General features: G+C 41.0%; 7 protein-coding genes and 1 long non-coding RNA gene across 17 annotated transcripts in view; 4 read left to right on the forward strand and 4 right to left on the reverse strand.

The window, feature by feature from the left end:
- The window catches only part of LOC129179631 (D-amino-acid oxidase-like), a 14,599-nt gene extending 11,897 nt beyond the window's left edge, over positions 1 to 2,702 (reverse strand). Inside the window, exon 1 of one of the 2 annotated variants that reach the window (XM_054773089.1) lies at positions 2,648 to 2,702. The gene's annotated coding sequence lies outside the window, so the exon portion shown is untranslated. Of the gene's footprint in view, positions 1 to 1,790; positions 1,853 to 2,647 lie in introns of those variants that run through there. The other variant, XM_054773088.1, reaches the window with a different exon arrangement.
- Positions 2,703 to 5,268: 2,566 nt separating this feature from the next.
- On the forward strand, positions 5,269 to 29,717 carry ssh1a (slingshot protein phosphatase 1a). Its single transcript, XM_054774323.1, has 15 exons — positions 5,269 to 5,416; positions 7,811 to 7,848; positions 18,071 to 18,171; positions 20,533 to 20,597; positions 21,005 to 21,126; positions 21,320 to 21,388; positions 21,514 to 21,579; positions 21,833 to 22,027; positions 24,082 to 24,175; positions 24,620 to 24,748; positions 24,830 to 24,876; positions 24,993 to 25,139; positions 25,905 to 26,105; positions 26,187 to 26,892; positions 26,971 to 29,717. The coding sequence occupies exons 1-15, from the start codon at positions 5,336 to 5,338 to the stop codon at positions 28,009 to 28,011; spliced, it is 3,102 nt and encodes a 1,033-aa protein (XP_054630298.1). The 5' UTR covers positions 5,269 to 5,335; the 3' UTR covers positions 28,012 to 29,717.
- Positions 29,718 to 34,050: 4,333 nt separating this feature from the next.
- Positions 34,051 to 75,597, forward strand: LOC129179674 (coronin-1C-A). 7 transcript variants are annotated; one of them, XM_054773191.1, is made up of 13 exons: positions 34,087 to 34,151; positions 34,352 to 34,476; positions 38,541 to 40,224; positions 50,443 to 50,639; positions 65,373 to 65,495; positions 68,997 to 69,126; positions 69,312 to 69,496; positions 69,586 to 69,705; positions 70,475 to 70,579; positions 70,647 to 70,792; positions 71,010 to 71,067; positions 71,170 to 71,400; positions 73,558 to 75,597. In XM_054773191.1, exons 2-13 carry the CDS (start codon positions 34,384 to 34,386, stop codon positions 73,675 to 73,677), a joined length of 3,192 nt encoding a protein of 1,063 aa, XP_054629166.1. In that variant the 5' UTR covers positions 34,087 to 34,151; positions 34,352 to 34,383; the 3' UTR covers positions 73,678 to 75,597. The 7 variants fall into 7 exon arrangements, with proteins under 7 accessions (XP_054629169.1, XP_054629170.1, XP_054629166.1 ...); XM_054773189.1 differs by lacking the exon at positions 34,087 to 34,151 and adding an exon at positions 34,616 to 34,846 and having other exon boundaries at positions 34,296 to 34,476; XM_054773190.1 differs by lacking the exon at positions 34,087 to 34,151 and adding an exon at positions 34,766 to 34,846.
- On the reverse strand, positions 37,809 to 40,032 carry LOC129179675 (uncharacterized). The gene is made up of 4 exons (XR_008570031.1): positions 39,848 to 40,032; positions 39,394 to 39,479; positions 38,179 to 38,240; positions 37,809 to 38,086 (listed from the first exon to the last, which is right to left on the reverse strand). It is a non-coding gene; the product is annotated as an uncharacterized LOC129179675 (long non-coding RNA).
- Positions 75,598 to 80,333: 4,736 nt separating the features above from the next.
- On the forward strand, positions 80,334 to 84,927 carry tmem119a (transmembrane protein 119a). The gene is made up of 2 exons (XM_054774111.1): positions 80,334 to 80,421; positions 83,146 to 84,927. The coding sequence occupies exon 2, from the start codon at positions 83,161 to 83,163 to the stop codon at positions 83,896 to 83,898; it is 738 nt and encodes a 245-aa protein (XP_054630086.1). The 5' UTR covers positions 80,334 to 80,421; positions 83,146 to 83,160; the 3' UTR covers positions 83,899 to 84,927.
- A 5,821-nt stretch (positions 84,928 to 90,748) lies between these two features.
- Positions 90,749 to 92,811, reverse strand: iscu (iron-sulfur cluster assembly enzyme). Its single transcript, XM_054773924.1, has 5 exons — positions 92,177 to 92,811; positions 91,885 to 91,998; positions 91,688 to 91,798; positions 91,525 to 91,603; positions 90,749 to 91,060 (listed from the first exon to the last, which is right to left on the reverse strand). The coding sequence occupies exons 1-5, from the start codon at positions 92,255 to 92,257 to the stop codon at positions 90,972 to 90,974; spliced, it is 474 nt and encodes a 157-aa protein (XP_054629899.1). The 5' UTR covers positions 92,258 to 92,811; the 3' UTR covers positions 90,749 to 90,971.
- Positions 92,403 to 109,239, forward strand: sart3 (spliceosome associated factor 3, U4/U6 recycling protein). Of its 2 annotated transcripts, XM_054773919.1 has the most exons (19): positions 92,403 to 92,619; positions 96,317 to 96,443; positions 96,525 to 96,629; positions 96,712 to 96,896; positions 97,110 to 97,215; positions 97,485 to 97,609; positions 97,710 to 97,865; positions 98,000 to 98,138; positions 98,211 to 98,318; positions 98,416 to 98,493; positions 101,318 to 101,376; positions 101,539 to 101,648; positions 101,726 to 101,838; positions 104,213 to 104,289; positions 104,373 to 104,538; positions 106,391 to 106,839; positions 106,912 to 107,064; positions 107,154 to 107,332; positions 107,409 to 109,230. In XM_054773919.1, exons 1-19 carry the CDS (start codon positions 92,434 to 92,436, stop codon positions 107,575 to 107,577), a joined length of 2,790 nt encoding a protein of 929 aa, XP_054629894.1. In that variant the 5' UTR covers positions 92,403 to 92,433; the 3' UTR covers positions 107,578 to 109,230. The 2 variants fall into 2 exon arrangements, with proteins under 2 accessions (XP_054629894.1, XP_054629895.1); XM_054773920.1 differs by lacking the exons at positions 101,318 to 101,376; positions 101,539 to 101,648; positions 101,726 to 101,838 and having other exon boundaries at positions 107,409 to 109,239.
- A 1,728-nt stretch (positions 109,240 to 110,967) lies between these two features.
- Positions 110,968 to 116,954, reverse strand: ficd (FIC domain protein adenylyltransferase). Of its 2 annotated transcripts, none has more exons than XM_054773922.1 (3): positions 116,858 to 116,954; positions 116,376 to 116,731; positions 110,968 to 113,909 (listed from the first exon to the last, which is right to left on the reverse strand). In XM_054773922.1, the coding sequence occupies exons 2-3, from the start codon at positions 116,650 to 116,652 to the stop codon at positions 112,831 to 112,833; spliced, it is 1,356 nt and encodes a 451-aa protein (XP_054629897.1). In that variant the 5' UTR covers positions 116,653 to 116,731; positions 116,858 to 116,954; the 3' UTR covers positions 110,968 to 112,830. The 2 variants fall into 2 exon arrangements, with proteins under 2 accessions (XP_054629897.1, XP_054629896.1); XM_054773921.1 differs by having other exon boundaries at positions 116,812 to 116,940.
- Positions 116,955 to 121,896: the final 4,942 nt, after the last annotated feature.

Raw genomic sequence — 121,896 nt, forward strand, 5'->3', positions numbered from 1 at the left:
GTAAAAATTGAGTAAAGACCTCAAACAATGCAGTAAAATGAGCCATTTTAAGAAACAGTACAAACAGTTGTTTACAAAATATAAAAAAGAAGAATCCTGAATCAGTGGGAAATACTTTGTAAGCTGAGCCATATGACAAGTGCACTTTATGCAATTTGCAGCAATTTGTCCATACAGATCTACAAACCTAAACTTCATTGTAATACATTGTTATATTTCTTTATCATTTTCGAGAGTTATTCAGAGCTGGCAAATGGAACATGTTGAATGAGAAATAAACAAATGTATTCGCAATTGATGTGAACTGTATTAACAATTGTGAAATTTATTAGCAATTGATGGGGGATTGAATAAGCCCTGCTTCTTCCTACTCCTTTTGAACATGTCGAATTATGAATTGTGATACAGTATGTGATGTGTACTGATATGAAATGAAATGTTCAACTTTTTAAATAAATTAAATCAAATCAAATCAGTTTTCCTTTAATTTCATCACACAGTGGTTACCAACTCTTTAATCTTGCATGACAGTTAGGAATGTTAAAATGCTATTTTAAATATAAAGGTCAAGTATAAAGGTTTTATGGTGGCAGCAGTTTGAGCCTGGAACAAATTAATTCATTTCCCTCTTTTTGTTTAAAAAACTGTTTGGCGATTGGGAAGTCGAGCAGTGACATGGAACAGACTGCATTCGTTTTTGGAGATTTCACTGTGTTTTAGTTTGATTTTACAGTGCTTAGCTTCTCTTTACACTTGTATGACAGTTTAATGTTAATGTTAAAATGCTACTTAAAACTATGTCTCAACAATTAATAGAGGTGTTATGATGGCATGGTTATGAACAGCATTGTTATAGCTTATTTCATCTCTAATTGATCACAGTGGGGAAATTAGGGTTGAAATTAAAGCAACACGGAAAGTTGACGAGCTTCTTTGAAGGTTTCATTGCATTACAAGTGGGCGATATTACTTACTTACTTATTTGGACATTTTTCAAAACCTTGAATGATTTTGTGATTTTTTTTACTTTAATTTGTTGATGATAATGATAATTAGAGTTAAACACAGGACACATATTTTAGGGAAAAAAATACAATAAGATAATGTAAGAAATCAGCAAAATAATCAAATGTATCATTTATTCGCGTTTATTACATTCAATCACAAAATAAACAACTGCAGAAAAGCAAAAAATACTCATTAAAATCTTCCTGTGTCTAAGGACTTATTCCCTGACTTTGTAAACAATATAACAATATATACAAAATATACTGTATGTGAACAACACAACACGAAACACAGATACAGTTTTTGTGAAAATAATCAGAAGAGAACTGAAAAATATGTCTATCGATCGATGCGCCAAACTCTACTACTGTACTCTGTACGTACTATATATAAGTACGGCAGCATAACAAGTGAATTAGAATACTGTACGGTGCAATGCTTGTGACACTACAATAGTTAAGGTAACTACTGTATTTACACATGCAGCGAACCTAATTGTGGTACACGGATTCGAACACAACATCTTTGCTCGACGACAACGACTGTACTACTGACCACTGTAGGTTTTGCAAACGACACTATAAACTATGTTAAAAGTATGTTTGGTTTGTTTGGAGCTCTGCACTCTTCAAGAGAGTTGCAGCAGCGTTACATTAGACCACTAAACTTCCGACAACTTCTGCCAGTGTCACTCTTGAAGTATAAGCAAACTGTATGCAGACGCGATAATAACTACACAAAATCACTCACACAATGATAGCGTAAAAGTTTTGGTACTGTACCGTCAGAGTGGTAGTCGATCAACTGTGAGCAAAGCCAAGAGCTAACAACAACAGTCCGACTGTCACATGCAAGGGGCGGAGTCTGTCTCGCTATCTATGAATCTACGGGACAACAATTTTGATTGGCACCTACTCAATCGAATGAGGTCTTCATTCAGCAGCGTTGAACATTTTGTCTGTTCGTTGTCTTTAATGCATCCAAATACGTCTCGAAAGTTTGAACAATTTAATGTACCAGGAAGAATGATACACAGCTGCGGGGAGTCGTCTTGTAGTCGGGTGCAGGAAGAAGTCCGAGGCACTTCTGGTCAGGTTTTTACCTAGCTTAGCCCCATAGAAATACAGTATATACTGTACGTTTCTGTCTGTGGCTTAGCCCCCTCACGCGTAGAGGGATGCTTTGCTGTTGTACGTGTCACGCTCGGCTGTGACATGTCAGCTTTCTTCTCGCCTGACCTGTTGAACTTTGTTATGGGCTCGTTACTGCTCAAGTTTTGCTCTGTCTTCCAGGGGCTGGTATTCCTGAGGTGGGCGGAGCCACTGGAGGAGCACAGCTGCTTTCCATCAGCACGTGCATTTATTCGCCGCAGCTGCTGCAGGAAGGCGTAGGAGTATTCCGCTGTTTTGGACGCTACTCTGCACGACGCCTGTTTGCTGACTCCCAAGTCATTCGCATTTATCTCCTTCCTATGTGGTACTAGCCTTCCTACTTGCTTGCCCAGTGGTCCGCCTGTCTCTCAGGTAGCTAGTTCCTCTTCTGTACTAGCCAACGTTTGTCGCGGTGCTTTGGACATTCATTCAGCGCCGTTGTTTTTTGTTGCTGTATCAAAGTGTCAAGTAAAAGCTTTACTTCTTACCTGGACGTGTCTTGCATCTGCATACTGGGATCCACACCTGCACATCCACGCACCAGTCGTGACAGTACGTCTCATGTGTGACCCAGTGGTCTTAGCTGTTTAAAGCAGCCAACTCCTCAGTACGAAAAGTAGCTTTTTTTTTTTTTTAAGTAGCTATTATCTGACCTAGAAGTCGCTAGATGGCGTCACAGGCTAATTTGCATATTATTTGCATATGCCGTTGTGACGGATTCTATAGGAAAAAGCATAACCTCGTAGGAGAGAAGTGAGCTCTCTAAAAACCATCATGTTTCCAAACTCATCCTGCGACACGCGAAATGCAACTTTCGTCTTTCTAAAATGGCCGCTACTGAAGGGGTTGTCTTTTGAAAAATGGCTGGGATTGAATGAGTTAATAGGCCAAAATCAACCACGAAACAGCGTGACTGATTAATTTATATATTACGGACAAACGGTGACAGAGCGGAGTCGTGCAAAGTGAGTGTATCACCTTCAGTTGCGTTTAGAACTAAAAATAAACTAGAGTCTTGGTTTGATCATTTAAAATTGGCCGTCACTTCATCAAAATAAAATAATTTAAATTTTATCTCGGCCAGCGCCCACCTGTCAACAGCTGGACATCATAATAATTACATCTGCGTCTCCAGCCTCCACCTTTTATCTTGCAGTTAGGACTACTTGTTTAATTTAGCACACAACTTTCTCGCATCACTTCTGACACACTTATAGGTATGTGTCCAAGTCCAAATGAGGCTTGAGTGTAATGAGTAGTAATTTAATGAGGATTAAATCCTGGCCATCCTGGCAGCATCGCACCTCGCGCATGTGTGATTCATGGATGCATAAAGCTCCACTATGCTCCACTATGAGCCGCGGAAGCTGACAGTGCACTGACAGCTTGTGACTGCTTTGGGGCGGGGTGGACCGTTCAGCAGATCTGTGAGTTCTGTGAAAAACTGCAGGGCAATACGTTCTTTCACTTTTAAGTCCCCAAATACCAGAAAACTCTTCAACAACGGCAGAAAAAGTCACTAGATTTGTCACTTGTCGCTTTTGAGAAAATATGTCAACAAGAGGGTTTGGTATCTTGCCAGATTTCGCGACAAACTCGCCAAGTTGGCAACACTCAGGAACATAATGTAATTCCACTTTGCACAATGCAACACGCATGAAAATGAGTTGGAACAAGCTAGCTTATTTTGCCTAAACAATTGCCGATAATCAGTTTACCTCCTGAATAGACTTCCTGTACATGTTCAATGTTTACAATTGTTTATTTTAGAAAAGAAAAGGAAAGAGAAACAAAACCAGCATATACAGTAGATCCACAAACAGGGGTTCATAGGGGTTACTTTCCGGGACCTCAAACGAATAGCGAAAAACGGAGAGTGATTGATACATGCGTAAACATGTCTGTGTTTGACACACAACTCCACATTTGCAATAAAAGTGACAGTTGTAATTATTAGATTAGACTAGATTCAGCTCCAAAACCCGCCAGTTTTCTCTTCAATTGCCATTGTTCACTTGCAACACAATCCCTGTTTAAACCCTAAATATGTCTCACACATTTATTAAATGCAGTTGAAGTATAAAATGTATAGGCAGCTACTCACTACTAATGAAATAAGATGACCAATGAACAGATGGAATCTGAGTCAATCTGGTCGTCAGGCTGGCGCTAGCTAGTGCTTCTGTAGCCAAACAAACCTCTGTGCTCAGCACACAACTATGGTGCGCTCAAGGGACGCCGAACAAAGTGTGACATCTCAATGCTTGATGAAAAAAACATTATCAGTGAAGCATAACAACATAAGCATGTAAAAATTGTGGGCTTTCTAACAGTGGTTCGTGGACAGTATTCTGTACATTTTACCAGTATTATAACATATTTATAAATTGTGAACGTTATGGTAAATGAGATATTATTTCTGTGGAAAAAAAAACGGGAAAAAAATTAATATATTAATTTGTTGACAGTGAATGTGTGGGGATCTACTGTACCCAGATAAATAGCGTTAGACTGATTTGTAATTAACACTAATAATCATTTAGCTTTTTAAATATTTGCATAAGGCATGCTGTACGTTGACAGTATGGTCTCATGTTTACTTCAGGAGTTTGAAGCGTGTGTATATTTTGAGGACCATCTCAGGCAATGTACCCAGATTTCCTTATATATAACATGCAATGATCATTTAATAAATACATTGTTGTGATTTAATTTTTGGGCATCCCCTCCTTTATGTCTTCCCAATGGTGGAACTGTTACACCATTCAAACATCTGTCCAAACATTTGAGACAATGTTTATATTTTAACAAAAGAACATACAATAAAGGCAAACATAACATATTTTCAGCAAGCAAATATTTGGATGACAAGAGATCGCTCTGGATTTGTGAATATGAAAGTTGCCTAATAAAGACAAAAGTTCGACAGTAAAATCTAATTATTTCACTGCCGTCATACTTGTGGTTTGGCACTAACATTTGTCATGAGACAAATCTCAATATTTTCCAATCAATGCAAAATGAAGTAGTCCATGACGGCACCACTTCCTGCACAGCCAGCCCTGTGTGGCGTCCCACCCCTCCCTCCTCCCATCCATCCATCAGTGAATTGTTAGCTTGGCAGCTAGCAGCTCACCAGGCCACAGGGGCCGCCGGTGAATCCGCATCTTTCAGCCATGGCGTTGGTTACCCTGCAGCGGTCCCCGACCCCCAGCGCCGCGTCCACCGCCAGCACAGCGACGACGACAGCGGGCGAGGTTAGTTCATTCCTGGGTGGACAAATAAATAGGAATGCTCCGGTGTGTCAATGTGTTTTGTGGAGGAGAGTTGCTGGAGATTGAAGGCCGCTGTGCTCGAAGCTAACACCAGCTACCGTTAGATTCCCGTTAGCCAAGAGTGGCGAGCACCCGCTCAACCCAACACTGCTAACCATAATATAGGCTAGCAGAACCGCGGGTGAATGCCTTTTTAAAAAGACATAAGTAAAGGTTCTTTATAAATTGACTTATGTGGTTGGGGTTGAGTTAAATAGTTTATTTTGTAGCGGACCTTAGAGCGATGTAGCCAACGTTTGCTATTTAGTGACTGGACTGGTTAGCAGTGAACATGACGCTTTAATTTAATTTAAATCAATATAGATGGCAATAATGCTGCATTGCTCCCCATTTAATCTGCTATTCATCCACCGTTTCACATTTGGTGTTAGAACTAGTTGTGGTTTTACTCCATTGATTGCTAATTTTCCTATGTGAATATTAGACAGTTGGCCCAGTGGGGAAGTAATAGACCCTTCCCTACGGAAGTATTCCCAAAATGTCCCATTATGGCTTTATTGTGTCATTTATAGGATCGTGTGGTGAACTTGACGTTTATGTTAACCTCAGAATGACAGCAACTTCCCTTTTTGTATTTAGAAATACAGTTGATGCCCTCGTCTTCACTACCGGATGGGGGCGCTAATTACTAAATTTAGCAAACAGCTGACTAACGTGTACTGTAGTTTAAAACTGTACTGCATCATACAAAGGTGTTTCTTATATTTTCTTATTAAGCTGCATGAGAAGCGTAATTTTAGTATCAGCTCTCGGTATGATGCAGTGCTGATGCAAACAACCACCACAATTGTTGATACCTTTCTGTCAGACTTTTTTTTTACACTGCTTTTGTATTGGATCTTATTAGATTGTGAAGGTGATAGTGAGTGTATACTCAATCAACTCAACATGACAACATAATATTATTTCAATGTTCTTAAAACCACACAAAATGACGTGGCCTGAATCTTACATTCCTGATATTAAACATTCAGGTTACTGCTCTTATGCAGTCGTAGTTTGCATTTTAGAAAGCAGTCGCTGCTTTTATATGACCTAGTTTTATTATTTGACAAGGTGCTGGAGTGGTTGGCGCAGGCCACAGATGGTGAGTGACATGGAATAGTTAAAGCTGCTGCAGCTATGATGTCATCTACTCAAGAGGGGTGGGTGCAGTGGTGGAGTACTACTGCAGGAAAAGAGAGCGTAAACAGAAATGTAATCAATGCCAATGTTTAGTAGTCCACATTTACGTCTGTCTCACCCTAATCGAGAGTTCGATAGCATAGGATGACAAAGGTAATATGCTATACTTGAAGAATAACGATTATAAATAAACATGCCCTAAGCATTTGCATATACTGTACTATACACTCCTGATCAAAATCTTAAGACCAGTTGAAAAATTGCTAGAATTTGTATTTTGCACATTTTGATCTTAATGAGGTTTTAAGTAGAGCTACAATATGCAAAAGCAAGAAGGGGGAGTGAGACAAAAAACATTTGGAACTTGTAATTTAAACAAAATTAAGTAATTAAAGGAAAAAAATGAAATAGGTTGTTTATCACCTGATCAAAAGTTTCAGACCACAGGCTATAAAAGCCTAAATCCGCTCAAAATTGTCATTTTCTGTCAGGCATTCACACTGTCATGCCCTCCTGATGGCTAAAGCAAAGAAGTTTTCTCTATTTGAACGTGGTCGGATTGTCAAGCTGCATAAGCAAGGCCTCTCGCAGCGTGCCATTGCTGCTGAGGTTAGGCGCAGTAAGACAGTCATTAAAAAAAATTTTAAAGATCCTGAGCATTATGAAACAAAAAAGTCAAGTGGTAGACCCATTAGTTATTTTCAATAAATTACTTTTTCAAAGTGCTTTTTGTCTCACTCCCCCTTCTTGCTTTTGCATATTGTAGCTGTACTTAAAACCTCATTAAGATCCAAATGTGCAAAATGCAAATTCTAGCAATTTTTCAACTGGTCTTAAGATTTTAATCAGGTCTGTATACACACCAACCACTCCATTAGGTACACCTGCACACGCTATTTTGAGGTCAATAAAAACTGAGTTAATATCTTAGCAAAATAATCATTGATGCAGTCCACGTGTTGCATCAACACAGACTGACAGATGTACCTAATGAAATGTCCAGTGAGTGAATTTTGTTACAGTTGTACTTCTGTATCACACCATAAATATCTGTGGTGTTTGTAGTCCTGTTTAATAATTAACATGTATTGTTTTGTGTAGTTCCTGGTCAATCAGTTCTTAATGACTACATCTCATCATGAGAACTACTGTATCACAGATGAGTTTGAAATAGAATATATTGTATTGCAGGATTTTGGGAGTGAAGATGACCGGCGGATGAATCAAAGGTAAGATTCGTTTAAAATAAGTAGGGCTGTTTTCTTTAGTCAATTAATCAGAAACTTGTGTTTATTAATTGAGTAATCAGTTAGGGCCTAGACGGACCAAGTTATTATGAACCAAACACACAGGTAGTGGTTTGGCCTGCAACTAGGGCTGGGCGATATTGACCAAAACTCATATCCTGATATATATTTAGGTTAAATATCGATATACCACATATATTCCAATGTATTTTTTTAAGCAAAGTGAGTTTAGACAAACTCAAAGCCAAATATGAGTGTCACGTTGTTTTATTAAAATAAATACTACTTACTATAAATACTTTAAATGATACATTTAAAAAAAATTTAACGCCTCATGCAAGATGCACATAAAAAAACCTTATCTAAAAATAGCCTCTAAAACAAAGCAGGCCGTTCTCTTTTTTGAAGTAAATATAGAAAAAGTCAACTATCTTTTATTTATAACCTTTAGCTATGCTTAAATCCCCTGCTAGTAACAAAAGCACAAAAGAACAAAATATGAAGGAGTGCCTGGATGAAGAGGAAATTTTGAAATGTCAGCTACTCAAAATTGAACAGTAGTATTTTTTTAGGTAAACATTTTTGCACACATTTTGTGCCTGGAACACCAACCTGTCGACTGCATCAGGCTTAGCAACTGTCTGTCTTCCTTTACATTTGTGGTAGAGCTTGTCATGCTAAGTAATTGTGACCGGAAAGCTCGCTGGTCATTGTGAGTCCATAGTTTTCAGCAGGTTTTTAAAGCCTTTTTTGTTGCAACGGGGAACATATAATTAGCAATGTGATAGGACGCCTCTTTATAATAGCACACCACTTTGCTTTTCCTTTCATGAGGAACGCGGCAGACAGTGCACAGCTTCACACATTCCTCATATTGGAGTTTGTGCCAAGTTTTGGATAATCGATGAATCATCGATTAATTCTTGCAGCTGTAAAGATAAGTTTACTGTTGCACTTCTGTCGCCTGATGCATGATGGCAATGTTGATCTGTCTTTGAGCAATTTGGTGTGAATTTGGTAATGACAGCACAAGAGTTGGCATCACAAAAGAAGAAAGTTAATGAAACATCCGAATGTCTTAGCCATTTCCAATAAACTAATTAGATTTTGTGCAACAAGTATTAAGCAGTAATAGCTTGAAAATTGTTAAGGGCGTTTGCCTTTTTACTACTAAAATCTAAACATGTCATAACCATAAACCCTTTGGTAAAATTATGGTAAAATATTGTATGGAACTTGTGAGAAATGATAGTGTTCATGTTTTCAGTGCAGAATGTCCTGCCTGTTTCTGGAGTGTGGAGGACTTTTGTATGTACATATTGCAGCATTCTCTCAGTTATACTTTGACAAGTGTGTCTATATTTTCATGATGTCAATAAGCGTTTTTTCTCATTGAATAAAATACAACAGAGTATTGACTTGTTCATCTTCTTAAGTTGAGTCAGGATGCATTATAGTCAGTTTACATCTGTACTGACCGGGGATTTATTTTAAAACACATTTGGTGTCTCAGTCTAATGACGCAAGACCAAGGCGAAGTCACTTATTTAAAGAACACATAAGTCCATTATTTAAAGAGTATTCCATTGTCTACTGCTCTGTCTGGCTTCTTCTTATTTCAAGACTAAATACTGTATAAATAGTTGTCATGATAATATGAGCAGGACGTAATGCATTCTTATATTTACTACTATTTCGACAAGAGATTAGTTCTTCTTGATAAAGTGACTCTGTGGGTTCAAAAAGCAAAATGAAATCCTAATCCCAGGGCAGTTTAGGGAGTTTAGTGTTGCACAAAGGCACAGAGGTTGTGTATTGAAGGGATTTGTGCTCCATGATGATTTGCAATTTATTAATGTCGTACTCTGAAATTGTTGCCATTGTTCTGAAAATGTTTTTCAGAACTCATACTCGTGATTAGGGCTGCAACGATTATTTTTTTGTCATTTAATCGGAAGCTTGTTGTTTCGATTAATTGAGTAATCAGTTAGACCAGGGGTCGGCAACCCACAGCTTTGCAGCCGCAGTACCCTTCTTTTTGTGGCTCCCTTTGCAGAGGTGAAATATTTTTTTAACACCTGAGTAGGGAAAATGCACATTTTTGACAATAGTTAAAATATGACTATTTGTAAGTCTATAAATACATCCTAGCTGAGTTCTGACTGGTGATTGGATGTGCAAGGGAATGGGAGGTGAAGCCGGGGTGTGTCTGCCTGCGTGTGATGGGCTACTAGCGAACCGTCTGTTTTCCCCCCTCGGTAAGATAATTATAAATGCCAAAATTTAAGCATTTCAGAAGAAAATAGAGAGTTTAATTCTGCGTGGGCAGATTGTTGTCTTTGCAAACAACGCTGGCTTACTTGTATACTTGATGTGGTGAAAATTTTGCAAACAGAAAATGTTAAGATATTTTCAAAACAAGCACGCCGCATATTCTGAAAAGTAGTAATCTACATTTACATTTTTTACAATTTCCAAGTAGAACTACAGTATACATGTGTAACAGTGGTCATCCCCGCAGTCCAGCCCTGCACACGCTGGGCTCGAACCGGCGACCACTTATGTTCACTCATCGATTGTTAAGTCGAGCAGTGTTAGCCAGCGAGCCAAAAGGAACAGGCTGTCACTTCACTGTGCTACACAGTTCTTAAGGTATCAGCTAGTGAGGTTTAACCAACGTACTATCACATCCCTATTAGTTGGCATTTGAGATACATGCACACTGCACTTCTGTTTGTTGCATTCTGTTGTTGTAACAGGTAAAAGGAAAAAAACATTAAAACTATAGAACCTTTATAAACTGTGTTTTGCGGGCTCCAGACTATTTTTCTTTTGTGGTGGAGAGGGCAAAATGGCTCTTTGGCAGTCAAGGTTGCCAACCCCTTCCCAAGATGGACCAAATTAATATGAACCAAACACAGTTTGTGGTTTGGCCCACAACGTCTTTTAAGAAAAGAGGCAAAGCTGATGTGTGTGAATATCCTGTTTTGCCTAAAATACAAAGATAATAGGTAGACCTGTCAACAATTTTTTCTGGACAGAATTGTCCTACAAATGATTGTCGATAATCAATATTATTGTCAAAATCTATCCGTTATATGGCATAATAGAAAGATACTTTATTAATCTCCAAGAGAAATACAAGTACATTGTATCAAAGGCAATAAACTTAATTTCTCAAGTGTATGTAACATTGTAATTGGAATGTCAAGAGCTTTAAAAAAATAAATCAATTTAACAACATAATAAAATATTATAAAAGACAAATAAAATGGACTTTTAGCAAAAATGGCACTTAAATAAAAATCATAACCAAAAATAAAAAATAGACCCTGTCTCTATTAGGTAAAAAAAAAAACACTCCCAATAAAAAACAGACACAATAATAAAAACAATAAATAAAATAAACTATCAAGTCTCAGTAAAGAAAATTGCACTTGAATAAATAATGAACATTCGGTATTACGGTATTCCTTAACAGGAAAGCTTAACATGTAGCGAATGTGAGTGTGCACCATTTTGTGCTGTTTTGTTTATATTTACTTTGCCCACCAAACGCCTAGTAAGGGTTGACTGTCCGGATGAAGGCTCTGCTGCACCTCCAGCGGTAGCCCCCCCAGTTGGGATAACTGGACAGGATGGTTGTGTTTGAGGTGCGCATACAAGTTGGTCGTATTCCCCTTCTTCCTCGTCACGACTTTTGAACAAATGCAACATATCGGTTTGCCGGTGTTCATGCGCTCACCTTGTTCATTCTGTTTAAAACCAAAATATTGCCACACTGGAGCTGTGGCATTCGCCTTAGAAACCATCGCTTTTGTGCTTTCAGTCATGTTAGCGTATGCTTGCTCATGAGGCTAACTTGCTTCTAGCACTCTGTGTATCCACTCACTAGCAACCCCACATCCACGTACTGGGACAAAGAGGCTGAATGGCTGACAGGAGGATTCACTCTCTCCGTTCATTCCACTGTAGCACCAACAGGCACAGACAGATGCAGAGTAAACCCTCTTGTCATCCAGCCTGTGTGGTAAAGAGAGACGAGGAAAACAAACAAGCATGCATGCACGATTATCGTGACTGGCCTAGTAATAGGTCTGCGTTCATTTCGTTTATCGCAGGGGATAGGTTCCCAAAATGGCCCACAATAAGTAGAGTCCGTGAAGTAGCCAACTTTATTTTTTTACAATTATTATATATGTTTTAAGGCTGTAAAACCCCTCACCATACACTTTATATGCTTGTCTCAGATAGGCATCAACATTTTCTTACATTTCTCTCTTGTTTAAACACTCTGTATTTAATGGTGCCCGACAGCCGCAACGTCTGCCTTCCTCCTTAGTTTAGATTAATTGGATAATAATTAATTGGACAATCAATTAACCGATTTATGATTTAATTGTTGCAGCTCTACTCCTGATAGTATTCATCTGTATGGTAGTTTCTTGATCTTTGTATGGTCTATAAAATGTCTTAAATAGTGGGACATAGCTTAGGCATGATGTCAAGTTGGGAGAATGTGTCATGTACGTTTTGCAACAGTTTCTGCAATGACCCAAAGCAGCACATACAGTGATCTATGCATGATTCAAGTCCTGTCTTGCCTCAAGATTGCACCCATTGCTTAGATACTGTTGTGCTAAGTCATGCAGTTAGTAAGTAGCACATTTCATGTTTTGTAGGGTGATGGCATATTAAGGATGACTTGTATTTGACAGTATTTCTTTTTAGGAGCAGACTGTTCTGATCTTGGACACTGCATTGTTAGCAGTTTGTTGATGGACAGGTACTGTACATCACTGCCAAGTAGGAGTATTTGTTAGCTTGCTATTTGGGCCTGACCTTGACAATGATTACGAGCCCAAGGGAATGTTGGGAGGCCAACATAAACATGATGCAGGTGCCAGTGGCACTTGGCCATCTTGCTACCCTTAAGTTGTACTTACTAGGGATAAGCCGGATACTCGTTGTAGTCAAGTATCCATTACTGATTTTTGCCGAATACGAGCATGAAACGAGTACAGCTCGTCATTATCCATAATCGTGATGACAGAAAATCTTCATTATGTATTCACACTTCACGCTCTGTGATTGGCCAGTCACACACAGCAACCGACCCTGCCTAAACATATCCACAAATGCACATCAACATAACTTCTCAGCTATCAGCAGTGCACTAAACACATTGAAATAGCATACTAACAATATCATAAATTGGTGGCAATGCTAACAAGGCTAACTTAGCTCAGCAGTTAGTGACCAGCTCGGCGACTGGTTGCTTAAGGCACAGAACACATACATTTACATTTGTTTAAAGTGTTTTTTAAGATATTGTCCTTTCCAGTTTACATGTAAGTGTGATTTAAACAAGAATAGCAACAAAAAAAAATTAGATGCAGCTCGCAGGTAAGTGGTACTATTTGAGCTATCTTTAGAACTCATTTGGTCCTTTGGGGCCACCTGGTACCCGCAGGCACCGTGCTGGTGACCCGACTTAGACCACACATACATGCATAATAAAAGCGTGTTAGTGATGTTCGGAGTGTTCGTGAGTATGGTCTGTCTAGTGACAATGAGGAAGTGTCGTTGCAATGACGGATGGACTCTACATTTATTTAGTTTAGAGTTGGAAATACATATATGGTGTTTGAGTTGCACTGCTGTTGATGTGTTCAGGTCAGAATAAAGTTATAAAGGAGCGACAGACTCTGTGGGGAGCTATACTGTGCTGCTCTCTGTTGTCATAACAGAGAGCAGTGGCTTGCCATGATGCGTATGCGTTAAATACGCTAAAAAATGTAATGTAATTAATGAAATAAATTTAATGTTAACGCACTATTTTTGACAGCCCTACTAAAAACTAAGTCTTACAGATCACTTATACATATACACAGTACACATATAAATGAATAATAAACAATAGATATAGCAACTTCTGATCAATCCGTGTCGATTTCAGACTTAAAATAATGTATTGAGTTAAGCCCCGCCTGTTTCCGGTTAAACCATGCTCACTTACGGTTTATGCACCGCCCATTCCGAGTGCAGATACGAATACAGATCATTTAGATGGGTGAACAGATACAGATAGTGGTGTACTCGCTCATCCCTAGTACTTACCATCATGCATATGGATGACAATGTGTGCATGTAGTTACTGTGGTCAGAATAAGGGAAATGTTTCAGTCTTGGTGGCGCTCCTTTTCTGAAATGTAATTGATTTTATTCTCTGTGCTTATGAACAACTATAGTTCTTAATTACCTTTGAGTTAGTGGTGCCCAATAGTAAACAGTTGAAGGGAGTCACAAGTAGATCCCTCCTTTATAAGCCCACGTATAATGAGATTTGAGAGTTTTGGGTGATTGCCAGTTCTCACCACGTTTGCCATCCACACTCGGCCCAACCCTTAAGATCTGAGGAAACACTACCTTGGGTTTTGTCCATTTATAAGATGGTGTTCTTGTTTTTGTGTTTTCAAAATAAACTAAAGAAAATAAACAACTGGTCAAACATGGACATCATACAGAGAAACTCTCCATGAGTGTTTCCTGCCATCTGCAGGCTTGTCGATAGAAAGAAGTTTTTGATTGGCTGTGAAAGTGCACATTTGGTCATTTTGAATGAAAAGTCCATATTTATTAGCTTTCCCTTTTTGTCACGCAGTAGACAGGTTAGACAAGCACTGTAGTGTTAGCTTCAGGTAGAGGGTGGAAACTGCAGCATAGTCATCCGGCTGGAGACGCATACACACGCACGCTCAGAGGAGGGAGGGAGCACCAGAGGGGGTGGAATCTTTGGCTGCAGCTGTGAGCAGCACGGATGAGCCTAGACTGTCTGTCAGTCTGTCACTCAATAGTTCTTCCTATGGACATTTTTCTGAAGGCTGACAAAGAGGAAGTGGCTTGTGGATTCAACAGGATGCATCTGGTAGTCGAACCCATTCAGGAGGCCGTGATGAAGATGCTACCTTATTTTGTGAAGAATGGTGTTTTGACCCAGAGTGAGATACAGCGTATGTGAGTGAAGTTAATGATCTTTAACTGCCAACTCATTTGTCACACCAGCAAATATACAAGAAAGGCTCAGTCATAAGATCTTTTGAGTTTTAAATGATTATTTCTGTCTGTGCTTCGTTTCAATTCAATAGTTATGACTGTAACATTTGTACGTGCTCTCTAGGCCCAAAACAGACAAATTCATTATTAAATTAACTTGACACCTCTGTTACTGTCTAACAGAGCATAACTACATGAAGTTGTAATAAGGTATTTTTTTCAGCTTTTTGTGGGCCGATTAGAAGTTGTAATACGGTATTTCTTTTCAGCTTTTTGTGGGCTGGTTAGTATGTAAAAACAAAGATTTTTAAAACCACAAGCAGCGCTTGATAGGTACAAACAAGATCATAAATGGACTAGGTGGTCATCTGATACTTGAGAGAGAATTATACAGTTTTTAAGAATAAGATGGGAAGGAAAAATACTGTTTTTGGCAAACCAGCATCCTGTATGAGCAAGTAGGTCAGATTGCAGGAAATGGAACAGTCAAGAAAACATACATTGTTCGGAAGGATGATTTTAGAGTTAATGTTGCCGTGGATGTTTTGTTTTGTTTGTCCTCTTTTATACCTGAAGTACAATAATTTCTGTGTCTTTGTGAATGAGACGATAGGAGGAGCATGCTTGTGTAATGAAGTTGGGCCTGTAGTATGAAGACAATATATGAGAATACCTTTTTTCTTTCCGGTCTCCTATGGCCTTTGTGTTGACATAGGAAGAATGAGCAGAAGGAATTTACTCACCATACAGAGCATCAAGCATCTGTTTGGCCCACTTTCTGCCCTGGCTATTGCTGCTTTAGCCTCATATTTATCCGTTATTGCGCGACAGCCTTCCTGACACTTGTAAATCTAACACATCAAGTAAAACTAAATCCACCACAATGGGACAAAAGCTCTCATTTGAAAAGTGTCCACCCACTTGCATTGTTTCTGTGGGGTTTTTTTTTCCTATGGTGTCGAGGACAGAGGGAATTTATTGTGATTTCTGTGAATGAATGAATCTATGGTGGTGGTCAGAGAGGCAATAGGGCAGCCATGTTTCCATCAGTTAGGCCTTTCTTCTTGTTTCCATCAGTCTGTGACTGAGGAGTGAATGAATAATGGGTTCACTATAGGAAGCACTTTGGGTACCTTGTAAAAAGGCGCTATATACTGTAAATCTAATCCATTATTATTTTTAGGGTGGGAGGAACGAGGAGCACAGCTAAACCTCACAACCCTGTCCCGGCACTTCGCTTACACACAGGTGTTGTCCCGTCACTCTTTCGGCTCTGATACTTCCTCCAAAGGCCGAAAATTGCCAGGTCGACTTCGTCCCCCCCATTCTGTGTTGATGCAATTGATATGGAACAGTTACACACAAAAATGACTTTTACATGCAGTGTGAAAGAGGATAATGAGGCCATCAGTTGTTAAACAAGGCATCGATATTTTCTTTTTCCATTTTTGTAATAGGGAGTCTCCATACATATAGCATATATTTGTCTTTTAATTGTGAGTGTCTGATAAGACTTAATGCTAAATTGCCATTACTGGAGAAAAGTTAATTGCATAATTTTTCTTAGTTTTCTGAATTATGAGAGTCTGTGACTTTGCAGGGCATAGTTTCTCATAGAGAAACAGGACGAGGCCTGTTTCTTTCGAGCTGTTAAGTTTGAATATTAACAGCTCTGAGTTGAATGACGGTACCTTTTCAACTGTGTTTTATGCATCAGTCTTTCATAATTCCTGCTTTACAGCGTGTACCTGCCGTTCAGCAGTTCTGAACTTTCCTAATGATGTCATTGTTTGCGTGCACAGTGGGTGGATACCATATTTCTTCCAGGTTCACCGATGAATGTGCTTGCATTTATTTTCAAAGAAGTGGAATGACTTAAGTCAGCCTGGAGGAAATGTTTCTCTACTTTTTTTTATTGCAGTTTCTATAACTTGTCATCTTGTTGACAACTCCTAAGCCAAACTTGAAAATACCATGATTTATACTGGCAGGTGTGAACAGTTAATTGCCCTTGTTGTGATGCCAACTCGTTGTGATGTCACTCGCGGCTGTGCTCGGAGGACAAATAACCGGAACCAAAAACTGTAGTAGTCTTCAGGCGTCTTCACTCCACTGGTGTGTTACCTGAGCAGCAGCAGAGAACTGTGATTTATGCTCAAAACATTTTCTGTTATCAGCCTATCTGAAACCCTCCTTTTCAACATGGAATTCTTCAGGTGACTCATGCTCTACTTGTCAATCTCACTTGCCGACTTCTTCAAAGGGCTTTAATTTTATTGTTGCGCTTATCAGCACAAAAATGAGCGTAATTTTCCAATTAGTTACTAGTTGTTTAAAATGCTAGAAAATTGCCGACACACCTAGACAAGAAAGATCTACATAAACACACCTTTATTTAAACAGGCATATTTTTTTAATATAAAAATGTATAAATGGAACATAATTAGTGTGGTTTATAACTGGATTTCTCAGCATTTTCAGCTAAAGATTTATACTTCTGATTCCTTTATGGCAGTGTTTCCCACCCTTTGTTGAGCCAAGGCACATACAGGTGGTTCTCCGTTTACAACGTTACGTATTACAACATTTCGTGGTTACAAATGTGCTCTCATAATATTCATTTTTGTCTGTAAACACAGGACTTTCTCAAGAACTAGTTACAGTGCGGTGAAATAATACAGTATGCCTGTGCAGCTACACTGAGGAAGGATTAAATTGCATATTGGTTAACTTCTTGCACTTCATTATGTTTCCCAAACAGCAGTGCGCCAAACAAAACCAAACCAAACCAACCCAAACAAAAATGTATGCATGGCAATATATGGGTGCATAATACATTATCTGTGTGAAATTGAATGAGGTCCCGCAGCACACTAATGTGCCACAGCACAGTGGTTGGGAATCACTTCTCTACGGGGCCCAAACTTACAAAAATCTATCATGTGTTCCTCTTAGATTGGTATATTCTTTAAAAAAAAAATAAAAATAAAATAGCTTACGGCGCTGTACAGCATACTCTTGACAATAGGCAAGCCAAAGCCTAAGTTTGGGAAAGACTGGTATGTAGCATTATATCTCAAAAGTCATGTAAGTTTTTTGATCTGTAACATTTAATAATCATAATTGAGGTCTCTTTTCTATTTTACAGCCTGAGTGAGAGCTTCTTCATGGTGAAGGGGGCTGCACTCTTCCTACAGCAAGGGAGCTCTCAGCAGGGCCAAAAAGTGCATCCTCACCACAAACATGCAGGTCAGAACCACAAGACCACAATAAGTCAGGCCCGTGTCCCATTTGTTTCCCTAAACAGTGGTTCTGATCTCAGCTATCTGTTTGTCAGACTGATCATGCTGTTCAGCTCGGGCAGATTAGTCCCTCCATCCTGTGCACGGTAGCACAGAAGGGAGAAATTGTGTTGAAATTAATAGGGTTTATTGTTCATTTGTCCTATGAATTGACTGTGTTTATAGTATGTTAGATGTAATCATTTGCTCCTTTTCCCCTAAGCATTTTTTGGGGTGGCTGGTCTATTCTTTCATTTGCAAACAACAGCCAACTACTAGCTTGACAGCACTATGCAAACGGACAAAGTGTGATCATACAGAACAACAGTCTTACTCATGGTGCGAAACAAAAAATAAACATCACAACACGTAAGAAGTAAGTTAAAACACAAAAGACCATTCTATGTGGTAACAACGCACGCACGCACGCCAGCCAGTCTTCTTATGGAGACTGCTTTCAGTGTCAAAGTGTAGGAAAAAAACCTTAAATATTTCCAACATTCGAGCACACGTCTGACACAGGAAATCCATCCATCCATTTTCTATGCCGCTTCTCCTCAATAGGGTCGCGTTGGTATGCTGGAGCCTATCCCAGCTGACTTTGGGCGAAAGGCGGGGTACACCCTGGACTGGTCGCCAGCCAAACGCAGGGCACATATAGACAAACAAGCATTCACACTCACATTCATACCTATGGACAATTTAGAGTCGCAAATTAACCTAACATGCATGTTTTTGGAATGTGGGAGGAAACCGGAGTACCCGGAGAAAACCCACGCACACACAGGGAGAACACACAGAAATGCCCAACGGTGATTCGAACCCAGGTTTTCCTGATCTCCTGACAGTGACTGTGTGGCCAACATGCTAACCACTAGACCACCATGCGGCCCAACAATTTTATTCAATTTTATTTTTCTTGCTTTAAAGTTACATGTTTGTTGGTGCTTAGTCATTGTTACCACATAGAATGGTCGTTTGTGTTGTGTTAACTTACTTCTTACTTGTTGTGCTGTTTATTTTTTGTTTCGCACCATGAGTAAGACTGTTGTTCTGTATGATCACACTTTGACCGTTTGCACAGTGCTGTCAAGCTAGTAGTTGGCTGTTGTTTGCAAATGAAAGAATGTCCTAATCAAGCTGAAGTGCCACTGCATCATGCCAACTACTGGCTGGTTGAAACAACAATCTATTCCGTTCCATATTATTGTGTGAATGCGGGCAGATGGTGCCAAATCTAGAAAAAAGAATGGGCTAAATCTTTTTGTGAAATTTATGTCAAAATTTTATTGTGGAGGGCCGCCACTGCCATAGGTGACAGGTTTGTCCATCGTGTCTGTCACCTTGCCAGATATCACACTAAAATGTTTGGCTGTGGAAACAGATTTGAGACTTGGCAGTAACTGTGGCCTGCTGGGAAAGACAGACTATGAATGCTGCAAATGTTTGCAAAAGTATAAAGGTCGTTCACCTTGAAGGGAATTGGAAAATTCCTTCTAATTGATACTTATCAAACTACTTACTTTTGGAGTTGGTTTTGTTGCATGGAAGTCCAAATTCTCAGTCAAAGTGCTCATTCAGCTTGTCTGAACCTTTCACATAAACAACAGACACATGATACATAGTTCTTTTGATTTTTCTGCTTATGTGTTGGACTGTGACTGGTCAAAGCTGTTATTGTACAGGCCCCATGCCAACTTGGCTGCCTTCAAGCCATGTGAACTAAGGTCATGAATTCTCTTTCACGCATAACTGTCTAATCCACTTGAATTCATACAAAACATACTTCAAAAGTCTACACCAGATCACATTAATCAGAAACATATTGTCTGTGTAGTTGCATTTGTCATATTTCGTGAATGTTGGCACAGAGCTTGGAAAGAATTTCCTTTTCATTATAGTATGTACCCACAGCATCTTTAACATGGTACAAGATTGATGCATTGTAATGATGCTGCTTGACATCTTAACACATTGATACAACATATTTTTAACAGTATGTCTTGTTTTTCATGAATCTGTTGGGACCTGATGCTGGAAGTGACGAGTTGCATTGCACGTGATCAAACAGTTGTGGACTTTCTGTTTCATGCCAAAGGCTGTAATTAAACCTGTCTTGGCTGTCATGGTTTGGTCATTGGTTGTGACATATAACGCTAGTTTACCATCAACACCTGCCTCTCATTGCCGTTAGTCCTGTACACCCTGTTTTACATTCCAGTTGCCACTGACATGGAAGGATGAAACAAATTGTTTGTTCATTGTGGTTATTGCAGCCCATGTTACTATGTTCCTGTTAAGAGATGTTATTTCTGATCTTTCTTAACAGGGGACTTACCTCAACACCTGCAGGTGATGATTAACATTCTTCGTTCAGAGGACCGGATCAAACTGGTGAGGAACATGAGTGTATCAACACACATAAAAACAAAACACACACACATGCCAGTGACTAATCTGCCAGGCTAGTCTTTAGAATGCTATTTATTGTGTGCTAAATACACTCTACCTGTTCACTGTAATTATTAGTTGTGAGAGCAAGTTTGAACACATTTAGGAGAACATGACCACATGTTTTCCGCCGTGTGTGTCAGGAAGTTCATTCATTCTATCATTCATGCTGTCATTTGACCAACTTTACTCATTGAACTATGACAAATAACTGGCAATTTTATTTACTGATATTGCATGCAATTCGGTGTGTCGCTCTAAAAATAAAGGGGTGTGCTTTCACCACCCCGGCATGAATTTTAACTATAACATCACTTTGAAATGAATGCACATTGTGTGTCCCTGAGTAGGCGGTGCGGCTGGAGAGTGCGTGGTTAGATCGTGTGCGATACATGGTAGTTTTGTACACCAGTGGACGGCAGGACACAGAGGAGAACATCCTACTGGGAATCGACTTTACTAACAAAGACTGGTGAGATGACCACTGTGGGATGTGCCACACTGAATAACACCCATTTTGTGTGTGTGTGTGTGGGATTTTTACTTTTAGCTTGTTTCCAATAGCTATTCTGTCATTTTTATCCTCAGTCATCTTTTTCTTTTGTATTGATCTATTTTGCTGATGTAGCAAAAATAAAATAATGTCATTCTCTTTCTTCTGCCAGCAAAAGTTGTTCAATTGGCATGGTGCTGCCTCTGTGGAGTGACACTAAAATACATCTGGATGGAGATGGGTAAGTTTGACTCCAATTGTGAGCCTAGAGTCCACAGATTATATATTTGTCCATGTGCCAGTAATGGTTCCCTATACTGAATGACACTCCAGCTTGAGTGACCATCTGTTTTGTTTGTACTTCAGGGGCTTTACTGTGAACACGGCAGGGCGGACTCATGTCTTCAAACCTGTATCAGTGCAGGCTATGTGGTGAGGAATCTCTGGTGCCATGGTGGCAGTCTTCAGCAGTATACTTTCATGAAACAGCACAACAAATCTGATTTGCATATGACAACACTCTGCAGCTGATGAGGCTGCTTGAGACTGGGGCTAATGCAGTCTGCCCCCTGCTGGCTCCGAGATGTGCATGTAGTTTTGTGCACATAACATATTTGTCTGAGTTTAACTGGTATGGATGAGAACTGTCCGTGACCTTTTCAATTTTTTAACCACCGCAAACTAGGTCCGCTCTCCAAGTGCTGCACAAGGCATGCGAGGTGTCCCGCAGATACAACTACTTCCCTGGGGGTATGGCTCTCACTTGGATGGGATACTATGAAAGCTGCATCGCTTCAGAGCAGAGCTGCATCAATGAATGGAACACCATGAAGGACTTGGAGTCCACACGTCCAGACTCTCCTACCATGTTTGTTGACAAGTGAGTCATCATAAAATTAGATGATGATAGTGTGTAAAGGCTATTCTGTAGGGCTGCAACAATATAAGTATCCGTATCAAACTGTTCAATACAGTGATCTTGAATTGATACCACTAGGAATTGCAAGATACTGTAAAGCAAGTCACAAATGTCACATGTCAGTCAGCTGACGTCAGAGCCCCCTGTGAAATCCCCGCAGGCGAAGCAATCAGTGGCTTCTATTGTGGCTGGCTGCAGACGCCATGTCAAGTGGCACGCAAAACTGCATTTTGCATCTTTATCATGCAAATTCCCGATAATGTTGCTATTATTTTATGATGAACTGAAAAATGTTTGTATGACTTAAGTCATTTTGAATTGATTTTATGGATTTAATCATTGTTATGTTTAATAGCATACTGGATGTTTACATTAACTGTGGAAATAATGAACGCTACATAGTTTGACACATCATTGAAAATATGAACAGATCTATTGATGAATTCCATCCAGCCGTCCATTGTCTTTCGCTTATCCGGGTCACGGGGACAGCAGTCTCAGTAGGGAAGTCCAGACTTCCCGGCACCCGGCCACCTCTTCCAGTTCCACTGTGAGACATAACCCCTCCAGTGTGTCCTAGGTCTGCCCCGGGGCCTTCTCACAGCTGGGCACGCCCGGAACACCTCACCAGGGAGGCGTTGGGAAGGCATCCGGACTAGATGCCCGAACCGCCTCAACTGGCTCCTTTCGATGTGAAGGAGCAGCGGCTCTGCTCTGAGCCCCTCCCGGATGACAGAGCTCCTCACCCTATCTCTTAATAGTGAGTCCCTCCACCCCCATGGAGGAAACTCATTTCAGCCGCTTGTATCCGCAATCTCGTTCTTTCGGTCACGACCCAAAGCTCATGACCATAGGTGAGGGTGGGAACATAGATCGACCGATAAATCAGTTCTCTTTTCACCACGATGGTCTGGCACAAGAGCATTACTGCAGAGGCTGCACCGATCCGCCTGTCGACCTCACGTTCCAACCTTCCCTCACTCGTGAACAAGACCCCGAGATACTTGAACTCCTCCACCTGGGGCAAGACCTCATTCCCAACCGAGAGGGTGCATCCACCCTTTTCCGACTGATAACCATGGCCTTGGATTTGGAGGTGCTGAGTCTCATCCCAGAAGCTTCACACTCTGAAAACCGCCCCAGTAAACGCTGAAGGTCACAGCCCGATGAGGCCATCAGGACCACATCGTCAGGAAATAGTACAGATGAGATCCTAATGCCCCGAACTGGACTCCCTCGATGCCTTGGCTGCGCCTAGAAATTCTGTCCGTGAAAATTATTAACAGAATTGTGAAAAAGGGCAGCCTTGGTGGAGGCCAACGTTTACCAGAAACAGGCTCGACTTACTGCTAGCAATGCGAACCAGGCTCCTCTCCGGTTGTACTGTACAAGGACAGAATGGCATGTAGTAGTGCCCAACCAACTGTCCGCGTTCGTGTTCTCAGACTCTGCTTCCTCTTGGAAAATATGTCAGTGGGATTGAGAAGAGCCTCAAAGTATTCCTTCCAGTGTTCGACTATATCCTCAGTCGAGGTCAGCAGACTCCCATCCCCACTGTAAACAGTGTGGACCCGGCACTGCTTCCCCTTTCTGAGGTGTCGGACGGTTTGACAGAACCTCGTCGAGGTTGATCGAAAGTTGTGCTCCATGGCCTCACAAAACTCCTCCCACACCCGAGTTTTTGACAAAGCTGCATGCTGCTTGGCCTGCCGATACTTATCAGCTGCTTCATGAATTTTGTGTAATGAAAAAAAATCTTTAGTGCCATATTGAGTTGAAACTTTCCAATTCCAATACCACACCAAATACAAGTTCAACAAGGCATGAAAATTATTTTTTTGTATCAAAAAGATGTCGAATTGTGACACAAAAGTATTGAATTTAACCAAACCGTGAATGGTCTGTCTTGTTGCACCTCTACTATACTAATCACTTTTAAACAAATAGAGAATGTTAGTCATGTTATTTTATTATCTCCTGCTTGTCAAAACTAAATGAAAACTAATCTCTGACAGGCCTTCAGAAAGGGAAAGGACAGAGTGCCTTATTAAAGCCAAACTCCGAAGCATCATGACGTGCCAGGATCTTGAGAATGTCACATGCAAACAGGTAACTGACTTACACAGGATTACAACCTGTTTTCATTTCTTTTCTTTTTTTTTTAAATTTCTTTCTACATGTTTCCCCCCCTTGTTTAGGACTACACTACTGGATATTTTTTAATTGTATTATTTTGACAAAGATTATGTGCACATTTTACTGTTGGCTGTATAGTACTTTTCCTCTCGCAAGTATTATCATATCTTAAGTTTGGTCAAGAATTACAGAATGTACTGCAGACTATACACCTTCTTAGGCAATTAAACTTTATCATACACTTTTTGATTTGACCACAGAGTACCACATTGCTTGTTCCTAGAGCAGCTATAAACGAATTTATGCAAACATTTGTGTATTTCATGTAAAAATAAAAAGTCAAGCTGTGATAAAAACTCACCTGGGGACTCGACAAGATGAACACTGTGTTGTTCATGATAATATATTTTTTCCCAGATTCGCACTGAATTGGAGCAGCACATGAACTGCAACCTGAAGGAGTTCAAAGAGTTCATCGACAACGAGATGTTATTGATTTTGGGCCAGATGGACAAAGCAACACTCATCTTTGACCACGTCTACCTGGTAGGACAGCTGATGCTGAATCGCCAAATGGTCTCAAGAGCATAATATGCATAGTCTCTTCTGTTACTTCTTACTTTGTAGGGCTCTGAATGGAATGCCTCCAATTTGGAAGAGCTGCAAGACACAGGGTGATTTATTTGATGTTGTAGAGGGCCTGTGATAGTCCACACATGCAAAACATATTCACATTGTGATCTGAGCAAGAAAGAATGTTGGGGAATTACCTTTATCTCTCTTCCCGCAGGGTGGGCTATATCCTCAATGTTACCAGGGAGATAGACAACTTCTTTCCAGGCACATTCAGTTATCACAACATACGTGTGTATGATGAAGAGGCCACTGACCTGCTGGCTCATTGGAACGATACGTACAACTTCATTGTTAAAGCAAAGTGAGTCCCGGTGGAACAGAAAACATCTTGCCCATCTATAATATACTATAATCAGTTCATTCTGACATGTTGTTTTCACAAGAGAGATGGTCATTGTGAGCAATGTAGAAAAACTTGCTCTTCACATTTGTCTAAGAACACAAATATCCGATATTTCCAACAGCTCCATGTTCATTGGGTTGGTCAGTCTGATTATTTATTGTACAGGGTATCTGCGGGGTCTTTAAAAGTTTAAGATCCAATAGCTTGAATTTATCTAAAATCTTGTAAAATGTCTTAAATATCATTTTGAAAGGTCTTTTTAAATGCATTAACATGACTTTTTTTAATTTAAAACATGCAGAAACTTCAGTCTCAGGAAAACTGCACTTTTTTGGGAATTTTGCCCATCATCCACAATCCTCATGTGAGACTTGAACACACGTCTTTTTCTTTTTTATGTGTTCCAAAGATATAAAAACAGATAAAAAAAAAAGACAGCTATAAAGCTTTCTGAAAAAAACGTCCTCCATTTGACCTATATATTAACAATGTTACAGCGACATTGTTATTATTATTGTTATTGACATTGTTACGCCGAAGACCTATGTTAGTGGCGTAGTGACACCTCGCCACACCAAACCGGCTAGCCACTAGCTGTCTAGCCACTCGCCGGCTAGCAAGTAGCTTCAAGGTGGCAGTACCTCTGGAGGTGAATGTATGCAATACATCAATGGCACTGTGGATAACGTTTACTGATGGCATCTTTAACCTTTTCCCCCACAGAAAGAACCACTCCAAGTGTCTAGTGCACTGTAAGATGGGTGTCAGCCGCTCTGCTTCCACAGTCATTGCTTATGCTATGAAAGAATACAGCTGGTCACTCGAGAAGGCATACAACTTCGTCAAGGAAAAGAGGAGCATCACACGGCCTAACCCAAGTTTCATGCGACAGCTGGCAGAGTACGAAGGAATCCTTGATGCAAGGTACAGTGCATTTCTTGACATGTGCCTGTAGTTTTGAGCTTATTTGTCAGATTTGAACTTTTATTTTATCTATACATTCAGCAAACAGCGGCATAACAAGTTGTGGCATCCGGACGCAGACTGTGAGATGGCAGAAGGCCAGCAGGGCTTGGCCCAGTGCTGTGGTGAGGAAGAGGCAGACCACCTCACCCCAGAGCCAGGGATGTCTCCCTGTTGTGAAGATGCGATGCCTGATAAAGGTGCAATGTGCCCTTCCCCCTGCCGAAAAGTGGCACTGGAGATCGACCCGGCCTACAACAATTATTATTTCCGCCGGCTCTCTGACTCTGCCCTAGACAGTGAGCCCTCAACGCCTGTGCGTGGGCCCCCTCTCCTGGGTATGGAGAAGGTCTATATTGAAATCGAGGATGTTGAGCGAGATGCTCTGCTGGACGATGAAGCATTTGATGGGCGTGAAGGTCTGGGGCTTCTCTCTTTTGGGTCTACAACAGAGGGCACTGCAGCCCAGACATGCAATCGTGGCCCAGAGCCCCTGGAGGAGCTGCGATTGCGCTTGGAGTTTAGCACTGTTGAGGAAGAAGATGAGGAAGATGTGCAAAAGGAGGAGGCAGAAATGGAGGTACTAATGCAGCCAGATGATGGAGGGGGTGGGGACGGAGGTGGAGTAGCAGATGAAAGCCAAGATGTGGAGGTAGAAGGGGATGCGGAGGTTAACAGCATGGACCTGGCGACCCTGAATGAGAATTCCAACAATAACAACTGTTTGAGCTCACAAGAGGACTTCAATGTAAGTTTGTATTTACTGGAATTTAGGCATTGTATTGTCATATGTCCTACTGACATTCCAAACTTTTTTTTTTTTTAGGGAAAAGCCACCCCTCTTGAAGCTGATGTGTCTTTATTAAAGGATGTTTCTCCAACTTCCCTTTCAAATCCTTGCCTTAAGCCCAGTCCTCCTCATCTCCCAAGTGCTCCATTTCTGCTATCACAGACCTCTTCTGAAGACCTTCAGTGTTCACTTGGACTTCTGTCTCTATCTGATGGTGCCAACTTTGCTTCCCTTTGTTCTACAGTTGTCCCACAGCAGCCAGCAGACTCTCTTCATGTTGGAGGGGTCAATGACTGCGGTGATATGTTGCGTGTAAGCATAGAGACCGAGAGAAGGAACTCTGCAGGCTCTTCAGAGGCTCTCCCTGAGCTGATGACAATGGAGTTAGACAAAGATACACCTGCTATGGCTTGCTACCAGCAAAAGGAGACCCTAATGGAGCTGCGGAGGTCAGGGGTAGTGCGCCGCCACACAGAGAGACTGGAGAGACTTTCGGGTTTGACTCAGGAGAGCCTGCACTCCCTGAAGCCTTTGCACGATTGCCAAATGCAGAAGAAGTTTAACACAGAGGAGGAAGAAGACGTTGGCTTTACTATGGATTTTATGAAATCGTCTATGCCGTGCCAAGTACGGTTGGAGCCCCTGGTGGTTCCACTCACAAATGAAGCCTTGTTTGGTGTGGTGGGGTCGGGGGTTCTCACCCCTGCCTCCTCACCTCACGGCTCCACGCTTACGCGCAGCTCCAGCAGTGACAGTCTGCGAAGCGTAAGAGGAAAGCCCGGCCTCGTGCGTCAGAGAGCGCAGGAGATCGAGACACGGATGCGTCTGGCGGGCCTTACCGTGCCGTCTAGACTCAAACGGTCCAACTCACTTGCTAAGTTGGGCAACCTCAATCTATCTTCTGACGACCTGTGCTCCGCCTGCTCTTCAGATGCAGGAACATTACTGCTCCTATCACTGTCCCCAGAGCCAGACCAAGGCCAGGAATGGGAGCTCCCCACCACCCCTGCTCAAACCCGGCCCTGTAAGGACCTGCACACTCCAGAGAGAGCTCTAACGGGGGAGCACAAAAGCTGACACACCCAGTGGATCTTGGTGGTACTCCAGCTCACCCTCATCTCTCACCCTGCAGAGCTGTAGAGTGGTACAGATAAAGGAAAGAAAAAAGAAGTTGAGTTTAAGACAGAAAAAAATCGGTAACTATCATATGAAGCGTTCACTTATTTGCCACATTGTTTAATCTGCTTTTGACACTGAAAGTCATATTGCTGTGTCTGACAAGTAAAGCCATCAGTGGTTTGGAAAACAAGTGCCTTATGTTTGAGACCAGAGGCACAAAGTTTTGGGCAGAATGACAAGAGGATAAGAGAAGAGCCTTTAATTCACAGACCTAAGTACCTTGTATGTACTGAAATATGGTATGGTATCCATCAGCACTTATTTTTTTACCAGTCTGGTACAAAGTAGTATTGTGCATCGATAAACCTGATCTTTTCCTGTCAGAGAGCGTAGTTGTGAAATTGTTCATAATTGTAGTTGTTTACTATACTTGATTTTGTTTTAGATGCCATAGGCCTTCATGTTGAATTCATGGAGAGCTAATTCTCAGATGAGCATCAGGCTCGCCGAAGTTGAGATAAGATTCTGAAATTGATGTGTGACTAAATTTGAGCTTGAGTGTGTGAATGGAATGGAAAGTGGAGAGTGGCTTTTCACTGTTTTCAACAAATATCAGAATAATTTCTGATTATTTTGTTCCTTTGCACTGCTTTTTTATTGTGTATAATGATACACAACAAGCTATCTTCCAAAATAACAATGTTATCAACCTCATTCCCTCAGTGATCTTGGGAGAGCAGTCATGCTGTGTGGCTTGAAATCATAACACAACTGTAATGTAACATCCAGGATTTTGCATCATTTCATATATCATTTTTTTCTGTTTTCTGAATAGTTTGACAACTCAATAAGTCATCCATGAGGATTGCCAACATTGAAGTCATCATATTTAAATGTGATAAACCAAAGCTATGGCTGTCTCATCAAACAAACTGTACAGTGTAATCCTCATGTCAATCATGTATGTATTTAAATGCTGTCACATTGTTTTGCACATTTGGGAGAGATGGAAAATACTCCAGGGAGTTGTTGGGCTTATAGCTGGTAGGCTTTTATGCTCATATCCAGTTTTTAAACCACCATCACAATAGGTTACATACTATTTTTTGGTAAAAAGGTTCTTTTTATATACTTACATATGCAGTAATTTTTGTACTGTACATTGCTGTAGTTTGAATGCATATTGCACTTTTTATGTTAAATATTGTACTGTGTGTGTTAATTATGGAAATAAACATGTCTTTTTCATGATGTACTGTGGATTGTGGAACTGTGAGAATTGTAATTGCTAGCAGAAATGAATATGTACTGCAGCCTTCAGGAAAGTAAGTAAGGAACAGCCATGGAAGGAGGATTACTTTACACACCCGAACACCCGAACGCCACAGCTGTTGGCTTTAGGATCTTTCTAAATGGGAAAAGTGCCATGCATAAACCTTATTAAATGTTTGGCCGGTGCACTGACTTTGATGGTGTACGCGTGTGTTTTGTACATCATTACATCATCTTGTTGTCATCTGTGTGCTTTGGCAGGAGAGCTTTATTCCAAATAGCCAGGTTATATAACATTTAGCCTCCCCTCCCTGTTTGCATGACATCAATGAATGACTTAAGTTACACGCTCTTGTTGCTCCTGCACCGTATGACCGTGCGTGTCTTTCTAGTGAATAATAGGCCTGTGTACTATAAAGCATGTGATGTGGTGCGGAAGTAGCAAAGATGTTATTTGGTCCTATGTGTGTGACTGAATAAAATGTCTCCACATTGTTTCAAGAAAACAAGCTTTTTAAGGAAATACTTTTCAAAACATACTTAATGTATGGTATTAAAATTTCAAAGTACTGTATGTTAAAAAAAAAAAACAGGTGACCAGAATTAACAATAAAAGAGGCACAATTTCAAGAAATGTGAACATAACCAAATGTCAAGGCCACTCTTCAACACACACACACACACACTCTGCAATCATGGAAAGATGTAATTATTTTGAGCATATGGCTCTTGAACCACCAAAAACAAAATGCCTATTCTTCAAAATGTAAAAGGTGTGCCACCGAAGATAAATTGGACCACTTCTAATACCGCTTCTGCTCATTAGGGTCGCAAGGGCATGCTGGATCCTATCCCAGCTGACTTCAGGCGACAGGCGGGGTACACCCTGGACTGGTCGTAGCATGGCAATCATTTGATAATTAGCCAGCAAATCTCCTCCAGAAGACATCTCAAGCTTGGCAATTGTATATGTTTTCAAGGCACTAAAGAAATACATATTCGGATTAAGAGTAGTCAGTGTACAGCTTGAATAGCAGTATAGATTTACTATCCACTGAAAATATGGCAAGGCAAGTTTTTTTTTTATAGAGCACAATTCATATACAAGGTAATTCAAAGTGCTTTACAGACTCTTCCAGATTTTGGCAGCATAAAACTGAAACACAGCTTCACTGTGTTAAGTCCTGACTCTGGGCACCCGCAGGAGACCACTCCCTGAGCTTCTCTGATGGTTTATGTGGCTCTAACATGTCAGAGATGTGCTTTGGCGCAAGACCATGAAAAGACTTTTACACAGGCAGAGCTGTTTTTAAAGTCTATTCTCTGAGCGACAGGAAGCCAGTGCCGAGACCTGAGTACTGGACCAATATGGTCATATTTCCTGGTTCTAGTCAGGACTCGGGTTTTAGATGATGTTGCAATCATTAGACCATTTATTGGATAATCTCCACATATTGTATATAAAATACACATCTACAAGATAAAAGAATTACACTGATGGAGTTACATTTACACAATTTCACTTGCAATTTAAACGGATTCATAATGCGACTACGTTTTCGGAGATGTTAATTGTGTTGTTCATGTGGATGTGTACTACTGTACATCTGTAACCCGCACTGCCCACACTGGGGCTCCAACATAGGACCTTCGTAATGGGAGACGAGAGCGCTGACCACACAGCCAAAAGCCTGTACTGTTGACCGCGTGTTCAGCGCAGCTCTTAAGGCAGAGGGAGTGAGGTTTACCAACGTATACTTGCACAGCCTCACTGGCTGGCATCCGTTACACTCACTCTCTCAAACCTCACTCCCATCCGGGTCACGGCACCAATGTAACCCACCCTGTTTCACACCGCCCGCACCGGGGTTCGAAATGAGGACCTTCGTAATGGGCCAAAAGCCCGGACTGTCCCCCGTTTAGTTGTGGGGTCCTTGGGTCCTTGGGTGGCGAGGCAGGAGTTCTTCTCTCACTCTTCTTCTCATCTCTCGGTGGCAACACAGGATCTGGTCCAGGCCCACAGTGATGCCTCAAAGCGTGGAGGTTCTATCTCAGTCATCTCACTCCACCTCTGTTCAAGTGTGGGCCTTTTCCTTTAAACAGATCCTCTCTTTGCCAGAAGAGATCGAAATTCTCAATGAAGTGCAGTCCTCTGCATTTACATACTATGGACTGCCATGTGTTCAACTGAAGCAGCCAGGTGAATTTGTTTATCTTCCTGTGGATGTTTGGGAGAGGTCCACCGATGAACGTTGGTATTGCCATAGTTCATTAAAGTCATTCTTTACGGTTTCAGACAGGTGCTTTCTGACATCCACTGCACCCACATGAACAATCAGATGTTTCACCACTTGGTGTTTTGCCAGTTCCTCGGGTATCGGATTTGTGATGTCAGAGACAGTGGCACTTGGATCGCTGGAAGTAGCTATTCTGCTTATGTTTATGTTAGATATGGCTCTGTCTCCAAGCACCAGAGTATGTTTGACCATGACACCTGGCACCGTTTTTCCGACTTCATAGTGACTGTTCACAGTGATTTTATAGTTTTCTCTCAAGACAGTCACATTTGGCTCTGACAGTGGTGAAAATCTGTTTATTAGCTTTATTTTGGGTGATGTTAACTCTTCATAGATGTCAACATTTTGACTTGGATTCGGCTTAGCACCAAGTCTATTACAAGTGTCTTTTTCAGAGTCTTGGAAAAGACGGTTGCTCGTATCAGTTTTTTCACCCTTTCCTTTGAGGAAAATATGGACATCTTACCACTGGATTCCATTGGGAGCATTTCATGAATCCTTGCTTGTAGAGCACAAATTTCTTGATGATATATCCGACAGCTTTTACACGGAGACTTTGTTTGGATTACTTCTTGCGGCATGTTTTGAAAGTTGTATTCACTGGCTCGTCAGATACAGTATGTTGAAAAAAATGAAAAAAATGATTTAAAAGTCTTGGTAAAAGACAAATTAAATAACCTCCAAGACCTGGGGACAAAGTAGAATAATTTCAAAGTGAAGAAAGCAGTAAGCAGCAGAGGCAAGCAGGAGCAAGAAGAGACACGTCTGCACTCGACCGAAGCAGGTAGCTCGCTTCCACACACACAGCCGTTATTGTCTTATTAGCTGGCAACAACAAGTGAAAACACGTCACACTGAACATGTCCAAAATGTCAATACTGAGTGTGAGCACCATTGTTAGCTACCACTGCCTTAAAGGGATAGTTCGGATTTTTTGACATGAAGTTGTATGACATCCCCATCAGGAGGCCCGTGAGTCCAGTTCTGGTCGGATTTCCGTGAACGTAGTTCCGCTTAGTTGCTGGGACCACTTAAGTAAAGAGTTTGGCTTCTCAAAACAATAAGCGTTCAAATAGTAATACATTTGCATCACAAAAATGCCTCCTCCTTTAATTCTCTTGGGCATGGAATTCAGCAGATCTGCACAGATTGTGACTGGAATCCTTTTCCAATTCTACATTATGACATCACAAAGCTGGTGGATGTTAGGCACACCTTGCGCTCCTTTATTTTCCTTCCACTTGAAAATAGGAGCTGGTGCTCATTTGGGTTCAGGTTTGGAGATATACTTGGCCACTCCATCACCTTCAGCTTGCTCAGCAGTGCATTGGTCATCTTAGACGTGTGTTTGACTTTGACAGTGTGTCAAGTGTACAAGTTTCACCTCCTTGCATTATCCAAATGAGTTGTGACATCACATGGATTTGACTCATGTTGGAAAACTGCCATGTCATCAAGTTTTTCAAGGGAGAGAATCAATGTCACAGTACATGTTCGAATTTATGTTTCCCTTAACGAACAGCTACTCCCCGGTGCTGGCATCACTCATTTAGCTTCACACCATAATGCTACCACGCCATGCTTGACTGCAGGCAAGACACAATTATTTTGCTACTGGATGTGGGTCCCCCCATCGTCCTCTTAATTCCTGGCTTCCAAAGTACTGCTTTTGTTTTTATTATCTCTTATTATCCAAGTATGTGTCCTGTTTAGGAAGTTACTACAGATATGGAATGAAACAAATGAAGGGGGTTAATGCTAATTTTCAGATGACTTCCCATGCACTCCTGGAACAACTAGGGTGACTAGAATCAGCGATTCCAGACACAAACCTCTTTCTAAACTCTCGGTGAGGCAGAATGATGCACGGTACAATGACTCTGGTATGCAAACACAGTAGAATAAAGAGAACAGAACAAACTCAGGCATACCTCATATTCACGTATTTTCTGGGCTTATTGATGCTCTTATGCACTGTCTATTAGGTACATCATCTACCAGTGACATTTGTTTGGTCACACTTTAATCATATTTACAGCTTTCGGCCCACACTGTCATCACAGTATAACACCGTTATGTGTTTTTGACTTTGACTGTTATTGACTTTGCATAATGGAATTTTCTCATAAAAAGTGGATGAAAGCCAAAAAACTTAAAAGGTGCACAAAGCTAAAGATCATTACCCAATATGATGACACTTGATACGGCTTAAATGAATGCACTTATGGTCATCATTAAAAAAAAAAACAGGAATAGGTAAGTCCAGTCATTGACCGTGACCCACATTGCCACAGACAAACACTTGGAGTGTGACTTTTCCGTGGTTTGTCAACATAGCAAAAACAAGTGTACAAGTTTCACCTCCTTGCATTATCCAAATGAGTTGTGACATCACATGGATGTAATATAAGGCTCCCATTGCTTGTGACTTTCAGGGAGGACAGACCATCTCTAAACAAGCAACAAAGCGCTCACTGTCAGTTCTGAGACAGGAAGAGGCACACGGATTCATTCTGCTACATCTAACTGGTAAGTGTCAGCCTCAACCGACCTGTACATGCTCGGACAGTCATATTAGATAGATCCTTTGCATTGTACTGCCTAGTAACATGACTAGGGTCATGGCAGAGTGACCAGTATGTTGATGTATAGACAAGAAATAGGTAGCTTTCCAACTGCTGTAAAGTTTATTGGTTTGAATTACTGTACGAGTGAGTATGCTGATGCAGAGCACATGGTGATCAAGTGAGCAGCCTCAGGCATGAACGAAGGATCAGACAGCATAACTGACCGCTTGTTGAGCGGCGATGAGCGCCTCAAGGGAAGGAAGGGGTTTAACGTCGTTGATGGATGGGTGAGTTTTACCTGATGAGGCCACATGATGTGAAGAATGAGAAAATTAATGTATTTTTAGGAGGGGGGTGTGCTTTACGTCTTCACACTTTGAATGAAGTGTTGCTTCTGCTTATCTCATTTGTTTGGTCAACGTGCAGACTTGTCAGATGATAAGGCAGCAGCAGTCATATGTTGTCACACCAAGGAAAGGAGATGATGGGCACAGGAAACAAAACTTATGTCAGATTCTTTTGTTTTGTCTGTGCTTTTTCCATCCATTTTCTATTCCGCTTCTTGTCCTCATTCAGGTCACAGATGAGCTGGAGCCTATCCCAGCTGACTTTGGGGGAGAGATATACCCTGGACTGGTCATTCACAGGCCATATATGGTATAGACCAGTGGTTCCCAAACTTTTTACAGTTGTGTACCCATTCAGACATTTGACCTGAAGCCATGTACCTCCTACTCCTGCACACTTAAAAAACATCAACATTTTTATCCTAATTACCTTGAAATAATAGAGCATAATTAACTGGTTTGTTCATTTTATAGTAATTCCAGGTCAAAAATGGGTGTTTTGCATGGCTTTGATAAAGTTTCACATGAGCACTGATAGATAAGTAATGATCCTACATATCTTTTATTCCAGTCTCATGTTGGCATCCTTCTGTTTGAATGGCTTGAATTTGAGCTTCACATTTTTTCTCCACTCACAATGACTATTGTTGAAGTCTGCATATTCATTTAATACCAAATTAAGGGGAAAGTTTCAATACAATCACGATAAAGCAGTATCCCAAGTCCAACAATACATACAACCAACAATTTTCGGGGGAATCCTCACTCACAGTGACAGGTTTTCATTGCTGCGCCATGTGGGGATTATAACACCGCCGTCAGGACATTTCCACAGTAACTCTGCTCCAAAAGAACATTCTTTGTCTTGAATGATTGACACATTTTATTGTCCACTTCACAAAATAATCATCAAACTTATTTGTTCATATAATGCACACAGAGCAATGAACACCTTCGTGCTCTGTCACCTTTCTGCTCCGTTCTCCTTGCGCCATGAGGCGTTCAGGCGCACTTTTAACTGTGAGTGTTAGGCACTAATTGTTTTTCATTTTTATTGACATACCCCCTATTACAATGGGAAACTAGGGTATAGAGCAGGGGTCACCAACATTTTTCCTTGTGAGAGCTACTTTTCCAAAATGAAAATGGCCAAGAGCTACTCATTTTTGTAACATTTATTTTCAGAGCTTATTTTAAACCCAAACAAAGCGAATATGCTTGTTTTACCAGAACATGAACAAAATTCTGGTGTCCACAACCCACATTTTGTATTTCAGAATGCATTTCTTTCTACTGTTCTTTCATTATTAACTGAAAACCTGAATGAAAAGCAGGCTTGCGGGCACCTCATGTGGTCGTGGGGGGCTACCTGGTGCCCGCGGGCACCACGTTGGTGACCCCTGGTTTAAACAACCATTCACACTCCCAACACGGGAAGAACATGCAAGTTCCACACAACTCCTGACTGTGAGGCAGACATGTTAACCACTACTCTCCTGCTCTGCCTCTTCATTATGTATTACATAAACAAAACCACAAAAAACAATCCCAAGAGGTTTTCCAATTTGAATTGAAAGTCATGTCTATCCGAAGTATGGGCTGCAAGTTAAATCATGTTCAAATTAAAAAGTAATTAGTAATAGCTAGCCCCAAATCTGGCAATATACTGTACAATACGTAGTTCTGGAGCGGTATTTGAATACATGTCTTATGGCCTGCACTGATACTGAGCATTCGTGCTACAGCTCATTTGCGTGTCTTGTCATGTCTAAACTGCTGTCTTACTGCAATTTCCCTGACTTGGTGGATTATTTTGCGTCTTTTTGATTTTTTTTTTTTGTGCAAGGTGGAGGTTGCCATTAATTACTTGAGAGAACAGCTAAAGTGAAAATATTTAAATGACAGTTTTGTTGTGCACACAAATGTGGTAGCGGGCGAGTGAGCCTGCTGTGGGTTGGACTTTTAGATTATTTGGAGTCTTTGTATTTTTATTTCTACTAGGTATGTCTTAGAATAGTCGACTATTCGATTCAGAGGAGTCTTGATTCTACTATCAATGCCGCAATGGAATCATGTTAAAATGTCATGTGATCAAGATTGTACCAGTCTGACTACGAGGGTGGCTCTGCTGAGCATACATTTTACACAGTAAAAATAGCCTATTTTCATACAAATTTAGCCTCATTTGTGTTAATAAAGAACTGAAAAACAGAAGATGTATACTTACTCAAGATGGCGGCGCGTACACACGGTGAAGGCTAGCGTCTCTTCCAGATTTGCGGTTATTATTTTGCTCATATCAGGTCAGGTTTCTCGACAAGAGCTTTTAGATATTGGCTTTCGCATCACCAACATTTTTACCACCGATCTTCGACTTGTCCCTGAGCTCTCCAGAGTACCGAAGTCTACACACACCACCCAGCCGAGCGGAAGTGCTCGCAAACGCCATCGAGAACGTAAACAAAGGCGAGAAAAGTGCAGAGGAATACAAGTTAAGCTTAAGCTGACACCGTACTGACTCCCCTTACCTAGTATCCCTTACATTTCCTCACTAATGTGCGGTCTGTCGTGAATAAAATGGACGGGTTACAATTCCACATCACCCACAGAAAGAGGCTTTTGGATTGCAAAGTCATGATTTTCACTAAGCCATGACTAAACAGCGGCGTACCAGACAATGCTATTGAGCTAGCCAACTGCCACACCACACGCTTTCTGTGTCACTAAATAAATAAATGTACTGTTGTTGCAAACCTACCATGTTTATTTGTTTATCTGAGTGTTTTAGCCTTTTTCTTTAAGGTGGAAATAGTTGCAAATGAGATCTGTTTATTTATGAGCATCGTCATCAGCGGTGCTCTTACCAGAAAAACAAACAATATTCGACTATGAAAATCTTTAGTCAAAGACGACCTGAATTTTGACTATGAAATGTGTCTGTTACGTGGTTTTATTGCCAAGGGGTCCCAATGATTTTATCCATATAGCCTATGTGCAAATGCTGTACTATTTATGGTAAGCTCTTTTCACAAACCCAAGACAAATTGTGACCCGTACACAACCTAGACATCTCTTGTTTGACACTGGTAGTAAACTAAGCTGAATGTGCTCAGACCTGACTGCACTGCATATCTTGTGACTGTAATTTGTCTTAAAAATGTGCACAAGTGTTGACACTGCAAGTGCATGAATACCCAACAGAAGCAATACAAAAGCATTTATTGTAATAAGATGCTCTGATTCACAGCTTCCACAAAAATGACTCCTGTGTGACTATGAATTGCTGGCTGCGTGATTCCACGCTTAAACCGTTTAAAACTGTGCAGACCGTGATGGCGAGTCCAGGATTATTTTCACTGCAGTTTAATTGTCTCGGTGTTCTGTGTATTTTTTTTCTCTGGTAAGGTTTATTTGCCATTTAAGTTTGTTGTGGCAACACAGTGGAAGTTTGGTTAGCATGTCCGCCTCACAGCCAGGGAGGTCTGGGTTTGAATCTCGACTTTGATGTCTTGTGGAGTTGGCATGTTCTCCCTGTGCTAGCATGGATTTCCTGCCAAAACATGCATGTTAGGTTAATTGGAGACTCTACATTGTCCATAGGTGTGAATGTGAGTGTGAACGGTTTATCTGCCTGTGACTGACTGGTGAGCAGTTCAGGGTGTACCCAGCCGTAAACTGGGATAGGCTCCAGCTCACCCGTGAACCTGAACAGGATAAGACGGAGAAAATTAATGAATAAACTTGTTAGTGACCAGGATTACTTGGCATTTTTCAACATTATTTGTCATTTATCAGGGAATAAAGCATACAAAATTCAGTCATGTGCAAGAAGTGTTTATACAATGTTTGACATAGTTCGGCTTTTTTTAAATGGCATTCTCATTGAAACATAGCACTATTATAGATCATAAGACAAAGACGATAAAAACTTTATTCATTGGAGTGGAATTATTTGGGGTTTGATGTCTTTTTTTGTGAAGATAACACCATGTCTTTCTCTACAGACCAGTATGGGCCAGAACCTGGATAAATTAGAAGGTGGAGAACAGATTGTTGTTGACGGATCGGAGGATGCAAACAGCCATGCAGATGATGTCATAGAGGCTGAAAGCGCATGTAAAGAAGAAGCTGAGAACAAAGGGGGAAATTGTCCAGATTTGAAAGAAAGCCACAATGAGGAGCCAACAACATCATCTCTTAAGAAGCACACAAATTTGAGGGCGAGACAGTTCGCTGCAAGCGATCTGGAAGAAGGAAGGGTGCCAGGAAATCCGATAGGATGTAATGAAGGAGGCCGAACCGTTCTATTGGATTTACCAGGCAAATACCAAACAGGTAGTGTAATGAACGAGCAAAAAGCCTGGACATACCAGCAGAAGAGGACAGAGGAGGAGCTTGAAGCATCCTCGAAGATCAAGATGGAGAACCAGGCGGAGGAGAACCAAAACAAACGTGAACGGTACGGCCACATTGCCAAACCCGAGGATGCAAACACTTTTGACAACAAGGGCGAAGATTCTACGAGTGCGATCAGAAGCTCTGGCGCTCGACTGGCAACCCGTGATGACCTCCAGAAAGCAGGAAGTGAGTTTTTACATCAACCACATCAAAATAAGACCATGATGGCTGAGAGTGGAGGTATTATGCTCTGTGTAGGAACGGTGAACCACTTGAGTGAGTGGAAAGATCCAATCAATGCTCAATCCCAACACACCCTGCAGAAGGAGCCTTTGATGAGCATGCGTGATGCTACACAATGGAGAGAAGACAAAACTTTGAATGACATTTCCTCAGCAAAACAAAAGGTGGCTGACGCTGATAGAGCTCTTCTACAGTTAGAAGAAAATCACGGCACACCTCTATCAAATCCAGATGCATCCGCGGAGGCCAGTTCTATTTTGGAGAAGCTCTTGAGGAAAAACCAAAAGGAGGCGTGTCCAGCTCTAGAAAGGATAGAAGAGGTGGAAGTAGATCAATCTGACAAAAAGAAAAAAGCAATCACCACTGATGAAATAGATACACAAGAATGTGGCACCAACCGATTTCTATCTTCTTCAATCAAAACAACAAAGGCTGACTTTGATGTGGAACAACCTGCTGACGGTGGGACCAAAAGACAACAAGGCAACAAAGAAATAGAGATACACATAGGTGTCTCTAAAAATCTTCCCGCTAACAAGTTACAAACCACTGTTTCACATGAGAGAGAGTCATGTGACGTGAGTGGTGTGGTTGTGAAGGAAGCTGCACCATCCTTTGAGTATCCACACATAAAAAATGGACAGTTTGCAGAATCTAGCAATGTTCTCACCAGAACAAATGTGGATTCCAGTTCAAAGACAGAAGAAAGCCACCACAACACATCCGGTATAAGGCAGGAGCCTCTCATGACAGCCGACGACGAGACAACGGAGCAACCTGATAAAAAAGCTGTCAGCGAAAGAAGGGATGATAATGTTTTAATGAGAGAAAAGTCCCCCAACACTGTCAGGGCGAGGCCTGTTTCTGATCTGATCAAGGAAAACATACAACTGCATGAGAAGCTTCAACATCAGGATTGGTCTAAGCCCACTGAGGTCAAAGATGAGCACAGCCAATCTATAAAGGTAGCACAGATGAAGGCAGCGTTTGACTCGCCTCAGAAATCCCCTGACAAAGCTCTTGAGAGGAAGCCGTCTGTGAGAAAAGGTAAGAGCTTCACATTGTTAGTATTTTACATAAGTGGACGGTAATATCAAATAAGAGGGAAACGAGTGGAACATAATAGGAAAACAGGTAAATGAATCAGTGAGTCACTAAACATCTGCTTTTCTGGTCTGTAAGCATTAACAGTTTTAGCAGCCATTGTTACTACAATCACTAAAGTACGTGACTGAAGTCAAGTGAGAAAAATCGATTAAATGATAGGTTACAGCTGTTGTTCTGCATGACTATACAACAACGCCATCCTGTGTTTGTAATAAAACACTAGTGGTACATTGTGTTCATTAGAATGAAACATTTCCTATGTCATAAATTAGACATATCAGTTATCACGTACCTAAACCATTAATAATTTAATATAAGTTCAGCAATATATTATCGGTATGATTAGAATAACTATCGCGTCAAAAATGTATACAAATCATTTAATTGCACACTGTCCGAATAATGTGTAATGTTTGTATTGTAATCTTTGTATGACAATTTATTTGTGATAAAAAAATATATATTTATATAAGACTGAGCGATAGTGAAATAAAGTAAATAATACCGTAAGGGAAAAACAAGGAAGGAATGAAAGTGTTCGTAGCTAAAAGAAAAAAAAAATCGCCTTATCTCAGTACTGACGTGGATTGGGTTTTTGGGATGTCAATCAACTTTGCTGCTCCAAACAGCGACCGCCAAGCCAAGCCCGGAGGAGGGTGTAGCTGGTGATGAGGGAAAGCGCACAGGAGTAACTTGTATGAGCAAAGCAGCGGCTTCGGAACAGGGTGGAATCATTTGGGATACGCTGTTTTACATTACTCATTTTGAGGATATTGTTCTTTACCTCTCAGAAGGTAGGTTACGTGTTTGTGTTAAAGGCTATTGGGTCCGTTCGTCGTTTGTTTTGATGTGTTGTTCGTTTCGGTGTCCTGACATAAAAGTGCAGGCGCTAGCTAAAATGACTTGGGCTAATATGTGCTAACATTAGCCGGCGATTGCAATGAAGATAACTGTCACTGAGAGGGAAATAGTTGTCAAAATGTTAGAAAGGGGCCATTTCCGTGTCGAGGTTGTAGTTCGACGTCAAATGCTGGTGTAGGTTATTTAGCGGGGTGGGGTAGCAGTCCTTCGTGCGGCAATAAAACTTATCTTCCTTGGATCCACACAGGCAGGAGGTGCAAAGCAGACCAGCCGCGCCCTGGCCCCTGGCACCCTCTACCGCGTTTAACACGCCACCTTAGATTTATTTTATTTTGTGTGTAACCAAAACGTATTACTAGCAACTGACGTCATTTGCACGCATTGGTTTGGTGAGTTACGTCTCTGGACTGCCTTTTTTTAAATTTAAATCAACGCGACCTCCATGAGCTCCTATTTTAACAACACGTGGACATGGTTTGGTCAGAAATCACGTATATGCCAAGCTTCACTCGATAACAGAGCCATCTTGCAACATTTCCTGCCGTAAACATGGAGACCAAGACCAAGATGTTTGGTCTTTGAGTTAATGGAATTGGTGATGAGTGAGTTCCAGTTGCTTTCGTCTTGCAGGATGAAATTGTCAACTCAGTTGATATTGCTTGCACTTAATTGGACGTCAAGCCTCTCTTGTAAATGAAGAATACCCTCTAGCGAATAACCAAAATAGTTCACTATGTGTCAAGAGGGCAGCATGATTTGCAATAAATAGACTCGCTATTAAACGTGTTACTGTCGCTAACATGCTTGTCTTGTTACAGTAGTTTCCCTTTAGCAGGCCTATTGTGAGATGAAGGCTCACTCGCTGTCCTAAAGGTTGACAGTTTTCAGCTGTGTTTAGGTTTGTGAATCTTTCCAGACACACCAACTTTTCGTGGTTGTGCTGCAGCACAAGGTCTTTTAGAAGTGCGAAGCTTGCATTCCCATGGCTTGTCTGAGAAAGGAAGTGGGTCAGGAAGAGGGGAACTAAGCATGAGATGCCAGGGACTGCAAGGGGATCTAACAAGCAAGGCATACAGGGAGGGTCTGTGGTTAACTCCGCTATGCAATTTTACTATATAGATGAAAATCAGTATCAAAATATTTCATTTCCTCCTTGATTTCAATTGACAAATGGGATTTGTAAAGTTGCTTTATAGTGGGCATTTGCTGAGCTTGTGTTTTCAGAGTGAAGAATGTCATTGTGCAAATTTAAATATTAGTCAATGACAACACAACTGAACACAAAATGCAGTTTTTCAATGAAACCTTTTGTTATTAAGGGAGAAAAAAATCAAAACCGACATGGCCCTGTGTGGAAAAAGTGATTGCCTCCTAAACCTAATAACTGGTTAGGCCACCCTTAGCAGCAACATCTGCAATCAAGCGTTTGTGATAATGTGCAATCACAGCGCCTTGGAGGAATTTTGGCCCACTCATCATAGGTGAACTGCTGTAATTCAGCCACATTGGAGGGTTTTCCAGCATGTAGTGCCTTTTTACGGTCTCAATCGGATTCAGGTCAGGGCTTTGACTAGGCCACTCCATAGTCTTCATTTTGTTTTTCTTCGGTTGTCCTGCTGCAGAACCCAAGTTGGTTTCAGCTTGAGGTCACAAACAAATAGTCGGACATTCTCATTCAGGACTTTTTGGTAGACATCAGAGTTCATGGTTTCATTTATCACAGCAAGTCTTCCAGGTCCTGAAGGAGCAAAACAGCCCCAGACCATCACACCACCACCACTAGCACTGTTCTTTTTCTGAAATGCGACGTTATGTTTACGGCAGATGTAACTTTTGTCCCTTAAGACCACAGAGTATATTCCCAAAGGTCTTGGGACCATCAAGATGTTTTCTGGCAAAATTGAGACAAGCCTTAATGTTCTGTTTGTTTTAGCAGTGTTTTTTGTCTTGGAAAAAAATCAGCAAGGGGGCAAACACTTTTTCACACCACTGTATATTGAGTGGCCTGTTGGATTAATCTGCATGTGAAAAAGCCAGTTCACCATTGTAAACTTTATCTATATCCACAATCACATTCTTTTAACATGTCTAACATATCTTACACTAACTGCAATTGGTGTTACGTTTTGAAGTCTGGTTATCTTTGAACATATGATACAAAAATAATTATTTCAACCATTTAGTTTTTTTTGTTGCTATTTCAGTGTTTCCCACAGGACTGGATATCTGTGGCGGTGGGTGACAGGGGGCGGGGCTAGATGACAGTATCATGTCATTTCCATAACTGGTCATGGAAGCTGTGGGAATACCTGTCAACATTTGCATTTGAATATAAGGGATGTTTCCCGGAAAATAAGGGAAATGTGTTTATAAGCGAGGGTGAACAGGTAGTGTTGGGTATTAAATTCTGAAACTGGTGGATGGAATTAGTGACCACTCTGTTAAACAATGGCAGCAAATACACTTCCTTCTACTGTAGTCTTAAATCAGCATGTGCAGGTTAGCCATAACAGCTAATTTGTTCAGCAGTCAGATGCTATTTGCCAAACAAACACAGCTTACATTCTGACAATATCAGAAGATCAATAAAACATCACACACACTTAAGAGAAGCCATTGATGCTTCAAATATATATCGTAACACGTTAGAAAATTCACATTTCAGTGACTTCTGTACTGATAGAAAGCGGCAGAAAGAATGGCATTACAGATCGTAACATAACCAGAAGCGGGCTGCCACAAATAAATGAATATTTGGGAAACGCTGTATTTTCTGGTAAAGCGGATCATGTGCCCCAAGGAAATTTTTAACCATAGTACAGAGTGTGATTGCATAATTTGACTCGTTATTGAGAACACTGTCATATGGTACATGCTTTTGTGTTTACTTAGACTTGCCTTTGTTAATATACTATTCATGCCTACAAATGGATTACATTACACAATTGTGCAATAAACTTCTTCCACTGCCTTTCCACGACAGATCACATTTGTTATAATGAAGATGGCCCTTTGGGCAATGGAGTTGCTGATCATATGATACGATTTGCGACACACGGCTCACGGTAACAATACATTTCTCGATACGGTATTTCTTCATAGGGTGAAACAAAATCAAAAACATATTTAATATTCATGAGGCAAGATTATTCCATTTATATATTTGCAGCCTTCAGCTGGGATAGGCTCCAGCTTACCCGTGACTCCAATGAGAACAAGTGGTATAGAAAATGGGTGGATATTTTACGGCATATTTTAACCAGAATACAGCTACAAAAGGTGCAAAAACAAAGACCGTTTTAGTGCAACATAACTGTAAAACAGGATTTTATTTTAGGTGTCTTGACAAACAGTGACACTATTTTAAACTCATTCAGAAAACCATGTCTCTCAAGTAGATCAAATCTATTATAAAGTGGAAGTCTAACAAAAATAGTGTAGTATAGTAGTAGTGATGTAATCACTGGAAAGAGAAAACGCCAATGATTTCAACAATGCTGGCGCATCTTTCTGTTTAACTTGACCCCTTGAGTCCGCCATTGGGTGGCTTATTGATAATCCATTGTAGGGTTGGTAAACTATCGGAATTGTTAGATATTCTGTCACACCCCTAATAGTTGGCTGTCTTTAATGACTTTACTTTTTTTCTATGGTGTGTTTATATACTGTGGCACTTGAAATTGTCCAACCTCTATTGTAAATTACATATATTTGCAAAATGTACAAGCTTTCAGTAGATGAGCACTTTTTTTTTTTAACTAATGAGTGTTTAAATGAGTTTGTTCTAATAATGTGTTGGGCTACTTTTGAATTGGTTTTGTTTTGATGGTTTACTGCAAACTAACTGCAAGTTTATGTACTCTGAATGGAATTTACTGGGAGTGTCACGAGACACTCAGTTCATGAGACGATACAAAAGATTAGGTCGACGGTAAGCCTGGATAACAAATTTTGCTGGACAATAATTATTGCAGATAAACAATATTATTGTCAACGTTATTTTGAGACCCTTTTTTCATTAATTTAATGAAAATATATGGCATAATGTGACTACACTGTATCCAAAGCAATATACTTTTAATTTCCCAAGAGTATTTAACCTTGTAATTGGAATGTCAAAAGCTTTTAAATAAAATAACAAACAAAAAAAGACCCCAAAAAACTCCAATGAAAATAAAATTGACTGCCTCTTTTAGCAAAAATTGCACTTAAATAAAAACCACATTCATAACAAAAAACATAAAAAAATATGAGCTTATCTCTGTTAAAAAAAAAAACACTCAAATACCACACACAACAATAAATAAAGTGGAGTATCAAGTCTCTGTAAGCAAAATTACACTTTAGTAAATAATGAACATTAACAGGAACGCTTAACATGTAGCGAACAACACTGAGCACGCACCATTTTGTTTATTATTTTGCCGACGAAATGCCTCAGTAAATGTTGACGTATGCTCTGCTGCAACCTGAGCAGCAGTTTTTTTTTTTCCAAATTGTGAAGGTGTTGATAGATGCACAGAGTAACCTCTTAAGGTCATCCAGCCTGTTTGGTAGAGTGAGAGAACGCATGCATGCACATGTCAATATATCGAGACCGGCAAAATTATCAAGTTCGTTTTTATTGATTTGATTGTCATGGCAGGCCTAGTATAAGAGAACGAGACAAGATTTTAACTTTCGGAAAAATACTATGAAAAAAATATGACTATGTTGCAATCTAATATTTAACTACGTTACCATCGGCCCTGCCTCCACACACCGACTGTATGACTGACAAAAGGTGTCACTCCGTTCATGCGGTTGTTCTATGAAACAACGTGCCAAAGTACTGAAACCAATGCACAAAGTGAACTCTCTTACTGCTTGTTTGGAGGCTTCAGATGAGGAAAACAGACAGGCATGGCAATGTCTTGAGGCCGGCTAAATAATCGTATTATTTTCTTTTATTGTGTGATTGATTGATTAATTATTGTCGCATGCCTAGTGCTTGAATTTTTTTTCTGAATGAGAAATCTTGTCACATTTTAATCTCATGCGATCTTGTGACACACCTAGAGTTTACAATAAGAGTTAAATAATTTTCAGTGCAACTGTATTACTTCCTTTGTCTTGAGAATGATTCTGTCATTCATGCTTTTACATTTTAGTAAGTGTTCAGGTGCTTGTCCAATCAAAAGCAGGTATATGCTTGATTGGTTTGTCTTCCTACATTGCATGCAATCCTCCCAAGTCTTGATTTTCCTGGTGTGAGTATTTGGTTAGGATTTATATTTAAAGTGGTTTTTCCTAAACCTTAACCTTTAAGTCGGATAAGAAGTTTTAGGCATTAGTGCTAAGGCGCCTATGATGAGAAAGTGATGAAGTGTTTGTGGCCTGTCGTGGGCTTGTTTTATTTGAAACACATTTTTTATTTCCGTTAATCTAATCATTTAGTCTTTTTTAGTCTGGGTTAAATTTTTTTGTGGTCATGTGTACATGACCTTTCTACCTCCTATAAAAGTTCATTTACATTCAACACTTGTTTTGTCGTGTTATTGAGGACAGAGTTGAACGTTGAGCCACTTCGGTCTTGTGTCTGCAAATGTCATTTCCTCTCCAAAGTATAAAAGTATACAATAGCATTCCTAGAAACACTGATGTGTGATGCATTGTGTTCCACTTCTACTTGATGAGAGCAGCATGCAGAGTTGACCACATGTTCACTATAGGGTTGCCAAGGAGTGGTCAAAAGGCCCCCCCCAATCTCATTGTTGCAAAAAGGCATTGGAATGTAGCGGGAATCTGATCACAATGGTAGTCTGTGGCCTTGAATACAGGAAGGGGATTTAGGTGGCCTTCTGTGCAGTCTTGGGGACAAAAGACAGCCAGTGTATGGAGAGCAATGAGGTGACCGTGTGTGCATGCATGTAAGAGTGATAACATGGGCAAGTAGTCTTATTATGATACTGTAGATGTAATGTCTCAAGTTAAAATGTCAAACATTGTGTTTTAAAATAGTGTGTATCTCTATCTCCATCCATTTTGTTTTGGCCAACAATTAAGTGGTTCAGTACAATGTTTTGTTGAATTGAAATCTCTGAAAACAGCTATTTTTTTAACTGGATAATAGGCTGGAGTAATAATATTTTGAATAAGTGCTAATATCTGCTGACATAATGGGGTAGCCTTTGTTTTAATTGGAGTGTGTGAACATAACTGAACATGGCAGGGATGGGCAACATTAGCAGTCTCTTGATATAAAAGGTTGTGCCATTTGTGGCTATGCCTGTGCTCTAATATACAGATACACTGCTTTTAGAGATTCTTCTTTTGGTTTTGTGTTTCTTCATCACCTCCTGCTGTGATAGGAGGAAAATTGATGAGGCTCCTTTGCCCTTCTTGTTACTGCAATGACAGGAGACATGCTGGTACAGTACATATTAGCATTAACCCTTGTGAAGCTTTGTCTTGACTTTCTGTAGACCAGTGCTTCTGAAATAGTGGGGTGGGCCCCCCTGGGGAGCGCTGTGAACTGTCAAGGGGACGTCTGAGGCAGGGAGAACTTTCAATGTTAGTGCAGACCTGCCAATGTACAAATTTATTGTACTCAGCATGCAATTTGACTCTTAAACGCTTGTATGCTTCACAGCTCTCCATTTTGTTGCATTTTGCTGGTTTCACTTTCAAGGTTAGTCTGTACAGTACAGATAAATATTAATATCAGTTTCTCAATAGTATCTCAAATTGGGGGGGCGGGGGCTGAACCCTGCCTGTCGCCCGAAGTCAGCTGGGGTAGGCTCCAGCATGCCCCCGCGACCCTCATGAGGATGAAGCGGTGTAGAAAATGGATGGAATGGATTGATGGATGGGGCTGAAAACATTTGTCACTTGGGGGGGAGAAATACATTTCCCATTTCTTCGTATTACTCTAAAATGGGTATCAAATTAAATTTATTTAGGTTGTACTTTTGTACTAGTCACAGTACAATTGGACTAATAAATAGGTCAGGTAACAGAAGGAGGCTAGACATTTTAGACTTTCACTTCTAAGTGCTCACAGCAAATTTGCCATTAAATTAATAGTTTTGCAATGTTCTTGGTTCATGTCCTGCTGGTTGTTGAAAAATGTTAAATAAATAAGTTAATAAATAAATAAGTCATCAAAAATTATATTTGTCATTTAAAAAAAATGCAGACATGGCGGCAAGCCAGAGTGGCGGCAGTCTGCCCTCCCATGCAGTTCACCACCACAGCTTGACAATGAAAATAAAATGTACTCTGTCTATATTAGCATAAATTTTGCAATCACAACCAAAAACAAGACAAAAAATATACCTGTGAAGGAAAAATGCTCCAATAAAAAACACACACACAATTAAAAACAAATAAAATGGAGTATCAAGTCTCTGTAAATAAAATTGCACTTGAATAAATAATGAACATTAACGACAACGCAAATTAATGAAGCTAGAAGGGTGATGCCAGCTGTCGTGCGGCATCACGCGGGACACAGTGGGACACAGCAGGACCATATAATGCCAGGACTGTTTCACGGATGCGGGAAGTGGTGGCAACAATGCATACCCAATGCGGGAAAAATGTGCGTCGTGTACACTGTTGTCATGTACTAGATGTAAACATTGCTTGACAAGGTGTAAACGAGTCGTGTGGGAGCGTGTTCAGTTCATGTCAAAGTGCACTATTTTCGGTCTCGAATTGCGGGCCGAGTGCGTAAATATGCGTAAACAGAAAGCAAAGTGCACAAAAGTGCACAAACGAGTCTTCATGCTTTTCAGACGTGCCATAAATACATAAACAAATGACACGCATTGTCACGGCAAATTGCGGGACAATGTGGAGGAAAAATGCGTGGAACTCAAAGCCTTTTTACTCCTCACTTGTACCACTCTTGGGTGTACTTTCCATCGGCCCCGCCTCCACCCACTGGGACAAAGAGACTGAATGACTGACAGGAGGTTTCACTCACTCCATTCTACAATAGAACCAACGCGTCCAAGTTTGAGACAATGCCCAGTGTAAACCCTCTTGTCATCCAGGCTGTTTGGTAGAGAGAGAAGAGGAAACCAAACATGTATGCACATGTAAACTTATCGAGGCCAGCAAAATGTAGTTAGTTTTTATTTATCGTGTGGTTAATTGATTTGTTTATCGTGACAGGCCTACAGACAATTATCCTTGTTTAATGAAACTCTGGACTGATTTATTTAGTAATAGGTAAGAGGACGTTATGTCAAGTATCCTATATCACTTATTTTTTTCTCATGCCATCATCATCTCTCCCAATATTGCCTTGGCCAGAATTTTGTTGTATAAATATAGCACAGGAAAACTATAATATTTTAGAGTTGAAGCAACATCAATGCTTAAAGGAATGCACAGAAGCCTGCTAAAATGGTGTCATGGTGCTTTACTTTGTGGTCATTTCCTCAGGCTCTGGGGTCCTGCTGTCTTTGCCTATCAGGGTCAAGGAGGCAATAACGTACATCATCTGATTTGATCAAAAGATACTTGAGATCTCCTTATGTGACTAATTCGTTCCATTAATCAATTTTATTAATTATCGGGACAGGCCTAGACATACCCAATATTCTCATTGCTGTACACCTTGTGCTTTAGGCATATTGCCACAGATTCCTTGAATAAGTCGTAAAATATTTTCTACCCCATGCAGTGTTGTAGGGTTTTACATGCAGGGTACAATCGCCTATTAACATTTAATGTAAGCCAAACTGTACAATGTGGTATGCTAGGACACTCCCATATCCATTCAGGAAGAACTTCCTGCTTGTGTTGTGACCATACGTTGATTTTCCCCACCCCCATTACCTCTATCTCTCCCTCACATGACTCAGTTTGACAAAGTGTGGAAAACCAAGATCCTATTCTTTGGTAATGCAGGAAATTCAGGCTCACTAGCTGTTAAAATTTGCTGTGACAAAAAAATCAATCAAGATGTAATGCTAGCCAAATACAAGACCACAGGTTAGACCAAAATTGGTCATTAGAGAGCTTTACTTTATTGGAAATGGCCTGTTTAGTAGTCAAGATTTGTAGCTTTTACATTGCTTCATCATGACAAGCAGGTTTAAATGTGCTGGTAGCACATTTAAATTAACCTATGACATTTGGTTTGTGACTTACCATTTTGCGCTGGATATGCTTCTTTGTAACTAGGTTTGGTCATTTGTTATCTAAAGGCACAACATATTTTAGTTTTTCGTGTGTGCATTTGAAATGTAAACCTATTCAAACACATGCCTGTTTTACAAACTAACAGTGTCTTCTCCCTCACAGATATGAAGCGAGTTGTACGGCAGAGCAAATTCCGTCATGTCTTTGGCCAGGCGGCGAAAAATGATCAGTGCTATGATGATATCCGGGTGTCAAGAGTCACATGGGATAGCGGCTTCTGTGCCGTTAACCCCAAGTTTGTTGCCATAATTATTGAAGCCAGTGGTGGTGGAGCTTTCCTTGTTCTTCCTCTTCACAAGGTAAGAATTATTATTATTGGTAATGAATGCACTATTTTCAATTGTATTTTAAATTTGCTTAAAAAAAGCAAATGTTTGTGGTACAGTTTGGTGAATGTTCTTATTTTACAATCCATCCATCCATATTCTATGCCGCTCATCCTCACTAGAGTCGCGGAGGTATGCTAGAGCCTATCCCAGCTGTCTTTGGGTGAGAGGCAAGGTACAATCGCAAGGCACATATAGACAATCAGTCACACTCCTATTCATACCTGTGGCCATCAGCAGTCTAACGCATCAACAGTACCCCCGCACTTGGTCCCGTGAGCCCAGTTACGGTCAGATTTCCGTCAAAAGGAATGTATTTCTGGTTAGTTGCTGGGGCCACTTAAGAGTTTGGCTTCTCAAAACAATATGCATTCAAAAGAGTAATACAGGTGCATGACAAAAATGTCTCCTTGAAAAAATGAGACCTCACTAATTGCTCAGCGTTAGTTTTCTCTGTCGTATTAGTGCGCACTGTCGCCTGTCCATTGTTGTGTATGTGATGAAGATGGCTGCGATGCTCGCATCTTCATCCGTTGCGCAAGTGTCGCAGCTATCTTGTTTACGTATGTGTTCCACAGCAGATCAAGGTGCGAGCGTCACAGCCATCTAAATCACATACACAACAATGGACAGGCTATGTGGTTGCTCAGTCGAGCATGTCGTGTGCGAGCATGTCGTGTGCAGGGCTGGATTGCAGGAATGACCACAGTTACATATGTAGAGATCTAATTTGAAATCTATTTTGTTGCATCCTTGTGTTGAAAATGTCTTTCAGCATTTTTGGGTTGTTTCTCGCCACATATTCTGCATAAATGTAAGCCAGCATCGTTAGCAGAGAAGACAAAGGCATCTATCCGTGCATAAATAAAAAGTCTATTTTTTCTGAGCTGTTATATTTTAGGGGGTTTTTGATGGTTAGTTTGCCGCGTTGGGGAAGAAGATGTGTCTGTCACGTCTCAACCAAACCAGACAGCCAAACACAGGCTTCCCCTCCTTCCTCCTCGTGCTCATCCATTCACCAGTCAGAACTCAGCCAGGATGCATTCACAGTCTCACAGAATATCGTATTTTGAAGACTCATTACAAATATGCGCATTTTCCCAACTCCGGTGTTAAAAAACGAAGGGAGGAATGAGCCACACGTTGGATTTTACTATGCTGGCGCATCTTTTCATTTTAACTTTGCTGCTCGCATCCTCCGTATCGCCATTGTGTGAGTTTTCTTCTGTGACTTCTGCGGCAGGACTTCCGCCCAACTTCCTGCCACTCTTATGAGGAGCACCTCCTGGATGGCATGTAAAATGGTGACTCAACTCACTGAGGAGGAACAGTGAAAGACATTTATTGTGACTCTATTTTAATAACAAAAAAATAGATTCACATTGATGATCCTCGTAAGGTCAAACATCGCCATAGTTCGATATATCTATTTTGTCACACACCTACAAGACAGCATTTGGAAACTAATTTGGTTAGTGCAATCCCAAATAGCTGGGCTACTTGAATGATGTTACTTTCCAACTTTGATTCCATCAGATGTCACATCCTGAGACAGTGACATGAAAACTGTAATACTGACATATATAAGCTGTTCCCTATAATTAGTGTACGTGAGTATGCTGCTATGTCATCTGAGGTGCAGTCCACCCAAAAATAAAAACATTTTTACCATTTTGGAAAAGTTACCGGTCTACATGGGATTGTGTCGGGGAAATATTCCTGTCCACATGGAAACGCTAAAAAGATTCAAAACGAGGTAGTACATATACCAGTCACGAAAGAGAACTGGAGAAAACACTTGTTTATGCATTAAGGCGCAAGGTATATGGCAATAGCTTTGCATGTCTGTTTTGCTATGGAGACTGCCTGACAGTGTTAAAACAGCAGATTTCTGCAGAAGTCTCAATAAAATAATTTACATTGCATCAATGTAGTGTTGATGACTCTCGAGTGGAGAGAGATGGGGATTGTGATGTCGTTGTTTCTCCAAAATAATGTATTTGCTGGCCACATGATGATGCCTTGAAGCCGTTTCAAGATTTATCCACTCTGGGAAGCGTTGTGAAAAAATGCCAGATTGGTACCTCCAAAACACCAGCACCGAGTGGACAATAAAACAACGTGATAAATGTTCCGTGTGGGGCTGAGAGTGCTCTGGCATTGGAGCTGGACTAGTCAGGCCTGTCAACACAGAATTTACACCTTTCAATGCCTTATTCAACGTGGATTTGGTACTGAAAGTTTGCTCAACCGGTTTCACACTCATCCTGCTCTCTGTGATCAGCTGACCTCAACATGCCTTGTCCCGGTAGTACAGTTAACTGCACTTTCATATTAAATTTCAAGTTTGTGAGAAATGTACACACTTCTGTTTGCATAACTATGAACAGTTTCCTCAAGTTAAGAAAAAGGTGCCATTGATTTTCGCTCCACCCTTCCAACATATACAAGCTGGGAAATAGTGAACAGATCAATCATGTGTTTTCTTCTTTGCAGTTGCTGCATTGAGAGGTTGAACCTGAATGGTAGTACCACTTACAGATGGTTGTATGCTCATTATGACAGCATGGACCCCGCCAGACCCGTTTTACTGGTTTGCATTCAGCTGTTCAGACGGACACAATAGCAGTTTGAATTGACCACCTTAAGTGTGTATTTTGCATTTAAATGTGTATTTTTTTTGCCATGAGTCAACTTGACAAACTCCCATGTTGTTTTTCCCAGGAGACTGGGACATTTGAGTGTAGCCTCAGCTTGCAAAGAAGTTCTGAAAAGTGGGGCATGTCTGGTCTTTGCATACAGTAAAGGACTCGCTGCATTATTGCAGTATTTGACTTCCTCCCTATATATGTTTTGTAGTGAGGGGGAGCTACCGCTGTGGCTACGGAGCAGAATATCCAACATCCAACTGAAACTAACTTCACCACAGTACACCGCGGACATGTCTTCATGGTGGTGTTGCGTTTTCTTTTTGCGTATGGTGGAGTCGAGTGGCAACCAGCTTTGAGGCACATTACTGCACCTATCATGTTGGAGTGTGGCCCAGAGTTACGAACGCTGTACGGCAACCGGATCGGCTCGATCTCGTGGCGGAAGCCTATATTCGGATTAGTAGCCGATCCTGATCCAGAAGATCGGATTGAGACATACCTAAATCCCAAACTATTCCCGTCCTTAATGTGAGGGTACATCTGTATGGCTAACCCAATCTGCCTGAGGGGACAGCTGCTCAAAGCCTTTTGTTTTCTGCTTTCTGAGAGCACGACCCTTTGTCACGACTGCAATTCAGCACTGGGGGAGTGATGTGATGATGCTGTTTCCCCGTAAAAGTAAAGCCACATAAAACTGTGCGCAACCTGCTGTAAGGATTGTAATAGTGCAATGAATAACGCTAATGTTCAATGTGTTATGAAACTTCACTAAATTAATTTTTCATAATGGAACATCTTCCAGTATACCAATATTTACTGTCAGCATTTTCTTTGTGTGATGAGTGAGGTGGCTACAGGAGGGGCCTCTGTGACTCAGCGTAGCCACGCATATTGTTGTTTCCTCTTGTCAGACAGAATACAGGGGTGTATGCAGAGGACATCAGATGGCCAGCTGAACACATGTCATTCCCATCCCTCATGCCTTCAATCTCACCCTTTGTCTCACTTAGCAGGATGCCTGGTAATTTATTCCCTGATTTCCATATGAAGGAAGTTTAAGTGAATGCAGCTAAGCAAGTGAAATGTTCCTGATGATTCTGCTCACATTCTCAGTCTAAAGAATGGAATGCAATACTATATCATTGCATTTCTATTAGATTTTAAACCTTAATCCTTGCCAGGCATGGATTACTGCCCTGTTTTGTGTAAGCCACCTGCATCTTTAGTTCCATGCAAGCCTTCTGTCAATCCAGTGCTGATCAGGATCTGATTTTTACTAATTCTAAAATTAGGTTCCTTTTTTAAATGCTGAGTCTGTACCTGACAGATCAACAATCATATTTGAATTGTGTTCTCAGTGTACAATACCTTGAGTGCTTGTCCAATTCCTGGATGTGTGTACAGACAAAATTTTTTTCTACTTATTGAGGACAGTTGTACAAAAGTGTGTTTACATTTACATTTTGCGATCTTAAGGAGGTTCTAAATAGAGCTTTAAAATGCAAAAAGAATAAATTTGAGTGAAACAAATGTTTTGAGTAAGCTAGTTGTTGCAAACCACCATTAAAGGGGACCTATTATGCTTTTCCTGTTTTTTGACCTATAAATGTTGTTACAATGTTGTATTCTCGTGTTAAACGATGCCAGCGCTTCAGATAATGAGGTTTGCGCATTTGGAAGTGAGCCCTGAAAGCAGTTTTGGACGGCACTGCACGCTGTGTTTTACAGGTTGTTTTTTTTTTTTAAACATTGAGTTCCACTGACGTCAAAACAACCCGGATTTCTTTATATGGGCATGCACAGACACATGCTGTAGGCCTACCTCCCCCCGCTCTGCTTCGTGCTGTTCATCGTGTTAGCAATAGCTCCTAGGAAATGTTTACCTAAAGAGGCACGCATCATGCAGAAGTGGTTGGAGTGGCATTGAAGGAGACGAGGCCTTTGAAGATGTTTTTTGTTCTACAAACCCTTCTCTCGCAGGTTTTGTCTGATGCTTGGCACCAGTAACAACCTTCATTTGGGCTGAGGATCATCCCATGTCTTAACAGACAGCCAATGGGATCCTCCGGCTCAGGGCCGGTGACATTTTTTTGGTCTACCACTTGACTTTTTTGTTCCATAAACCTCAGGATCTTTGAAAGAAGTTAAAAATGTCGTACTGCATCCAACCTTAGCATCAATGGTGCGCTGCGAGAGGCCTTGCTTATGCAGCTCAACGGTCCGACCGTGTTGAAAGAGAGAGCTTTTTTTGCCTTTGCTGTCAAAGACACCACGACACTGTGAATACCGGACAGAAAATTACATTGAATCCACATTTTTACCAATATTTTTGCTTTTAATAGCTGTGGGTTTAACTTTTGATCAGCTGATGAACAGCCTTTTTTTTTTTATTTGTCTTACTGACATTTCTCTTTTTCTTTTTTTTTTTTTTTTTTTTTTTGCATTTTGAAGCTCTACTTAGAACCAAGATCCAACAGTGCAAAATGTAAATTATTTCAATTTTTAAACTGGTCTTAAAAGAGGGGGGGCATGACGCACAGACTACAGTGATTTGAAGCTGCAGACACATTGACCAAACGGGGGAAACGGTCAAATACTTGTCTCTCTTGTGTATAATAAATCTGATGTCAATTTCAGCCCGTTTGCGCATCGCCATTTCGTGACCTGCAAACGTATATCGCAAAGACGATGAAAACAGTAATCCAAAATGGTGGAACTTATACTTCGGAAATCACCGCGGCTGAAACATGTCACCTCATTGTGCACCAAACATATTTTGCCGAATTTGCTTTTTTGTTAATTCAGACAATAACGAAAGTAACACTGCTTAAAATCTGGAGTATTGCGTAATGTTCATGAATATGCGTTACGATTCAGTTTTCTACTGATCTATTTTTTCTAGTCAATACACTTTGGGGAACTATTTACTATTTTATTTAACTATTTACATCATGTTTCTGTGGAAGGTGAACGGTGTTACTCTTGTCCTAACAATGCTTTGTAGACCACAGTGTTGCATTTCACGCAGTTTGACGCATGGTCCATTCACTAGCTCAGTGTTGCGTGTCAGCATACATCACGGTCAGCCCAACAATAAATATGGTAAGCTGTGGGGGAAGGGGAGGAATTGCAGAAAAAGTCTCTCTATCCGTTAATGTTTGTGGATGCACTTGGTAATTACACCGAAGCACATGTTTAAAAAAATAATAATAATTCAAAACCCTTTGACTTGAATTTAATTACTCATACAAAGTGCAAATCAAGCATTTATCAAAAAAAGTAAATTGGAACATTTTTTTTTGTTCAGTTGAGGTTTCAGTTAAAAAAAACTGTGCCCTACTGTCATAAAATAAAATAATTTTTTTCTTTCAAGTTCATAAACTGAAACAGAACAAGCAATACTTTATTTTAAAAGAAACATTTGTTAGAAAATAACTGACATTTTTACTTGCTATGTCACACTTTTGGTACCCCTTTCAGGAGAATGAAAGTTAAAAAGTGCGTGCGTCTGTCTGTCTCAAGGGTAAGGTCTCTCCCCATGCATGAATCAGCTGATGAAGATAAATTTGGTGCTCATTTGCTTCGGCCTTTGCTGCTTCTGCCACTCAGTCCTGCTGACTGCAGATTTTACCATATATGGACAAATGTGCTCCCTGTCTACAGCCTTCATGGACCATTTCCTCTCTGCCTCCTATTGGCTGCTCCATGCAGTGTCAGTCCATATGTGAATTCTGGGATAGGCCAGAATATGTAGAGCGGCTGAGATGAGTGAATTGGGTTGAAGTCGGTCAGCTTTAGCAGTCATTGACATCACCACTAAAATTTTGTCTGATACTATTGCTAGATTCTTTGATAATATTTGTTAATATTGGTTCCGGCTCAGTAAAATCATCTGAAAACTGTAGTTCGAATTGTGACAACTGGGCAGACAGTCACATATGTTTTCATTGGACTTGTCCTGTTCCACTTGTCATGCAAGCTTGTTTTTAGTTAACTGCTCCACTCTTAAATTTGTATTTGTTAGTGGGTGGTGCTCTGTTTGCTGTATTTTCCTTTCCCATCATTACAAGGGTTGTAACGTTCTTTTAAAGAGTATGATGTGACTGCTGCTCCAATCTCAGCTGTTTGTGTCCAATACAGACTTTTAAAAGTGGAATTTTCCATTTCACCAAACTGGACAGCGTCAATTGAAGAGCCATGTGTGAATCATACGTTGAGCTGCAAGGGGAGGAAGTGTGGAGGCTTTTTGTGTCAGTGAAAAGAATGTCCTGTCCTTCCTTGAGGGAATGCTGTTCCTTCATTTTTTTCCACTTTTTTTGTACAATACAACTGGTTGCTGTGCAACTAGTTGTTTTCAAAGTGATGGACATTCCCCGTAGAGGTTATGAATGCCTGTAGCATGGGTTGGGATATATTTTATTTTCATGTGTATTTACAACATTTGCTTGTCTTTTGTTTTTGTATGCCAGCATTTGGATGTTTTGTTATTGATTTAGCTTTTCAACTACTAATAACCTATCAAAGAGTAGGGCTTTGCAAATCTTACAAACTAACTTTGTCAGGATAGCCTGAATTCATTTTGCCTACTTCCTGTGTGTGTGTGCGTGCGTGCGTGCGTGCGTGTGTTTGTGTGTGTGTAATTTTTAAGGCCTTGTTCTTTTGGTGTTTTGGGAGGGCCAATTTTCCTCATCAGTTTTGTTTTACACAACAAAGCTCCCATCAACAAAGAATGCTCCAAACATGTCTCAGCCGAAGTAGTGACGAGTTTATCATCTTACCTCTTCAAACTCATCATTAAGAAATAACTAATTATAGATCTTCCTCTCACCTGACACATCCACAGCGGGTCTAGAACACTGAACCTTTAAATCCAAGATAAAGTTTTTACGGATCAAGTAAGTAGCTGCCATCGCAGAAGGCCAAAGGCTTTTAGTATGTTTACATGTACACATTAGCTGGATTCCTGCTATGGCTAATTTTGTTTTTCCACGCTTGTCTAAATTGATCAATGGCCACATGCTGTGTGCCTCCGAAATGCTAGGGGGCGATTTTGAGCATTTAAACTCATTTATCTATAAGTACTTGTCGCAACATTTATTTAGAGTAACGAGATCGAGAATAATTTTTGTTATCTACCACTGTTGTCTGCTCATTACTGACTAACAAAATACAGACATATTTTTGGTATACAGTAGAACCTTGGTTAGCATCATTAATTAGTTCCAGAAGGGCTGAATCTAACTGAAACGGATGCTAACCGAATCCACTTTTTCCATAAGAAATAACATAAATCCAATGAATCTGTTCTGCAAAGCCAAAAATGTAAACAACAGTTTTACAAATGAATTTTACAACTACAGTTTTACATGCAGAAAACAATTCAAAATGCATATTAATACATAGAAATGATGAATGAGAGGGATAAATTAATATTTAACGGTACTTGTATCTTCATAGAAGACGTGACTGTTGCCAAAAACAGTCTTCCTTTTTTGCCTTGAGTTATTTTTTGAATTTAATAGTGTTTCTTGCCTCCACAACCCAAGTGCCAGCATTTTGATAACAAAACAGGAAAATTGTATCCATGTTTTATGTTGTTGCCACATCTTGTCTTTGGGAACAGTAGTCTTCAATGAGGGTAAAAGTAACTTAAATTTAGCCCCTAATTTATATGCATTTAGAATTGTTTTATACATGTCCATCCATTTTCTATGCCGCTTGAAAAATGCCTCATTAGGGTCACAGGGGTATGCTGGAGCCTATCACGGCTGACTTTGGGTGAGAGGCAGGGTACGCCCTGGACTGGTCACCGGCCAGACAATCGCAGGGCACATATAGACAAACAATCATTCATACCTATGGACAATTTAGAGTCGCAAATTAACCTAACATGCATGTTTTTGGAATGTGGGAGGAAACCAGAGTATAGACAATCATTCACTCTCAAATTCATACCTAGAAACTAACTTCCTAACTTCTATACCTACAAACTAACTTCGTTTGGGATTTACAGTGTCCAGTTAACCTAACATGCATGTTTTTGGAATGAGGGATGATTTGTATTTGACACTCTTGCTTGCCCCTCTGCTCTCATTAGTCATGCTGATATCATGAGCATACCTGGGGGCAAAGTGTGGAATTTGGAAAAACGCAACCTGCGGTTCTTCAGCCTCTTTGTTGTGGCTCTCTTCACAATACCTGAATAGTTTAACACCTGAGTCGGGAAAATGCGGATTTTTGAAAAGAGTTAAATATCTGACTCTCTGTAAGACCATGAATGTATCCTGGCTGAGTTCTGACTGGTGATTGAATGAGCGCAAGGAAGGGAGGGGAGCCAGTGTTTGCTTGCCTGCGTTCGTTGGGATGTGACAGAGATGTTTTTGGGGGTTTTTTCTACCCACGGTAAGCTAACCATTAATATTTCCACCCACCCCCCAAAAAAGGCGTATCTCAGAAGAAAATAAAGGTTTTAATTCTGCACAGACAGTATGGGTTTAACGATTACTTTTAATCACGATTCGATTTGTCACAATTCAAGGACGATATTGGTTCATTTAGAACGATACAACGATTCAGTAACTTTAAATCGATTCAGTGACTTTTTAGCCAAAAATTCAACCTGTGTGACTGGATACTGGACAGTGCAGCAAGTTTCCTAGATTCCTGTTTTTTGTAAGGGAATCTGGCATGAATGATTAATAACGCTGACATAGTTAAGAATAAATTATCAATGAGTACAAAAAATGTGTTTAAAACTAGAAACTTTCTCACCTGTAGGGGCCAATTGCAGCAGGGGCTGTTATTGTGCTGACATAATGCTCCTGATCAATTTGATCCCATTTGAAAGCTGTGCAGCGCACATATGTGCTTATATGTGATGGCGTCACTGCTGCTGGACCGTAAACTACCATCTAGAGGTGTACAAAACGTCTTTACTTTGCATATTGTCTCCATAAATGTCACCTAAAAGGAGTTACAAATAAGGACAGTTGATGTTAAATATGAATACTGAATGAAGTGAATCAACTGACCAAAAGAAGAAGCAGCGAATCAACTGTATTTCACAGGTCCACTACAACTCCCATGACAACCACATACCCGGAGGATGATGACGTCACAGACAGGCAGACTGAATCAAGTTAACGTTTAACGTATTTATTATTAAAAGTGCTAAAACAAAACACGTGCTTAAATCCAATGCTTTATTTCCTAGTTTCGATTCAATCAATTGATTACCTTTTTTAAACGATACGATGTTAGATGGATATGTGTTCCAAAATGGAAAATTGTTGAACACAGATCGATGCAGTTGAATATAGGAATATAAATCGATGTAGTGGATGAATCGTTAGACCCTTATGGACAGATTCTTTCAGTCTTCTCTGCCATCTATGCTGGATTACCTATATGCGTGATATGTGGCTCAGTCTGTTAGCGACAGTGAAGGGACCTTCTCAACTCTCACTGCACACTTCAGGCCTATATTCTGTTTACTTGTGTTAACAAAATAATAGCTTTCACTAACATTGATGCAGCAAACCAATTACACTATTTTTCAGCAGTATATATCTTTTGTGAAAATGTACTCCTGTAAAAAGAAACATCATAGGAATAAAATGAGAAATCTAAATCATTCAAACGATGCCAAACCCTACACATAGTGACACCCTGATGCTCTTTTAAATCACCTGTTTTCAGCACTTTTCCCCTTATCTACTACTCACGCTCGGATCAGGGTGCATTCACAACAAATACAACCAGACCGTTACAGTATCCTTAAATTACTTACGTTGTGATGTGAAATTTTAAATAAAATTAACTTGGCCTTCTTGGTGGGGCGGGGCGCCGCCCTAATATAATGGTAAGAGGAAAAACTTAACGTGCGTTACCACCACAAGACACGCACAATAAGACGTCAAGGCTTTGTTGTGCTATGGCGTAGTCACTATGTCTCCCCTCTTGTTGCCATCTTCATCCTGTTATGCTCTTCAGAGTGGGGTGAGCGTGTGACTTGCAGTTTTTGGCCAAAACGCAAGAGGCAGTGTTTTCCTGAACATAAAGAAACAAGTCTTGTTGATTAGCTGTTCAGCTTCCTGTGTAGTATTGGCAACTTTTAAAGCAGATCCTTTTGGAGCTGCAACTATTGTTTTTGAAACACCTTTATTGTGCATCTTGACAGAAGACGTATGCAAAGGTGGGCTGTGTTAAAGGGATAGTTTGGATTTTTTTTACATGCAGTTGTATGACATCCCCATCTGCAGTGTACTGCATCAACAGTGGCTTTCACCCCCACTTCGTCCCGTGAGACAAGTTCTGGTTGGATTTCGGTGACGAGAAACGTAGCGCCGCTTAGTTGGTCGGGCCATTTAAGTAAAGAACTTGGGTCCTCGAAACAATATGCGTTCAAAAGAGTAATACATTTGCATCACAAAAATGCCTCCTTGAAAAAATAGACCTCATTTGCTCAGCGCCATTTTCTCTCCGTTGGTATCACTGCACATTACATCGCCCGCTTCAGTGTTTACTGCAGAGATAGTGAAAGTAAACATGTCTGACTACGAAACAAATGATGGTGACGTTACTTTTAGCACAAAGCCAAAGGGATACCTATATGAACAGGAATATACAGATGCCGAACTTGGTCCGATGGAGTTGTAACGGGCAGAGAGAGCGAGAGGAGGGACAGCTATAGATGTGAGTAGACTATACTGATACTATACAGTCACTTTTTTCCATTTTATTATCACATTAACAACCAGGTTTATTTAATTATGTTCACACCATAATAAAATAAAACTTCACATGCATAAAGAAATAATTTTCCAGTGCTGTATAGCTCCAGGAAATTGGCCAGTGAGATGTGGTATGTGTGTAAAGTGACAAGCAGGTTAATGTGTACACAACTTTGATAGTCTTGCCAGAAATAAAGTGTGTGGTGACCTAAATGAAAAGACGATCTGCATCATTCTCAACCAATGGTACTGTAATGTCATATAGGTATAGGGCACGTATAACAGGTAAACGTTTTGATTCCATGGTGAGGTTTAAACGAGATCTTGTGGTTTTCCGACTACACACAAGCCTCAGTCTTGCATACTGTGGACTTTGATCACAGCAGTTGGAGTTGGAATATGTGTCACAGTCCAACTGTGTCAGGTCAGGTGATGTATGGTTAGAGTTAAGAGTTAAATCATACAGGCTGTCCCGATCTGATCTTCAGGATCTGGATCGGCTGCCAATCCTTTTTGTTAAGATCAGACAATATCGGCTTCCGCCACGAGATCTGGCCGATCCGGTTGCCGTATCACGTTCATAATTCTGAGCCACACTCCAACATGGTAGATGCAGTAATGCGCCTCAAAGCTGGTTGCCACTCCACTCCTGCCTCCCGCAAGAAGAATAAAACTCAGCACCACCACATGCAGACATGTCCGCGGTATACCGTGGTGAAGTTAGTTTGATGTTGGATATTCGGCTCCATAGCTACAGCGGTAGTTCCCTCTCATTGTGCCTGGACTGCTGTGTCATGGTGTAGGGAACTCGCGCGGGAAGTGCCGCTCTGCTGCTGGTTGCTTATAACGGAGAGCGCACAAACACTACTAGACATGTCCAAACGGCGGCGAAAAACCTTGGAAACTCTTGTTATGGAGCGTGAAGGGAAGCAAGCGGGGTTTGCTTTGTTTACCTAGTGTAGCTGTGTGTGCGCGCGACTTCACCGTGTTGAGTTTTACTGCTTTAATGTAAGGACCATTTTACAATACCCACTGATGACATGCAGGTTCTGAGTGAAAAAAGATGAGGCACGTTTATTATTGCACCCAGCGCAACCGTCATTTGCCATTCTCAACGCACACAACACATTCCGGCCTTCAAAATAAGAGCACTCTTTGTCACATTTGTCTAATTGTGTTAAAAAAAAGGGGGGTGTCATTAAAATATCTTACATTAATGACATGATTGGAATGACATCTGTGACTACACTTTCCTTAATCACAAGCATGGTCATTACAGTTTGTAGCAATGTGCTGAGGCTGACATCCCATTAGAAAAGTTAGCTAAGCTACATCCATTTCTCAATTACTGGACAAAATGGGCCAATGATGTATTGCATCAATAGATGTAAGGATTTTTGCATTTTATTCACTAACCCAAACAGCACACACACTATGCTGGTGAAATAATTGGAAAAGGTAAACTGAATTAAAAAAACCTAAAATATATTCTCAATCACACCACAAATTGATATATAACCATGTCAAATGATTAATCCTACTCTAAAAGTATTTTGCAGGCCCATTTTTTTTTCAATTTTATCTTTTTATTGGATGGACTTTTATTGGATTAGGGACCTGACTCACAGAGGTTTGTTACAAAAGCCAAACAATATTGTTGGTTATGCTGTGTAATAAAGTAAATTCAGCAACACTTTAGTTGCAGTAGTTTTAATGCTTTGAAGAGCTATTTTCATAACCATAATGAATCCCACAATTTCATGTTTGTAACAAAACCTTATTATTATTGAAAAATCAAACAAAAAAAACGAATGGGATTGGATCAGATCGGCAGGACTATAACAAAAACTTAATCAATCACAATGCCAATCACACTTCTGTGAAATCAAACTGTCTACTTAGGAACCAACACAGCTTGACTATCAATTTCACATGCTGTTGTGCAAATGGAATAGCCAACAGGTGGACAGCAAGACACCCCCGATGATGATGATGAAAAAACATTTGATTTCCATTCATAATTCTTGTGTGATTTTTGTTGTCAGCACATTCAACTATGTAAAGAGCAAAGTATTTGAATAGAATATTTCATTCATTCCGATCTAGGATGTTATTTTAGTGTTTATTTTTTTAGCTGTGCGTGTGTATATATGTGTATATGTATACTGTATATACACATGTATGTGTGTATATGTGTAACCTAATAACTGGTTGGGCCACCCTTAGTAGCAGCAAATGCAGTCAAGCGTTTGCAATTACTTGCAATGAGTGTCTTACAGCTTTTGTTGAGGAATTTTGGCCCACTCATCTTCGCAGAATTGTTGTAATTCACATTGTCGGGTTTTTGAGCATGAACGCCTTTTTAAGGTCATGCCACAGCATCTCATTAGGATTCAGGTCAGGACTTTTGACTAGGCCACTCCAAAGTCACAGCTTTAGACATGTACGATTGGTCATGCTGTACATGACCAATTGTGGTGATATGGTGATATGTTGGCCTCAATTCACTTTTGATTTATTTTCCTCACGCCACCAAATTAATTGCCAGGAGCATTTTGAGTAGGGTTGTGCATAGTTAGAATTTGAACGGTTCTGATTCCTCGTTTTGATGGCTGGCTCCTAACGATTCCTGATACGGATGCTTTTGAAATGTCTGAACTTAATGATGAGATTCACTTTTTTTTTTTTTTTTTTGGATCAACTCTACTATCACTTTCTCACACGACTCAGACCAGACCCGTAACCAGGGGGGGTTCGGGGGTTTGAACGAACCACCCCGCGGGCCACAAAGGTCCACTTGGTTAAAAAAAAAAAAAAAAAGCGGGCACATTCACGTCTCAGGCACATTCAAACTCGCAAGCTTGATGTTGTCATTTTGATGATGTCGAAAAATATGCATCAGAAAATATGCACCAGCACCCCCCATCCGGGGGTGTTTAATCATGTTGACCCTTCTTTGCGTGATATTGTGTTGCACTGAGCCGACCTCTTTTTTTTATGATGGTAAGCCAAACTTTTCAACCGCTTTGTCTTTGTTGGTGCCTCTTCTGTGTTGTTCACGAAGAACAAAGAAAAACGTTTGCGGCTATTTGAAGTGAGCATCAAATAGGAATCGAAATTTCAAAAATGTGAACAATCCCGGGAGGATCGTGACGTTAGTCCCAGTTCCTATCTAGATTCGATGTTCAACCCTAATTTTCAGCACCCTATCTGAATTCACATAGATATTTGTCATTCTGCTGTTTTTCAAAACATCCTCTCATCTACCTTGGGCAAACCAGAAGACGACTGACTATATCACTCTTTTTTGTTTGTCTTTTCAGACAGGACGTATCGACAAAGCCTACCCCACGGTGTGCGGCCATACTGGCCCAGTGTTAGACATTGATTGGTGCCCCCACAATGATCACGTCATCGCCAGCGGCTCTGAGGACTGCACAGTGATGGTAAGGCTTGCATCACCTTTACATTTTAAAGCTGTCAAAACATTAATTGTGCATACACTGACGTTTTGTGATTTCTTGTACAGTATACCGTGGCGTGAAAGTGTTTGCCCCCTTCCCTTTTTTGCATGTTTGTCACACTTAAATGTTTCAGATCATCACACCAATGTAATTATTAGTCAATGACAACACAACTGAACACAAAATGCAGTTTTTAAATTAAAATTCAATCCAAATCCAAACCTACATGGCCCTGTGTGGAAAAAGTGATTGCCCCTAAACCTAATAACTGGATGGGCTACCCTTAGCTGCAAAAACTGCAATCAAGCATTTGCGAGAACTTGTAGTGAGTCTCGTACTGCACTGTGGAGGAATTTTTGCCCACTCATCTTAACAGAATTGTTTTAATTCAGCCACATTGGAGGGTTTTTGAGCATGAACCACATCTCGATAGGATTCAGGTCAGGACATTGACAAGGCCACTCCAAATTCTTCATTTTGTTTTTCAGCCATTCAGAGGTGGGCTTGCTGCCGTTTTTTGGATCATTGTCCTGCTGCAGAACCCAAGTTCGTTTCAGCTTAGGTCACAAACAGATGGCCGGACATTCTCCTTCAGGATTTTTGGGTAGACAGCAGAATTCATGGTTCCATTTGTCACAACAATTTTTCCAGGTCCTGAAGCCGCAAAACAGCAGCAAACCATCATACTCTGACCACCAGTTTTTACTGTTGGTATGATGTTCTTTTTCTGAAATGTGGCATTACTTTTACGCCAGATGTCTACTTTTACGCCAAATGTAATGGGACACACAATGAGAGTTGTAATGGGAGTATTTTCCCAAAGGTCTTGGGGATCAACAAGGTGTTTTCTAGCAGAATCGAGGCGAACTTTAATGTTTTTTTTGTTCAGCAGTGGCTTTTGTCCTGGAACTCTGCCATGCAGGCAGTTTTTGCCCAGTGTCTTTCTTATGGTGGAGTCATGAACACTGGCTTTATGAGGCAAGTGAGGCCTGCAGTTCTTTGGATGTTGTTGTGGGGTCTTTTGTGACCTCTTGGATGAGTCATCGCTGCGGTCTTGGGGTCATTTTGGTTGGACAGCCACTCCTGGGAAGGTTCACCACTGTTCCATGTTTTCGACATTTGTGGATAATGGCTCACTATGGTTCGCTGGAGTCCCAAAACTTTAGAAATTGCTTTATAAACTTTTCCAGACTTATAGATCTCAGTTACTTTCTTTGTCATTTGTTTTCTCAATTTCGTAAGATCTCGGCATTATGTCTAGCTTTTAAGGGTCCTCTGGTCTACTTGACTTTGTCAGGCAGGTCCTATTTAAGTGATTTATTGATTGGGAAGAGGTGTGGCAGGAATCAGGCCTGGGTGTGGCTAGAGAAATTCAACACAGGTGTGATAACCCAGTTATGTTTTAACAGGGGCAATCACATTTTCACACAGGGCCATGTAGGTTTGGATTTTTTTCTCTCCCTGAAGTTAAAAACTGCATTTTGTGTTCACATGTGTTGTCATTGACTATTTCAATTTGTTTGATCTGAATGATTTAGCTGTGGCATGCAACATGCAACATGCAAAAAAAGAACTCAGGAAGGGTAGACTTTTATTATACTTTTTATTATAACATAAATTAAAACTGATGTGAGAATAGGATTTAAATAGTTACAACTTTCTGAAACTAAAATAATTAAAAACAAAAGTACTATTTATGCTGTTTTTTTTTCTTTTTTCTTACTATGAATTTACAAATCACATATGTACAATGTCATAACTGCCAAAAGTATGTCTCCAGGTCACAAACATTTGTCAGTTTCCAGGCTTAGAGGCTGATAAATTAACAAGAGACAACACCAACAAAGAACAAAATTAAAACAGTTTAGATTTAACATACTGATTGTAATACGCTACTCGCAACAATAATAAACAGTATAGTGTTGATGTTGATGTTGAACAGCAGGCTAAGCTCTCTGCTGAAATACATAGCAGGTCATTTAGACTTTGAAGAAAAAAGCAACTTGCAGAGGGAGCGGGAATCAAACAGACACCACCACTACTGTGGGGACAGCTAGTGAGAAATGACTAAGTTTGTTTTAATGGCAAGATATCCATCCTGAAATATCAATGCTATCCAGACTGTTCACATAACAGCTGCTGTTTTTGGTAGCATTATGTACATTATTCAAGTCCTCCTGAATGCTGTGGTTTTCTTTTGACATGTTTATGAATATTGCTGCCGTTCCCCCCTAATTTCTCTCATGGTAAAAATTGTATCTTTTCTAACCAGTAAAAATGTTGCTTCTATTGTACATCCTAGAATCAATCACACAGAGTACATCAAACTGTAGACCTCCCTGTCTGAGCAATACAGCCACTGTAGATGTCATGTTTTTTGCTGCAGAAAACAATGGTTGCTTTACACAGTTGGTTCATGTTTGTGAAGCAGACAGCAGGGAAAGTGCTTCAAATGTTCTCGATAGGTTAAGGATAAAGGCTTATGAAGATTTGAAAATAATTAGTGGGCAGTGTGTGTACCTGTATTAGTTTTTGTTCATGGAACCATTGTAATGTAGTTATTTCACTACAATATTTGTTCCAACACTGTAGGTGAAGTGCCTCAGCACACCATTAAGTTAATGCATGGGCATTGTGTAGAATCTTACATCCATTTATGCACAACTTTTTGAAAAGCCAGTGTATCTTACAAGAAACAGCAACACACATTCTTTTACCAACAAATGACAAACGCCATGCTTTTATTGCGAAACACGGGCCTGTTGTAACTCATGGATGGGTGTGGACCTCACCCTCTGGATTAGATTAGACTCAAATATGTGTTATAGAAATAAGGGGGGGGGTTCATCTGCAGTCACCAGCTTTTTTAGGACTGTAGTTATTTTCTCCATATGTCCTTATTTGGCCCGACGAAGCTAGGTCTAGTGTACAACATGTTTAAAATACTATATCTCACGAGCTATGCCTTACCTGGTGGGGTGAATTTCGGGTTGACAGGAAGGCACATTGGTTCCCTGTAATTAGTTTTAATTGGCTATTACCCAGTTTCACCATTGTTTCTAAGAGTATAAGGTAGACGGTATAATTGGGGGAGTGAGTTGTTCTCCAATTCTTCAATTGAAAGAACTGTCAGTGAGTGCACATAAGTCATCGTAAGACACCCAATAAACCACTACATGCATTGAAGGATCCACTGCAGATACAATCCATTCCATTATGTATAACAGGTCATATTTTCTTGAGGTTGAGTGCAAATACTTCTACAATGGTTCTACCATTGCTTTCGTAGCCAGATCCCATTGTGTTCTTCGTTGCTGCAGCCTCCCTCGTGCTGTTTTTGTAATCATTTTATCAACATTCTTTATACAAATAGTGCCACTAGTAACCATTAAATATTTGAGGTTTTATCACATATATATACTACTCAGTATCAGGTTTGCTCTGCTCTGGTTCCTCTGTCTGAGGTTTTCTCAATCTTTACAGGTGTGGCAGATTCCTGAAAATGGTCTTGTCACTCCCATGTCTGAGCCTGCTGTGGTACTGGAAGGACACTCCAAGCGAGTTGGCATAATCACGTGGCACCCTACAGCACGCAACGTTCTTCTCAGTGCAGGTGAGAATTTGTCTTCTTTCCATCTTTCTACAAATCAAGCATACTAGATTAATATCACTGGACTTTTATTTGAATGATATGTATAGGCCTTGCAAAATTTATCCCAGAGTGAAATTCACTCGAGTGAAAGAAAAATAAGACTGTTTGCTACATTTTTGCTCAATTGCACGTGTTCCTGTTGTTAGGTTGTGACAACGTGATCATGATCTGGAACGTGGGCACAGGCCAGGCCATGATCACCCTGGAAGACAACATGCATCCTGATGTTATTTACAATGTTTGCTGGAACCGCAATGGAAGCCTCATCTGCACTTCCTGCAAGGACAAGTCTGTCCGTGTTATTGACCCACGCACGGAGACTATTGTTGCTGTAAGGAAAAAGGACGGCTGAAAATGTCTGTTTATAAAAGTAGATGGGGAAAAAAGTAGTTGGAAATAGCATATCAACTATTCTTACAGGAGAAGGAAAAGGCACACGATGGTGCTCGTCCCATGAGGGCCATCTTCCTTGCTGATGGGAAAGTGCTCACCACTGGTTTCAGTCGTATGAGTGAGAGACAGCTCGCTCTGTGGGACACGGTATGGTATGATGCACGATGTACACTGTAGCCTTTGCTCACTGTATTACAGTTGTTAACTGACACCATGGTGTACAATATGTACACCTGTATAATCAAGAAGGAAACAAGTCAGTCCAAGGTCTTTAGAAAAAAGACCTTTGAGTTACATGATCAGGGAACAATTACTGTATTGACTTGAATACAAGACAGTCCCTAATTTTCAAGGTGAAATAACTGGCCAACTTTCAAGCCTGTACTCACTTGTGGCATAAAGTAAGGACATGATAGGGCAGCTTTTGTGAAACTGATTAATTACATTTTGAAGCAATTGAGTGCACTACTTGGCTGCAACCTGTAGATGAGCTGTTGGTTCCATCTGGAGCTACATTCACATAGCCCTCCTGGCACAACTCCTCCACGCAGTAATTTTATTTTCAGTATAACGCGGACATTGGAATGGAATTATCTATGTTCGCTGGAAAAGAAAAGAAAAATATGAGAAAATACATTTGTTAAATAAAAAACATTTAATTGATCAAGGACATGTTGTTAAATGCCCCCTTTGCGTAGACAACGCCACTGCTGACATGTTAGTATTAAAATTGAGCATTACTATTGTATCTACCAAATTGCAGGTAAGTTTGTTTGACATCAGGGATATTCATTTAACACTTTCTCCACAAACTAGTCAGTAATTTCAGTCAAATCTTAGTTTACTACAATCAACATTCATGCATTCTGTTACGCGTCTAACCTACAGAACCTATAATGCATCTTTCTGTTTTCAGAAAAACATGGAAGAGCCTATAGCTGTCAATGAGCTGGACACAAGCAATGGAGTGCTCTTGCCCTTCTATGACCCAGACACCAGTGTTGTTTACCTTTGTGGAAAGGTATGATCTGAACACTCAGCAGGCTTTCAGACCAAAACCAGTCATCTCTTGTTTATTTTTTTGACAGGGTGACTGCAGCATCCGCTACTTTGAAATCACGGACGAGGCTCCGTATATTCACTTCCTCAACACCTTTGTCACCAAGGAGTCTCAGAGGGGCATGGGCAGCATGCCAAAGAGGGGCCTTGATGTCAACAAGTGTGAAATAGCAAGGTAAGGTTTTTTTTGTTCTTTTTGACACGATCGTGTCTTCAGAGTTAAATTTTTAAGTCCTTTTTTGCATACTCAACTCATACACGGTGTAATTACTAGCTTTACCACTAGGAGGCGCAACCTGGTCAGTGAACTGTTGGAACAGCTGCTAACTGTCCATGCCTCTTTATCTAGTTCACTGAACTCTGGGTAATAGTTTTTACTTTGTCATTACCAGGTACTATAAACTGCTCGAAAGGAAGTGTGAGCCTATTGTCATGACCGTACCAAGAAAGGTAGTCTTCATTGTTACCGGACACTTAATCCTCTTATCACTGTGACATGTTAAGTTGCTTGTGCTCGTTAACACACAGACTGTGCTCTTTTTTTCCCCCCAGTCTGACCTGTTTCAAGATGACTTGTACCCTGATACAGCCGGGCCCGACCCAGCCCTGGAGGCTGAGGAGTGGTTTGAGGGCAAGAATGGAGACCCTATCAAAATCTCCCTCAAAAACGGCTACGTTCCACTCAAGAACCGGGAGTTCAAAGTCGTCAAAAAGAATATTTTGGACGCCAAGGTGACCAAGAACACAGAGAATTCAAGCCCAGCTTCCACAAATCCATCGATTGTGAGTATTATTGCATTTCATTATGCTGTGCACAAGACATTAACCTTTTGAAGAGATATTAAATTTAGAAGAGTGGCAAAGTGGTTCGTACTGCTGCCTTACACCAGGAAGGTTTTCGTTCTCACTATTTGTCTGCCTTGTGATTGGTAATGGATGAAGGTTGTATAACGTTGAATGGTATAAATGTATATTGAAGTTAAGTCCTTAATTACGTGCTGGGATTCTTCACTCAAATGTCTGAGTAGAATTTGTTTTTGTTTGGTTTTTTTGCCCTATCAAATCATCAAAGACTGGAGTTCATACTAGTAATAAGCTTTTTCACCTATATCACAAAGCTGAGATGCAGTTTTTTCTTGAAATGTACAGACTTTGGAGTGGCCTCGTCAAAGTCCTGACCTGAATTCTATTGAGATGTTGGATTTTTTTTCTCCCTTAATAAGTTTCATTTAAAAACTGCATTTTGTGTTCAGTTGTATTGTCATTTAAAGATCTAAGTGTGCCAAACATGCAAAAAAATAGAAACTCGGAAGGCGGTTTCACACCACTGTGTATATAACATCATAGCATATGTACAGTCATGGAAAAAATTACTAGACCACCCTTGTTTCTTTGGTTTCTTTCATTTTAACGCCTGGTACAACTAAAGGTACATTTGTTTGGACAAATATAATGACGACAAAATTAGCTCCTAAGAATTACATTTTTGGCAGTACCTGTACAATGCCATACTATTGATGTAAGAAGTGATTTTGGTTGTCATCATGAAAGCCACGGAAATGGCTAGATATCAGTTACATTAAATTCTATTTTTGTTGTCACCATTATATTCGTCCAAGCAAATGTACAGTGCCTTTTAGTTGTCCGAGGCATTAAAATGAACAACAAACTGAAGAAAGAAGTAGGAGTGTCACAATACAGTCTACTTACAAGACGAGATGATATTGGGTCCACGAGAACGACATATTTTAACATTACTTTTACGAAAACCACAATGACAAAATATAGGACCGGAAAAACAAGCCTTTTTTATTTAACTGTGTCAAGGTACATTTTGAATTCTTTTTTATAACTTTACATGCATCACCTAAGCATGATGCTTTTAAGTGTTGAACGTTTTACAAATGAAAACAAAAAGTAAAAATGATAAAAGTTAAAATGTTTGCAATTGTAGCTGCTACTACTAATCATTTATGTTGATGTGCAGTTAGATTGTCGATTGCAGTAGATTAGTTTTATGTTTGCGCTAAAATAATTAGTCCCTATGATGCCGAAACAGGAAGTAGTGAAATAGAAGCTACTATTACATGTTTTTATAAAAGGCTTATGTAGTTGTGTTTTAATCCCACAAATCTTTAAGTAACTTTAATCAAATGTAGAATTACTACAGCTTCTGCTTGGACATTACCACGGCGGCAACTGTTCAACTGATGGAATATACAGCCACACGTCACAAGTGAGTGATGATGGGAACACCGAGATAGGTAGGATTGCAAGGTTTATAGTGTATGTAAAGCACTTAATGTGCGCTTCCAATCCTGCCTCGCACCTTGCGACATATTACTTTTTATTATCATTCACAAAAGGTATGCCAGAGTTCAGTCTGACTGGCTTCTGGCTGCTGTGTTCTCCAGTAACAGCTTTTATCTAAACAAGAAATATTGTCATTTGATCTCGTGCCACCCTTAGAAACAATGGCGGTCTAATGACTGCGAGTGTGAATGGTTGTCTATATGTGCCCTGCGATTGGCTGGCGACCAGTCCAGGGTGTACCCCGCCTGTCGCCCGAAGTCAGCTGGGATAGGCTCGAGCATGCTCCCGCGACCCTAATGAGGACAAGTGGTATAGAAAATGGATGGATAGATGGATGAACATGTGTTTACAAAATATCAGTCACCCTTGCATCCTTTCATTTTTCAGTATGTGGCCCTCGTGGAAAAAGTTTGGACACCCCTGATCTATTGGCTTGATAAATGTTTCCTTGAATTTTATTTGTTTTTTACATGAAGAAATTTCCAATGCAAATGATCTATCCACCATCCTCACTTGGGTTTATAGTGATTGGTAGTGAGCTAGCTACAAACATACATGTTCATGTTATCTTTCTTAATAATGTTATTGTGTGATGACCCCAACAGTTGCCTCCTGTTGTTCTTGCAGAAATCTGAAGCCAAGCTGGAAGAGATATTGAAAGAAATGAAATCCCTCAAGGACCTGATCAGCAGTCAGGAGAAGCGACTGGTCAAAATTGAAGAGCAAATGTCCAAAATTGCCATTTAGGGACTCTTTGCCCGACTAGCTACAATTCACTACGTTCTATTGGCTCGGAGTAAAGCGGGACCAGTCAATGCCTATCTCAATGACAGTGTTTCGTCTAAGGCCTGCCTAGCAACGATCCCTATCAACATTCCAGATTAATGTTTCCTAGCTAGCCCCAAACACTCTGCATAACACAGTTGGAATAAGAAGGGTGTGCAAACTTTAGCAGAAAATGTTCTTCCTATTTCCCTTTTATTCCATGGCCGTTTTTATTTTGTTGACTTGTATAAAATGTCTGTCTAGTGTTTTTTTAGGGGATGGGGGCCGAGGCCAACAAATTCCAATATGAGCATTCCCAATGTATTTTTTTTTTATTATAATGTCAGCTTGGCATACTCTAATATTGAAATGTGGCCATCCAAACTGGACTCTTCTCCTCATCCTCGCTCAAAAGATGACTCTATCTTCCTGTTTGAGGCTGCACAAATCAACATTGACGACATCTGTTATTTTCCCCCCTTTTGCTGTCATTCTTACTCCCTCATGCCATGTGCACGTCCATTCCTTTACTTTGCAGTGTGTGCTTGGTGAGGAAATGAAAGTAAGTTGATGGTTTTCATTGTGATGTACTTATGTGCGGGCCACAGAAAGAACCAACTTAATGGATCTCTCAAATCAGTCCAAATGTTCACTCACAGGTTCTAGTCAGAATCCACACAACTGTAGTCAGGCATAATGGGGTTATTGTTGCCTTTTAAAGACTATTTTCAACAATCTGATTTGTTTTCAAGACAATCAGGGCATGACAGAAACCCATTTGATGATCAACCACTCGAGATATATCTTAAAAAAACAAGATTATGTGACTTACGTGCCTCATCTTTTTGGCCTTTTTGGTGTCTTGTCACTGTGGACATTCCATTCCGTCTTTGCTTCGTGGGGGTGGGTTATTTGAATATTTTGTCTTTTCTTTCACTGTTCATTTTAGCCGATTTCTTGTTCCAGCTGTGCTTATGTCCCTCTTCGCACTTCCACCTCTGGCTTTTCCCCCTAAAATGCCCATTCGGGACAATTAATTGACACACAGGAACCATATCATTTTCTCATGTGAGCTTTTTAAAGCCAAATATCTTTATTTTCCATCTGCTTCCCAGTGGGAAGCCGAGACGGGTAAAAATTTTGTGTTATTTGCCTTTGTTTTTTACCACTGTAAAGCCCTGAAAGTGCCATAGGCGTGATAAAGCAAGTGTTTGTAGAGGACTGATGTGTGTGCATGTGTAGTTCACATAGTAAATGGAAGATTTGAAACCACTTATGGGAGCAAAAACGTGCAAGGTCATCAGACTTGGTTTTTCAAATATGTCTGCTGGATGACATGCAAAAGCTACATCCCATAACAATCAGCAGTAACAGGATTGCTGTTTTCATGCCATCTCTAATGGTGGTGATGTCAAACCAAGAATACTGATGAATATGAATATGATGGCGCACTGACAGAACACCTCTGTAGGGTCCTGTTTGCACTGTAAACACCCGAGCAAAATTTTGAAAAGTAGTGACTAGCAATCCAAAGGGACATTGTAGGTTGGAAAGATAGATGTTAGTAATTAAGGACTAGAAAATGAGTGGAAGCTAAGCTGTGTACATAACATTACCATGTTCTGTCTTTTCCTTTTATTTTCTTTGTGGCTGTGCCGAAGAGGGTGTTGTAAAGGGGGTGGGTTTTAAATGTTTCCCTTTGTCCATGTTCCCTGCATCTCGCCATATTGCAACAGCAGGAGTTTCTGTTATACTGGAGGGTGTATATGAAAATCAAAGCAAATCAAGCAAAAACAAACCGGGTTGAAGCCTGGTGTTGCGGTGTGCTCAACATTTTTTGTTCATTATTCTTGCTTCAAGTATCAAACATTGATTACAAAAATAAAGACTTTTTAAAATGGACTTCTATTAAATGATTCATTTGATTTCAAGCAGGGGTTTTCAAAGTGGCAAAATGAGCTTGCCATCACAGAATGCTGTATAATGCAGTTATAGCCTCCCCTACTGGCCAAAAACTGACCAGAGCCGACAGTACTTGGTGGCATTTTCTGATCAACTCACAGGTCTACTCACACCAAAATAAATTCATTTTTTTTACCTAGGTGAAGTTATCTTTAGCAGATTTGAATTTGAAAAGGATGTTTTTTAACTTTTGTCAGGAAATCTCTTGGTGCTTCTCCAGGTTAGCCCGCCTCACAGAAGGAATTTATTGCCGGTAATTATAGTACTTTTAGGAAACAAGAAAAAACACTAAACTATAACAGCAAGAGGGGAAAGAAGTTGTTGCACTACAGTTGCAGTTATAAACCACACCAACTCGTGGCCTGTGGACATTGTCATCCTCCTCCCGATCTCCAGCCACCTCTTCCAGTTCCACCGGGAGGACACCATGGCGTTCCAAGTTGACCTGTGAGACATAATCCCTCCAGCGTGTCCTCGGTCTGCCACAGGGCCTTCTCCCGGCCAGGCGTGCCCGGAAAACCTCACCAGGGAGGCATCCAGACTAGATGCCCGAGCCACCTCAACTGGCTCCTCTTGATGTGAAGGAGAAGCGGTTCTACTCTGAGCCCCTCCCTGATGACTGAGCTGCTCACCCTAGCAGGGTGAGTCCCGCCACACTACGAAGGAAACTCATTTCAGCCGCTTGTATCCGCAATCTCGTTCTTTCGGTCACGACCCAAAGCTCATGACCACAGGTGAGGGTGGGAACATAGGTCGACCACCGAGAGCTTTGCTTTCCGGCGCAGCCACCACGATGGTCCGGTACAGCAACTGCATGACTGCAGACGTTGCACCGTTCCGCCTGTCGACCTCACGGTCCAACCGTCACTCACTCGGGAACAAGACCAAGAGATTCTTGAACGCCAACTGGGGCAAGACCGTACTCCCAACGGTGCAATCCACCCTTTACTGCCTCACAGAAGGATTTGGAGGTGCTCATCCAATCTCATTTCGAAAGCTTCACACTCAGCTGCGAACCGCCCCAGTAAACGCTGGACGTCACAGCCCGATGAGGCCATCAGGACCACATCGTCTGCGAATAGCATAGACGAGATCCTAAGGTCCCCAAACTGGACTCCCTTGACGCCTTGGCTGCACCTAGAAATGCTGTCCATGAAACTTATGAACAGAATCTGTGACAATGGGCAGCCTTGGCGGAGGCCAATGTTCACCAGAAACAGGCTGCAAGCACTCACACTATGTGTGGCTTTTATTTATTTCTTTATATGTATTTATTTAATTTATTACTCCTTTCCGGTCGGTGGGGACAGCCCAGTGCCCATCTGCCCTTGTGGGGTGTGGTCTCTCGCCTGTCTCGGGGGTTGGCTGTCCCCCAGCCTGCCGGCGCCCTGTTTCTGGTTGGGGTTGCCTCTCCCCTTCCTGGTCTTAACTGGCTCTTGGGGAGACTGTCTTGGTGCTGCCATTTTACGTGGGTCCGGTGGCTCTCTGGTGCTGGAGGCTCTGCCTGGCTCTGTGGAGCGGGGCTGGCTGGGTGGTAGGAGGCAGGCCCTCTCCTTTCATACATTCTCAGTGACAATTACATGTTCACACATACGCGCACATTTATGCACGTATATATACATGGATATGTACAGAGATACCTGTACACGCATACATATACACTCACCGATAACACACCACATAACTCACTGATTTATCCATGGTGTTATGTCATTGGTTTTATGACATTGATGGTAATGTTGGTAAGATTATAGGTATTACAATTGTGTGCATTACAGTTATTGTCGTTCTGTTCACTATTATGGTTAATATTTTTATTACTACTATAAGTATGACTGTTTCAATTCAGTATTATGATTGTGGCTGCTGATATAAGTTTGTCATCTCCATTATGGTCTTGATGACTGTCATAGACATTTGCCGATGCAGTCCTGTTTGTTTCAGTTGTTTTGTTATTGTCATTGCAATTGCTGTTGTTCTTGTCTCTCTCTCTGTATTGTCCCCCTCTTGTCCCCGCACTCCCCCCTCTGTTTTCTGTTCTCTTCTTTTCTATCCCCTCTTGCTCCGGTCTGGCCTCTCCAAATTTGCATAACAACAAACATCAAGTAAAGTCAAATCAAATCTACACAACAGTGGAAGAGTATCTTAAACTTTTCCCTGGCAGAGCAAATCTGTTTAGCATGTAAGGGCATTTACTGTAGATCAACAATACTTTCTGCCCTAATGGATGGACAGGACCAAAAAAATTGAGTACTATCATTTTGTTATTGTTTTTTTCAAACTTTTTTTGGTGCATTAATACTTCTAAGTTGTAAATATAGTTCAGTGTTTCTGATAATGTTTAGGCCAGCAGAGATGGACTTGCTGGCCCTGACTGCACACCACTGCCAAGAGGTATGCTGAAGGATGAGTGCATTTTTGGTGAATTTTGGCAATTTGTTGGGAGACTGTTAATACTAGTGAGGAGATTTAGAATTAGACTGACATTAATAGTTATGAGCATGTGTGAGTGACACGAGAATTGCAAAACAAATATGGCCTTTCGAGTGAATGGGGGGGGAAATCAATGTGCTACTGCAGACCAAGCTGTCAAATATAATCACCCAGCAAAATTATGTTGGGTGACAATGACTAGGGGTGTCACGAGACACTCAGTTCATGAGACAAGGCGACACACGTGATTGGGTCTACAAGAATGAGACGACACAAGATTTTAACATGACTTTTCCGCGTAAGTTCAAAAGTACAATGAAAGAATATTAAAAATATGCGAAAATACATTACATTGCATTACTAATTTAATTTCTACTACGTTACAGTCTTCTGCACTCTGTGTGTATGCTTGCAGCTCCGCCTCCACCCACTGAGACAAAAACTGTATGACTGACAACAGGTCTCACTCTGTTCATGAATTACGTTGTTCTATGGAACAAATACACCAACATGCTGAAACCAATGCACAGAATGACTCCTCTTCCTGCTTGTTTGGAGGCGGGAGAAGAAGAAAACAGACATGCATGCACATGGCAATATATTGAGGCCGGCAAAAATATCAAGTTCATTTTCATTTATTGTGTGGTTAATTAATTCATTATAACCCCAGGCCTAGTGCCCATGAGACATTTTTTTTTTTAGAACAAGAAATTTAGTTTTAATCTCGCAAGATCTTGTGACACAAGACACAGTAACAATGACATGAATTCTACAAAAAAATAAAACCAAAAAAGCCTTCAAGGTCTTTAGTTATGCCATTGTTTGGGTCAGGCTTTTTTCCTCCCTCATAAATTCAGTGTCATTCAAAGCAATTAAGTTTAATCTGCCCCTGTTATTGGAACCTCAATGTTTTGTTGAAAACCTTTAGTGGTACTTTATATTCTACAGCAGTGGTCCCCAACCTTTTTTGACCCACAGACTGGGGTGGGTTCGGACATTATAGCGATCTAATTTATCTTATTTATTATGTATTGTGTACAACCAAGACATGAATAACATCAAATTAAAAGCACAAAATGAATGCCGACCCCCCATCCACCAGTTCAAGTTCCAGCCAAGCTTTTCCAGAGAGATTTTTACGTCGCTGTTTGACGTGTGTAGTAAAAAGGCAGTGTGCTAGCATGAATTAACTTGAGACAAATGTGCACATTAGCACTCAATAAGTCATCAAAACTTACCTTTATGCATTCCCACATAGTATCAGTATCTGTGACCAAATATAAGGTGAAAGAAAAATGGTAAAAATACAGTAGTAGTCTATCTGTGCGGCATGAGAGAAAGTTAGCACACGCATAATGGACATGCGTCAAGTGAGACGGATGTAACAGAGAGAATCCAGCCACTTTTCAAAATAAAACATTAAAAAAAATGAAATAATGGAAATTATTTTTTCTTTCTGTGGCCCGGGGGTTGGGGACCACTACTCTACAGTACTGTTCAGTGTTCTAGACACCGTGGTGGTATATGACCATGCGTTTGTAGTTTTATCTTTGACTATGTTCATGTTCTGACAGTATTTTACGCACGTTTCAACGTGGCCAGCAAAAGTCCAAATTGTGGTTGATGAGTTGTGCTTATAATTGCCACCTTATTTTGCTCATAAACATATGGTGTAATTAAGTAAGAAATGGATTTTGGTAGAAGTCGTTTTAAATAGATGCTTTGGATTTAGTACAGTTTAAACTCTACACGTGTTTTAGAAGGAGAGGCTTTTTTCTCCCTGTACTGGTCTTGTATGTGCTGCTGAGACAGGCTGTAATCAAGGGCATGTAATTAGAGAGGCACAGAAGAGTTGAGACTCGCCCCGCCATGGACCGAAATACCCCGAAACATGGGCCTGATCTACCAAATGCAACGTAGTCACTGTGAGTTGAAGCATTCGTCAGCTCATCTTTTAGCTACTTTTTATTTGTCCATGTAAAGCAGTCAGCACACATAATGTTTAATTCCACTTTAGCCCAAACTTTCTACTGTATTTGAGGTTGGTGTTGTCCAGAAAACGTTTTGTTTCATCCTTTCCCCCCTCATAATCTGAAAAAAGTACAAAGTAAGAAGTCTCAAACATGTCATGAAGCCGAGAAGAGAAAGAGGGAGGAGAAGTTGAAACACAGAGGGATGGACATCACTTAGCTGGGAGCAGTTTAAAAAAACCCTTCAGTATAACAGGGACCGGAATGCTCGGAAACGCTCCTCCTCTCTTCTAGTCGCCTTTTTTCCCTCTCTGTCCCCGACTCCCTGTGGTCCTGCTCGCAAGATAAACCAGCATCATTTGTAAGTATCCACAAACGACACTTTTATCAGCATGGAATGGATGCATAGCTTCAGATGTGTTTTGTTTAACAGCATAACCTTAGCATGTGACCGTACTTGAATTATCTATGATCAATACTACATATATTATCTATTTTTACTACCAGGTAAGTGCAGGCATTCACAGTACTTTACAAGGACACACATTACTACGTATATCTTTATCTTATTTATTTACACATATTTTATACAAGATTTTAAAGATAGGTTGTAGTTGTAAAACATGATCAACTTTTCTCTCTTTTTTCTGTTTATTTTTTTCTATCGATCTAAACTCCTGTTTGAAGCAACTTTTGTGCATTACTGGGCTGTTATGTGTATACTATTTGTACAGAATGATCCCCAAAATGGGGCCCGGACGGTGGCCTATTGGTTAGCATGCCGGCCACGCAGTCAGGAGCTCGGGAAGATCTGGGTTCGAATCTCCGTTTGGCCATCTTTGTATGTTCTTTGTATGTGCATGTGTGGGTTTTCTTCCTCCCACATTCCAAAAACATGCATGTTAGGCTAATTGAAGACTCTCAATTTCCCATAGGTATGAATGTGAGTGTGAATGGCTGGCAACCAGTCCAAAAGTCAGCTGGGATAGGCTCCAGCACACCCCCGCGACCCTAGTGAGGACAAGCGGCATAGAAATGGATTATGGACGGACACCTAAAATGACTTAATGCCCATTGGATACCCAAATATTTCAGAAGATCCACTCAGAGGCAGTGTGCACCCACCGGCAAAATACATAATGTAATTAAGGCTGTAATTATGGGGATTGAAGAGGCAGTCCTATAGCTGAACACCCAATCCGACCATCTGGTGGAGTGTGTCCGTGTGACCACACAGAGAGGCCCATATGCACTTTACTTTGTCAATAAAAGGAGCCTTTACTTTAGCCCAAAATCTTCATACTGTATCATTACCTTTTAAAGTCTTGAGTGAAATACTCACTTATTTTTATGCATTTTCTTTGCTGAACTCCAAGATGAAGTTTTAAAAAAAACCATCTACTTAGCTACTATTATTTTGCTGGGAGGTTGTGTTAGTAAGGCAACATATTTCTGTGTGTGCACCACCCCACAGCAGCTGGTGCCCAGTTTAAATATAGAGGCCATGGCCACCGATGTCCCACGCCTCTGTGCACAATCTGGACTAGAACTTCCTGCTGGCTTTGGTGTGGTGGATGGGTGGCTTCTCCCTGCTCTACAAATTATAAGGCCTGCAGCACCAAACTGACTGTCTCCACCCCAAATAAGTAATGGCTCTGCTGCCTTGCTAAAATAGATGCTGCCTTGCTAAATTGCTGTTGTAAGATGGGAAATGAAAAAAAAAAAAAAACCTGACTCAAGATGGACACTTGAAGTTATGTCTAGTTTTTAGGTTCTAGACCCACCAAGATGTCAAAAAATATGTTTGAGGTGAGACGTGATGTTTTGAAATACAATATGGTCCCATGTGAATGCAGGTTCACTCCTGACCTTGGAAGCAGGGCAAGGACACGCTGGCAGCTTGTTGATGCTTGGTGCTGGCAGGACGTACCGTTACAACGTTCATCATTGCTTGCTGATATTTTAACATTTCAGTCTGTAAGCAGTGAAGCTGTGTGTGAATGCCTAAAGACCACAGCTTTATTAATCCGCCAAATAGAAGACAAACTGCTGAGTTCTTTAACCGAAACACACCTTTTCCACTCTAAACAAGTTCAATCCTAGGAGACCTCTCACCCTTTTGACAACCTCTCCTTTTTAACCGCCACTGACTGACAAGACAAAAAACATTTCAACATTTTTTTTTCTGGCTGGCGAACACGCTGCCTTTCATCAATTCCTCCCTGGATCAACGCCGCCAGGATTTTGCAATTTTGCTCACTCATTAAATTTTTCTTTCTTCATCAGTGAGGCTCAAGAAAAGAAAAAGCACAAAAAGTCAATGGTTCATGCGTTCTGAAATTCCATGTGAGTTTTTGGCTGAGGGACTTGCTGAGGCACAAACGTTTTTGTAACTGTGGGGTAATAACATCTGGTGAAATTCTACGTTCCAGTTTTGTAGGGTGTATTGAACTGGACGGGTGTGAGAAATTTCAAGTAATGCCATTCAGATTCAACGCCAACGCCGCCCTCACAATGAGTTTCCTCTACCGGAAGCTGCCTGGGCGAAGAGCCACCGCGTTCTTCTCTCGCGACTACACGGCATGGCTGTCATGTCTAAACTAAAAGCTAAAAAGAGCTGTGGTGGTGTTGTGTCCGCAGATTGTTCCGGATCATTACATCACCTCCCAGCCACAAAAGAAATTAGTGCAAAGTGATTCATTTTATTTACGAATGTTAGCAGTTCCTGTTGGGGCTCCAGACCGTAGAGAAGCTCCGTCTGCTGCTCCAAGGCTGAAGTCTGTAACGTCTTGACTTCAGAGCTTACCCACTTCTTGCCCTCCGGTGCAAAAATGAGACTCGGGCTGTAATTTTCCTGGGGAACCTGCTACCTGGAGCGGGTGGAATGAGCTCATTTGCCTTAGACCAGATAGCCCCTCCTAAACCGGCAGATCTGAACAGGGCTGTTTAAAGGGGGTTTGGTGTGATTCTTGATCCTTTGGCCACATCATGCCACAGTCTTGTTAATAAGACACCTTGTATGTCTCCTTTCAGGGGTAAAGGTGCGGCTTTTTAATCTTTGTGCATTGTTTTGATGATGTTGCAGGGTTTTGCCGTAAAGATGACATCCCGCTTGGTTGTGCATATGACCTGTGTGACCCTGCTGTCACTGTGGTGTAATGTGGCTCAGTCCACTCCAATGTTCTACAACATGTCCATGGATGGTAGCGGTGATGACGGACTGGAGCTCCTGTTCCCAAAGTCCTTCTCCACCCGTGCTCCTGTTGAAGTCAGCGCCGCAACTGAGGCGCCCTCCCTCACCAACACCATCACCACCACCATGATCCGCCTGAAGGACTTCGTTCTGAGCAAAGTGGTGGACTTCCTGCAGGAGAATCTCCTCATCATCATTGTTGTGACCTCTCTTCTCATCGTATTGGTTTTTATCATCTGCTGTGCCTCTGCCATGAGTCAGAAGCGCAAGCTGGAGGCCTACAAGCCCGCCTCTCATCCTCCTCGGAAACATGCAGCTGATAAAAGCGGTGGACATAAGAGTTTGAACGATTCCCAGGAGAGGCCGTACGCCGTGGACCATGTCAAGAGGGTCCAGATACAAAGCAGGGCATCGCCAAAGAACCTGCGCACTCCTTCCAAGGCTCTGGTGGGAGAGCAGGGAAGAGAGGTCAGGTCATCACCCCGCCAGGAGGTGAGGAAGGTCAGGGAGGTTGAGGAGGTGGAGAAGGTGGAGAAACGGAGAGAGGAGCCCAAACACAAAGAGCAGATGAGGTACAGGGAGGAGGTGCAGCACACCTCCAGTCAGCCTGTGTGCACCTGCCATCTGAAGAAAGCCCACCACTAGACCGTGGTCACACCTACGCTTGCATTCAAACATGTCAAACAGGAATCGGACTAGTTTGTTGCTCCATCGTGCATTGATTGAATACACTAACAAGACAGCTACATTGAATAATGCCTCTCCAAAGATGACAATGCTCAGTTTTCGTTTATTATTGAGGCTGTGGGCATCCAACTGAGAGGTGTGTCTTATGCCTGTCCTGATCTCTTCTCAAAATGGAACTTTTATCATAATACGAAATACAGTAATCAATACATCTTTGCAAAGGCTGTATTGGAGCGCATTGGGTTAGGTGCCGGTGTACCTAATATTGCGGCTGGTGCATACATGCAGTGAAAAAAAAAAAAGTTATTAAATAAAATTTTAAAAAGCAGTTTTGTTGAAAAACAACTGTCCTCATGCGAAACAAAGTTTTATTTACAACCCAGTGTCATTCTGGAGTAAAAGGGTGGAAAAATAATGAATATATACGCTGTGTATACATTTTATCGATACACTTTGGGGACCAAACTGGTCAATATGAAATATTTATCTAATATAAATCCCAGCATAATGTTTAAATGTAAAAACATGCCTGCCAAGACAGAGGAATCCCCTCATAATGTCCTGCTGTATATGACATCCAATCTGAAGACATAAGACACTTTTGACACCTTAGAGTGAATTATTTGGTGCTACAAGTTGCATCTTTTTTTGCATCTTTTACTTTCTTGACTGACACTTTCATACTGTTTTTAATATATATTTATGTTATCTTTTTTTTAATGTCTTGCATTTATCTTCTCTCCACAAACATGATTTTTAAGTTACCAAATATGAAACAAAAATGGAATACATTTTGAGTGGGTAGTATACCGTATGTTCTATGCTATTAAATTAAAAACCTTATTCTCAGTAATGGGAAATACAGTCATGTGTATTTTTAGCATATTGTTTTTGTATTAGCCTCCTCATGTCTACAATAAATGATGTGTGATAAATTGTTATCAAAGCTCCTTTGCATATTGGCAAAGTCAAAGGTTTAACTTTAGTAGTGCTTATATATTTGTCAATGTACAGGATTTGTGGATGATGTCTGATTTAATACAACTCGAAGTAACTAACTGTGAAAAGTTCAGTTTTAATAGAATTTTAACAGATTGCCCTCATTTCGAGCTGTATGCTTTCTTATGGCTTTCTTCTTTGCTTCTCTCCTGTATAATAAAACTGAGGATTATGGTGTTTCGGTTGCTTTTTTTAAAACCTGAAGACCACAAAATCACACGCTCACTCACCGGACGTTTCAATATAGGTACACATGCACCGTCTAATGAGAAAAGAGCTGCAAAAATCTTACCTTTACAGAGGCCCAGTTTTCTGTTAACATTATGTTTATTGTTGTGCTTGCGGTTTGCAGCGGTGTATGACTGCAATACATCATACTGAGCAATACATTGTGCACCTGGTGTACCTAATGGTGTGGGATGTAATGGTGCTCTCTAGTTTGCTATGTGAAACCTGAAATGATGGGCCTTGGGCAGGCCGCTAGGACCATGGCACCAAAACACACCAGGACCAGGAGGAGGTGACAAAAGGCCTCTTTGTCATTCACTGGCTGCTGTACAAAATGGTTGAAATATTTAACAGCCAGATACATAAGAGCACGGTGGATGGATGGATACATAAGAGGGACTCATTTGGATTTAAATCTGTGGAACGCTGATTTGTTCCAACAACTGATTTATTACAAATAATAGGATGACTTATGCAGTCGAAGTGTTACATTATTCATCTAATTATATGTTAGGTTTGACCTTGACATTGTTTTTCCTTACAGACATCTAATGAAATCCAAAAAGACAGGACCTGTATTAAATAAATCTGCCTTTAAAATATGAATGCATATGAATTAGAAGCAAAAACATTCAAAAAGTGCAAATACAGCTTGTCCTCATTGGGGTCACGGGTGAGCTGGAGCCTATCCCAGCTGACTTTGGGCGAGAGGTCCTGGACAGGTCACCAAGCCAATCACAGGACACATATAGACAAATAATAGGGGTGTCACAAGCTCTCTCGAGATTAAAAGTGACAAGATTTCTCGTGCAGACAAAATACGGTCTCGTGTGTACTGGGCCTGGGACGATAATAAATTCAATAATTCATCACACAATAAATGAAAATGAACTGGATGATTTTCCCGGCCTCAGTATATTGCCATGTGCACGCATGTCTGTATTCCTCCTCTCTCGCCTCCAAACAGGCAGGAAGAGAGTTCACTCTGTGCATTGCTTTCAGTACCTTGGTGCGTTTGTTCCATAGAACAACGGCATGCATGGAGTGAGCCCTTTTGTCAGTCATGCAGTCTCTTTGTCTCGGTGGGTGGAGGCGGGGCTGCTAGCATACACACAGTGCAGAAGAGTGTAGCCTCGTGAGGGATAAGCAGTGCAAGGCAATGTAGTACAAATTAAAATAGTAGATTGCAATATACTGTCATATATTTTAATATATCTTGTCATGATACTTTTCTTAAAAATAATGTTAAAATCTCATCTCGTGGACCCAATATCACGTATGGTCTCGTCTTGTGAGCTGAGTGTCTCGTGACACAACAAATAACCGTTCACACTCACACCGATGGACAATTAGAGTCTCCGATGAGCCTAACATGCATGTTATCTTTGGAAAGGCAAATGTTTACTGGCTCACAGTGGACCCATTGGTGCAGCTTGTACTGTATTTGTAATTGTTGGAATAAAATGTCACAGATCAAATATCAAAGATGATGAGGGGGGAAAAAAAGCAGGAAGAAGCATCTGAAAGGTGAGTCCTCTTCTTTTGTCGATGCAATGCTAAATAATTCGAGAAATGGCTGCCCCTTTACTTTCACCGTCCACGCCAGATGGTAGGAGGTCAACCAGCTACACTCGTAGAAGTCTCTTAAATATGGAGGTGTTTCTGTTGTTTGGAATTTTTCCCCCAAAATGTGTGCTTGGAAGACTCCCCGTATGTATTCTGATGCCTTCCTTGACCACGAAGAAAAACAAAAGAACCTCTCAAAGGATTTGAGAACCAAGAATAGGTAATACAGCACCTCAAGAAGTCTGTTAAACTTTGATGAGCATCTGCCTGGAATCCTCAACAAAAGGAAGAGAGGATCTTTGAGGGAAACCATGAGGACAAGCCTGCTGATCTCCACTGGGGAGGGCAGGAGACTAGAAGATTGGTAAGTGCATAGTTATGAGCGATATTTCTTATTTTGTTGGCTTTGCCTGAATCTGCTGTTTCCAACTTGATGTTCCTTGTAGTGAATCGTGATGTTGTGCCAAAGTGGCGTCCTTCTGGTCGTTTGCATCTGTCCACTAGCCTCAATTGCTATGTCGCAGTGTCCTGCCGGCTGCTGTTGTCTTCAACCAGGCCTTTTAGTCTTGTGTGAGTCATTGGGCCTCAAGACTCTTCCCCGCTCAGTCCCTCACAGCACCGCCATCCTGTCTGTGTCGAAAAACCAACTCTGCAACGTGGACCACCAGTTCGGTCCCTTCACCAGCCTGCAGGAGCTCAGCCTCAGTCACAACCTGCTGTCCCGCTTCCCCAGAGGTCTCCCTCCCATTCTGGAAGCCCTGTTCCTGCAAGAGAACCGCATCACATACATCACCTCAGGTGCCCTGAGGAAACTGCAAAACCTGACTCGACTGGATTTGAAGGACAACCACATCCGTAACATCCAGCCAGGAGCGCTTCAAGACCTTGAGAAGTTGCAGGTCCTCATACTGAAGGGAAACAAGCTAACTAGTGTTCCTCCTAATCTCCCCCCTTCTTTGACCCACTTAGATCTCTCTGCTAATTGCATCTCAGCCCTGGACCCTTCCCCCTTGTCCCCCTTGGTCAACCTGCAGGTGCTGAAGATCAGCAGCAACTTCTTGCATTCTATCCCAGACAGATTCTTTGACAAGCTGGCACATCTCCAATCACTGGACCTCACCAACAACCTGTGGGTGTGTGAAAGTGACGTTTTGTATCTTTTCCGCTGGATGTTAAGCGGCAGGCTGAAGAGGACCAGCACAGACTTGGTGTGCACCCAGCCAGTCCACCTTGTTCACCGTCTGCTTCTCAACCTCTCCATCACAGCAATCAGCAAAACACTTCAGCAGAAAACCCTCAACAGTGAACACCTTCCTGAAGCTCAAAACACTTTTGAAACAGTTACCACGACTCAGGTCTTAGATGAACACTACTATTTGAACACTTTAACTTTTGAGGAATGTGTGTCCTTGAATGGAACCCAAAGTGGGACTGTGTCCTATTTAAAGACAACTCAAAGCCCTTACTCTCAGATGAATACAACCCACCCTGCAGGGACACGACCTTTGTCTTCCACAAACTCCTCCAACCCACATTCTTGGACACAGCACAACTCAGTGGCCACCTGGCTGTTGGCTTTCTTGTGTGTATTGTCATTGCTCCTCATACTGCTGGTGTTTATGGTGCTGAAAAAGATGCTTCACCGCCAGCAGAGGGTGGCACCACCAGGCAGTGGATGACATCACAACACCTACAGTATATATGAAGCTCAATAAATTTGAATAGCTTGGAAAATGTGTTTCAGTAGTTTAGATTATTATAGGTTAGCCCACAGCTAATAAAACCTCCAATTTCAATATCTCATAACTTGTGAATAATGTAAAAAAGTTCAATGTTGCAAACGACGTGTCAGTAAAGTAACCGCAAAGGCTCGCTGTGCCAACAAATTAAAAAAACAGCAAAATGGAGACGTCGTCATCATGATCTGGGGTGCTTTTTCTTTCAATGGAACAATGGAGCTTCAGGTTTCGCAGGGGCGTCAAACGGCAGCAGCTGGCAATGTGGAGATGTTGCAGGGTGCGTCCCTATCGTCTATGTGGTAATGACTGGGTTTTTCAACAGGACAGCGCTGCAGTTCACAGTGCCCGCTGACAAAGGGCTTCTTCCAATGGAATAACTTTTTTGGACCATCCTGCGTGTTCCCCAGATCTAAATCTAAATGAGAACATTTGGGGATGGATGGCAAGGGAAGTTTATAAAAATGGCCATCACTTCCAGACAGTTGATGCCCTCCGTGAAACCATCTTCACCATCTGGAGCAACATTCTCACTGCTTCCTGGAAACACTGGCATCAAGCATGCCCAAACCAATTTTTGAGGTGATTAACAAGAATGGTACAGCTACTCATCACTGAGTCTTCTTTTGAACATTTTATTTCTATTTTAGGAGGGTTTTTTTTTTTAGCTTTGGTCTTAAACTTTTGGTCAGCTGATGAACAACTATTTCAGTTTAATGGTTGTTTGCAATTAGTTGCTTACACAACATTTTTTTTGTCTCATCCGTCTAAGCTACGCGCCTCCGCAATTGCGCACTGCTCCACAGGCTTCTCAGCGCACAGCAAATCTATGCAGTCCACAAAATAAAATCCAACATGAACTGAAAATAAATTAAAGACATAAAACTGTATTCTGTACCATTTTGCAGTGCAACTCCGTGAGTAACAACATATATACTGCAGCATAATGACGAACACTGTCCAGCCAATAAGATCGTATTTGCACTTGTTTACTTACGAAACCAATCAGTTCATTAACAGCGTGACACAGAAAAGTGCATGCCGATGTTGTAATGGTGCGGCGGAGTTAAGGAAGCTAAATGCTGTCTGCTAACCCGTGTTATGGCGAAAGGAACGAGAAGTGCCACATCCACACACCGAGCCAAAGCGGTTCTTTGAAGGTGGACTGGAAGAGGTGAATCTGGGTGAGATTTTGTTCTTTTTCGAATGAGGAAGGACTGCCCTGGAAAAACATGCTGCAAAGCTAAAGTAGCAAGTGTGAACTGAATGACGTGTGGTTTACCCATGCATGTAGTAATAGCGTGCTTTTATTTTGATGGTCGGATTTACAGAATACAGGAAGTTTTACGCCGAGTTCGCCCGAGGGTTGCCGAAGGGACCGGAAAATTGTTGTTTTTTTGGTTGACATTATATTTAGACAAAAGTAAATCTACTTAGAACCTCAAGATCTAACTGTGCAAAACGTAAATTCTTGCAATTGCTAAATTGTTCTTAAAATTTTGATCAGGAGTGTATAATCATGCTTAAAATCTTTGTATTCATGAAAGGTTTATACACTGTAGATCAGGGGTCACCAACGTTTTTTCTTGCGAGAGCTACTTTTAGAAAATGAAAATGGCCAAGAGCTACTCATTTTTGTAGAAATGATTTCCATACCTTATTTCAACCCAAACAGATCAAATATGCTCGTTTTACCAAAACATTCACAAAATGCTGGTATCCACAACTCACATTTTATGTTGCAGAATACTTTTCTTTCTAGTGTTGTCACATTGTTAACTGAAAACCTGAATGAAAAGCAGGCTTGCGGGTACCTCATGTGGTCGTGGGGGGCTACCTGTTGCCCGCGGGCACCACGTTGGTGACCCCTGCTGTAGATGTTCAATGTCTGAAACAGGTACATTTTTGTCTTTTGGTCTGTCTGGAACATGTTTGTACTACACTGTTTACATATATGTACTAGTATATATTCCATTTTGTAACCTTATCTTCAGTTGTTCTTCCAGCCAAATAAACACCTTGATACCAAAATGAATATTGGCATAAGACTAATTTCTCAAAGGTGCCTGTGATTGACTGGTGACAAGTCGACGGCGAACGCCTACATTTCCATTCACCTGTGACCCTGAACAGGGTAGGCAGTGGTAGAAAACACATCTGGGTGGTAAAACTACAAGGAACACAGAATTGTGAAAATATTCAGCATTTACTTCGTTGCAAAATGTGCATCATTCATTCACATTCTCCATTATCTGATTACAAAAAACGACCAGTGGACAAACAGTATTTGTATAGTTTATTCATTCATTTGCTGGGAATAGTATGGGAATGATGCTAGCATCACAAATAGTTTTTTTCTTCCATTACAATTGCCAAAAAAGAAAAAATTAAATTGTCAGATTATTTCAGCAGAATGATTCTCGATCTTCCTGTACAGTCCTGGGACTCCTGACACATCCCTGAGGTACCTCCGGCCTATTATGGATGGTTAATAGTGACAAATTAACTGCTGACTTTGGCATTCTTCTCCTCCTTGTCTTGTTTTATTTTGTAGTCTGACAGGGCTGCTTTGATGGCGTCTTCTGCCAGCACTGAAACATGACGACAGATGATGTGTAAATTTAAAACACTTATCGCCACATTGGCTTGCCCAAAGAAGGCTATTAAGTTGAAGAAATGACATTGATAACAACCATGAAAAAAAAAATCAAAGAACCAACATGATACTTGGGCTACGTTTCAATTTGCGCACTTCCATCAGTACACTTCAATATGTATACTATGTACACTGCATACATATGACAAATGATGCAATATTTATCAGCTTCCTCTCTTCTTTTTAATTGTGAATTGCAACCACTCGAGTTAGTCCCTCTTCTTCCGCTAGTTAGCCAACGTTACGCTACACACTCACGATTTGGGGCGTGTTGAGTGCAAAATCTATCAATCTTTAATTGTAATTGCTCTAATACTGTTGGAAGACACTTATGGAGTGAAAATGCTCAGTGTAAGTATGGAAGTGCTTGAACTGAAACAGCCTGGACATCTTCCTTACTGGAACAATGAAGTTTGACAGGGGGAAGTGAGAGTTCTTTGGCAATGTCTGTGTTCTTGATCCTCAAAGCTTCATCAATCTGCAAGAAAAAAAAGACCAGAGTAACATCAACAAAATGTAAACGGAGCAAAAACATTCCCTGTTTGATTCCTTTTAGACTCACCGACTTCCCCTTCACCCACTCCGTTGCTAAAGAGCTGGAAGCGATGGCTGATCCGCAGCCAAATGTCTTGAATTTGGCGTCCACAATCTTACCGTTCTCATCCACCTCAATCTGAAAATAAACGACAGAATAGAGGACATAATCTGCTAAATAAGCAACAAATTGATTAGTAAAAGGTTATTTTTTTCTTAACTTACCTGAAGTTTCATAACGTCACCACAGGCTGGCGCACCGACCAATCCAGTTCCCACATTTTTAGCATTTTTATCTAACGAGCCCACATTTCTTGGGTTTTCGTAGTGGTCCACAACCTCCGCAAACAGATAAAAACACGACGTTAACGTTTCTTTAGCTATCTATGTTTGAAGAACATGCTTACTAAACCAACAGCACGCAAACAGTGCACACGCAGACATTAGCAGACAACTCAACACATGCTACTGCTGCGTTACCCCAATTAGCAAACATGTCGCAGGATCATTTCGTTACCTTTTTGTGATACGAACAAAGAGTAGTCGGTAACAATCTTCTGTTAAACAACAACGACGACTTTCGTAAAGCCACCGCCATCTTCAGAAACCGAAAATAGGCGGAAATGCCCGAATGAATATGACTCCAGTCGGTTTGTTGACAAACACGGAGGTCAGGAGCAAGGATTGGGAGCGCCCACTAGCGGCCAATCTTTGGTATCACAGTGTTGGATCAGGGTTGTTTAGGGTTGTTACCAGGCAGACAGCCTTTCCAACATGGCAGCGTCAAGCAACGCAGAGCATACGCACTTGCAAGACATGGACGAGGACGATGCGGGGATAGAGGAGCGAGAAATGGACTCGGAGAGCGACGACGAAGAAGGCATGGGAGTGGAAAATTCAGACGACACGTCAGAAGACGAGAAGGAAAATGAAGCCGAAATACAACGGCTTGAAGAGCAGGTAATTCTTAATCACTCGGAGTCAACTAACATTAGCCGAGAAGCTAACAAAAATCAATGGGTGCTAAACACTCACTGACAAAAACACAGCAGATTTACGAATTGGAACTACAATGCTAACGCATCTAACATAAGTTAATAGCGATGAATTGTTGGTTGAAGTTAGCTAAATTAGTTAAATCTGCAAAGTTGTCGTGACGTGATGCTAACGAATAGTGACGGGGAACGTGGGTGTGCTTTGTTGGTACTGTGTGACGTCAAAGCTACTACAAGAAAGGGAATTTGAAAGCTAAGTAAAAGAGTACCATTCCCTTCTATCATCAAATGCCTAAATTTTACTGAATGCACACAACAATTGCGCATATTAATAATTTTACTGTCACGCATGCACTCACATTTTACGCACGCATAAACTTTTAGTACAATTCCAATTTAGCATGTACTAGACCAGGGGTTTTCAAATGTGTGAGCCAGGCTTCATGGGTAGTGCAGCAGCTTGAGAAAATAAAAACACATTTTTCAAACCTGCTAAACTACCTTCATTGATCTGAAAGTCTGGTGAGCAGAAATGTCTGTAAAATAGGGCCCAGAAAATAAATATTTTGAGGAAAAGGGGAGTGCCACACTTTGAAAACTCCTGTACTCATGCACTACTCATGCACTACTCACAACAAGTTACAGATAGTTGCCTTTGTTGTGACATTTCATGATAAAATGTAAAATGCATTAGAACTTGGGGTGCTCCGATCAGGGTTTTATGCTGCCAATTACGATACCCATAAGTGAGATCGGCCGATACCGATCATATGGATTAACTCAGGGCTCCAGACTAACTTTTTTACCAGGAGCACAGTGGCCCCTAACTTAAAAGTTTTTGGACCACAAACAGAAAATGTAGGGGCGCACACCTAAATCATTTTTAAATACTTAAACAATAAATGGTAACTGTCTTCTCTAAACACCCTATTTCTCTCTCTAGATTCTGGAAGGCCTCTTTGGTGGCATTAATTACATTATAACTCCAGTATTGCCCTCTTGTCACACACAATCCAATCACAGTGACCATTAACCCCCCTGCTCTCAAACACATCGGACGGCCTTCTTCTTTGGTGTTTGTCGCTTTTCTTCAGCGGTAAAGCGGCAAAAAATAATATTAAATAATAATCAAATATAATCAGCAAATTAACTGGTATGGTTGCCAACTTTCGTAAAAACAAAGAAGAGACACATTGTTGGCAGGGTCAACCAACCTGGCTGTTTATTTTTAAAATTTTGCACTATTTGACACAAACCTGAATTTAATTTGATACCTGCTTTTAGAGCAATACAAATTAGGGCTGTCTCGACCCACATTTTTTGGCATCCGTTCCAATTTGTTTTTTTAATATACTGTATATATATATATATATTATAGTCATGCCGATCCGATTCGGTATTTTTTTTTAGTTATAATGTTACAAACATGAATTTGTGGAGTTGACTATGGTTATGAAAATAGCTCTTCAAAGCATTAAAAATATTGCGACCTAAGTATTCCTGAATTTACTTTTTTTAATTACACAGCATGACCAACATCATTGTTTGGCTTTTCTTCAACAAACTGTAAGAATGCCTGTGCTTGTGATTAAGGAAGATGTAGTCACAGATGTAATTCCAATCGCGTTCTTAATGTAAGATATTTTTGCACACTTAGACAAATGTGACAAAGAGTGCTCTTATTTTGAGGCGTGGAAATATGTTGTGTGTGTTGCGAATGCCAATTGGCGTTGATACGAGCTGCGTGCAAGAATAAACGTGCCTCTCGTCTTTTTTTCCACTCAGAACCTGCACGTCGTCAGTGGGCATTGTAAAATGGTCCTTACATTAGAGAGGTCAAACACAACACGGTGAAAATGTACTCATATACTCAGCCTGAGTCTCACACACACACACACACACACACACACACACACACACAGCTGCACTGCTAAACTAAGCTAACCCCGGTAGCTTGCATTCACGCTCTGCAACAGAGGAGCTACGGAGCCGTCAAAAGTGAAACTACGGTAACTTCATCACGGTACACCGCAGACATGTCTGCACTGTGGTGCTGCGTTTTCTTCTTCTTGCGGGTGATGGGAGTTGAGTGGCAACCAGCATTGAGACGTATTACTGCACCTACCTTGTTGGAGTGTGGCTTAGAGTTACCAACGTTATGCGGCAACCGCATCGGCCCGATTTTGTGGCGGAAGCAGATATTATCCAATCTTCAAAATACAGCGGATCGGCAGCCGATACCGATCCTGAAGATCGGATCGGGACGTCCCTAATACAAGTCCATGTATTTTCTATGCCGCTTATCCTCATTAGGGTCGCGGGGGTATGCTGGAGCCTATCCCGGCTGACTTCGGGTGAGAGGTGGGGTACACTCTGGACTGTTTGCCAGCCAATCGCAGGGTACATATACAAGTACGTGGGAAATTAATTGTACCAGGCAGCGGGGCTCCAAGTGTGAGAGCGGTCGGTGGAGCCTGGTGTCTTCCACCGCTGAGAAAGGCTGGCCATCTTATCTGATGAATTCAGTAATTTTTCTGGTTATTTGTGACTGTCATGCACATACAGGCGAGTGGTACCCAGCATTTTGGCTGCACTGCCGTTTAACTGATGCTGCACCGTGAGCCTCGAAAACCTACCATACTCCGTCAAGTGTTTGTTCTTCCAATGTCGTATTAAAGTAGAGCCATTTAATGTGCTTCCCCTGCAGGATATTTTTTTGTGGTATGGGTTGCAGGATGCAAACTTTACATCACTCTCACCAACGGCATTTAAGTAATGGGCTTTTGTGATCAGCACTTGTCGATCACATACTTTTCTACAGAAATCGTCCGTTACTGATCGGTAGCCAATCAGTCGGCACATCCCCTAATTATAACCTTTACAACTTAATTTGACCTTCTCTCAACTTTTGAAGGCGCATGTTCAACTGTTTCCGTACTTTTTGCACTGCTTGCTGTTCTCTTACAAGGAGATGAACAGCAAAATTCACAACAGGTTTGTGATCCATGAATCAACCAATACATTTCTTGGTTGAATTAGAATTGGTATTTAAACAGTCTTCTTCAACATGCTGTACACAGTTTGACATCATGAAACCATGACCTAACAACTGGTTAACATTACCTCACCCCAAAAAAAACAACAAAAAAAAACATTACCTCACCATTGCAAGGCTGCTAACAGGATGCTATCAGAGGGAAGTGGCCACTGAGCTGAGAGTGTCATTAGCAGGTTGCACAGAGATAAAAAGACTTGTTTGATTCATGGATTATACTCCTGTGGTGAAGTTTGCCGTTTAGGTTCTTGGTCAAGAATACCAAGTGTTGCAAAACGTACTGAAACATTGAACAGTTGGACATGTGCATTCCAAGTTTAGAGAAGTTCACAAATTGAGGTCATCTGTAGAGTTTATAATGCATTTTGGGTTCACCCTGAAATTTCCCCTACAAGGCGAATATCTATAACTTTTTCTGAATAGTGTACGTCTCTAAATACAGTTTTTTGATTTCTGAAAAGACATTAAAGAAAGATGAACCGGAATGCAAATGTCTCACTAAACTATATGAATATCAAACTTCCCTCAGCATTAGGTTTTCGGTCAAAAAACACTGTAGTGCGTTTAATTGTAATTGTATTGTTGATTACTCTTTTTTTTTTTCTAGCTATCAATCAATGCCTTTGACTACAACTGCCATGTAGATCTCATCAAACTACTGAAGCAGGAGGGAGAGCTTGTTCGTCTGCGGAAGGCCAGGCAGAAGATGAGCGAGCTTTTTCCTCTCACAGAAGGTGTGTGTATATCCACTGCAGGCCTGGATTCACAAAAATAAATTGATCACGGCACCTGAACTCTTCTGTTGAATCCCACAGAGATCTGGCTAGATTGGCTGAAAGATGAGATTCGCCTGAATGAAGAAGAACCAAACCGAGAGAAAGTTAATGAACTTTTTGAGAGGGCTGTAAAAGACTACATCTGTGAGTGTGTCGTGGCAAACCCGTTATTTGACATCTGGCTATGATGCAGTCCTAACATTCAGTGTCTTGTTTTTACACTCAGGCCCAGATATCTGGCTTGAATATGCCCAGTATTCTATTGGCGGTATGGGATCACCAGGTGGCATTGAAAGAGTGAGATCCATCTTTGAGAGAGCAATCACGGCCGTTGGGCTTCACATGACCAAGGGGCAGACGGTGTGGGAGGCATACAGAGAGTTTGAGAATGCTATTCTGGCCACAGTACAGGTCTGTGTTGTCTTCATTGGACACCATTTTAACAGCTGCGCCCATTCCCCCAAATGATATTCATATTTACTTCATTTACATCATATAGTAGCCACTTATGCTGTTTGAGTTGCCAGCGACACTCCTCTTTCTAGATGTGTTTGGGTTAGCACTTACTCCACTCACTTTCATTTGGATGACTTTGTTTCATCTTCCTATTGTCTTTCCTTTCAGCCTGCTCCTGGCAGGATTCCCAACCATGACGAGCAAGAGCTGCTGAACAAGCAGCTTCAGCGCATCCATACACTGTTCCGACGCCAGCTGGCCATCCCTTTAATGGGTAAGGATACCCTCCTTTCGCTCCAGATGGGTTGGTGTACAGTGAGCTGCATTTTGGTTTGTGTGGTCTGCAACTGCTGGTCCAGCCTGAAAAAATAAGAAATGTTTTTGTTTGTCACACATATTGTCTTGATGAGATTTTAAATCAATAATCGAAGCTTTTTGAAAGTCTATAACAGTGACCTAATTTAACATATCTCTATTTTATCATTTTGATAATATAAATGTGTGATATATGTGCCATTATATTAATAATGGTCTTCTTTCTAGACATGGAAGCAACATATGCAGAGTACGAGGACTGGTCTGACCATGGGCCACCTGAGATAGTCTTGAACCAATACAAAAAGGCTTTGCAGCAGAAGGAGAAGTGCAAGCCCTTTGAAGAGTCATTGGTAAGCAACCTCCTATGAGAATTCAAACTTGATTGACTGACACAACCTGTTGGATCATTTGAATGCTGTCCTTAGCATTTATACCGTTGTCTTGTGGCAGCTGGTGGCAGAGACACCTAAACTGGCCGAGTATCAGACCTACATTGACTTTGAAATGAAGGCGGGTGACCCAGCACGGATTCAGATAACCTTTGAGCGAGCTCTGGCAGAGAACTGCCTGGTACCAGACATGTGGACAAAATTCACCACATATCTTGTAAGTATTGGCCAGGCTTGAAAATGAAACCCTGTGATTCATTTGGCTATGACTCATCAGAAAAAACACTCAGTCAAATGTTTGTTTTACTGCCTCTGAAAAGACATGCACATATTTTTCTTTGGCCTCTCCAGGACCGTCAGCTGAAAATCAAAGACTTGGTTCTGTCCACTCATGATCGTGCTGTCAGAAACTGCCCATGGACCATGGGTTTGTGGAAGAGCTACCTGTTAGCTGTAGAAAGGCACGGGGGCACCCATCAAACTGTCACAGGTAAAACTCTTTGACCAATTTCAGCTCATTTTACCAGTCTGAAGTTACTGAATGAGACCCTCTTTCCCACAGATGTGTTTGAAAAGGCGCTGAATGCAGGTTTCATTCAAGCTAAGGATTATGTGGAGATCTGGCAGGCTTACCTCGAATACCTGAGGAGACGTGTGGATTTCAGCCAAGGTGAGGGCAGCACCAGATGAAGCCAGTATTTGTCTTGTGTTTGGAAACCTTTGAATTCAGCCATTGTTCCTCTGCTAATGGATGCTCGATGTCACAGAGTCAAGTAAAGAGTTGGAGGAGCTACGAGGAGCCTTTACTCGCTGTCTGGACTACATAAAACAAGATGTTGAAGAAAGTAGGTGGAATCTCATTTACAATGTTGTAGGGTTGTCATGAGAGCTTGTGAGATTAAAATGTGACGAGATTTCTTTCGTCACGAGATTTCTGTCTCGCAAGAACGGGGCAGCCATAAGCCAATCAGACTGAACTATGGTATCGCTACTATGAGTGATAATATACTAATATGGAAGTGGCAGTGTGCGAGACATTATTGGAACCACAGATTAAGTGCTTTACGCACCTAGCATTCCAACCTACGTCGGTGTTTCCAGCGTCAGCGAGTGATGTGCGGCTGTTTTTTCCACCGGAATTGCTGCCACCGCCTTAATGTTCAAGCAGAAGCTGTAGTAATTCTACATTTCATCAAAGTTACTTAAGATTTGTAAGATCAAAACGCATCGATGTTCGGACTGCACCTTTAATCACAAAGCGATTCTATTTACACTCATTACATTTGGCTGAGCGCCAACGTCATAACACACCTCATATGTAGAAGAGATCCGTGTTGATAATTTAGTGCCATGGCCGCTATATGTAGCGAGTAGGCATGTGCATTAAAAGTGAAAGACAGGAAGTGTTTCTTGCCTCATAAATTTATTCTGTAATTAAATACAAGTGGTCAATAAACATAAAGTATCTGCTGCGCAGGTGAGCGGGAGTGGATCTCCACCTCCGCACCACTGTGCAATGCGGGTCTGAAAGCTGCATAATCACCTCCACAATGCAACCCAACCCCTGACCATTGACATAGAGCCAAGAAGGCAGAGCTTGGACACACTCCTCCATCGCCTGGCAACACCTCGCTTTTCTGTTGAAACACACATCCGAAGTGTGGCGCAGCGGCCATCTGTGGAACGTGGCTCATTGCAGAAATAAAATAAACAAAAACCCATCAGCTGCGAGGGCAAGCATCAGGGTCTGGTGCAATGGGTTTTGTGTGGTGGTCAAGGCCGGGTGCCTCGGCGACCCGGTCTTCAGTGCACAAATCTGCTTTTTGGGACATAGAACATAACTTCTCTGGTGTGCAAGGAGCCTGAGCTTGTGTGAGAGGTTGAGACATTCAGACCAGACATGGTCACACTCACCTCGACCCACAGTTTGGGCTCTGGAACCAAACTCTTCGACAGGGCTGGATCTTGTTCTACTCTGTGGTTGCTGCAGGGGAGAGGCGGCGAGCTGGTGTGGGCTTATTAATACCTCCCCGGCTCGGTGCCTGTGTTACAGTCATCCTCTGTGAATGAGAGGGTCACTTACTTTACGCCTTCGCTTTGAGGAAAGGGTCATGACTGTCGTTGGTGCATATGCGCCAAATGGCAGTTCAGAGTGCTCAGCCTTCTTGGAGTCTTATCAGACTGGTGCTGGAGAGCATCCCTACTGGTGACTCCAGAGTTCTACTGGGAGACTTTAACGCCTTCGTGGGCAATGACGGTGTGATCTGGAGGGGCGTGATTGGAAGGAATGGCCTCCGCAATCTGAACCCGTTCGGTATAATGCCTGTGCGATTTCTGTCCTGTTCAAACACCATGTTTGAACATAAGTATGCCCACAAGTGCACCTGGCCTGGCACCAGGACACCCTACTGTGAAGGTTGAGGTGTGAGGTTGACAGGCAGAAGCATAGCGTCTGCAGTAATGTGGTCTGTGTACTGCACCATAGTGGTGAAGAGAGTGCGAAGCCGGAAGGCAAAGCTCTCAATTTACCGGTCGATCTATGTTTCCACGCTCACCTATGGTCATGACCGAAAGAACAAGATTGTGGATACAAGCGACCAAAATGAGTTTTTTTTGTAGGGTGGCTAGACTCACCCTAAGAGATAGGGTGAGGAGCTCAGTCATCCGGGAGGAGCTCAGAGCCGCTGCTCCTTCACATCGAGAGGAACCAGTTGAGGTGGCTCAGGTATCTAGTCTGGATGCCTCCTGCCCACCTCCCTGGTGAGGTGTTCCGAGCATACCCAGCCAGGAGGAGGCTGACCTAGGACATGATGGAGGGATTATGTCTCACAGCTGGTCTGGGAGCACCTTGGTGTCCTCACAGTGGAACTGGAAGGAGGACCGGTGACCGAAAAGTGTGGGCTTCCCTACTGAGACGGCTGCCCTTGTGACCTAGACCCGGATAAGCAGAAGAAAATGGATTGATGGATGGATAATCCCAGCAAAAGTGTAAAAAGTAATTAGAAAATGTAATTAGAAAATGCTAAAATGTTGATACTAATAAAACCACAAAGATTTGTCTTTAAATATATGTACAGCATTGTTTTAAAAAAAAAAGTTAAATATCAAAAGACAACTGGCCAGGCCTGACATAAATAGTCAATACCTAGTACCGGTAGACAAAAAGAATGAGATGGCATTGTTCAACTACAAGCTGGAACTATTAGTGCTGGCAAGCCTTATTGAAAAGGCAGGATTTCAAGAAATGCTGCTAACGTTGGTATGAATTGCCTGTGAAAAAATACATGTCACAAATGCCAATTCCGCAACTTTACAGAGTAAATGATGACACGTTAAAGGAAATATTGCACTATTAAGCAGTGATTATATATTATCATAACAGTGGCTCAAACATTTTGACAATATCATTGAGCGTCAATTTGTGGGACAATAAACATTTAAAAACGCATCTGCATTGTTTTGTGCCTTGGTTAAATAAAAAAGTTAGTTTGTCCAGTCAGTTTTTAATTGTACTTTTCTTAAAATTAATGTTAATGAAGAAAATCTTGTCTCGTCTCAATCTAGTGGACCCAATCTCGTGCATAGTCTCGTCTCATGGCACCCCTACAATGTTGTATTGGTTCATTAAAATTAAATCCCAGTCTGACTCATGATGTCATGACTCTGCAGGATTTGGTGAAAGTGGAGACCCTTCATGTAACATAATGCAGATTTGGGCAAGGATTGAGGTATGAATTGTTACTTTGGCAACTGTGTTGAGGAGATGAACCCCTGTTGTGTTGAACCATATTCGTTTTTATTTAATTCATTATTTGTTCTACTGATAAGAAGGCTTGTATGTGTCAGTCTGTATCAGCTTGGTACAAATAAAGCCCCTGTTTACCTCTCAGGCCTTGCATTGTAAGAACATACAGAAAGCCAGAGAACTGTGGGACAGCATCATGACAAAAGGGAATGCCAAATATGCCAACATGTGGTTGGAGTACTATAACCTTGAAAGGTCTGTCAGGCGCATGTCACGTTCAAACAAAACAAACTTAGTGCCTGCTCACTTTTATTGCTTTACTTTCTCTCCAGAGCTTATGGAGATTCTGTCCACTGTCGAAAAGCTCTTCACAGAGCGGTCCAGTGCACCTCAGACTACCCAGAACACGTGTGTGAAGTCCTGCTCACCTTTGAGAGAGTGGAAGGTGAGCTCCCCCACATACTGTATGGTAGGGGTCGGGAACCTTTTTGGCTAAGAGAGCCATAAAATCCACTTATTTTAAACTGTATTTCTGTGAGAGCCAGATAATATTTTTTTTAACATCGAATGTAACTAAATGCACACATTTTTAAGCAAGACCAACAATTTAGAGTATAATACTGTAAGTCTCTGAATTTATTAATTTTAATAATGTTATCCTGAAGTTAACCAATAATAAATAAACTACTGTACTTCTTACCATTAATATGACGTCTGGTGTTACATGATTTTGCACGGTGCTCTTCATCTTTCTTTTTCGCCATCTTCTTCATCAAAAGTCGAATTAGCTAGTTGACTATTTGATTAAAGGAGAGCAGTTTTCTTCTTGACCTCTCAATGACCCGGATACGCTACCGCATTATCCAATAATAATCAAGTTTTGGTGTCTGACACGGAAAATATCAGAAGGACAGCTGGCATTGGCTGTTGCCACCCGCATTGTGGCAAAAAAACGGGTGGATCGATTAAAATTAGGGGTGCCACAATTCTTTTTAATAACGATTCTATAGGTATCACGATTTGTGGTTGCCGATAATATTCAAGGACGATATTGGTTCATTTAGAACGATACGATCCGAAACAATTCAATTTTAATCGATTCAGTAACTTTTTAGCCAAAAATTCAACCAGTGTGACTGTGAAATAAATACTTGGATACTGGACAGTGCAAGTGAAGTTTCCTAGATTTGCGGTGTTTTTTTGTAAGGGAATCGGGTATAAATGATTCATAATGCTGACATACTTATGAATAAATTATCAATGAGTACAAAAAATGTGTTTAAAACACAGTACAACATCAGGATGAACAGAGGGTCGCATAGCTTGCTATGAGTAATTATTTACTTTAAATAGTGCAATCCAAACCTGCACTTTGCACCAAAGGTGAGGGACATTATACAAATTCCTCAGCAAATGAATTAGGTGTTGAAACTTTCTCACCTGTTTGAGCCGATGGAAGCAGGGGCTTTTTTGGGCTGATAATCCTCTGCAGCGCACATATGTTACAAGATTTTTAAATATTTAAAATCAAGTCTGTGATTAATTCTGTCTGATAAAACATGACTTTGAACTTTAATTTGATACCTCATTCACCTCTCTACCCCAAGCATTAAAGAAGTTAAAGCAAATTTCATACTGGGAAATAGTGCCTTTGGTTCCAATTGCTTTAACTTGAAGTCAAGACAAAAGCTCGACCCACGGACCTTGGCAAGTACAACCGCATTACAAAATATATAAAACAGTGGGCTGTGGCATGTTTTGAAAGTCAACAGTAGGCATTTAATTTTTTTTGATCATCAAAAAGTTCAGGGAAGAAAATAAAGTGTCATAATTTTCATGTCCTTGATGCTGCAGCAGCACACTGTATTGGTTTCCACGCCACACTACATATTGCATGTACACAGTAATTCCGGGGCAAAACATATTTTGCACCATCAAATTTTAACGAAATTTCATCTGCAGATGTCCCACATACATTTTATCCTGAATCTCCAATCCATGAGTTTGAAAGGCTTAAAGTTGGACTTAACTTTTCTGTATATGAATAAAAATACAACCGATATATGAAATTTTTTTTTGCATTTTTAAGGATGTCCCCACGGACTCTCGTCATCGAGCGCGCATGCACAATGTTAGAGTTTTGCATCACTAAAATACATGATTGTATTTGTAACATTCCTACATACCGGTATGTGTTTTGACCTGGGCACGCCGCGCTGGATGATGACGTCAATAAGCGTCACTGCTAGTGGATCGGAAACTACCTAGAGCAGGGGTCACCAACGTTTTTCCTTGTGAGAGCTACTTTTACAAAATGAAAATGGCCAAGAGCTACTCATTTTTGTAACATTTATTTTCAGAGCTTATTTTAAACCCAAACAAAGCGAATATGCTTGTTTTACCAGAACATGACCAAAATGCTGGTGTCCACAACTCACATTTTGTATTTCAGAATGCATTTTTGATATATATGTCGTCCGGAATGGATGCTTGCTGAACCCAGATCAATGTATGAATGTTGAATCATAGGAACATAAATCGATGCATCGATTTATCATTACACCCCTAATTATAATGCATGAGAATGTTTTATATTTTGAACGTTATTTTTAACACTGATTTCTGTAATGTTTTGCTTTAAAAAGTCAGCATAATCTTTTTTTAAATAAATACATTTTTATCTTGTTAAGAAATGTCTGAGAGCCAGATGCAGTCATCAAAAGAGCCACATCTGGCGAGCCTTAGGTTCCCTACCCCTGCTGTATGGTTTTAGACTGATTGAACAGATCTTGATGACTTTTCTGCATCTGCATGTTCAGGTTCTTTGGAGGACTGGGATGTGGCAGTTCAGAAAACAGAGACTCGGCTGAACAGGCTTAATGAGCAACGGGCAAAGGTTTGGAGCACACAATATCATTCGTTGGAGCATTTTTGTCTTTTTGCTGCTTTTCACCATCATGACCATCCTCGGACCATCAGGTGGCAGAAAAAGAAGCCATCCACGCTCAACAAGAGGAAGACCTAGCTGAGCAGAGGCGGAAGGCCAAGACAGACAAGAAGGCTCAGAAGAAACTTCAGAAGGGTGGTCGATTTGGGGAGAAGAGGAAAGCAGATGTTGAGCAGGATGAGTGGAATGACAACGCAGGTAAAGTAAATATGCATAGCTAAATATATGCAACATACGATGCATATACAAAGTGAACATGATATAATAAGTCAACAATGCTCCATTTACATATCATTAAATAAATATTAACCAAGCAACAGTGACATTGTTGTTATTATTAGTAGTAACATTGTTAGGCCGATCTAACTACGTTACTGGCATAATGACACCTTGCCACACCACACCGGCTACTAGCCGGCTAGCAACTAGCTTCACCACACACTTGCCCGCAGCGCATCACAATGCACTCACAACTCCTCAGGCGATGACCGTAGGGTAAAGCTACATATTGGAGCTGCTGCTGTGTTTTTACTTTTGAGTTTGGAGAAGTTAACACTAGGTGTAGTGTTCATTTCTATGATGCTATGTGAAATCAATGTGCCCAGGAAGGAAGTTCCGGTAATGCTTAAAGTATTCCATGTTATCACGAATCTACCACTACATGGTTACAGCATGTGCACTACACTACAGGTCAAACGTTTTAGAACACTTCAATTTCTATGCAGGAATAACATACTTCAAGTGTTAAGATGGTCTGTCTCCCTTTCATTGTTAATTCCCTTTTTTATTGCCATTTTGGTAGCAACAAATGACTTTCTCCAGTACAGTTCTGTTCAACTGATTGATGTTCACGAGGGTATAGGGTATATATACCACAATGTGTTCTGAACACTGTTTATGTGCAGACAGAGGAGGTAGTAAGTACTCCAGAACTTGGAACACCTGTAGGAATTGGCTGCAGCAACAGGCAGGGCTTGATCAACCTCCATTGTCCCTGAAACAGGCCTCACATTATTTTTCAGTTTTGGGTAACCTTACCTTTTTTTTAACCTCTGGGACTTCACCACTTACCTTTGTACCATTTCAAGCTATTCATTGGACTTGAACGACTTGATTTTCAATAAATAACTGGAAAAATTGGGGCGTTCTAAAACTTTTGACCGGTAGTGTGTATACAACCATAAAATATTGTTGGAGGTTTTTTAACACTACAGCTCAGCCATTTGGCTTTTCTAACTGTCATGCCCAAAGGACAGCCAAGTGGCTAGATTAGTTTTGAACTAATATCCTAATCTATTCAGAGAATCAGTCATCATCTGTGAACGCTAATCTGGCAGGTAATGGCTGCGTTTACAAAACAAAGGTGGGTAATTGTAGGTTATTGAGTTATTAATTTTAAACTACACAGCATTTTGGCTGTCCTCTGGGCATGGGAGCAGGAGTAAGAAAACCCTGGGACTTCTATTAATAGCGGTCTTTGTAGGTGGCATAGGCGTGTCCCATTACGTGCTGTAGTGAGCTGTCTCTTTTTGTTTTGTTTTTTTTATATCTTCAGAACACACAGAAAAGAGAAAGTGTGTTCATGTCTCATATAAGGATTGTGGCTGGTGAGCAAAATTTTAAGTGCAATTTTCCTTTTAAAAGCTAAAAAATAAATTAATTAAAGTTAGATTCATGAATGTTCACACAGTCTAAAACTGATACCGTGTTTTCCGGACTATAAGTCAGACTTATTTTCATGGTTTGGCTGGTCCTGCGACTTGTACTCCGGAGCGACTCGTTATATATGTTTTTTTTTCACACTGACAGCTGCGAGATGGCGTTCCAGGCTTGTGTGCCGGTATATGCTGCTACTATCACTCATTTACCACTGAATATTTACAATGTAGAAATCAATTTCTAAAGGCAGTTTAGGCCCTGTCCACACAATACGGATATTTTAAAACAGTATATTTTTCTATGCGTCTATGCGTGCTGTCACTTCTCATTGTAAATTCACTATACTTCTAAGGAAATACGCGTCTTAATCTGTTTCCCCTGTCATTGACAGAACAAGCTCCTAAGCGACACAGAGGAAATGGCGAGCAAAGCACAGAGGAGTACATGGAGACTGAAACTGGACTACTTGGGAGGAATGCTCCTTCTGGCTATAAAGGTTCGGCACCTGGAAACAAGAAATCCCAGCAGGCCAGTGTACAGAAGCAAAGCCATGATAAGCCTGAGCTTCGGGACGATAGCAACAGTGTGTTCGTTAGCAACCTGACATACACCTTGGAGGAGCCCGAGGCCAAACTTAGAGCACTCTTTGAGCCCTGTGGACCCATTAAACAGATTCGCCTTGTCTCCAGCAACAAAGGGAGCTTCAAGGGCTATGGTTATGTGGAGTTTGAAAGTTCTGTGTCCGTCCACGAAGCCCTCAAACTGGACAGAAGTGAGGTGGAGGGCAGGCCTGTGTTTGTGTCACCGTGTGTAGACAAGAACAAGAACCCATACTTTAAGGTAAGTATGATGAATTCATGGTGTGCAATGCTACTGATCGCTCTTAGCTAACCTAACCTAACCTCTCTGTAGGTGTTCAAGTACAACACATCTATGGAGAAACACAAAATCTTTATCCAGGGGCTACCATTTTCCTGCACCAAGGAGCAACTGGAAGAAATAAGCAGGTGCCATGGCACCGTTAAAGAAGTTCGTCTGGTCACATATCGCTCAGGAAAGCCCAAAGTGCGACATGAAGAGTACAAAGTGGTGACCATAAGAATGAGGAGGACAGCTAATGGATCCACCTTCTCTTTCCCTCTGTGCTTCTGCAGGGTTTGGCGTATGTTGAGTTTGCTGATGAAGCCCAAGCTTCTCAGGCAGTCTTAAAAATGGATGGCACCTATGTGGATCATCATCAGATCAGGGTTGCTATAAGCAACCCTCCACGCAGATTCCTACCTGGTCCCAATCAGCCCGCAGCACCCCTGATGCCTCGCCCGGTCCACGGAGGGTAAGTTCACTGATTGGCCTCTTACACAGGACTTTCCCTACAACGCACAAATGAAACCTTTGATTTCTTTTCCCAGGAGAGGCAGAGGACGCACACAGTTGTCATTGCTCCCTCGATCCCTGCATCGCCAAAGTGGTCCAGCAAGCAAAGTTGAGAATGGGACTGCGCACGAGCGAGGTGCTGGAGATGCTCTGTCAAATTCTTTATCAAATTCAGACTTTGCCAAGATGCTCTTGAACAAGTAGAAAGATGTTCATCCCTTTCAAACAGGATCACCCTTGGTCCTTGTCATTTTTACTTTTTCTGTCTCTGGCTGTGTTTAAATGTTGCTGTCAGGTTGTTTTATTAAAACAAAGTGTATAATAAATGTGTAAATATTGTTTGGAAAATTATAGGCACCATCTGAAAAACTTCAGCATTTTTATTTCTATGTGATGTAATGTGAAATGTAGGGAAATTATTTTTTTTGTAGAATTCTGCTAAACGCAAATATCAAGGTCAACATTTGCAGTGTTTTAGCAAAGATTGTTTTAGCGTAACTATATAAGTTTGAGAGGACTGGACTTGTGACGTATCTCACAGTATCCAACTACACACGTCTCCACACTGCCACATTTAAATATGTTAAAATCAAAAAGCCACATTGGTTAACTGAAATGTGCATATGTGATGATAGGGTCTGTTCTGTATGGATGTTACGTCAGTTCCAGTTTTCTAATTATGGTATTTGTGTTAAAAAAAAAAAAAAAAAGTTCAAATTTTAGATGTATGACAAGAGTTTTTATTCCTCTATAACAATCAGCTGGCTGCTTAACAGTAGGATGCCATGGAGTAACTGATAAAATGTTTTTTTAAGCCTACATGGATTTTAAGGAAAGTATTTTAAGATGTTTCCATGTACATTGAAACCTCCGAAGTTGAAGAAACTTCCAAGTTCTAGTTTCAAACCAATGTTTCCCCATAGAAAATAATAAAGGGTGTATAAAAAAATACACTCTCCAGAAAGTAGCCACTAAAGTTACAATTGAATATTTTCATGACATTTCTTTATTTGCACATGTTGGTAGTGACATCATCCTTCGGTCTATATCAAAATGTATTGCATAATTGCATGCATGACTGTACACAGGCCTGTTTTCCAGTGGGCAAAAAATTCCTCCCAAAAATGACATTACAACATTAACGGTGACAATTATCTCTGAAAGTTGAATGAGCATATTGTTCGTACTCTCAGAGGAATGCCGTGTTTTCGTCTTGAAGGAAATGGGCAGCTGGCTCGTGTTTGGTGTGCCCAAGATGGGGGGCCACCACACCGGAGGAGAACTGTAACTGATCGGCTAACAGAGGTTTTTGGGGACCATGTTGCTTTGAACTGCCCAGTGGAATGGCCCCCGATGTCACCTGATTTAACACCTTGGGACTTTTTGCTTTGGGGCCATCTCAAATCAAAAGTGTATGTGACACCACCACAGGACGACATTGAACAGCGAATCAGAGCTGAAGTTAACATCCTCCAGAGGGACGGGAATAATGAGGCGAGCAGTGCAGGACATGCGGAGGAGAGCGCAACTGTGCATTCAAAGAAATGGAGGTCATGTTGAGGACTTGGCAAAAAGTTACATCCATTACCCCAAGTAGCGTAAACAGGGTTTAGAACAAAATTTCTCATTTTGCATCACAGTTTAAGGCTTTTTCTTAAATTTTAACCCTTTAATTTTTTTGAGCAATTTTTTTTTTTTGCCCAATGGAAAACGGGCCTGTGTTCAGTCGTGCATGCAACTATGCCATCAATTTTGGTATGGACCAAAGGATGATGTCCTTACCAACATATGTAAATAAAGACTTTTCATGAAAATATCTAAAGGTGACTTTTTTTGATACACCCTGTATTAAAAGTTTATAATGGCAACAAGTATTATTGATTTATATATATATATATATGTATATATGTATTTTTAGGGTGCTTACAGCTTGTCTGATATGGAACCTACAGACGACCCCTGTAATGAGTGAGGTAAGTATCATGTTTTTTTTTTTTTTTTGGTTCTCGGATGTTTTTTAAAAAAAAATAAATTACTATGCAGAATATGCCATTCACGTTCACACTAGCACAGCAGCAGCACTAGCGATGCCGCATAACTGTAAACACCTTAAATTTCCCTACCTACCCTCAGTAATTGGAGCCACAAAACGTCAAGCTAAATGTTTAAGAGCCGAATTTATTAATTTTTTTTCTCAAATGTACCATATGTGTAAAGCATGTATGAACATCTTATAAAATTTTAACAACGTACTGTATTTTTACAGACAGAACTTGATGACGCAGCTCCTCAAGAGTATTTGGATGCCTTAAACATGATGACTCAGAGTATTCATGATATTCCGAATGGTGATGAAAGTATTCGAGATGGAGCCGACATAACCAAAGAACAGGCAATAGTAACAGCAATGTCTTTCATTCTCAGGCATCAGCTGACTGGTGTAGCAGTTGAGCAACTGCTTGAGATGTTTGATATTCTTGCTCCTGGATGTCTACCACCATCAAAGTTTCTACTATCAAAAGGAATTACCTCCAAAAGCAATGAATTTGATGCACATCTATACTGTCCAGTTTGTGAGGTTTACCTGGATAGATTCAGAAAGCGAGAGTATGAATTCTTGTCACTCATGTGACACACCATTGAGAAGAGATCAATGCCTGAAAGATGGCAACTTCTATCGTTATATAACTATTGAAAACCAATTAAGGGAGCTGTTGAAGCGTCATTCCATGATAAAAAAAATCTGAGATTGTTAACCCGGATGGCTTGACTAGTGCCCTTAGTGGCAGGGTTATGAAAGAGCATTTTAGAAAGGGAGAAATATTAGATGAGGACGTAACACTGACATGGAACTGTGATGGTGCCCTGCTGTTTAAATCATCAAAACGGTCTATTTGGCCTTTGCAGGCCTGTGTTAATGAAATACCCGCAACATCCACAGAGAACTGTTTGCTGATTGGCTTATGGTTTTCAAAAGATAAGCCATGGTCACATTGCTAGCTTAAGCCTTTTGTTGATGAGCTAAAGGTACTTGGTTCTGAAAGCATGAACTGGGTGGATCAAAATGGCAAGACAGTTCATAGAGTGTCTGGTTTGTGTGCCTCATGTGACTCCTGTGCTCGACCCATGTTTCGTAACACAACTCATTTGGATGGACAGTACGGGTGTGATTTGTGTCTTCAAAAAGGGGAGGTGATACAGCAAGGAGATGGATTTTCTAGGATTTACAGGCCATTAGAAACTTCCCCAGAGAAGAGAGATAATGTCAGGTTTTTGGAAGACGCCTTAGCAAGTTCTGAAACGCAACCAGTTAATGACATAAAAGGAGTAAGCCCATTGTTATTTTTGCCTCTTTTTAACATTGTTAGAGGATTTTGTGCCGGATTACCTGCGCTGTGTTTTGTTAGGTGTGGTGCGTTCATTTACTGGCCTGTGGTTTGATTCTGCGAATCATCAACAGCCGTGGTATATTGGGAATTTTATGTCTGATACTAGTCAAAGATTAGTAAACATGAAAATACCAAGCAACATTTTGAGACTACCCAGAAGTCTTTCTGAGAAAAAGTATTGGAAAGGCTCGGAATGGAAGTCAGTCCTATTGTACTATTCCTTGATCATTTGTGATGGTAAATTACCGCAAGAATACTTCAATCATTGGTTTTTGCTTGTTTACGCAACACATTCACTTCTACGAGATAACATTTGTTCTGCTGGGGTTGATTTAGCTGATAATGCCCTTAAACAGTTTGTTAGACAAGTTCCCATATTGTACGGCCAAGAATATTGTGCATTTGATGTGCACCAGTTATTACATATTGCAGATGCTGTGCGAGATTGGGGTCCTCTGTGGGTATTTTCATGCTTTCGCTTTGAGAGTAATATAGGACAGATAATATCTCTTGTCAGGGGAACAAAATGTGTGCCAATGCAGATCTGTAAAACATTTTGGCTGCGTACTGTATTACCTGCAATGCATTTGAAATACTTCATAGGCAGTGATATGCGTCTAAACTCGATAAATGAATGTGTTCAGAGATGTCTATGAGAAAAAAGCCTGTTCATGCTGATAATGTTCATTTTTATGGGACTGGACATGCAAGGGTACTCAAAGCAGCTGAAGTATCAGCGTTCAATCGCTTGTATGGATGTAACCCAAACAATTGTACTCATACAGTATACAACATGTTTTCTTGCAATTCACTTTAGCTGTGTTCCGTTCACTTCATGGAGTCTAACCGTCATTGTGATAGTACTGTGCAGATGAAAAATGGGATATTTTATCTTATTTTGAAATGCATTGTTGGTTAAGTTTTTTTGTTACCCTAATGGCTGTGAATGTGAAGAAAATAAGGCACTGCTTTTTGTGAATCAAATAGATAAATCTTCTGACAGGTCATTATATTCTGTTAGACAACTGCTGATATCTTCTAACAGCTTTCTATGTAGTGGCCAAAGAAACTACGAACCCGTTTGCTTTGAGCCAACACAGGTTGCCAGAAAATGTTTCAGACACCATCTCTCTGGAAAAACTCCAGAGATAAGATAAATTACATCGCTATAATGTACGAACTCCCCCGGTCCGCGGGAGATTTGTGGGAACACAAGCCGGTCCGTGGGTCAAAAAAGGTTGGGGACCACTATGTTAGTTCACCATTATAATTTCACACAAAATATCATACAGCACTCCATGTGTTTAAAGCAAAACCAGAACTGCATATTAAGTGAAATCTGAGTATAAATATGAATATAATTGACAGTATAGCAAAAAGTGTCGGGATAAACCAATTAAAAGTATTTTAAAAGTCACATTTTAAGAAGCATAGAAACATGTAGTCTACATGAAGACAATCTATGCATTTTTGCCCATGTTTCATGTTGCTCAGTTCATTCACGCTCATATCTAAGATTTTTATGTCATGGTCAACATTACATGACACCCATAATTTGTAACACATGGAATACAAGCTATATAAATTGTTCTCATCGCAGTGGCCTAATTAAAATGAAAACAAAGTGACGTTTTCAAGTAGTGTGCAGAAACATGTGGTTATGACGTTCCGGTTGAAGTCCATAAACAATCAAAAAATGTTTTGTTTTGTTGTTCCATCTTGTGTTGTGAAGAATGAAAAGCATCAAGATCCTTTAATTCCGTGTTAAAGCTATTGTGTGTATATTATCTTGAGACATATTGAAAGTTAGTAACACTTTTATTAAAATAAAATAAATATGATGAAAGTGCTTTACAGCAATATGAGAAATCACAGTCATCTCAAAAGATGAGAAACTACCAGATCATGGAAGCTTTCCTCCAGAAGTCACAACTTCCCATTTGTGAAATTAAGACACCTTCCGTGTGCAAATTCAGACTTAAAATAATAAAAGAAAAAAGTTCAGCAGGTTACAGATGATGGACATGACTGAGAAAAGTAGGCTTCCAGTTGCCCTCACAGCACTAATTCAGTTGTGAACTGGGATGGTTTGTTTGCAGTCTGGGCATGCATGTTCCTGCCCAGCCCCTGGCAGACCCACAGCGTGCTCAGTAGTGGAGATCAGCAAAGTGTCCAGGGTCATCTCCGTGCATTTAGCGATGAAGCGAATGAAAGGGCGCACGTCTCCCTCGTTTGCGGTGTCTAGAGCAGCGTAGTACTCGGCCCTTTGCTCTTTGCGAATGGTAATGGGCGGATATCGCGCCTGCATGAGGACAAGGTTCATCAAGAGGCGTGACGTGCGTCCGTTGCCGTCCACAAATGGGTGCACGTACACCAGTTTGTAATGAGCCAGAGCGGCGTACTCGACAGGGTGCAGCTGCAAGGCCTCGTCTGAGTTGAGCCACAGAATCAGCTCCTGCATGTGACGTTGCAGGTCTTGGGGGTGCGGCGGGATGTGATGGCCTACAAACACTTGGTTAGTGCGCAGCCGCCCTCCTTCCACAGGGTCCACGTAGCCCAGCACTCGCCGGTGGATCTCAAGGATATCACTCACACTAATGGCTCCTGTTCTGGACAACAGTGTGGTGTTGATGTACTTCATAGCCGCGTCCACGCCGATGGCCTCGTTCTGCTCCTGCAGGCTCTTGCCGGGGACAGCGTAGCGCGTCTCAATGATGTGACGAATTTCTGATAAAGTGAGAGTGCTGCCTTCTATGGCCACTGTGTGGTAGATGTGGTGGTAATACGTTTCCTCCATCACTCTACGTAGCGCAGAGTTGCCTTTAGGAATGGACATGAGCCTGCGCACCTTACTGTCAATGATGCCAAAGTGACGCTGGTCTATTTCCTCCACCAAGGGGAGGGTGCGGTCTCGGCTCACCAGTGCCCTTTCATTGCAAGGTGAGATGGTCAAAGCTTTGGTGTACAAGTGGTCTGCCTGCACTACATCCTTCTCCTCCAAAATAGTCCCCAGCTCTGTCAGTGCATCCACAAATTCTGGATTCAAACTGAGTGCATGCACCAGCAGCTTGTGGGCTTTCTCCCTCTTGCCCTGTTTCTTCATCTCCTGAGCCTGCTGCAGCGCCGCTCTGGCCTCAAGAACCATCTCTGCATCAAAACAAGACACAAATACATATCACATGGGAAAGAAGACAGAGCAAAAAACAACAACAACAAAAAACAACATTACAACATTCGCAACTAAATGAACAGCTGCACAGTCATATTTAGAAAGATCTTGTTTTGGATCTCACCTAATACTACCTATTAAAGTGACCAGTGAAAACCTTGCGGCAGGACTATTCAATTAGCGCCCCAGGATGACCTTAGGCCGGATGAGAGTTCAGTTCAAAACTTGTGCAACATTATTACAGCAGATTCCTAAAAGCACAGAGCTCCTGTCATAGAGATCTCCGACAAGCAGTTTTTGCAGTCCGCCTTTTCAATACAGCAGAGTGCTGCTGTCATAAAAAGGATGTCTGACTAGCGTCCAGCGCTCCTGTTATACAGAGGATTTTTGCCGTACATCCTTAATAACAACAAGCCATTCCTGTCATATAGTCGATCTTTGACTAAAGTATACTTGTATACTTTTATTTTACTGTATTACGTATTTAAGAATATGTCCACCATTAAGTTAGGTTAAAAGGTAAAGGTGTGGCAGAGCCTTGCATTGACATTACCTTATAAACAAAATAATAATGACACCGTATACTGAAGGGAGAAATGTGGCCCTGCGTTCTTAGCTTTCTAAAAATGTGGCCTGCTGAATAATTCAGTTGAATAGCATTGCCTTAACCCATAAGAACCCAGACCCAAATTAAGTGGGCTATGCCCACATACTCCTCCCGTGAAAGTGTTGTATTCCTTCACAATGCGTGGCCTGCTGACCTCCACAAACGCCTTGTCTGCAGCGGCTCCAAATGTTCAAACCCCAAGGGTGGGGCTTGCCTTTCTCATACTGTCTTATTGGGTTGTGTGTGTCTCTGAGGGACACCATTTGCTCATCAACAGGGTTGTGTTCTTCCCCAGTGATGTCCAGGCATTGTTTACACAACATATCCAACCATAGCCGGATCTTCCAACACTTATCTGCAGCTTGCCTGTTTGATACATCAGTGTTGTCAATGAAACGCAGAGTTGCCAGCAGGTTCAGAAAAACGATTATGTGATATGACATCAGCCACCATGGGACACCTTGGGTCATTTTCCCAGTATGCACAATTTCCCGTCAGTCGGCAAAGACCTACACGCAGGTAGAGGCCAATCAGTATTTCCAGTTCTTTTACAATGCCGTTAACGTCGTTGTGATGCACTGATTTCTGTACACCATACAAATTAGTTTGTTCCTTTAGTAACAAGCATTTCCGGTGTTATGAACTTTCTGAAGAGGACTAAGAAGATTGCCTGGAGGTGCGACATGTGCTCCTTTGAATGTACACTCAGGGGCTTTAAATGGTTTCTTCCTCCAATAAAATGTTTTTTTCCCCCTTGGACAGTTCCTTATTTTTGGCCATGGACAGTTTCTTGCTTTTTTCCTAGGACAGATGTATTTTGCTGCCCTGAATTCACGTTTGGTTGTGGGACATCATCTGGTGTCCTTGATTCACTACTGTCCCAATCACCACACTCACTTGACTCGTCACTCTCCCTGTCTTGACGATTGGGATTGTAAAGAGGGTCATCAGGGTCTTCATCTGAGCAATCCACACATCCCTCAAACTCACCATCAACTCTCAAAATGGACTCCAGTCCAAAGAGTGTAGCGCTTGTTCTTTCTCATACTTTAAATAGAAATAATAGAATATTTAATAACAAGAATAAGACATTTACATTTTTGTGGGATCAGCATAGGATAGTAAAAATGTGTTAACATGTACAGATTTGCAAAAAATGTTTTGTAACACAAAACAAATACTTTCACATTATTTTGTGTTTCTAATTGTTCAGTGCACTTTTAATTGACCAGCAGAACATATTTCAACTTAATATAATGAATACAGCTAAATTAACTGGGTGGTTTATTAGCATTTTGTCATCAGGTTCTTGATTCTGATTTTAAGGCAAAAAGCCAGATGTGACAAATATGTTACAGCAATATTTAGGTTACTTGTTTGATATTAATTTCTTCAACAAATATGGTCAGACCAGGTTGAAAGTAATATAGGACATGTCATCAAATCATTGAACCTGATACATGTGAAATTATGTGTAGTATCCACAAACTGCTTTTTGAAATCAGCTGCTTCCTTGACGTTTGCACTCAGGCCAGACCGGCATTTTGGAGAGGTCACTTCCTGCCACAGTCACATGGTCATCACACCAGGATGTTTAGCATATGTCGCTGAGGGACTTAATGAGTTAAAGTCAGACATAAAGCTTTATAAGGAAGAGACTGGGACATTCAAAGTGCTTGTTACATTTGTGTCACCGTGGGTTCTTATGGGTTAAGGTTTTAAATTTGTAAATAATGTGGCAAAATTGACAAAAAAAACTTTACATAATAGTTTGAGAAAGACTTCTATGACAAATACAGCCTAATAAGCCTAATAAGAATAATTGAATCGTCTGTACCTTTGCTGGGTTTAGCCCTGAGAGGCAGCAAACCGAGGTCCGTGAGGGGGACAGTGAGGCTGGTGGACTGCACATCTAGGGGCTGATTGGAGCTCCCCCATAGCTGACAGCGGAGCTGTGCGACGACATTCAACGAGCCACCGCACTGCTCCTCCACCCCAACCATTGGCGTCAGGAGGGCCACCAGGGATCCCAGGAAGACACACAGAAGCGGGCCCCATCCTCCGAGGAGACGATCGCTAGTGTATCGCCACGCCGTCACACCAGCCATGACCATACGGGGTTAATTCCTCCATTCTATATCCAAGACGCCCTTTCTACTTGCACCCCAGTGAAGACAACAGGGAGGCGGCTGACTGGAAGGAGAACATCACCAACAACTTGTCGTCACAAGCGATTGAACAACAGCTAGCATACTTTTCCTAAGTTAACTTACTAGCTTTTTAGGACATTCACCTATCATAACAATCAAGAGAACATACTTCCAACTTGTTCAAACAGTTGTTGTCGGGCTTCAAAACATACACATCATCGGCTTTCTTCGCCAGGACCCGTGAACATGGAGCAAAATCATTGGTCAGTCTCAAATAGAACAACAACGGTGATTGGTTCAAAATGCAGCAATACAGAGGAAGTTCGTATTCGTCTCTGATTGGATGATAAGCTCTGACGACTATTTTGTCGGTCCTATTTTATGTCAGTACGTCATCACACGACCCATGTAAAGTGCAGTTTTCGTAAATTCATTAATATAAACCACAATTTTCCCTTCAGTTTTTTTTGTTAAAAATATTACAAAAACTATACATTTCAATGGATGTTTTGTTCTTACTAAATCTTCCTTCAGGCGTAATGAAGTCTACTGAGTGCAAGTTTACTAATTAACACAAGAGGGCAGCAGTGTCTCGTTTTACTAAAGGTCCACTTTCAGTGCAAGTCTGTTGATACAAATGCCAATAAATATGTTAAACTACATGATGTATAAAGATCTCGCTGTAATGTATTCACCGTAATGTATTCACCGTAATGTATTCACCGTGACAGTTTGTTGTCAAACTGTGGATCTGCATGCAGCAGAAAAAGTTTCCTGAACAAACATGCATAAATAATAGCTTTACAAAAATGCAATGTAGATATGGGGTAGGGCATACAGAAGAGCACTTAATGTGATAATGACTGAGTCCTTACTCCTTAGGTCGTAATACAATAATGACTCTGAGTCCCCACATATTAATGTAGTAATTACTCCTGGGTCATCATCTAATTATGCTATAATAAATACGGAGTACTCACACAATAATAAAGTAATGTACTTATCTAATGCCGGATAATGTTAACCACACAGGCACAACAACAACATAGATCTAAGACTTGCTTCATCAAAACAAAGTAACAGAAACAGCTCTCGCATGAGCAACTTGTAGGTACAACAATAACCAATTTAATTTATTCCTCTCTAACAGTGTGAATCAAAAAGAAATGACAGATTGTGCAAGTGTACCTAATATTGTGCTAGTGATAGACGTGACCCTGTGGTAGACATTCCTATAATATCGGAGAAAAATACTCAGTATTTATTATTGTATCGCATTAGTACTCATGCCTGAATCCTTACAGAAATACAGAGTAATCACTATTACATTATGGCAAAAGTACTTAATATAATATTGTCACAGCCGGTGAGGGATATGGAGCTGGTGTGATCCAATTTCAAGATGCTCTCTTGTTAATTCTATTTCCAGCTATCCTTCATATCCTCTGCACTCAGTTTTATGAGATTTTATGACTTTTATTAAGGGATTTGATACTTTAATATGTGATGTCTAAATAAAGATAAATAGCCCTACTTGCAATGGCCAGCAGCTGTAAAGCGCCTGTGGTAATGTAGTGTAGATTGATTCCTGGCTTAACGCCAGCATTGACATATCTTCAGCAGATGGCCATCGTGAGTTATCAGCTCTAAATAGCTGATACTATCACACACACACAGCTTGACACTCTGCAGGAGCAAACTGTGGCCCCCAAAGTGCAAGAAACATATGAATGTTGATGAATGTCTCTCTCTATGTCTCTCAAACCTGAGAGTCCCGCTGCGCTGTCACTGAGGTTTCACCTGTTGCGTGCGTGTGTTTGCTCTGCTCTGTTATTTGCTATGTTCGTGTGCATTCAGACAATGGCCTACTGGCGTACTTTGTTCCAGTAATTGTTGTTTGTTGCATACATGTATTGTTTTTTTTGTTTTTTGACATGTTCAAGTATGTTAAGGAGGAATGGAAAGTGGACTTAACTGACTTTGTTTGTATACACCTATCTCTCCGGAGTGCCTGCATGCCCGATGGGCAGGTGTGAAATCACACAATCTTTTTTTTTTTTCAACTAACTTTGTCAGAAAATGTCTTTCAGATTTTGGCCCCTAATTTCAACCATCATGTCAAAGCCAAAAGCTAAGCAGAGCTGCAGTGTTGTTGGATGCACAGATTGTCATTTCCTGCCACAGAAGACATCAGAGGAGAGTGGATTCATTTTTTTTTTTAATGATAAACTTCTGATAATGAGTGGATAAACACCCTCTATTGAGTACATGGTAGCAGTCACTAGCATAATCACCAGTCACAAAAACTAGTATGAACTTTACAGCGAAAAACGTACGAGCAATGCTTGTGTTTTTAATTGTTAATTGTTTGTAATTTATTGCCTTGAACTTTTTGTTAAAAATGTTGTATTTATTATGACGTGTGCTGCTGACCTCCTGGCCAGGTTGCCCTTGTGAATGAGATCCTGATCTCAATGGGTCTTATCTGGTTAACATGCATACAAGGTTACATTGAAGTACATCTCATGTTCACAGCTTTACAGTTCAACATGTCCAAAAAGGAGTAGGAAGAAGCTATCCTACCCCTTCTCAGTGTCACAGCAATTACTATCAATTTGTTCACTGTCTGTGCTCAATACTTACCTTTTTCTTTATTATATCCTTATTATTATTGTCCATAGGTATGGATGTGAGTGTTTGTTTGTCTACATGTGCCCTGCGATTGGCTGACGACCAACCCAGGGTGTATCCCGCCTCTCGTCTGAAGTCAGCTGGCTCCAGCATACCCCCGCAACCCTAAAGAGGATAAGCGGCATAGAAAATATTTGGATGGAGAAAGATAAGCATGTTGAAGCACATTTTATGTATTTTTTGCCTAAATTAAGCATTTTCAAGTATTGAAATGGCTAAACGAACTAAAATACATATATAAGGGATTCAGAAGACGCACTCAGGCTGACACAAGGTGTCAGTAATGTTACTGTAATGTTCGGTGAGACACACAAGCACCAGACTTGATCACCAGAACAACAGGCTTTTATTGCGGGTTTGAATTAACCCACGGCAAGCTAAAACTCAACTCTGAACCCCCCGACGTCACTTCCTGTCTGCCAGCCACTCAGCTCCCCTAGGGGACACATTTATAGCAACACATAAGCGCAAAAGTATTATTTATGTCTTAAATTGCTTATTTACTCTTATTATGTCTACTATATTGGGTAATACAGGTGTAAAGGTGACTATAGAGGTATTAGTTAATGTCTTGAGGGCTTTAATAATGTTAAAAAAACATATGTAGACGGTCGTAGACAGGTTTTCGATGCTCTAAATACGAAAATATTTGATTTATAAACACGGAATCCTACTTCGTGGAAATTCACTTATCACGATCAATTGGATAAACGAGGCATTACTGTGGTAAGACCAAGAGAAATGAATGTAAACATTGTATAATTAATATACTTGTCGTACGTTTGTATAATAAACAGATATATATGTAATAGATGCTAGGTAATGCCTTTTTAAGCAGTAAGATTCAGGACAATGCCAGCAGACACAGTAGATGGATAGAGCGATAGATCGATGGTATGGGTTAAGAGCATAAATTTAATTTGCTGCTCTTCCTCTGCTTCTAGACAGGCATGGCTGTTGGTTACGAGAGAAACAAAGCAGGCGAAAGATAAGAGTGGGACCTGTACAATTGTGTTGTAATCTATAGGTGATCTTGTATAAACAGGGGCGTCCCTGGACAGGCAGGGGGTAAATCACACCCTTGTCTGCACTTGTTCCACCGAAGACAAAATAAGATGTCTTGACCTCCCAAATGGTGCGGTAAGAGCTGCTGTCAGTCTGCCAACGAGCGTGTATCTTGACATTTTGGAGCAAATCCTCCCTTTAAGATAGATATTTGGGCTGCTGACAGTCAGGGACATTTGTTGCTCCCAAAGGAGAGCTCCTTCACTCAATGTTGTTACAGCCTCCTCATTGGTGCCATCCACACCAGGGTGGAAAGAGAGGCTGCATCCTCTCCCCTCTCTCTGACTGCCTAACTAGATCCTCTATCTCTGACACCCTGCTCTGTCACCCAGAACAAAGCCCTCCACACCTACACCCCCCTTTTTGACAGAGAGGCAGGCAGACGGATGCTCCATAGAGGCTGCAAGGAGAGAGAAGAGCAAGATGGTTGGAGAGGAGGTGAGGCGTTTGAGCCAGAGGGATTTATTCTCTGTCCTGGCAGGTCGCTTTTTTTTTCAGGTGGGCTGATGGATTTTCTACCTCTCCGAGCAATGTAGCAGCCAGACGAGGTGTTGTATTAATAGTCAGTGACAGGTCATCTCTGGGGCGTGCTTCAAGTTAACATGTCAGTTTGTGTGAAGTTCATCCTGAAGCCTGTTCATTTATTAAAAAAAATCTACAGAAGATGAAGTAAAAGTGCAGCGTGCACCAATATCATTTATCAACACCGATGCTGGAGATACAGAGTAGTGGAGAAAAGCATCAAGGATAAAAGGAGTGTGGCTTTCCCATTCGGATAATAATAATCCCTAAGTGACATGAGGCGTTTAATTGCTTCAGCACAGCGAGAAAACGGCATTAGCACTCATCGATGATTTCAAATGCAGACACATGTGCTTTTATTTGTTTCCACAGCTGAGGGGTACATGACAACATATGCGAGCTGGGCAAAGAACAAGTCAACAACATGACCCAGGGGGATGTTCATTTTACGCCATCTTTTCTTATGCGTCATTTGCTCATTCTGCCACATTTGTCCATGCTTTGCCACTAAACATGAAGGAGTGTGCAGCCTGATATGAAGACATGGATATCTAATAAGTGGCCTCTTCCGCAGCAGAATGCAAAGAGCTGATTTGTAGTCTTTAGCCTCCACTTATTATATTAAACATCAGTTTAAGGAAACATTATCTTAATTTCTTTCTCGCTGCTGTTTTTTGGAAAGGCAAAGCGGAAGGAAAGAGCACATAAAAGGCTGACTTTGAAGTGAAGAAGAACCCACATCCTAGAGATGACTTCTTACAAAACCTTGAGGGGGGCAAGCCAGTTAACTCTTCCAAAGCATCATGAATCGAACAGAGCTGGTGAGTGGACATCAGTAGAACGTGGCAACTGTTGCGGCCAACTTGAAGCAACTGTTTATAAAATGACACTACTCTTGTCTTTAGAGGGGATGACTGGAACGCGACAAGT

Source organism: Dunckerocampus dactyliophorus, chromosome 4 (assembly GCF_027744805.1).
Source record: "Dunckerocampus dactyliophorus isolate RoL2022-P2 chromosome 4, RoL_Ddac_1.1, whole genome shotgun sequence".
NCBI classification, from domain to species: Eukaryota; Metazoa; Chordata; class Actinopteri; order Syngnathiformes; family Syngnathidae; genus Dunckerocampus; species Dunckerocampus dactyliophorus.

Coding starts and splice junctions, on each gene's coding strand:
- sart3 (XM_054773919.1), top strand. CDS start 92,434: ATGGCAGCGTCAAGCAACGCAGAGCATACGCACTTGCAAGACATGGAC. Junction 104,290..104,372: donor TTAATGAGCAACGGGCAAAG/GTTTGGAGCACA, acceptor TCGGACCATCAG/GTGGCAGAAAAAGAAGCCAT. Junction 107,065..107,153: donor ATCGCTCAGGAAAGCCCAAA/GTGCGACATGAA, acceptor GTGCTTCTGCAG/GGTTTGGCGTATGTTGAGTT.
- iscu (XM_054773924.1), bottom strand. CDS start 92,257: ATGGCGGTGGCTTTACGAAAGTCGTCGTTGTTGTTTAACAGAAGATTG. Junction 91,799..91,884: donor GTGACGTTATGAAACTTCAG/GTAAGTTAAGAA, acceptor GTTTATTTTCAG/ATTGAGGTGGATGAGAACGG. Junction 91,604..91,687: donor AGTGGGTGAAGGGGAAGTCG/GTGAGTCTAAAA, acceptor TTTTTCTTGCAG/ATTGATGAAGCTTTGAGGAT.
- ficd (XM_054773922.1), bottom strand. CDS start 116,652: ATGGTCATGGCTGGTGTGACGGCGTGGCGATACACTAGCGATCGTCTC. Junction 113,910..116,375: donor CAGGGCTAAACCCAGCAAAG/GTACAGACGATT, acceptor GTTTTGATGCAG/AGATGGTTCTTGAGGCCAGA.
- LOC129179674 (XM_054773189.1), top strand. CDS start 34,384: ATGAACGAAGGATCAGACAGCATAACTGACCGCTTGTTGAGCGGCGAT. Junction 69,497..69,585: donor GCACGGAGACTATTGTTGCT/GTAAGGAAAAAG, acceptor CTATTCTTACAG/GAGAAGGAAAAGGCACACGA. Junction 69,706..70,474: donor AGCTCGCTCTGTGGGACACG/GTATGGTATGAT, acceptor TTCTGTTTTCAG/AAAAACATGGAAGAGCCTAT.
- ssh1a (XM_054774323.1), top strand. CDS start 5,336: ATGGCGTTGGTTACCCTGCAGCGGTCCCCGACCCCCAGCGCCGCGTCC. Junction 18,172..20,532: donor TCCTCACCACAAACATGCAG/GTCAGAACCACA, acceptor CTTTCTTAACAG/GGGACTTACCTCAACACCTG. Junction 26,106..26,186: donor GAAGGAATCCTTGATGCAAG/GTACAGTGCATT, acceptor CTATACATTCAG/CAAACAGCGGCATAACAAGT.
- tmem119a (XM_054774111.1), top strand. CDS start 83,161: ATGACATCCCGCTTGGTTGTGCATATGACCTGTGTGACCCTGCTGTCA.